Below are 144,179 nucleotides of genomic sequence, written 5' to 3' on the forward strand. Positions count from 1 at the left end.
TCACATCTCAGTTGTCTACAATGAAACAGATAGAATAATTTGAGTGGGGTAAAGGTGAATAAGAAGTCTTTGAGGTACAGCAGCTGATCTTGAAAAAAGATGATGAAGATGAAGACAACAATGGCGAAGATGATTGAAAATGAAGATGTATAAGAAGATTGAAGAGGGAAAATAGATTTTGAAGATGTACAGAAAAGATTTGGGAAACCAATCACTCAGTTTATGAAACCTTTAACATAAAAGGCAGTTGGCCCTGAGCTGGGCACTGGTGGCTCACACTTGTAATCCTAGCTACTCAGAAGGCTGAGGTCTAAGGATCACGGTTCAAAGCCAGCCCAGGTAGGAAACTCCGTGAGACTCTTATCTCCAATAAACCAATTGAAAACCAGAAGTGGTGCTGTGGCTCAAGTGGTAGAGCAATCTCCTTGAGCTGAAGAGCACAGGGACAGCACTCAGGCCCAGAGTTCAAGCCCCATGACTGACAAAAAAAAAGGCAGTTGTACCTTACCAATATGAGAACTTGCTCTCTTGTTAAATAGATCACACACACACACACACACACACACACACACACACACACACACACACACACACACACACACACACACACACACACCCCTCTCAGACAGACACACACAAAATGTTCCCCTATCTTATCTACTGCTATTTTTCTGTATCTTAAATTATATGCAAGTCTGATACAAGTTATCATGTTCATCTTCAATCCCTGGAATTGTATATCTCTGGCAAAATATCCTAGGAAGATCCCACAAACTGAAAGGTGTACACCTGTGTGAATTTACCCAAGGAGCTTTCAGATGATGAAAAGTGTTGGGAGCTATTTTTAGACTGGAGAGAATGCATTTCTAAAAATAAATTTTCCATCGACCCAGAGCCCTCAGCACTGCTGACAGGAAGTCTTTGGAGCAGAAGTCATCAGCAGGAGTTCAATAATCCATGAATGGAAAGACCAGAAGTGAGGTGAGGAGGCTGACATCCATCCTGGGCATTGGTAAACAGGGCAGATGGTTCCCAAGTTAAAGGCAGATTTTGGCTCCTTTATTTTTACTGAGGATACAAGAAAGTAAGTCTATCATTTTTAGGATAGTCTTTAAAACGATCCGTGAATCACTATCATATCCCCACTAGAAAGTCTTTGGATCTGAGTAAGAATCCAGGCTATAATCTTACTAGCCTTTTATAACAAAGGGATAGAAACTAGACAGGAAATTATACACATAGGAATCACAGCAAGGAAATTATTGTTTAAAACATAATGTAAGCGAGGAAAAAAATAGTAAGAGATGAACAGACATTTCTCCAAAGATAAATGGTCAACAGGTATATGAAAAGTTGCTCAATATCACTAATGAAAGAGAAGTGAATCAAAGCCACATGGAGATATCACCTGTCAGGATGGTGACTACAAACAAAAACATAAAGCTTTAAGAGATGGTGAGGATGTAGAGAAAACTTAGCCTTCAGACATTTGAAAGATGAAGAGATGCCTAAGCAACAAGATCCCAAATCTCATTAATGAATTCATCTGCAATCCTGAGATGTGGAAAGCAAGGACTTCTTGTCCCCGATTGGTTGGAACCAACAGAGTTGAGAAGCTCTTTGAAAACCTGTCCAGAAGTCTGGTCTAGGTATCTTCAGACTTTGAACAAGCTTTTTAGAGATAAAAATAATTTATGCATTGGCACCACTGTTACAGAGTGGAGGGGGGCGCTCCTCATATAATTAAAAATAAAACTACCATGCAATTAGACAGTTCTGCTTCTGCGTATGTTCAAATAAACTGAAAGGAGGATTTTGAAGAGGTATCTCTACTCTAAGGCTCATTATTCCTAACAGCAAAAATATAGAATCTACCCAAATGTACATCAACAGATGAACAGGTTAAAAAGAACTATTGTATGTACATACATGTAATATTATCCAGACTTACAAAATCCTGCTATTTGTAACAACATGAATGAACCTGGATGACACCATGCTAAAGGAAATAAGCCAGTATCAGTGATAAATACTGTGATCTTTCCATACCTATGCAGCAGCCAAACTTACAGAAACATAGAATCCCAATTGATGGGATGGAAGAGAATGAGAAATTGTTGTTCATTATGCATAATTGAGAATTTATGCATATTGAACAACAATTTCAAAAGCATGCAAGATAAGTTTTATAGATCTACAACAGTAAAAAGAGTAAGCTTCATGTTAAGTATTAGATACATTCACACACACATACACACAACTTACTTTTTGGAGGTGATGGATATGTTCATTATATTAGGATGACAGTATCACAGGTGTATATCTGTGTACAGACTTGTTAAACTGGTATAATCTATTTTATATATTAATTATACTTCAATAAAACCTATCATTGTACCAATGATCACTTCCTGGAATCATGCAGAATCAAGCCTTTTACTTCATTTCTGTGGCAGATTCTATCAAAGTATAAAAAGTCAGAGACCTGTAGGCTATTGGCTTCTTTTCAGTATTACACAGAAAGAAATCTTAGAACTATTGAGCAATTTGTCCATTTGAGTATTTGAAACATTGACAAATGAGTTATTTCAATGCTTGATTTGTGTTTATGTAGCATGTATTTTGTTCAGAACACCTCAGGTTTGTACAATCATTGATTTTTGCTGATAATCTACCAAGTGGTAAGGTGATGATTTACTATCTTTCTTGAAATCTCATTTTGTGTTGTTATGGGAAATTTCCATTTTGAAAATCTATATTACAACTGTCTTTTGTTTTCTAGACAAAAGAATTATACAGTTTTAAAATATCTCCTTTATAGGGAGCAATTGATAAAATGAATGGGAGGGGTCAGCAATTTTTTTTATTGTGAAAATACTGTACAGAGGGGTTACAATTACATGGGCAGGGATGGGAAGGGGAAACAAAGGAGCAATGTTTTTAAAATGAGATCTTGCCTTTGTATGTGGAATGTCTTTTAATTTAGCAAGTATTTTTAAAAAGTAGAGATGGCTTATTGTACATCAAGCAATTATGAAAATCTTCAATCAAGTTTTGAAAATTTTGCCATTTTATATATATTGGATGTTGTTGATAAAGTAGTATTTAGTTTAGGTGAGTTTTTTTCTTTCCCTTTTTAAACTCCTGTAAAATAGATAGGTATACATTAATAATAACATTTAATATTTTATGTTCATTTTGAGATGTGTAGCAATATTTGTTTTATTTGATAATTGGTAAAAAGATGATATGCATTATTAGTTCAACAATGTATTTATTCTGTTCTGAGAAAGTAGGGTGGCACTTTATAGAAGAGAATTTATTACTCTTCACCAGCCTGGAAAAGCCTAGCAGGAAGACTTAAATCTAAATAAATAATGAAGAACAAAAAGTAACATGAAAGCTATTCTTTGCATTTCTTAAAACAAAACACCCAAGGAATTTTAACTCCCATTTCTTGTGGGAAAGCAGTACATGTCTCTCTCTCTCTCTCTCTCTCTCTCTCTCTCTCTCTCTCTCTCTCTCTCTCTCTCTCTCTCTCTCTCTCTCTTTCTCTTTCTCTCTTTTACTTGTTAAACTCCTTGATTTACCACTTAAAAAACTAAAATAAATAAATACATTTTAAAAAACCCATAAAGCACCAAAACCTATTTATTATTTTAATCTCTCACCTAGCCAGCATTTGATGCTATGGGCCTGTGCTCTCTAAGGCAAATACCTGTGATCCTCTTTTCCCATTACAACTTTCTCATTCTGTTGCTTATTTTCTGAATGCTCAACTCTTTGATATTGATTAATTAATTAATTAATCCTTTCTAGTATCTTAAATTCTTTTCTTTCTGTGTTTCCTATTGGGTAGTTTCTCTTCTTGTGTCTTCAAGTTTACTAACATTTTCTTTGGCAAAGTCTTATCTTCTCCTCAGCAATCCAGTGTCTTTTCTTTCACATTCACGGGTAAAACTCTGATTTACGTGCTTTCATATTTTCTACTATCACTTCCTTGAACATTTACAATGATAACTCATATATACCATTCTTCTCTACTAATTCTAATGTCTGAATTAGTTCGGGGTCTGCTTATATCTTTTAAAATAACGGTTTGTATTTACTTGCTTTTCCCCACATATGATAATTTTTTTATTGTGAAAATACCATACAAAGGGGTTACAATTACATGGGCAAGCATATGATAATTTCTTGATTGGTTGCCATTTACTATGAATTTTAACCCACTGAGCACTACATATTTCTGTGTTCTTTACATCTTGCGCTATATTCTGGGATACAATTAGGTTACTTGGGAACTCTTGGATTGTTATAAGTCCTCATTTGGAGACATGTTTATTTCCCACCTCTGAGGTAAGACCAGTTTACCCGCTGTCATGTGAAGAGGTAGGGTGTGAGGCAGGAGAGACACTGCTCCCATGCCTTTGTGATCAGGAAATCTTGGCTCCTCGTTTCAGTTAGTTCTTGCTCAGCCTTAGGCAAGTTCCTCACATACATCTTCTAATCTAAAATTAGCTAAAGAACTTAAGAGTGACTGTCTTCTTTTTCTGTGCCATTCCTCCTAGTCTCCTGACCATGAGACTTCAGCTGCTGTGAGGTTCTGAATTCACAGCGCTGTTACAAGTTTTTTTGATCAAGTGACCAACTATCCCCTGATCCCGGGAAGCCAGTGGCAAGAGACTGTGGGATGCAGGGTTTTCGCCTTTATACCTGAGAAGGTCTCAGGTAAACTGGGACAAATGAGTCACCTGCTGCCGTACTCTGTAGGGTCACCTTCTTTGTGCTGCTTTGGCTTAGAAATTTCACAAGACAATACTTTTCAAGGCACTCCATAACCTAAGGAAATACAGTGAGGGCTACCATCTTTTCTTTTCTCTTTCAAAGGTCTTTGTTTTCCTTCCCATTCCTGCTTGCAGGTTTCTACCTATGCTCTATCTCCCCAGAGTACTTTTTTCTGAGCTGATTGTGGCTCTTATTTCCTCTAGTTCTCAGCTCAATGTTATCATCTCAGAGAGGACTTCTCTAACTACACTTACCACCATAGACCTGTAATCTCCTCAGTGCTTTTTGTATACAAAACATGTTTCACTGTCTTTCATGACAAATATCTATTGATGAAGACTTGGAGTTTGGCTTTAGTGGTAGAAGGAATACTAGTACATCAAATCTGAGGCCATGAGTTCAAATGATAGTACCAGAGAAAGAAAAGAAGGAAGGAAGGAGGGAATGAAGGAAAGAAGGAAGGAAGGAAGGAAGGAAGGACGGAAGGAAGGAAGGAAGGAAGGAAGGAAGGAAGGAAGGAAGGAAGGAAGGAAGACAGAAAGAAAGGAAAATTGATTCTGGGTGAGTGTAGAAGTTTATGCCCATAATTCTGGCTACTTGGAAGGTAAAGTTCAAGATCACCATAGTTCAAGGTCAACCCAGGAAAAAGATAGCAGAACCATTTTTCAACCAATAGTTGGACATGGTGACACGTGATATCACCCCGGGGGTGAGCTAGGGGAGAGCATAAATAGGAAGACAGAGGTCCAGTATGGCCCCAACAAAATTCCAGATCCTATCCCCAAAATAGCTAAAGTAAAAAAAGGCCTGCCTGTGGCTCAAGTGGTAGAGCACCCACTTAGCGAGTGTGAGACCCTGAGTTTAACCCCCAGCATCACCAAAACAAAATCATTAAAGTAGATAATTTTCTCAAAGTGGAAGTTCCAAGATGACAGATTTGATTTGCAGATACATTTCTAGTGTTCTCACACAGTATATAGTCTGAATATTTTTGAAGTGAATGAGTAAACTTATATAATTATAGACTTTTCTGGTCCATTTCATTAAATAGTAGAGATGCTATAAAGTAACTGATTTTCTGATTACCAAGTAAATTTGCATGGCCTAGATAAACATATTATTCTGACTTTCCAAGATGTTGGCTAATTAAGCATGATGTATATGTGCCTTTAGAGATTTGTAACACAGAAAGACCTATTTCCCTCGGTCCCAAGAAAAGGAAGTATCTTCCAAGTCAAATATTGAATTTATAGGAGGTAAAAATGGGTATTGTTTTCAGATATTTTCTAATGTTTCAGTTAGTATGACACAGTCCTCTTCCTTCCCAAAGAGTTATTTTCCTGGTGATATGGTGCAAGTATTTAATCAGTGACACATGTGGAAATTATGTTTTCTTGATTGATTTCTAGCAGGAAAAGATGTCCATTTTTTCACATTGTAGAAATTGCAGTCCTATCACTCCTTTTGTCTCCAAAAAAATTCTTCCAACTCCAGTCTTATAATTTAAAAATAAGTATTAAATAATAGGATGGGGAGGGCTAATACAAATCTTCCTCAATTTCACTCTAGTATTTTGTGGGTTTTTTTGGCTAAGACATTGTAACAAGATTTCTCTGAGCAAAGAATAACACAGATTTCTTTTGTTATGATGGATGACTTTTGCTTTATCTCACAGAGTCAGAGTCTACAGCCAGTGAGACAACCAACTTAACACCCTGTACACGCACCCCTTGAATGGGTTTGAGAGAATGACTAGAGTAGGAAATACTTTTACACATGTATTTATAGATATTGGAAAAAATCACATGGTGCATTTCTAAATCAGGGAGATAGTATCAAAGCATATATATATATATGTATATAGCATTCTTAACATTAAAATTCAGTTCATTTTAAGAAGTCATCATCTATGGTCTCATCATTATAATGAAAGTAAACTCGACAAAAGTAAAATTAGGATCTGGAGGTGTGGCTCAAGTGGTAGAGTGTCTGCTTAGGAAGTCTGAGGTCCTGAGTTCAAATACCACTATTGTAAAAAACAAAGTTGTTTTACTGTTTGAAATGCTTTGTCATCTAACATTTCACTTTATTTCTACGTAAGTCTTGCAATGAAATTGTGTGGTGTATCACTATTCTTATTTTACTGATAAAATGCTAAAGTCCAGCAAGTGAATTTGGTTAGATCCTGATCTTTTGCAAATGATTCTGATGTGCTCCTCTGATGTATAATATGTAGACGGAGGGAAGAAAAGGGAGGCCCTATTAGATAAGAACAGGAGATTGCAGAGTCTTCTGAACGAATTGATGCAAGAGCCCTCAGGTTTCAACTGTTCATCCACTTTCTTTGCTTTGGTAAAATTTGAGATGTTTTCGTCTTTGTAGCACTATGATTTACGTTAAATAGAGAAAAGATAAGACAAAACAGGACAATAACCACATAGAATTATTGGATCTTGTAATATGGAGGCTTGCTCTCTTTAGCTCCCAATTCTTTAGGAAAGAAACAATACCAATTTAGTGGGACCGCTGTTCTCTGTTCTGGGTTTTAGACATAGAATTATGACTTGGTGGTTCATGAGTCAATGCTAGCCCCTGGATAGGTACATTTGATGTGTCACCAACCCCTACAACCCTCCTAAATTGCACTACTGCTGCTTTACAAACGAGTACGGTCAATCTGTCCCCTGAAGGCACTTGAGAATCACCACATAGCTCTATTGACCTTCAGTCCCTGCTCTTTGGCTTTCCTCACTGGGCTATAGCTCATCCGCATCCCTTATCTTTATTCTATCCATGACTAGAATTACTGTAATGCCAAACTGTTGGCTAGACCTCAATTAGGAACTCTATTGGCACTATCTATAAACATCGGCTAGAATGTCCCCCTCTAGCATTACTGAAGGCTCTCTCTAAACAAAATTTATTTTTAGAAATGCAACATAGTGACTTCTTTTCCTCTAAAAATTTGAATTTTCATTTTATTTCGAAGCCTTAAGGACTTTAGAGCTGAGGAAATACATTCTTTCGCCAAGAGACTTGATGATTTTATCCTTACAGATGACAGTGGGGATTTTGCTAGAGTAAGGATAATAAAATTAGACCTGTCACTCTAGTTTAGGCATCTGAGAAGTAAATGCATGGCACAAATGGTGCTGGCTCAGACATTTAGATTGGAGCAAAAGGAGCAGCAGTGAGAGTCTGTGTGCAGGAGCTGGTACTATCTGGCCTCACCTTACCCTGGGTAAGGTCAGGACACAAAGTTGCAATCTCCATCATCCTTCACGGACCAGGCTGCAGTACAGTGATGTGAACATCTGTTTTAGATCTGTGCACAGTTATTATCTTCTTCCACATCCATGTCTCCCAAAATACAAAGTGAGTCCTGATCAAATCTCTTCTCTATCTCAAATACCTTCCAGAAAACAATGTTAAAATAAGCCCTGAGCCTACATTTCACTTTTTATTTGTTGGTCGTGGGGCTTGAACTCCGGACCTAGGCACTGTCCCTCAGCTCTTCAGCTCAAGGCTAGCTCTCTACCACTTGAGCCACAGTGCCACTTCTAGCATTTTCTGTTTATGTGGTGCTGAGGAATTGAACCCAGGGCCTCATGCATGCAAGACAAGCACTCTACCACTGAGCCACATTCCCAGCTCTACATTTCACTTTTAATATTCCAGCATTCATTCATTACTTTGTTATGGAACAGGCCTCCTAGATGAAAACATATAATGTTTTAAAATATATGACTTTTAGAGTGTAACTGTTTCTATCTATCTATCTATCTATCTATCTATCTATCTATCTATCTATCTATCTATCTATCTATCTGTCTGTCTGTCTGTCTGTATATCTGTCTATCTATCTATCCATCTATCTATATCTGCTGTCTGTCTATCTATCTAATTTTATTATTTTGTGCCAATACTGGGACTGAACTCAGGATCACACTCTCTTTACTTGTTCCCCCACTCTCTGTTCTACCACTTAAGCCTCACCTCCATTTCCAGCTCTTTGTTTTTAGTTAGAGATCAGCAGTCTCATCGACTTTTCTGCACCAGCTGACTTCAAACCTGGAACCTCAGATTCAGCCATCTGAGTAGTTAAGGATTACAGGTGTAGGCCACAGGTGTGTGGCTGGATGTAACTTTTTTAAGGTTATTCATGCTCTCCCATCCCACACTCAGCAGCTGACTCAAGTAATATAGAATCTGAAGAAGTAGTAAGACCATGAAGTGGGGTTGCTCAGTTATCATGAACCCCGACATTGTCTACCCCACAGGACATGCTTTGCCTCATGTTCCAGAAATGATGTGACTTATTGAGGAACTGTGTCCTCTACTAAGCTGCTAGTTGTCCAAAGTCTGAGTTGGTATGTTAAGATTACTTATGTCAGATCAGCTCATTAGTCATCACACTTTTCCTGGTCTTATTTTTTTCAAGGATTCATGGTTTCACCTGTCAATACTGAGCAATAGGATTTTGTACAATAATTTTAGTTGACTTTTCTTGAAGGACTATGGTTGAACTTAAGGAAGACTGAACCTTATAATAGGACCAATATCAATATGTGGATAGAGAACATAAAAAAAATCTGGTTATGCATGTTAAATATGTGTAATTATAGTCATATGCAAGTTAGGTATTTGATGTTAATCCCAAATCTCTCTTCATTTTTGCAGTGATAAATCCTTAAATATTGACTAGGTAAGAGGAATTATTTTTTAATCTCTCATTATCTTTGCTTTGATATTTCTATTCCTCTGTATCCTGTGACATCACAATAAGATATATTACAATATTGTACTAGAATATATCTGTATATTTATATATCAGCTCTAGAACTAGTTAGCCTCTGTTGACAATGCTTATGGTTTAGACTTTTCAAGACCAAACTAATTTAAAAGATCTAACAAATGTTAGCTTCAGAATTCTAAAGAGGAGAGTTGTCTGCTTATAAGTACATTTTAAAAAACCTTATAATTACCTCCATATATTTTTTTATTGTGAAAATACCATATAGAGGAGTTACAATTACATGGGCAAGATAATCAGTGCATTTCTTATCAAGCATTGTGTATTTTTTAATTTTTATACTCTCTGCATTGATCCCCTGTCTAGACTCCATGCTACAAGTCATAGAATCTAAAATACAAAACTGCCAAGTTTTGTCATGTGTTCTACTAACTCTTTCATTATATGTATATGTATCTTTTTGGTAGTTGTAGAATCTTTTAAAGCACTTGGCATAACTTAAGTAAGATTCCAGTCTGGCCTGGGAAAATCTCTGATTATGAGAGAGTCAAATTATATCCTGAAAAAAATTTTTTTATAAAGGTGATTAACTACAATATTACATTTTTTTCTAGCCTCTTCCTAATTTACCCTACACTACTATTGCCTTGGAAACTCAGATAATAAGAGACAAGAGAGATTCCTGGTATTTATCTAGCTAAGAGCTTTTGAATCCTTTAATGCACCATAATTATAGTTCTGCCAAACAAGCCATGCTAGATTATCGAGTCTCCCAGACCATGAATTAAAACCCCCAACTCTCCCATATTTGTATATGAAGGAAGAGAAGTCGGCTTTCTTCACCTTTATATATTGCAGATAACTGGCTCCAAGAATAAACAACTTTGGACCCACACAGAGACATTCCTAAGTGATTACCTGGAAACAAAACTAACATTATGTCCATGTTTCATAAGTTCAAGGCTATGAGGCTTTGGGGAGAGAATAAAATATCAGCTCTCTAGCAGATCACAGAAAAACAGTGCCCTCAAATGCATCTGCTCATTTAGTTACACTTGCTGTTCTATTGTACTATTAATCTTCCAGTCAGATTTGGATGCTTTTGTTTCTTTGTTGTACTCATTTCTCCTTGTGACTCTAACTTTCCTGTATGGTCACTTTTTAAAGCTTACTTAAAAGGAACAATCTGGGCAGAGCTGTGAGAGTTCACAAGCATTTATATGTAAGCAAAATCTGCGTACCAGGCTGGGAAAGTGGCTCAGTGAGAGTGCTTGCCTTGCATGCATGAGGCCCTGGGTTTGATTCCTCAGCACCACATAAACAGAAAAAGCTGGAATTAGTGCTGTGGCTCAAATGGTAGAGCACTCACCTTGAGCTGAAGAGCTCAGGGACAGTGCCCAGGCCAAGAGTTCAGGCCCCATGACCAACCAAAAAAACAAACAAACAAATAAAACAACAACAACAACAAAATCTACTTACCTGCAGGCTAGTCTTAAAACTATTCTGAATTCAGTACAATTGACATGACGCACCTGTACAAAGACTGACTCTGCTGCTGATTTGGTGACTGATTCCATTACTTTCCAAGTATTGAGCAAGTCAGAAATACCCACAGTGACACTCATCTGGCTCAGTCACCCACTCCTGAAAAATTCAAGCCCACTGGCCTTTACGTGGCAACCAATGCCTTCTTTTCTGTCTCAAGGGCATTTCTCTGAGCACTCACCACAACTATCCAGTGAAGTTCATGTGCTGAATCTAATTAAAGTGTAAGGCAAATTTATCTTTCCCAAGGACTACAGTATGCAAGTAGTGACAGAAATTCTGAATATTAAGTATGAGACAGAGCTTTCAATCGCATGGCATTATAATCTTTCCTTCCTTCCTTTCTTCCTTCCTTCCTTCCTTCCTTCCTTCCTTCCTTCCTTCCTTCCTTCCTTCCTTCCATTTTTCTTTTTTTGTCATGTATGTGTCCTAGTAATAAGGTTTGAACTCAGCCTGGGTGCTGCCCATTAGATATTTTTTGTTCAAAGCTGGTGTTCTACCACTTGAGTCATACCTCAGACTTTTCTGCCTACACTGGCTTCAAAGCTGAGCCTCAGAGCTCAGCATTCTGAGTAGCTAGGATTATAGGTATGAGCTACTGACACCCAAACATAATACATATTTAATGGAAGAGTTGTGAATTGTTATGTCATACTCTTAGCTGGGTGCCTAAGTCTAAACAAGAGAAAAAGTTTGCATACCATAAACTACTGACTAGGATAAGCAACCTCACTATATAACACAAGTTGTTTTGATTTTCTTTCTTAATTTCATATGAAAGGTATCAAAAATCAAACTTTCTGTTAAAATAACATCTGTAGCTTCCCTCTATGGAAATAAACACTGTCCAGTGAATGTTACTTACTTTGATAATCGATTTCTAAAAGAGGGCAGAACATAATTAATCCTGAGGTAAGATAAAAATTTGCAAACAGATCCAGGATACAGTCTGAGGGATTTACTTCCAAGAGAGCTATTTAGCAAACTGAATTCTTTCTTCTTGACATTCTATACACCGAGACTTCTGTGTTTAAATATAACATAGTGCTGCTTTTTGCCTTGAGCTTTGCCCTGTAATTTTCAACTTCTCTCATTTTAGCTTTTGCTTTGACCCTCATCTTTTCATATTCCAGATAACCTATAAATCATCCCCGTCTTCCTCTCTAGCTATCCTGTGGCTTACCTCGTTCTGTTACCAGCATTCCATCCTCATGGGGGTGTTAATGGAGAATGTTGTTTCTTTTCTTCCATGTGCTCAGCTCTCTCAGTAGCCAGGCCACTCTGCTAGGGTTTAGAGGAAGTTAAGAAGGATTTTGCTTATCTAAAACCTGTGCAGTTTGGTTCCGTCATTGTAAGCCATACATCCTTCAACTATTCAAGGAGAAGCTTCATGGACTAGTCCTTCAGAGTCCAAGGCCTGCACTCCAAGGAGGAAATTCCCCTTCAGCCCAACCAGAATGTTAAATGGCACTCACACCTTTTATCTAGACGTTAGAGTAGATCCAACTTCCCAAAAACAAACCTACACAAGTGTGACTTGCTGTAAAATGGATGGAACTGGAGATCATCCTGTCAAATAAAGTAAGCCAGACTCAAAAGGACAATGTCACATGTCTTCTCTCATATGTGAAAGCTAGATAAATATATATATATATATATATATATATATATATATGTAAACACAGGATTATATATCTGTGTGTGCATGTGTGAAAGAAAGAGGAAGAAAGTATACACAAACACATATATACCACATATATTCACATTCAACAAACTCACATATACGATGTTTGTAATTGTGGGATTATTTTAGGGTATTGAAAAGAGAAAGAAAAGAGTGCTAGAGGGTGGACAATATTGAAGTCGTAGGAGGAAATGGGATGAGGCAAGTGAGAGCAAGAGAGTCATTCTGATTAAATTATTGCATGTGCATGTATAACATGCCACAGTGAAACCCCTTTGAACAATTAACATTCACTACAAAGAAAAATGAATGGCAGAAATGTAAGCAGTTCCCATCCAAAGCAGAAGAAGAGGGTTAGTTGGGGAGAGGAGGGCAGAAAGAGGAGAGTGAATATGATCAAAATGGACTATGTACATGTGTGAAAAATGGAAACATTTTGAGATAGGTTTGGGAAGGAGGGAGAGGCAATAAAAGAGAGCGATGGGGGAAAGTCTAATCAAGGTTCACTGTGTGCACCTGTGTACATGATAAAATGAAACCCCCTGGAAATAATGCGAACAAAAATGTGGGGGAAAAGAGAAAAACATCAACTTTACCACAGGACCCTTGAATTTGCATACACTGATGAAGAAGTTTGGATGATGACACTGTTTCTAAGGATTTGGGGGGTGCTTCATTCTGTGGGGGAAACCCTGGAGTCAGAAAAGAGTTGTGCAGCTGATATAGAGACATAGAAGAGATGAGAAAGTCCTCTAGCTACAGCCTATGGGCAAATGTCTAGGCATTTATTGAGACAGAGGCCAGTCAGGACAAAATCCATAAAGAAAAGAGCGAAAACAACAGAATATCAGTATCCATTTGAACAGCCTGTTGTTATAGAGGGGCCACATAATCGTGTCCTATTTCATACACTGAAGCTGAGAACATCAACTGGGTACCAGTTTGTGTAGGAAAATGTCTTAGCAGGTGTCACTATTCTATGGCCTTTAAGCCTTATTTTAAAGAGTGCTTATGACTATTTTGGAGGAGACTTTTCAATGTCTGAATGAATATCTTAGCTTAATAAGTCAGTACTCTGCACTTACAAAAATAATCATAGTAATAAGTAGAAAGCAGGTATAAAATAGGTCAGTACCAAAAGAACTCTAAACAATGCTGTGGGAAAAGAAAACACTGGAAAAAGGAGAAGGAGGAATCTCCAGGAATCTATGAGTCCAGCCAGACATCATGTGCACTGGTAGAATCTGATGTAACTATTTAGAGCCTTGTGGTTTATGGAGGCCTTTCATCTTCCAGAGGAAATCTTAGAAGATAAATCACACTGTTGATATAAATTGTATCTTATTATGCTAATGGCTTATAAAACACTTTATTTCCTGCAGTTCTGGTATTCAATAGACCTGATGTAATACACTATATAATACACGATGTAAAAAGTGAACAATGCAATCTTTGGGAAGAGAAAAGAGAGTAAAATTGGGGGAAAGTGAAGGAAGGTGTGACATTATCCAAGAAGAATTGTACTCATCACCTGACTTATAGAATTGTAACCTCTCTGTACAACTTCTTAATAATAAAAATAAAATTATATTTTAAGAAACACTTTTACATGGTATTAGACTAATGTATTCCACAAGTCATTATATTAATCTAAAAGCAAATACTACTATATTTTTGCCATGAAACTCCAGATTTCATTTTCCAGATAACTGAAGAAAAGAAAGCATTTAACATAATGAATAGTTTAGGTTCTAGGACACCAGTGTTAAGGATGTGATTTTGTGACATCCACAATGGAAAGAGGAACAGAGCTTTTGTGTGTAACTGACTGAAGTTGGCATACATTCAAGTGGGAGAGTTAAAATTTTAGGATGTCAAATGTTATCCCCATGGTAACCACAAGAAACTAGATAACAGTTATACACAAAAGGAAAGTGAGTTTAAGCGTTTTACTACTGCACATTTAAATAAGTATAAAAGAACATGGTAATACAAAAAATTAGGGAGCAAAGGTCACAGAGCATATAGAAAATAAAAGGCAGAAGGACAGAAGCTCATTCCTATCTATTGCAATAATTTTAAATGTAAGTGGCTTAACCTCTCCAATCAGAACACAAGAGATGGACAAGAGGGGTAAAAAGCACACAATTCAACTTGTCTAACAATTGACTCGCGTTCATTCAAAACATCAATTCAAAGTGAAAGAATGAAAAAAAAATATTCCACAAAAATAGTAAAACTCAAAGAAAGCTGTGATGGCCATTCTAATATCAGACAAAACAGATTCAGATTTACAGTTTTATCAAAACACACTGTTGAAATCAAGTTACAAGAAGCAATGAAAGACATCATGCATTATTAAAAGATTCAATATAGTACGAAGATATTACAATTACAATTATTTTTGCCTAAAAATAAGCCATTTAAGATACATGAACTTTCTCAGCTTTTTCTTCTCAGCTCTGTTCCAGCTCTCTCCCACTTCTTTCCCAGCTCTTTTCCAGCTCTCTTTCCCAGCTCTTTCCCGGCTGTCTCTCTTTCCCAGCTCTTTCTTTCCCAGCTCTCTCTCTTTCTCAGGTCTTTCCCAGCCGCGTGGAGTGCCAACCTGGCCTGGTCCCAGCAGGTCTACTGAATACCACATGCATGGTGCTATTCTTACTCTGCTACCTCTTTTTAAAAACCTAACATAAATGGTGCTGTGACTCAGATAAAGGGCTTAAAGTCAGGATAGGTGGGATTCCTCTCCGTTTTTTCCCCTCTTTTTTCTTTTTTTTTGTTTGTTTTTCCCTTTTTGCTCTGAGGAATACCCACAGTTCTGATGACCTTTTGCAAACCGGTCTGTCCGCTATGGATACAGTGCATCGATACCATTGCTGGCCTCACATCCACGTCCACACCACTACTCTGGTGAGTGAAACTACTCTCTACGGTTCTCTGTTGCTCAGTCTCTGTCCAGACGTGGCGCCACGCCAGAGAGCTCCTACGGCCTTTAGCTGAAAGGCCGGTCACCTCTGAAGCTGAGGACGCTTGGTTTTGGAGGCTTGGCCATTTCCCTCTAGAGGGCTCTGGGGGAAGTCGGGATGCTGCTTCTGCCTGGTCAGCTCTCCTTCACTCACCAGACTGACTCTCCTACTCATTTAATGGGGTGCTGCGAATCACACACGAGCAGTGAAACCCCTTTGAAATGCCTCCTGCGCTCCCTGGAAAGCCAGAGAGCCTCATTTTATGCTATTCTCAGATGTAGACAGTTTTTGCTACTGCAATGGTAAATGGTCAGAAGTCTGTTTACTTTTAGGCTCTCTTTGCTCTCTCTTTGCCATTCATGTCCAACTTTTCCTATCTCTCCCTTTCCCTTTTATACAACATTTCGGCTTGTGCCCTGAAGAGTGCGACACAGGCTGGGTCCTGGGGACCCCCCCTCTAGGTTCCCTCTCAAAGGCTAGCCAAGGTAGGCTTGATCTATTTGTTCAGAGTTTCTTTGCATTCTTTCAGAAATTTGCCATCTTGAGTTCACCATCTTGGCCACATGGTAGGTTAAGGGTTTGGCCTCTTAATCTTCCACCAAGCTTACCACTCCATCCATCTATTCTAAGGTGCCTTGCTAACAAGTTGCTCTTTTCACAGGCCCTGGTAAGTGAGGCCTTTGTTAGCAAAGATGTCTACACATTGTTGTCAAAAATTTTAGGTTTTGAGTTTGCCTTTTTTGTTTTGTGTTGTGTATTCTATTCCTGACTACATGGTTCTAAAAATACTGGGCCTATCTGTGCTAAAATTCTCATCACATCTAACAAGTTTTGTTATTGCAGAATATTTGTTGGTCAATTTTTGATAAGGACCAGGTAAGCTCTATTCTATTTGATCTCCTTGTTGCTTTAATTGGAAATAATAAAGGGCTTTTGTGGCAAAGATTGCAGTTCAAAGCCAGCCCGGGCTGAAAAATCTCTGACTCCATCTCCCAACTAACCTGCAAAGAGCCAGGCTGGAAGCATGGCTCAAGACTCTCATCTCGAACCAGTAAACACTGAAAGTGGTACTATAACTCAAAGTGGTTCAGTGCTGGCCTTGAGCAGAAGTGCTCAGAGACAGTGCCCAGGCCTTGAGTTCAATCCTCCTTGAATACCAACTATAACAAGCCATCTAAGCAACAAGCACCTAGACTCAGCCAGTCTGGGGAACAAGGGACCATGGAGAGGAGTAAGAGGAGATGATGTTACATCAGCAAATTTGTGTCTGCCCTTTCAAAATTAACCAGAGCCAGAGGTCAATAGAATGAGGAACCCTGCCCATCTAGTGTCCATACCTGTCTACCTATTAACTGGACAGGAATTTATATTCTTGTCTTTGTTACCTGACTTCCCCTCTACCTAGTCGCCAGATGTCAGAAGTAGCTAGGGACATTTCTACCAACATTTTTCAGCCCCAAGTCCTTCCTCTTGCCATTTATTTGCTCTCTAGTATTTTTCAGCCCCTCAATGCCTCATGAGACTTCTCCAGACTTCATCTAAGGACTCACGCCACCAAGGGACAGCTGCTGGTCACTGCCTCTCTGGGAAGGGACCAAATTCCAGCCTTTTACCACTAATGTCGATGCCCCTTGTCAGCAGGAAGTAGCCAGAGAGAATCCGTGCCCTATTTCATGATTATTAAAAGGCTGGAATGTAAGGTCCACTCCTGGATGTCGAGCAGACTCCACCCTCCTCACAACAAAGTCTCTGCCCAGTACCTGCGTTACCTAGGCAACTGGCACACCTGGAAGAGGTCACATCTGCATCTGCTGAGGTCACATCTGAATTTGATGTGGCAACGCCTTTCTCTGCCCATACTCTAGAAAAGCCCTAGCCCAGGCCCAGACGCTCTTTCTCAGCTCTTTACTTCTCAGCTCTTTCCCAGCTCTCTCTCTCTCTCTCAGCTCTCTCCCAGCTCTTTCCCACCTCTTTCCCAGCGCTCTCTCTTTCCAACCTCTTTTCCCAGCTCTCTCTCTTTCTCAGGTCTTTCCCATGCCTTTCCCAGCCACGTGGAGTGCCAAGCTGGCCTGGTCCCATCAGGTCTACTGAATAAACCTACCCTTACCTGAAAAAAAAAAAGATACATGAAAAAACAGCTTTGAAGAGAAAAATCATTCTACAATAACAAATGGAGATTATAATACCTCATTCTCCTCCACCCCAACTTGAATAATCTGATAAAAAGTAAAAAATAAAAAAAATAGAAGATTGTAACACCACACTTCACAAACTATATCAAACAGATATACGCAGAATAGTCTATCCAGTCACAATACATTCAGTTTCTTCTCAACTGCATATGTTATCTTGTCCAGAATGAATGGTATGTTAGGTAGCAAATTAAATACCAATAGAATTTTAAAAATATATATATCGTTGGACAACAGTGGCTTGCACCTATGAATCCTCACTACTCAGAAGGCTGACATCTGAGGATCATGGTTCAAAGCTAGCCTGGGCAGGAAAGTCTGTGAGACTCATCTTCAGTTAACCACATAGAAGAAAAAGAAAAAAGAAAAAGCTAGAAGTCGAGCTTTGGAGAATGCTAGACTTGAGTTCAAGCCCCAGAAATGGTACAGGTGTACACACGCACGGGTACACACATATACACACATAGAATAACCATATAAAATGTCTTATTCAAGTGCAGTCGGATGAAATTAGAAATAAATAATAGAAATAAAACTAGAAAATTCAGATATTACTGGAAATTAAACAATGTATATTCAAATAGCCAATGGCTCAAAGGAGAAATAACAAAGGAAATTAGAAAATACTTGAGATAAATTAATATGAAAATATCATGAATCAATATGTATGGCACAGTGAGAATAGTACTGAGGAAGAAATTTATAAATACACTAAAAGGCAAGAAAGTTCTAAAATAAACCTAATATTTCAAGTCAAATCTAGCAAAAGGAAAGGGAAATAGATTACACAATTTTTAAAATAAACTTTAAAAGTTGATTCTTCGAACAGCAAATTGGCAAATTAAAAAAACTTACTAAAACCATGAACAGGAGAATAACACAGACATACAAGGGATCTTGAAAATCTTTAAATTAGCAGCAGTTTTCTCATACAAAGTTTATAACCCACAAGTAGTAAGTTGATTTACTCAGATGCTAAATGGAAAAAAAATTACCAATTGAAAATCTTGCTGGTGGCCAAATTGTCCTTCAAAGTGAACAGATAAACAAAAGTTCAAAGAGTTTGTTATCATATTGCTTATTGCTTTTTAAATAATTTGTTTCTTGCAAAAACACTGTATTTATCAATCTATCCATCCATACATACATACATACATATGCACATACTAGTTTTTCTTATTAAAATATATAGCATGTTAGGGGACAGATTACAAAACTAGTGCTGACCAGGAGATGCTGTTTGTTTAAACCACCTTTAAAAATTAGGACAATTTTTAAAAAGTGTGGTAGAGTATAATATGTAGCTTCCAGGCATGGAAAGTACCCAAAAATTCATTTCAAGTGATTAAACTGTAATACTCACTTTTCTAGTTATTTGCAGACAGTAATGTTAGGGCTGTTACATTTAACAACTGTCCTATGATCAGGAGAAAGACATCTAACGAAAGCACTTCAGATAAATGTCTTTCTGTTTTTTCTTTTCTCTGTAGCAGCTTTAGTGATATCATTTTCTCAGTTGTCTCCTGAGACTGGAAACTACACAGCACAGATGTATTTCCACTCAAGTGCTCATCAAGTGATCACAGGTACCTGGCAACCGTACTATTCTCCCTCACCATTCCACTTCACCAGCTGAACACTGCCTGCTTTGGATGGTGAATGGGTACATCTGCAAGGCTCAGTTACCAGGTGGCACAAATTACAAAGTGCAGCAGGTCATTGCCAGGCCATTCCCATTACTTATGGCAACAGATGGTCAAATTCAAATGTTTCTTCTTAAAGATGGTTGGTGTACTTTAAAGCAGGTGACTACCTGCAAGAAGAGATATGCTAAAGTTAAATGGATACTCAAATACTAAAATACTCACTGGGAGGTAAAAAAATATCTTCTAGGTCATCCAGAAGGAGAAAAGTACAACTATGGGGTTTAATATGATTTAAAAGTTTGTGTTTCGGTTGCAGGAGCTTTGGATCATAAATAAGCGTGCGAATAGAACTTTTGTCACACCACTAAGTGTACACCAAATTGTTTGGAATGCCTTCCTCTGGATACATTACTTCTTAATCAAGGTTGCTCACCTTGATTTGGAAGAGTTTGCATTTATAATCTTTCCACTGCCCTTAATTTTTTCCTTCTCTTGTTTTAAACAATCCTTCTTACATGCCAATGTTTGGTAGGCCATCTTTCTTCCTGAAACTGGTTCCTTGATCTCATTTGCCCACAAGGTTTCATATTATAAAAGTTAAAAATGTTTTCCTTGAGAACAGCTTGTACTCTTGATTTCAAGCCATCTGCTGAACACATGGATGTTCCTGGCAGTAGCAAGCAAGAGAATCGAGTGGTCTAAAATATGGAATTGAGGCCTTCACTGGGAAGCATTTCAGCTGCCTGGAGAGAAGTGCTCAGCACCAGAACCCAAGTAACAGCAGAGAAGATGGGAGAAGGCTCAGAATGAAGGGCTTAGAACCCTAAGCTCACTGGATGATGAGGACTCTGACATACCCAAGAAGTGGAGATGAGTAATAGATATAGGATGACTCTTGACTTGGCAGCCTGATGGGTAGAAGAAACAGAAGAAAAGAAGAAAAGAGAATAGATCATGAAAATGTTTCCAGACTTGAGGGTCAAGATACCTTGAGCACCTCTGGGTAAAGATTCCTGCCAAAGACCAAAATCTAGGTGTCTGACAAGAACTCTGAATGAGAGTTGAAACCCTGATCAATAGTGTAAAGAGGGGAAAGCTCATCATAGAAAATACAAAACAAGATCTGCATTATTTCTCCTTTGTAGCCATTGTCTACTTGGTTTTCAATTTGTTGCCATTACCCATTTATTTAAAACCATTACAAATGTTTTATAAATAGATGATGAAGAAAATGAATACAAGTAATTTAACTCTTGGAAGAATTGTAATTTTTAAAACTTATGGACATCAGAAGCTGATTGGCATTTATTCTATCAAACTTGTATAGTCACATAAAATGTCTCTGGAAGAAAATGAAGCAATATATTTACGATGAGTTGAAAATGGTAGGAAGTGTTTGATAGGCAGAACTCAGATCATAACAACTTTGTCTGGAGTTTTACCAGACCACTAAAGTTAATGTTCCTGTCAGGAATTCAGAGGCACCATCCATATTATCAGCATGGTTAAACATGGCAAATCAATCTAGGCCCTTTCTGTAGGGCTGCCTTAGGCTCATCCATGCCACCTGCTCTGAGGCCAGGACCACATGCAAATACAAAAGAGCCCATCTAAAAGGTGAGACCAGTTTTGCTCAGGCAGGTAATCGACATTTTTATAATGTCAAGCTACGGGAACCTTACTATTGGCAGAGTAGCAATAGTAGAGGCCTCGTCTCTTCAATAAAATCACACAGAGCTTTGCCATCTGTCAGGGCACATGCATGCCCTTGAATAAGCAGTCCTAGTCAGAAAATGGAAATGATCTGCACTTGCCACCTAAACAGACATGCACAGGGTACCCACATTGCATGGGGGATTATCCTCTGTGCTGAGAGATAGGAAAAGAGATTTAAAAGCCACAATCGTTGCCACTAGCTGAGGTATGGGAATGCATCCTGGGTAATTAATAGCATGTTTGACTTTGCATAGCAAAGACTTGCCATTTACTTTAGAAAGTAGAGAATTTGCAAATATTTAGCAGATTGACTTCAGTGTTTTGCCTCTTCCAGATCTATAGATTTAGTATGTCTGTGGTCTTCTATCATCTGAACAAACTTGAGCACTACTCCTCCCTATTTTTATTTGCCTGTGACACTTGCTTTCATACAGATTGGAGAGTATGAGTAGCATACACAGGGAATTGCCTTTATCCACTTTCCCTAGTCAGACTGAAGAGTTTAGAAAGGGATTATGGCTTTCTCTTCTCTAGAAGAGAGAACGGCCACATTGTAAGAGGCAAGCATTTGTTGAAATGGAGACAAATTACCTGCTTCTATTTTGGAAACCTAACACTGAAAAGTGGGAGTGTTTTGAACAAAATTTACATTATGAAAAGCTTAGGCTAAAGATACTATGAAAACAAATGGCATACATTAGAATGTAGTCCATTCTCAAAGCTCAAAATATGAATAAATTTTAAGTATATTATGTATTATATTAATAGCTAATGTATTTTGTTCTATTGATACATGTATTGTTTAATTTCATTTGAAGAAGCTTAAAAAATTCTAAATAGTTTTACAAAGGGGTTTGATTCAACAAGTCAGATTATGATCAATATCATACTGAGGAAAGTATCTATGTTTCACAGTGGTGAAAAGAAATTTTGAAATGCATATTTTATTTTCTTTTTGGTCATTACTATTTCAGAAATGTACTGGAGCTAAGAGTGTCAAGATATATGTGTATAGTATTAATATGCTAAATTTAGATAAATGTCATATAGTACTTAATATATTAAATTTAAATATATATTATATATATTATAATTGAATTATGGACATTACTGAGCCAGTAAAAATAAAATCAATCCAACAATAATATCCCAGTTAGTGTGTCTTGGATGGTTTACAGAAGTGCTAAGATTCTGACTTGCTGGATGCTTGAGTGAACCTGCACAGGCCAAGGTATGAGAATGTCTGAGAAATATTTATTTGTGGCCCCAGAGTAACTCATGACGTTGAACTAAGACATTGTCTTATGAATACTGAAATATGTTATAGCATCAATTTGTGTATGGATAGAAAACTTTAAACATCTTCTTGCTTGTCAAGATCCAGTGGCTCATGACTTAACTACTCAGGAGCCTGAAATCTGAAGGATCTCAGTTTGAAGCCAGCCTGAGTAGAAAAGCTCATAAGACTCCATCTCTAATTAACAAGCAAAAGTAAAAAATAAAAGACAGGTGAGGGGCATGGTTCAAATGATAGCATGCCAGCCCAGCAAGCACAAGGCTCTGAGTTCAAACCCCAGTATTGAAACAATTAAAAAAAATCTTTTTGTTGTTGATAGAATATGTATTGGCCAGTGGCAACCATAACCTCAATAGACTCCAAGTCCAGGGGAAACAGTGGGAAAATTGTCTGTACACACTATATTTTAGGTAATTATCCATTTTTATGAAGTGAACCAGACAAGATGAGGTTGTGGTATGATATATTGATCTGGAGAATCAGGATGATGACCCAATAGCAGGTATAGAATTGTTGTTTCGTGCTGTTTATTTTATGACAGGCAGGCGCTGTGGGCTGGTCCATTCTGTGAGTGTCCTTGCACTGGCTCATTCTTGCCCCTTCTTTCATTTGTAGTTTTCAGTAACTAGAAAGTTGTTGAGCTATAGTTAGTTGGCTGGCAGTGCCCAGAGATGAGAAAGGTCTGCTGGGAAGCTCAGGCTCTCTTCCTGTCCCTTTTTAAGGACTGCACTTTAGTCCACCAAATGTTGTTCCCCTAGGGTAGAGAATGCAAAGCAGTCTGCCTCCAGGAATCCTCATCTAGACAAAACCAGTTTATCATGAATGCTGGGTGGCTTCTATTCTCCCTCGATGCCTAGATGTGGGGCATTAAAGTCACTTCATTTATCTTATTGCGTGAGTATGCTATCTCATTTCATTTTGTGCAAATGACAGACATTTCAAAGTAAAATGCAATGGCTTGAAGAGTTCTGACACCCATTTCTGATGGTGAGGATAGGGATGAACTTTGCTATCTCTATGCAGTGGTAGTAGCCTCTCAGGGTTGCTTACCAGTGCACACAGATCCTGCTGCATGATATAGAGGAGTGGAAGGGGAAGATTGAAGACTCTGAATTCTAGAGACCATAGTTCTGAGGTCAAGCAGTTTGGAAACCAGGGCAGAACACATCAATAAAAAAAGCCTAGAAGTGCTCTTTATCACCAAGCACTTGCTACCACTGGCTCAAAGAAACAAGACCAGTGTAAACCTTTCCATCTTTCAAGTTGATTGATCTCAGTAATTGGTGATAGTAATGCAAGGCTGACTGAAACAGAGACTAATTGTCAGAAAAGAACTAGAAGGAAAGGCTGGAAGCATAAAGAAAAGTAAGAAAGAGTTTGGGGTCTAGAATTCAGACTCAGAAATAATCATGTATCATAACCCATACTCAGATTTCTGGCATAATTCAAATAGTGTTTTGACCTTACCTTGATGCTTTCTTCATTTTTTTTTATCATGCCAAAGAGGAATGAAATGAAGAAGAAATGAAATTCAGTCCTAACTTTCAATGTATTTGATATGGTTTACTATATATACTTGGCTTGGCCACTTAGTAATTATTTTGTTTATCTGATTGTGGTAGCCTAAGCAGACTATTAAATTTTCCTTGAAGTTAATGGGCATTGTCAAGGCATTCACATTTGCTCTTGCCTGAAAAAGCTCTCCCCTAGACACTTACACCCTTTGTTTTGTTGTGATGTCTGTTTTACCACCTCTTTGTCAGTGAGGTCTTTTCTAACAACTTTATGCAAAGTTGAACTAAGATATCACTCCCTTGCCCTTGTCCTGTTTTATTGTCACTCTGAGACCACAGATTTTGTGTGTTTTTCACCATATATGCAAAACTAGAAAAAAGACCCGCACCTACCATTTGTTTAAGTGATGAGCACATGAATAAATGTTGTAAGTTAAAACAACAGCTAGCCATAAATTTGTTTAATAAGGAAGATACAGTTACAGGTAATTGTTATGAGCTAATTGACTGAGATAATGTTCATGAGTATAATAATTTGATCCTACCATGGTTTAACCAGAGCAGTCTTGTTATATCATTATAGCTTAATAAATTATTGGTGGCACCCCTATTTATGCTAATCAGATTCTAGTTTTAATGATAATTAAAGATCATTCTAATTATTACATTTAGGGGAACTTCCATGCCATGGGAGCAAGTTATGGGTGGAATATTATAGGCATCATTTCTTAAATTGTAAGTTCTCAATTGTGATTGTTTTGATTCTTTCTTAAGTCTTTGAAATTGGATTTGTCTCCATTGGAGGCCAATCTCTAAGGCAATAGCTCTGGGAGTCATCCAAAGAATGAGAGTGTGTGAAGAAGAAACACAGAGTAAAGCTGCTATGCATTCACAGATAATTGTGCTGTCATGCTAACAGGAGGCTTCATAGCACCTCCCTTACATCTTAAAGAAAAATTAGGTTTGGGGTTTGGGATGTAGTTCTCAGCAGTAGAGCTGAGCTAATATGCATGAAGCCCTGGGTTTGAACCCCGGAACTTCAAAAACAAGTTACAAAACAATTCTGTAAATTCAAATTTGTATGCAAATCTTCACACTCTAAACTTAATTCTCATTTTAAACTTAATCCAAATGTAAAATATCAGCTGTGCAAACCAATTACGTCTTTCTAGACTCACTCCCTGGCTTCTTCAAGGTCCAAATGCAATGCAACAAAACACCATAGAATATATTGGAGGTGTGCATCTTCTATCACTGAATGCTGAGCTAGAATTATTTCTCAAATTCCAAAGAGAGTCATACTGTCCACTAAAGCTGCTTCTTTTAAGATTTCAGTGTTTTCTTATGTGGCTGGCAAGGGGAGATTTTATTATTTCCTAATATTCATCTTGTTCAGATAGTACAAGGATGTAAGCATAGTATTATTTCCTTTAGAAATCATTTATTTTAATAATAAATTTCAGGGTAGTCTGCAACTCAGAATATTGTCTAGAAGAAAGTAGAAACTTAGAAAGCAACTTTAAGAAAGAAAACATAATGTGTTTGAGATATAGAGGAAAATTAAAGAAGAGCTAGAAAAGAAGAAAATAGATCAAGGTAAAGCGACTGTTGGGAAAGCAAAGCAATTATTCAAGAGCTGGGAACTGAAGAAGCTGATGTTTAAGCTAATGTGATGGTTCCCTAGTGAATCATAGATAAAAGGGAAGACTGAGTTCTGTGGGAAAAGTTGCTAAATGATAAAGTTCTGATGATGTTTATTATCACTCTTATACAATATACATGAGTTATATTTGAGCAGGTAGTTTCTCTAAAAGGTAACTAGAAGAAGATACTATTTTAAAAATGAGGAGCTCTAAGTTTCAAGTTCTACAGCTTTCCCCAAATGCTAGCTTAACAGAGTCAAGTTGCTGTTTATGACATTATGAGCCAATGTGGGATGAGTGAGAAACTTAGCATCAAATAGAGAGAAACCTGGGGGGGGGGCATTTGGAACATACTGGGCTATCATAAGAAGAAAAGAGGCAGATTTTGTAAAGGACATGGAGATAGGAAAAAGACTTGGAACAATAGTAACAGAGACCATAACAAAGGAAAAACAAAACCAAAACACATGATGGAGAACTTGCCAGAATAGAGAATGGGGGTTAGGGTCAATGAGAGCCACAGAAGAGTAAAGGGCATCCAATTCCTACATTTAGGAAATACCTGTTTGCTTTTATGGATCTTATGACTAAAGAGAACAGTCAAAAATCAATGAACCAAACTATCATAATGTATAAAGTTGCCTGGGAAGATTTTTCTTTTTTGCCAAACAATGAAGAAAAGCCTGGCAAATAACAATATCATAATTCTTCCTAAGTTCATTGCAGAGCTAATGTCACATGGAAACTAGTTACCCTGATATTCAAAATGGAGTAAACTCTTCTGAGAATAAAACCAGAGCCATAAACTGTCTCACTAGTGACAGAGTGCAATAGGAAGAGACACTTGACTGAAGACAAGTTGGCTGTCATATGTAAACACTGTATTGACAAACATAAATCCTACCAATCTATCTAGCCAGTAATAGCTCTCACAGAAACAAAGACTGAACAGAAATAGTTTTCAGAGAAATGAACACAAAGAGAAATGATTGCCAGCAGATTTATATTACAAGCAAACTTCAAGTTCCTCAGGCAGAGAGAAGATCACAGTCATAAACTTCAAGCCAGACAAAGAGAGGGAAGTCCAGAAAGACTACAATAAAAATTGTTATATATATAAATACATTTTTTATTCACTCAAAAAGACAACTACCTAAAATAATAATGATAACACTGTAATGTAGAGTTTAAAAGAAATATAAAGGTGAATATGGAAAAAAGAGCTAAAAGATAGAGAGGGAACATGCCATGTGTGTATATCATATAGTAATTTCTTTTTCTTTTTTGTTTTATGCTGGGGTCCTAGGGCTTGCATTCTGGGCCTAGGCACTGTTCCTGAGCTTCTTTGGCTCAAGGCTAGTGCTTTACCACTTGAGCCATAGCACCACTTCCAGCTTTTTGTGAGTAGTTTATTGGAGATAAGAGTTTCAGAGACTTTCTGTACAATCTCAGCTCCTACAAATATATTTCCTGCAAATATATCCACCGAGTCAGATAAAAAGGGCAAGGAGTTTTTATTAGCTGCATGGCGACTACATCCCACTCATCGGGTAGTGAAGCATAGTAATCAAGCTCTCTCACAGCATAGCTTATAAAGGAAAGAGGCCACATGCAGGTGGCAGTATATGTGACTGAGCCACACATAGGTGGCGATGTACATGACGGAAACATAATCACAAATAGCAATTTTCAGTAAACTTCAAGGGCTTCTCCATTAGAATTTTAGTCTAAATTCTCTTTTCTCATCTCTATTGGTACCACTCTTCCTTGATGATAGCCAAACTGAAGAGCAAGAGAGACTTTCCACCTCAGTTATTAAGAAAGGCTACACACAACAATAAAGAGGGCATGGGTAATGATGCCTAGAAAGACCTCATGTAAAAATGGCATTTCCACCTGCTACGGAGTGTGTTCAGAGCTTGGATCCAGCCTGGAGAAATGAAAGGAACTGGAGAATGTATTGGAGTTGAAACAGAGGCAGAATATAATGAGTCTCAAACCAACACAGATACCACGGAATAATACTGAAGGAGGTCTAATGAGAGACATTATCAGTCTTCTGTTTGTGGGTTATTTAAAAGATTTATGTACCTATTTAAAAAATAAAGCAAGTCTTCTCTTACATTGGCTCTAATGGAGCTGTGGCACCAGGGACTTGCATTTTTAAGGCTACAGAGGAGGTTACTGCTGTTGCCATGGTTTCCGTGATGGGGATACTGTAAGCCCATGAAGCTGCACCAGAACATAGTTATGCAATTCTGCTGCAGCACATCGGCATTGGGGGAAGGGGGTTGTTTTGCTCTATTTTCCTTTTACATTCAGCACCAGAAGAACCCCTAAGCCACACATCAATAAAACTAAAATAAATAAAATAACTTCCATTATTTTTATAATCCTGATTCTAATTCTCCACGTACTTTAGGAGACAGAGAACTTGGCATTTTGCAAAATTGTATATTTTCATATGTTTTATCTCTTCCTTGACTGTGTTTTCAGCCTTTGCCTAACTCAGGGTGCACCTGTCTTAACAGCAAGAATTCTAACAATATTCTATATTCCTCTAGAATCTGACTGAAATATTGAGACAAGTTCTGGCATATTATGTTCTTCCTAATAGAAATAGTGGCATAATAAATGAGAAAATTAAATAACTATTAGGTTTACAAGTAATCAGTAAGGCTTAACACTGTGATAGTTAAGCAATTCAGAGCAAGTGGTTAGCTTCTGTTCAACCTCAGAGTGTTTAAACAAGGATAATGTTTGCATTGTCTCTCACCCTCTCAATTTGTCACAAAAGGGACCCTTAAAAGAATAAAATTAATGCACACACAAAATTCAGACATGCTAGTAGTATTAATCACTACTTACTGTTGTGGCTTTTATCTATAGTTTAAGCAAATGCTTCTTATCTAAGCCAGATCATTTATAAATGAATATTGTGGCTTCTTTTCAGAATATCCATATATTTGTATTCATTTTATTCATGCTGACATTTCAGCACCAGTGTTATTTCTTTTCAACTGAGTAATAGCATTAATCCTTCAATTACCTTTTTAATAACTGCTATGAAAATTATGTATTGATGAGTGCTCAAGAGTATGCACATCCCCATGTGAATAAACTATGTTCTTAACAGATTTTATGATTTGGGGGAGAAAAACTTAATTCCTTGGGACAATATTCCTTGGGAATAGTATGCAATGTTGAAAACCAGGTACTGAAATACATTATTCAGTCTTGTATTTGGCTGGGTTTACTGTGTTTAGATAGTACCTGGACTATTGAGAAATAAAGGCAGTGACTTAAGGTCGCATGAGTTTGTGATACCAGCATGCTAGTAACAATTGGATGCTACTCAAAGGCCAGTATGTGAACGTACTGGGGCCTAATGGGAGGCTCCTAGGTCACTGAGGGCTTTCCACTAATGGCACTGTGGGACTTCTACTCTTTTCTGTCTCACACTCTGCTTTCTGCTTTATGAAGTCAGTAGTTTGTTCTGCGAGGTGTTCCTGCCCTGTACTGCTGCCCTCATAAAAGCAACCATTGCTCTTTACAACTTAATTATGCCAGACATTTTAGCATACTAATGGGAAAGCTTGCTAATATAAAGCCACGTCTTTCTCAGTGTTCAACAATCATTCAACCACTTCTGCTTGATCCATAAACTTTCAAAGTATGCCAAAGCAACCTACACCTTTTTGTGGTTGTTGTTGTTGTTGGTAATGGGGCTTGAACTCTGGGCTTGCGCGATGTCCCTGAACTCTTCAGCTCAAGGCGAATGCTCTACCACTTGAGCCACAGAGCCACTTCCGGTTTTTATGGTGGTTAAGTGGAAATAAGAGTCTCATGGACTTTCCTGCCCTGGCTGGCTTTGAACTGTGATCTTCAGATCTCAGACTCCTTAGTAGAGAGGATTAAAGGCATGAGCCACTGGTACCCTGCTGCACTTTTTTTTCCCCTTAGCTGTAAGTAGTTTGTACATAGGAGTTGCCATTTAACGAAGCAGTTTATGAATACAATACATCTTGACCCATGTCACCCCTTTCAACATTCAATCAAGTTGAGCTCTTCTTTCTTTTTTAATGTTGACTAGAATGTATACTTCAATGTTTAAATATCCTATTTTTTAGTCATCTGTATTATGGAGGCAATAGGTGTCACCTCTGTGCACAAAACTTCAATAGACCCTTAGGGTACTTTCCTAATCAGGAAATCATTATGTCATTTTATAGGACATTAGTCCTCCTCAAACAAGGACTGAATTTATATAGTATCTATGGTATGTGTAGATACCAAAGGGAATAATGAAGCCAACAAGCCAAAAAAGCAAGCGAAGAGGAAACTGCTGAAGACATGGCTCTTCTACAGAAACTCTCTGATCTAGTTTTCCTCCATCTGGCCCTGTGGCTCTCCATCTTCTTGTACTTCTGCAGTGGAAGGAGCAGTATGCTTCTCTTCAGGCAGGGATAACCGATATGCCATAAAATATGCAACTCAACCTTTATTTCTTTTCTATTCAAAGTATTGCTAAATATAACACCTGTAAAAATAGAAATGCTGCTGGATATTAGTGGTTCATGCCTGTAATCCTCTCTACTAGGGAGTTAAGATCTAGAGGACTGAAGATTGAAGTTCACCATGGAAAAAAAATGTCCAAGAGATTCATTCTGTCTCCAAAATTATCAGTGAAAATCCCCCTGGAGGTGCGGAGGTGAGGTTCAAGTGGTAGAGTACCAAGTGTACAAGTAAGGTGAACAGATTCAGAGCAAATGTAAAGTGTACAGTTCAAACTCCAATGCTAGAAGGAAGGAAAGTGGGAAGAAAACAAGGAAGGAAGGAGAGAGAGAATTTTTTAATTGATTTATCATCCTGTCATAATTTCAGAATATTTAACAACAATGTGCTTCTTACACACAAAACCACTATACTGTTGAATTCTGTTTCACTGAATCTTTATGCTCAGAACCATTACTAAATCATACTCATTGTGACTTTTGCTCTCGAACCTAAGTAAATTCTTGAGATATTATTATCCTTTCAAGCAGAAAATTCTTACAATCACAAAGCATGAAAGCAAATGAGTGTGTCTGCTCTGATTTACAGATGGTTGACACCATACCTCACAAGAAATTAACTTCTCCGTTCTAGAGAATGCTAAGTTGGTGAACATTTGTCCAGTGTTTTATTATTTTTGTCCAAGGTTTAATTTTAATTGCTGTTTTACTCCCCAACACCATTTAAAGGCCTTCGATAATGCTTGTCCATGCCCTGCTCTCTTTCTTGTTCTTTGGATGGAGTTGTAAATCAGTACACCCTCACTCTGCATCTCTGCAATGTAACTAAGCCTCCAGACTCCACAGATTAGCCTACAAATCAGTACAATGTGGGCAATATGGCCCTAGAGGGCCTTTACTCTCTCCATCTGTGAGTTCCCCCGCCCCCATACTGGTTTGCAAATAGGATGGACACATTTTTTTTTCCAATGTATTGGATAAACTGTTTGGATGTTGTGATGGTATGAATCTAGGAGAGCCAACCCAACCACCAATGCAGGATGAGAGAAGCAGAAGTGATAGATGGGGAGAAGGAAGCCAGATGATATCCGTTGAACCTTTGGAGCTCACACTGCTATACTCATCTTTGGTACTGTTGTAGAAGTCAAAACATCTTCTTTTCTACCTTGGCTGGTTTGAGTTGAGTTTGTTTCAAGAAAAAAAAAACAAAATATTTAACTACCAGGACAGCAGAGGCATCACACCATCAGAAAGCCAATCATTCAGAAGAAAAACAGATAGTAAAAACCAAGTTCAGTACTGCTGAAAACTGTACAGTAACTTAACTGAATCTCTTTTCTGAGTTCTGACGCTTAATAAGCAAAAAGGTTCTATCTTATTTAAGTAAGGGCAGGAAGAAGGAACAGAATGTGGCTTAGCATTTATAGTACTTTTCCCTCCTAGAAGTAATGTTAAGCTATAGGCATAATGTCCTACATAAACTTAGGACATATCCTCATTGTTTCAGGAAAGAGACTTGCCAGGTGCTGGTGGCTCACACGTGTAATCCTAGCTACTCAGAAGGCTGGGATCTGAGGATGGTAGTTCAAAATCAGTCCAGGTAGCAAATTCCAGGAGACTCTTATTCTAATGAACCACTAGAAAACCAGAAATGGAGTTGTGGCTCAAATTGGTAGAGCACTAGCCTTGAGCAAAGGAGCTCAGGGACCGTGCCCAGGCCCTGAGTTCAAGCCCTAAGATGCACCAATAAAATTAAATTAAATTAAAATTCAAAAAATAAAAACAGAGGCTTAAGGAGATTTGGTGATTTTCTTAATAGATGGCTATTGGTGAATTAAAGATTTTTTCTAGAATCTGTCTTGATGTAAAGCCAAACTAAAGACACAGATATATAGATAGCAATTCATTAAATCTTAAATTCTCTGTCTCTGAATGACTTTGCTCTGAGAAATTAATGACCAGGTCATATTCAGTGTTTTAGTCTCCTTATTTTAATCTCCTGGAATGCCAGGGGATATTTTTTTAGTCTGATATGACTAAAAGCTAGGAGATTTTTTTTTTTAGTTTGATAGGACTAAACCACTGGTCTCTTCATTTTGATTTCAATTCATATCGAATGCGAATGAAAAATATCTCCACCAGACTTGTCGAACTCAGCTAAATTTTATAAGTCTTAATAATGGAGAAATGAACTTGTATTCCCACACATGCCCCAGGAAGCTAGGCTAGGTTTGTAATTTCCTGACCATTTTTTTCCTTACAAATAATTATCTATTGTCAAATATAACAATTTCAAGCTCTTTATTTACCATGATTAGTGTACCTGTGCTAGTTCTTCTTGCTTAAAATTTTAAATTGTGGAAATGTTTGTTCATGACTCCTCTTTTGGGATAACTATTTAAATTTATATTTTACAACATCTGGCCGTGTATTTATCACTGCCAATATGGGAGTGAAGTTTGGGTAAACCATTGTTCTTGTTTATAGGCATTCCAACATTGCTATTTAATATATCTTACTATTTGCCTTCTAATAGGGAAAGTTCTGAGAGAGTTCTCTATATTTAGTTTAATGTGATTCATTTTTCTCATATATATGTATATATACATATATATATATATATATATATATATATGCCTTGGCCTTTAATATTGCTGAACATTGCTTTTACTACATGCAAAATAGGATTCATGATATTTAGGAGATAGCATGCTTAATAAAGAAAGGGAGGCCTTCTCAAATCTCTTCATTGACATCCTTGAATTTAAATTGCTCCAAAAATAGGTGTGGTAGCAGACACCTGTCATTACAGCATGTAGGAAACTGAGGCAGGAGGATACTCAATTTAAGACCAGGTTGGTCTCTATAGTAAGCCCACTGAGATTGGCTTTGTCAATTGGAAATGTGGCATCAGGGAAATGCCCCAAATTCATTCAGCTCAATCATTTTTTGTGCCTGACTCTCCTGGAAATGAAGGACAGCATAATAAGTGTGCATAATAAGCATGCATAGCCTGAGCAAAGATGGCTTCATTGTGCCAGGACATAAGGGGAGATTGGGACAATTTAGATTGTTAGAATTCCTGGAGTATCTACTTTCTGGGTTCCTTTGGCAGCAAAAGGGAGAGTAACAGCGAAGGTTAGGACAGTAGTCTAGGCATGATTGAACTCATATCCATGCCAAAACATAAAGATTGGTTTGTTTTTTATTGCTTAATTGGAGTAGTAATTAGGAAAAGCTAAATTTTATCAGAAGATGTATTAAATAATGCAACGAGATAGCCTTTCTGTATTCATGAGACACTTCACACCTCCTACATCGTATTTAAAATAACCTGAAGTCATTGGTTACATAAGAATCCAACTGTAAATATCACAGAGCCTATAATGTGTTCTCAGTATAGAACAGCACAGGGGGTTCCGGATTTTCCTAATAAGGTTCTCATTGTATCATTAGATAGAGCATGAGTTCTCCTCAAAGAATGCTGAAATTCATGTAGCATCCATGGATTGTGTGGATACCAAAGAGAATAAAGAATCCAGCAAGTCAGAGAGGCAAGAGAAGAGGAAATTCATCATGATGTGAATCTCCTATAGAAATGCTCAGAATGATGTTGGGCACCGGTAGCTCTTACCTATAATCCTAGCTGCTCAGGAGGTTGAGATCTGAGGATCATGGTTCAAAGCCAACCCAGGCAGACAAACCAAGACATTCTTCTCTATCAGCAAAAAGCCAGAAGTGGAGGTGTGGCTCAAGTGATAGAGTGCTAGTCTTGGATGAAAAAGCTAATGAGAAATACAATGAAGCTCACCTTAAAGCTAAGAATTTACACATCTTTACTTTCCAGAAATAGAAATGGTCCAATTAAAATAATGACAGTTCCTATTAATTTTCATTATTGTGAAGCAGGTAAGTCTGTAGACTTGAGAGCTATGTGTTCAGATTAAAATTCTAGGGGAGAACTGTGAAAGAGGCGATATTAATCAAGATTCATTGCACTTATAAACTGACATGTTGAATTGTAACCCCTATGTACAGCTACTTAAAGATAATAAAAATAAAATTAACAATAAATAATAACATAAAAACAGATTTTAAGGAAAATAAAAGAATTAAAATTCCAATCCTACCTCAGAGACCTGATACTTAACCTCTCTGTCCCTAAGTTGCTTTATTTCTAATATAAGAACAACAGCTCTGATTTTATAGGATCATTCTGAGGATTAATGGAATTAAAACATGTAAAATGCATACAGTACTATCTTGTCCAGATTAAGTACATAGATCATGTATGGGGTTTTACTATCAATTGATATTTATTTTGTGCCTATGGTTTAAAGCAATTTAGGTCTTTAATGTATCAGTATTCACAAAGACTCCTCTGAAAAGCAAGGGAGAAAAGAGCAATAGAGAGGCAAAGCAACTTTAGTCCAGTGTTTCAGTGCCCAGGTAGACTTGGCATCTAACTCAGTTCAACTCCATTGTCTATGCTATTAACCACTATGCTCCATAATCCATACTTTCTAAATGGCTTCAGTTCCTGTGCCAACGGCCATTGTTTATTGCGGATGCTGTGGCTGGAAAAATACGAAACAACTAGTCTTTACAAATGTAATTATCAGACGCTGGGAAGGTGGCTCAGTGGTAGAGCTCTTGCCTTGCATGCATGAGGCCCTGGGTTCAATTCCTCAGCACCACATAAACAAAAAAAGAAAAAAGAAAAAAAGACAAATGTAATTATCAGTAGTAATGCAATGATTAAAACAATTACTTACATAGCAACATTTTTGTTGGTTCCATGAATATACATTTTGCAAACTAACTTCCTTTATAATTAATATATTTTAATTGTACAAAAGAACTTCAGTATGATATTTCTATATATGTATATAATGTACTTTGTTCAAATATCATTCCTCTATTATTTCTTTTTATTACCCCTTCTCCCTTAAAAAGTTTTAAAGGATTTTCATTATTTTATGGTCATGCAAGTGTGTGAAGCACTTCACTCTTTTGGTGTTTAATTTTTGGAATTCTTTGTATTCTGGGTATTAGTCTTTCCCCTGATGAATATGTGGAAAAGATTTTCTCTTGTTCTGTAGGTCCCATTCTATTGAGTCTGGTCATTGTCTCCTTTGTACTGCATAAGCTTTTATTTCAATACAATCCCTTTAATCAATTCTTGCTCTTCTTTTTTTGAGCAAATGCAGTCCAATTTCGAAAGATGGTATCTATAGCTGTATGTTTGGAGTTCTAACTATATCTCAATGTATCAGACCTTGTTTGTATCTTTTTTCCTTATTTCCGTGTGTGTGTGTGTGTGTGTGTGTGTGTGTGTGTGTGTGTGTGTGTGTGCGCATATACACCAATCCTGGGGCTTTCACTCAGGCCAGGGCACTATCCCTGAGCTTTTTTGCTCAAGGTTAATGCTCTATCACTTCTACCACAACTCCACTTCCAGTTTGTTGATGGTTAATTGGCGATAAGAGTCTCATGGATTTTCTGAGCTGGCTTTGAACTACAATCCTCCAATCTCAGCTTCTTGGGTAGCTAGACAGGTATGTGTCACCTGAACCTCACTCTTGGATCCATTTCTAATTAATTTTGTTCAGGGTAAGAGATAAGGATCCAGCTTCAGGAGATATCCCCCCCCCCAACTCCAGCACTATTTGTTGAAAAAGCTGCCTTTACTGTAGCATATATTTTTGATACCTATATAGTATGGCTTAACTTTTGGATCTTCAATTCTACTCCCTGGGCTTGGATGTCTGTTTTTGTGACAAAACCATACTGTTTTTTATTACTATTTCTATGGCTCTCTAGTATAATTGTAAGGCAGGTATCAGTACCTCCAACATTGTTTTATTGACTCAAGATTGATTTGACTATTTAGGATCTTTTGGCATCAACTCTGGTATTTATTTTTCTATTTCTTTGAAAAAATGACACTGGAGTATTTATGGGGATTACTTTGGATCTATAGGTTGTTTTTGGTAGTATAAACATCTCTATAATATTTATTCTGAGAATGTATAACTTTTCATTTTCTAGTGTCTTCTGTAATTTCTTTCTTCAAAGTTTTATAGTTTTCAGTACAGAGGAGTTTCACCTCCTTCATTAGGTTATCCCTGCTTAATTTTTTGAGGCTACTGTGAATTACATTATTTTCTTGATTACTTTTTAGCCTATCTATGATTAAAATGTACAAAAGTTATTAATATTGTATATTTGTTTGTTTCCTGTTACTTTGTCAAAGTGTTTATCAGACATTAGAATTTTTGCTGGAGTCTTTAGGATTTTTTAACATTCTTGGAATGAAACCAACTTGATCATGGTATGTGGTCTTTTTTATATGTTGAAGAATTCAGTTTGCAGATATTTATTGAGAATTATTATTTTTTCTTTTTTTTTCTTTCTTTCTTTTTTGTCAGTCATGGGGCTTGAACTCTGGGCCTGAGCACTGTCCCTCAGCTCTTCAGCTCAAGGCAAGTGCTCTACCACTTGAGCTACAGCACCACTTTGAGAATTATTTAGTATGTATTCATCAAGGAAATTAGCCTATAATTTTCTTTCATTCTTTTTTGTTCCCCTGTCCATTCTGGTTTTTGCTCTTAGGGCAGTATTGGCTTCATTGAAAAAAATGGTAGCATTCTTTCCCTTCCTATTTTTTTGGAATAGTTTGAAGACCAATGGTATTAGTTCTTCTCTAAAGGTATGGCAACAATTCATAATACATTTAAAGAAGGTCTACTATGGAAGATTCCTTAGTATCATTTCAATTTCATTCCTTGTTATGGATCTGATGAACTAGCTTCTTTAGATTAAATCTGCATTGTCTAAATTTGACTAGGCTGTGTAGGCTGTTACATGAAATTTGGGATGGTCCATGTGTATAAAATGTAAACATCAATTTTAAAAAATCTTCATATTGCCCATCATAAAAATAAAGCTCTGAAATATCCTTTCCCATTGGGAAAAGTTTTGGTCAGAATAAACAAGGGTAAAAATTCACTACACAATAAGGTTTCTCCTCTATCCAGAGTTCAGAGGTCATATCCAAGGGAGCCAAAGAGAAAGACATATTTTGTGATCCAACGAGGAATTATAGTGTAAAGGTTAGACAAAGAAAACAAACATCAATATAGTTTCTAGCAGAGTCCTGAAATATACCCCATAAAAATGTTCAAGTATAAAAACAAAAAAAAATTGCTAAAGAAGAGAAAAGGTTAGGGAATCAAAGTCAGGTCTAAGTAATAAAAATAAAGCCCCAAACTCCAAAGAACAGGATATTATATTTTAGGTAAACAATGAGCTATCACTAACTCAACTGTTACATCAGTATCTCGAATTCCTCCTACCGGGGATTTCCAGGAGGCAATGTTGAGAAAAATGTTAAAAACACATGGAATGAATATAGGAAACACATCAATACATATGTTGAAATAAAGGAGCCTATCAAAAGAAAAATGATTGTTGAGTACAGGTTTTTATTTTTCCTGAAATGTGTAGATTTTTTAATTTGCTTTCAACTAGTTTCTCCTTTCCTATGGTTCATTTATCAAATGTCTGTCCTATGCAAATCTTTGCTTTTACCATTAGTGTCAAAGTATTTCAGACCTGTTACAGCCAGTGAAGGTACACACTTGTAATCCCAGCAATCGGGATACTGAGACAGGAAGACTACAAAATCAAGGCTAGATTGGGCAAAACTGCCCAATAAAAGCAAAAAAGCAAAACTGCAAAAAAAGGAAAATAATACAAAAATCCATAATTACATCTGCATAAAACTACTTTTTGGCTCTTCTTTTGATGACCTGCCTTCAAATAGTCCAAAGTTGTAATTTTCACCATTTTTATTCATTCACTAATTATTGCATAATTATATAAATAGCTTGCACTTAGATCTTATTAGTTCTTAAAATGAGTGTGACATTAAAATGTGGTATTGGAAATTAAAACTGGATGCTCTAAGTTCTCACATGTGAGGAATAAAGCTACATTACTATTATATACTAATACAAGTAAAACTGTTGTTTCCTTTGGAGAAACACTGGACTTTAAACAAAAGCAAATTGGAGAGCCAGTATGTAATACTAGAAATATGTTCTTCATGACTGGATCTAAGAACATGGCAGAATCAGGGATTTGGCCTTCATTTTATAGGCCCAGAATATCCTCACCCTCTCTGCACCTATCCTTATGCATAGCCTCAGCTCCAACACACATAATCCAGTTGACTTCCTCAAATTCCAACAATAGTACAGAATGTTTTCACTGTATTTTGTATAAAAAGTGGAGATGGCTGTAGAACTCAAAGGATACACACACATACACAATTATCTTTAGGACACCAACAGTTGTGTTGTCCTCTAATTAGGCCCTCAGAGGCTAATTTGCTATGGTCTCTCATATTTTCCCAAGGGCATTTATCTGAAATAAATTTCCTGTCATCATTTGAATAACCTTTCAGCCATCTCTGTTTTCATTATTGCTAAGCATGCCAGAAGTAGTAGGTTTCTAGAAATTGTTTTTGGGAAAAAAAAATAAATCCATTTTTGTCAGACTACAATGCTCCCTCTCTTTTTAAAGATAAAGTTACAACTAGGAAAGATCACCAAGTATCTAGACTTTGGAACTCAGCTGTGGTGGAAGTCAGGGTAATTATATGAATTTGATTACATATGAAACAGATGAATGTAACATTTGACTCAGCAGATGAAAAAGTAGTATCTGTTCACCGATGTGATTTAAATTATTTTGGCATTTTCTGGAGATATTGTTTACCCTTAACTCAGCATTTCCTGTTAAATGGGGAGAGAAACCAAGAGAGATTATGATAAGGCGGTATGACTTTGCCATCCTCCTTCCCACTGGTAATCATCTCAACCATCCATCACCAGAGCTCTCATCTTTTGATACCATGGAGACCCTACTGTTTCCTAGAGCTCCTACACATTTAAAATCTGAAAACACTCACTCCACAATCACAATCTCTCTTGATTCCTCTTATCTTGTTATTGATGCCACTCCCATTCTTCAGCTAGTCCAGGTGATCTTTTGTTATGCTCCCATTTATCTTCTGCTTCTGCATCTCCTTTTCCTATTAACCCTTTCTCTCATCAGAGGTTAATGACCTCTAAATATTTCTTTCTCCCTTTCCTTCTCATCATCCTTCTCAAAAAGCCTCACCTTGGGGGCAATGCAGCTTTGCTTTGTTCCTACACATTGTCTCCTGTGTGCCAATTGAAGTTCTTCCCTTGGATTCTTTGAACTAAGGGCTCTTCTGATTTTCCTATATTTTTGGTTGCTTCTGCTATCTTCAAAGGCTTATCTTCCTTCTCCCACTCCGTCCTCTGGCATTGCCTTGGCTACATCTTTCACAGCTTCTTACGTTCCTGGAGAATCTTACCAATGGCTACTGTTTCCATCACTGCATGTATTTATTGTTTACAATGCTGTGACAAGTAGACCACAGTGGGTTCCAATACACTAGACTTTACTTCACACATAATGGTCTATGGTGAATATTTCTGGTAAGTGAGGGAAGTTGTTTTTCAGATGAAGAACTACTACTTCAGGATTCTTCAGTATGGTCAATGCCCTATCTCCTAGGACTCTGTCTTTGTCCACTCCTGTACAGTTGAAGCACTAAGACAACACAAAGCCACAACTAAACTTTTTGAAGCCACAGTTTAGAAAAGACACATGACTGTTTCATTATATCCTGTCTATCAGGTCTAGTGACAAAGCCTGATGTCACTGGAAAAGGAGCCAGGAAATATAATATGGTTATGCATAAGAAAAAAATGGAAACAAATGTTTAGTGAAAGTCAGCTGTATCTACCACATCATAGATATAATATTGCAGAATCCTGAGTATTTATTTCTAGTCATATAGGTAAATGCTAACTGATTTTTCCATTATGATAATCTCAATGACATTCCAAAATTAACATGCCCAAAAGTAAACCATCTTATTATTGAAAATACTCAACCTATTTTTCATAAAAGGTAAAAAACTGGGAGCAATCTTAATAGTTTTCTTTCTCAACTCTCATATTGAATGGCCTTATCTTGTCTTCACCAATGTGGGGCTCATATGTTAACTGAACACTACCAACATTTCCAAACTCATTTTTTTTCTCATTTCAGTCTTAACCTGTTTTCTCACCTTATTAAGGAAGCTCGTCTCAAATATCAAACTGGTATACAAGCTTTAAAGCCATTAATATTTCTACATATCCTTCAAGATAAGATCCATATTTCTTTGCATGACACCTGATACCACACCAGTCATAATAACTTATTGAATAGTAGGTGATACTTTATTAAAACGTTATTTTTTGGAATCTGCTGGTCTTGGCAAGTTTCCTCAGGAATATTTTCATAGACCCCTCTGCCTACTTATCATAAATAATATTTGTTTCATAAAAGCAATGACAGTATTGTTTACTATTTCCAAGCTGTAACACAGTTCCCTGCACCCAGTAGGTCTTCAACTATTAAGCAAAAATGAATGGACCGTGTTCCTGATAAGAAAATTAATGAATAATGCTATCTAGGGGATTCACATTAAAATATTGTTCATAATTAGCTTTTTGTAAATTAGGGAGAGTTATTCATCAGAATTAGAAGGGATATCAGTTCCTAGAGAAAATAGCCAAGCTTCCCCAAGGGCTTGCAGTTGGCTGAGTACTAGATCTAAGAAGTTTTGTGGGAAATAGAGCATAGAGAAGGTAAGATGAGTGGGAAGTCATGTGACTGCAGTGGTTATACCACAATTCCAGAGGAAGTCCTCCATCTGAGAAATGGCACACACATAGATTTATTGGAACAAAGAAATTGCTGAAGTCATAAATAAGAAATCTTAAGAAAGAGATACATTGATTTTTTAGGGTGTCCTTTTATAAAGTATTTATGTAAAACTTCTGTGATACTTCAGGATACTGTAAAATTTCACAATATTCTTTACAGCCTTCAGAATTAGAAAAATACTTCGTATGATGAGCCACCCTGACACAGGTCCTTGCGGCTCTGGCATTTGTGTAGGTTATACTCATCTTGACAATGAATAGTATGAAAATTCACTTTTTTTTTTTAAGACAGGGCCTTATGATGTAGGCCAGGCTGGCCTTGAAGTTGAGCTCTTTCTTCCTCAGCCTCCAGAGGACTAAAGATTACAGGAATCCATCATCACAACACCTTTCAGCTCTTTATTCTTAAACACTTACAAATACCAGTTCATTAAAGAAAAACTCTACTTCAATGCTTTGGTTATTCATTTGTTTATCTAATAAACATGAATTAAGTAGCCAATACATTCAATGTATTCAATGTTTGCTGGATACCTTTAGGAATTATGTGATAGATTAGAGTTTGTTACATTGCTGAAGAACTTTAATAATCTAGTGGGGGTAATTTCAACTAGTTCATAAATAACAGTTTTATAATTTAAATTAAAATAGGTGCCATGATCTCTGACCATAAAGGAGATGCAAATAAAACAACATTGAGATTTTCCACTTCACTCCAGTTGGAATGGCTAATATCAAGTAAACAATAACAAAGTCTGGCATAGATATGGCCAAAGGTAACTCTTACACTGTTGGTGGGAATGTAAACTTGTCCTACCACTCTGGAAAGCATGTGGAGACTTTTTAAAATAAACAAACTAAACATAGAACTACCCAGAAATTCTATTCTGAGCATTTATGCAATAAAGCACAAATAAGGCCATACTAAAGCTCCTAGCACAACCATGTTCATTGCAGCACTGTTTATCATAGCCAGGATACAGAACCAGTCCAGATATCCCTCATTGGATGAATGGATCAAAAAAAAGTGGTATTTACACACAATGGAATTCTACTCATCCATCAGAATGATATTATGCCATTCATAAGGAAATGAAGACAGAAAAATTTCTATTAAGCAATGTAAACCAAACCTAGAGAAACAGGTTGCATGGTTTCCCTCATTTGTGGTAGTTAGAATGTGCCTCTAAATCTGTAAGTAAACACACTGGGTGGTATGTAAATGGTTGCAAATGAATTAGCTAAAGTATAATAGACTCTTTGGAGAGCTCAGATAGTATAATGCTTTAAGAAGACTAAGTCAAAGCCCAACAAAGTAAGTACTAGGAAATGGGTACTTGCAAGAAGGGAGGGGAAGATCTGGAGGAAGATGGTGGAGGAGAAGCTGGGGGCTAAACAAGCTCTCCTGAAGAAACCAATTTTAGTGTTCCAGTAGAAAATCTAAAGCTAGAGAGTCACACCAAATGTGTCATCATAGTACAGAGAGTTTGTCCAGAGAGGAAAAATTCAGGCAGCTTGGTTAAGAAGACAGATTCAAGCACTCACCAGTATCCACAGTAGCATCTGCTGCTGTGGCTGCAGGTTCTCTCAACAGAGAGAACCCAGGACAAAGGTACCAGAGGCAGTGTGTGAGCAGATTCTACTCACTGCCATGAAGAACTAACAAGGAGCAGAAATCTTTATCCTGCTGACCACAAACAGTGGCAGACTATGGATGGTATGGAAACCAAGAGAAAGGCACGAGTACCCCATAGACACCCTCACTCCTTCTCACGGAGCAGCAGTGGGAAGGTAGCTGTTCTCCAACCACCAGAGAAGAATTCCATCTTTGATACTGATAAAAACCCAGGCTAGAGCAGCTAACATGTAACTCAGGCCTTGGATGAAGCCAATAGGAGCCATTCAACAGGTCAAAGGAACCTGACCTGTGGGGCTTAGCTCCACCCCTGGGGAAAGTTGCCCTTCCCAAGCTCAGGCAGCTCTGCAAGGTTGGGGTGGGGGACTGTCCTCAGTGGGTAAACAGAGCCAGAGGCTGCCCCAACCCCCTGCAGCATGGACAGCAACTCCAGCTGCTGGAGAGTAAAAGAGAAACAATTGGAAACTCATTACACATAAATCTTGAGAATGGCTCCAGGCTTGGCAGTGTGTCTCAGGAGCTATCTACTGACTGCTAACAGGCCACAGCCCTACCTACAACCTAGCTCCCTCACAGAACTCCAAGCTAGAGGAAACAGCCATCTCCTTTTGTGATACTCAAAGATCACCCTCCCACTGAACTAGCCTGGGAGGAGGGTCATAAAGTCCCTGGTAAGGCAGAGTTTCATTCTGCCTGCTCAAACAAACTGATTTAAGCATCCAATCAAGCCACAGGAAAACCAAACAGCACAAGCAAACCAGAAACTCCACCAAGAGACTGGTTATGGACACAGGAGAGACCCAAGATTCCTCCCCCACCCCCCAAAAAATGGAAGAACTCTTTTTTTTTTTACCTAATTTAAAAAAATAAATTGTTTTCTTTTTTTTTCATAATTTTTATTTTAGGTTTGTTTTTTGTCTTTTTTAATTCTCTATATACACTTTTCCCTTCTGATCCTTTTTGTTGTTGTTGTTGTTTCTTTACTTAATTGCTGTTCTGTTCATCCCCAGATATATACCCATCTTCGATTATTAGACATTATCCTCCATTGTGTGCATACTTAATTCAGATATTGGTTACTCGATTCACAAACTCTCAGCTTTAACTCCTTTAATTGTAGTTTTATTTCTTTATAGTTATATAAGTTTTAAGTGTTTCATTTAAAAAATTAGTTTTCATTTTTCTTTACCTCTCTTCTCCTTTCCTTCTATCCCTTTCCTCTCTCTGAATTTAGATCTTGGTTATATTACTTCTCTCCCTTTCCTTCCCTACATCCCTCTAATCTGGTTTTCTTCTCATAATTCTCCCTAAACCTATTACTTTCTGGTCTGTAACTCTTTCTTTGATTTTCTTAGTCCATTGATCCCTAGTTGTTTGTTGTTGGACTGGATTGTATCTGCACTCATTTTGACTGTGTCAAACAATTTGTGTAACTACAGGGCTCTGGTTGATGCTTGCTTTAAAATAGTGTTCTAGCATGGAATTGGTTTTGTTTTCATACCCAAATAGATAAGACAAGCTGGAGAAACACAAGAAAAATGGCAAGTCCAGGTATCTCAACTCCTGCTCATGATAATCAGGCAAAAGGGCAGTTAATGAATAATCCAGAGGAGAGTTCCCAAAATGCTCTACAAACATTATTGGTAACATGCTGAATGAAAAGATTGAAAGCCTGCAAAAGACTCTGTGAGTATGACAGGGAAATGCGTGAGCATGATGAGGCTAACCAAAGATTAATACAGGAATTTCTCCAGTGTGATAAGGCCAATCAAAGATTAATAGAGGAATTGCATTAGTGGGATGAGAATTAACAAAGATTAATAGAGGCATTCACAGAATCCACAAACAGAAAGCTGAAGGAATCCATGGAGACCACAAAGGGAATGCTGTATGAAACCCAACAGAAGGAAAGGGAGTACATTGAAACTATAACAAATCAACTAAGGGATTTGAGAATGAACACTGAAAACCAAATTAAGGAGGTAAAGAAGTCCATACAAGATCTAAAACAAAGCTCCAACAAGGAATTTGAAGCCATCAAATCTGACCAATTAGAAGGAAAGGAAATAAAAAAACAAAGTAGAAAGTCTTGACACTAGTTGATGCAGAAGATCAATTGAAGACAGCCTACTCATTATAGAGAAAGAACAGACAAGTATTCAAGACAAATCCAAGAAATATGATAGATCTATTCAACATTTAGAAGACACATTCAGAAAACCTCATTAGAGGCTAATGGGTCTGGAGAAGGGCCTAGAGACAGAAAGGTCTAGGAAATTTATTTAACAGGATCATAGTAGAGAACTTCCCAAACAAGCAAAAAGATAGGCCCATTCAGATACAAGAAGCCTTTAGAACCCCAAATAGGCCAGAACAGAACAGGACTTCCCACCATCACATTGTAATCCAAACAATGATCAACCAAGAATATTGTACCCAGCTAAACTCTCCTTCATAATGGAGGGACAAATAAAAGCCTTCTACAGCAAAGAAAAATTGAAGCAATATATCTCCACCAAACCAGCCCTACAAAAGATACTTAAAGGTATCCTACACATAGAAAACCAGCAAGAGCATGATAAAGGCCAAGAAACTGCCCCAGCCAGAGAATTCAAGAATCATAGGAAGAACCCAGTTGGCACAGCCCACAAGAAGGTGGATAACATGGCAGGAATTACAAAAAAGGTCAAAAGCTATGTACATATGACCATATAAGATGATGCTAAGCAAAATGAACCCAAGATAGGGACATAGAGGTTTTACCTTTGTTGCTGTTCTTTTTAATGTACTATGTGATTTTTTTGTTTCTTTTGTATGTTCTTCCCCCATGGTATAACCCCTGTTTTCAGTGTATTTGATTCCAGTGCCCTGAATCTTGTATATACATTTTTCTAATTTGGAGAGGGGACGGGAAATTACAAAATGCTGAAATAAGGATAGAGGTTGACCCATTGTTAACAATGAGATGTACAAGACACTATGTTGAAAATTAACTTTACAACTTTTCCAGGTGGGGGTCAGGGGAGGGAGAAGTTGGGAAGGTAGGGTGGGAAGGGATTGTGGGGGAAAAACAAAAGAGGGGGTAACAATTCTAGATAGGAAATGTACTCATTATCTTACTCATGTAAGGGTAACCCCTCTGTATAGTATCTTTACAATAAAAAAATATATGTATAACAAAAAGAAGAGAGGGTGAGGCCAAGGGGAGAGGGGTAGAAGAATGAAGGGGAGGGGAGGAAAGGCAGGAAACAGTTAAATATATATATATATATATGAAGGGGTGGGTCAAAGTGGGGAGAAGACATAAAGTAGTAACACAGATCAAGATGCATTATATATAAACTTATTTGGTAAATCGCAAAAAATTCAATACATGATCTAATATTAAGATAAGCAAGGGAAATGGTGGGCTGAGAGTGTGTGTGTTGAGTGGGTGTGAATGTTGAAAGGATGACATTGGTCTAGACACACTGTTTGTAAATTGCTTCTATGAATGGCAACTTCTTTGTGAAACTACTTAAAGATAATAAATCTAAAAAATATTTTATTAGAATACACTAATTTAAGAAGATAGGTGTCACTGTGGTTAAACTGTCCCATAGTTAGGGGAAGGCAGCAGGTAGAAAAAATATTTCGGGTCATTATGAGGTTTTATGAAGGAAATACTAACTAAGCTTTATCTCAAGAATAATGAGAATAGGGCAGGGAGAAATGGGAGAGAAATGCCATTTATATACACTTACACATTGGAAATCTAGACCCTTTTATCAGATAAATGTTTAAGATACTGATTATACAATCCTTGGAGAGTTGAAAACAGAAATGAGTTTGCCCTGAACTAATAATAAAAAGATAAATAAAAGTTGTACTAAGGAAGAATAAAGCACAAGGGAAAATATTACTTGAGTGTGTTTTATCTATCATAGTTTTAAACCCCAGAACCAGACAAGGAATAAAATATAGAATACCTGTAGGCAAGAAAAATGAAGAAAAAAATTTAAAATGTTGGTATAAAAGAATTCCTCTGGCTTCTAACTCCAAGTAGAAAATATGTACCTCAACCAGTGATAACTTATAAATTTTAAATATAGAAAAACCTAAATAATCCAAAATGTGTAGATAATTGGTAACTACTAGAAACAGATTTTCATTCCAAAGAAATGTCAGTCTCTCTTTCTCTCTCTCTCTCTCACACACACAATCCCAAGAAAGAATTACAGTAGCCAGATTAAGTATAATAACAAAGAATATACAGTGTTTTTATTATTTAGGAAAAAACAGATTTATAAAAACATCAGGATGAAAAATATAATAATGTGTTTACAGAATACATGTGCATTATGTTGATTGACACCAGTGAAATCTCTGTATGGAAAAGGAAGTCAGAGCTGAGCTCTAGTGCCTCACACCTGTAATCCTAGCTTCTCAGAGGACTGAGATCTGGGGACAGTGGTTTGAAGCCAGCCCATATAGAAAAGTCTAGCACACTCTTACCTCCAATTAATGAGCAAAAATCTGGAAGTGAAACTATGGCTCAAGAGTGCCAACCTTGAAGAACAGAAAAGCCAAGCAAGCACATGAGGCCTTAGCTTAAACCCCATCACCCACATAAAAAGAAAGGAAAAGAAATACATACCTATCCCTAACAATTATTTCTAATATTATCAATCCATTTGCTTCAGCCTCATGATGTATTATATATTTTCCAGAATAGTGGCCAGTTGGTAACATACATCAACAAAATACATCAGAGAGGCCCATTATCTTCACTGGGCATTGATGAAAGTGAACTAAATATCTCAAGGACAGTGATGGGAGGGAGGGAATGAGAGAGAAAGTGGGAACAGCTGATACTAAGCAAAAGAAATGTACCTATCTCTGGATTTGTAAGAAGTAGTTTTATTGTCAAAGCTCATGGAATTTATAAGCTATGTAGATTAAGGTAATGATGACTATCATTATGAAGATTAAAAGGTGTTTGTGACTTTAGCTAAATAGAACTATGCCACAGTATTGTAAATTTATGTAGTCACCTAATCTCAAAGAAATATTTGGAAAAATAAAATTTAATTAATAGAATTATAAAATCATCTGAGTCTATCAAGTTGAATAGGGGTGTTTTATACTCTCTCCAATCTCTGAGAAGATCAGGGATACTTGTAAAAAGATATGTGCCAGTATTAGTGATTAAAAGAAGTTAAGCAGAAAGCTCTTAAGCCTTTCTGAGTTTAGCACATTTCCAGGATCTGTTTTTTTTTAATTAGCTTTACTAAACATTTACATAAAAACATTTCCTTTCTATGTTTTACTTTTTTAAAAAATAAATTTGATTATTATTTTATTAGTCACTTCTTTTAATTGATTGGTCTGTAAGTGACTATAACCTGAGGGTTATACAAACACACAACAGAAATTTATTCCTCAGAGTTCTGGAGGTTATAAAGTCTAAGATCAGGGTACCGGCATGGTGAAATCCTATGAAGGCCTTGGTTCCTCTACTAGCGTCTGTCCATTGTAATTTCTTGTGAGAGAATAGGGTAAAGAACCTTTTTCTTCTTTTTTCTTTTTTTTTTATTTATTTTTTATTTATTTTTTAAATTGTATTTTATTTTATTTGAGAACATACTGTACAGAGGGGCTACAATTACATGGGCAGGATAATGCATATATTTCTTACCAAGCATTGCAGCCTCCTCCTTTGTTTACCCTTCACTTCCCTTCCCAGCCTCCCCCCTCCCGCCACCCAATTTTACCCCCCTCCCCCCACCCAATTATACCCCCCTCCCCCCCCATACCGACATTGTAAAGCTGGTTTTGACATGACATTTTGTACTTCTCATTGTTGCAACAGGTCCACCTGAATCCTTAAACGACTTGTTTGTCCCCATCTCCTCCACATGTTATACTGACATCAAATATAGTGAAAGCGGGGGTTACACTGTGGGGGAGGGACATACAAAGCAACAAAGAAATAATCTTATAAATGCGTTAGAAACACCTGCATGAAAGAAACGAAAACATTAAAATACATATTTAAGGGTTCATTTTCCTAACATCACATTATCTGACCTTTTCCGCTTGACTCATATCTATACTAGATATTGCAAATAAGGGAAACCATGGGACCTATGCTTCTTTGGGCTTGGCTTACTTCACTTAATATAATTTTTTCCAAACCTTTCTATTTCCTAACAAATGGGGAAATGTCATTCTTTCTGATGGAGGCATAGAATTCCATTGTGTATATATACCACATTTTCTTGATCCATTCATCTACTGAGGGGCATCTGGGTTGGTTCCATATCTTAGCTATGGTAAATAATGCTGCAATAAACATAGTTGTGCTGGTAGCTTTAGTGTGGTCTTGTTTGTAAACATTTGGGTAAATGCCCAAAAGTGGGATTGCTGGATCATAGGGGAGATCTATGTGAAGTCTTTTGAGGAACCTCCATACTGCTTTCCAAAGTGGTTGAATAAGTTTACATTCCCACCAACAATGAAGTAAGGTTCCTTTCTGTCCACATCCCCTCCAGCATCTGTTGTTGTTAGAGTTCTTGATTTTTGCTGTTCTAACTGGAGTGAGGTGATATCTCAATGTTGTTTTGATTTGCATTTCTTTTATGGCTAGGGATGTTGAACATTTCTTCATGTGTCTATTGGCCATCCTTCTTTCTTCTTCAGAGAAGCTTCTCTTTAAGTCTTTCGCCCACTTATTTATTGGGCAGTTGTTTCTTTGAGGATTTGTTGTTGGGTGGTTTAATTTTTTGAGTTCCAAGTATATTTTAGATATGAGACCCTTGTCCGTTGTATGGCTAGTAAAGATCTTCTCCCAATCGGTGGGCTTTCTATTGATCTTGCCAGCTATGTCATTTGCCCTGCAGAAGCTCTGCAATCTTATGCAATCCCATTTGTCCAACCTTTCTTTGATTTGTTGTGCTTCCGGGTCTCTATTCAGAAAATTTCGACCTGAGCCAAGGAGACCTAGGGTTTCTCCTATTCCATCCTGTAATGTTTTCAGAGTGTCTGCTTTGAGTTCAAGGTCTTTGATCCATTTGGAGTTGATTCTGGTGCAGGGTGATATATAAGGATCTAGCTTTAGTTTTCTACATGTAGTTAACCAATTTTGCCAGCACCATTTACTGAAGAGGCTGTCTTTCTTCCATTCTATTGTTTTAGCTTCCTTATCGAAGATTAGATGGCTATAGGTCTGTAGGTTCATTTCTGGGTTTTCAATTCTATTCCATTGGTCCTGAGGTCTGTTCTTATGCCAATACCAAGCTGTTTTGATTACTATGGCTTTATAGTAGAGTTTGAAATTTGGTATTGATATTCCTCCAGCAGTGTTCTTTCCGTTGAGGCGCGTTTTTGCTATTCGGGGTCTTTTATTGTTCCATATGAATTTTTGGATTGCCTCTTCTATTTCCTTGAAGAATGAGGGTGGAATTTTGATAGGTATCGCGTTGAATTTGTAGATAGCCTTGGGAAGTATTGCCATTTTCACGATGTTAATCTTGCCAATCCAGGAGCATGGGAGGTTTTGCCATTTTTTAAGTTCTTTGTTGATTTCCTTTTTCAAGATTTTAAAGTTTTCATCATAGAGGTCCTTCACTTCTTTGGTTAAGTTAATTCCTAGGTATTTTATTTTTTGTGGGGCTATTACAAATGGAGTTGCTTTCCTAATTTCAGCCACACTTTTCTCATTGTTGGCATACAGAAAAGCCATTGATTTTGGGGGGTTAATTTTATAACCTGCTACTTTGCCAAAGTTTTGAATCAGCTTGAGTAATTTGGGAGTGGAGTCTATGGGATTCTTTAAATACAAGATCATGTCATCTGCAAAGAGGGAGAGTTTTATTTCTTCTTTCCCTATTTGTATCCCCTTTATGTCTGCATCTTGTCTTATTGCTGTAGCTAGGCATTCTAATACTAGATTGAAGAGAAGTGGAGAGAATGGGCATCCTTGTCTTGTTCCTGAGTTAAGAGGAAATGGCTTTAGTTTTTCACCATTGAGTATAATGCTGGCTGTAGGTTTGTCATATACAGCCTTTATTGTATTGAGGAATGTTCCATGGATTCCTAATTTTTCCAGAGCCTTCATCATAAAGGGGTGTTGGATCTTGTCAAATGCTTTTTCTGCATCTATTGAGATAACCATGTGGTTCTTATTCTTGCTCCTGTTGATGTGATGAATAATATTAATTGATTTGCGTATATTGAACCAGCTTTGCATCCCTGAAATGAATCCTGTTTGATCATGGTGTATGATTTTTTGGATGAATTGTTGAAGTCGATTGGCCAAAATTTTGTTGAGAAGTTTTGCATCAATGTTCATCAAAGAAATGGGTCTATAGTTCTCTTTCTTTGATGAGTCCCTGCCTGGTTTTGGGATGAGGGTTATGATGGCTTCATAGAATGTGTTCGGTAGTGAGCTTTCTCTTTCAATTTCATTGAAGAGTTGGAGAAGTATTGGTGTGAGCTCTGCTTTGAAGGCCTTGTAAAATTCCGCTGTAAAACCATCTGGTCCTGGACTTTTCTTAGCTGGGAGGTCTCTTATTGCTGTTTCTATTTCAATGCTTGATATGGGCCTGTTAAGCTGGTTTAACTCATCTTGGTTTAGTTTTGGCATGTCAATATTTGCTAGGAAAAGGTCCATTTCTGTCAAGTTCTCAAACTTATTAGCATAAAGTTTTGAGAAGTATTCCCTTATAATGTTCTGAATCTTGGTTGTTTCCGTGGTGATGTTTCCATTCTCATCTCTGAGTTTATTAATTTGGGTGTGTTCTCTCCTTTTTCTGATAAGGTTTGCTAAGGGTCTGTCAATTTTGTTAAGTTTTTCGAAGAACCAACTCTTTGTTTTGTTGATTCTTTCTATAGTTTTTTTGGATTCTAATTCATTTAATTCTGATTTAATTTTGATTATTTCTTTCCGTCTACTGGATTGGGGTTTATCTTGCTGCTCTTTTTCAAGGAGGTTTAGATGTGTCATTAAATTATTAGTTTCCGATCTCTCCAATTTGTTGATGTAGGAGCTCAGAGCTATAAACTTGCCTCTGAGTACTGCCTTTGCTGTGTCCCAGAGGAGCTGGTAATTTGTGTGTTCATTTTTGTTGAATAGCATGAACATTTGAATTTCCTTTCTAATCTCTTCCATGACCCACTCATGATTCAGCAGTGTGTTGTTCAGCCTCCATGTGATACCGGACTTTCTTTGGTGGCTTTTGGTGTTGAGTTCTAATTTTATTCCCTTGTGGTCAGAGAGAATGCAAGGTATAACTTCAATGTTTCTGAATTTAGACAAGTTTGCTTTGTGGCCTAAAATGTGATCTATTTTAGAAAACGTTCCATGTGCTGCTGAGAAGAACGTGTATTCTGATGCTGCTGGGTGAAATGTTCGGTAAATGTCTGTTAAGTCTAGTTGATCTATGCAGCTGTTTAGATCTGCGGTTTCTCTGTTGAGTTTTTGCCGAGTTGATCTATCTAGTGGGGAGAGTGGTGTGTTAAAATCCCCAACAATTAATGTCTTTGGATCTGTATGGGATTTGAGGGAAAGTAGTGTTTCTTTGATAAATTTGGGTGCTCCATTGTTTGGCGAATAGATATTTAGAATTGTAATATCCTCCTGAAGGAGAGATCCTTTAATTAGTATGTAGCGACCTTCTTTATCTCTTCTCACGAATTTTAATTTGAAGTTTATTTTATCTGATATTAGGATTGCAACTCCCGCCTGTTTATGAGGGCCGTTTGCTTGGTAGATTTTGTTCCAGCCTTTAACCTTGAAAATATGTTTGTTTTTACGGGCAAGATGTGACTCCTGCAGGCAGCAGATAGAAGGGTCTTGTTTTTTAATCCAATTAGACAGTCTATGTCGCTTAATTGGAGAGTTCAGTCCGTTAACGTTAAGAGATAGGACTGAGAGGTATTTGGGAGTTCCTGCCATGTTATCCACCTTCTTGGGGGCTGTGAAAGCTGGGTTCTTCCTAAGGTTCTTGGATTCTCAGTTTGGGTGCAGTTTCTTGGCCTTTGTTGCATTCTTGTTGGTTTTCTATGTGTAGGACATCTTTAAGAATCTTTTGTAGGGCTGGTTTGGTGGAGATGTATTGTTTCAATTTTTCTTTGCTATGGAAGGTTTTTATTTGGCCTTCAGTTATGAAGGAGAGTTTAGCTGGGTACAGTATTCTTGGTTGATAGTTGTTTGTTTTTAGGGCATGGCATACGTCATTCCAGGCTCTTCTTGCTTTGATTGTCTCTGCTGAGAAATCTGAGGTAATTCTAATTGGTTTCCCTTTATAGGTGATTAACCTTTTCTCCTTGACAGCTTTAAGGATCTTTTCCTTGGTCTGGGTTGATCCTGTGTGGATTATAATGTGACGGTGGGATGTCCTATTCTGGTCTGGTCTATTTGGGGTTCTAAAAGCTTCTTGTATCTGAATAGGCCTATCTTTTTGTATGTTTGGGAAGTTCTCTGCTAGGATCCTGTTAAACAAATTTCCTAGACCATTAACTTCTGTTTCTAGGTGCTCCTCTACACCCATTATCCTTAGATTGGGCCTTCTGATGGTGTCTTCCAGGTGTTGGATAGACCTATCATATTTCTTGGACTTGTCTTGGATGGTTGTATGTTCTTTCTCTATAATATCTAGGCTGTCTTCAATCCCTGAGATTCGATCTTCTGCATGGTCTAACCTGCTGTCAAGACTCTCTACTTTGTTTTTTATCTCTTTTCCTTCTAATTGGTCAGCTTTGATGGCTTCAAGTTCTTTGTTGAAGCTCTGTTTTAGGTCTTGTATGAATTTCTTTACTTCCTTAATTTGGTGTTCAGTGTTTGTTCTCAAATCACTTAGTTGATTGGTTATGGTTTCTTTGGACTCCCATTCCTTCTGTTGGGTTCCATTCAGCATTCCCTTTGTGGTCTCCCTGACTTCCTTCAGCTCTTTGTTAATGGATTCCATGAATGCCTTTAGTGATCTTTGTGTATTCTCTACCTGGTCTCTTAATTCGTGAATTACTCTTTGATTAGTTTCCTCCCTTCTGTGGGATTCCTGCAGTTCTCTTTGAGTGTTCTCTGCCTGCTCACGCCATTCCTCCCTTTCTCTTTGAGTATTCTCAAGTTGTTCACGCAAATCCTTTATCAGTTTTTGAGAAGCTTCCTCACGCTTATGATATTCCTGTATAAACTTCTGGGATGCCTCCTCTCTCTCCCTATCACGCTCATACAGAGTCCTTTGTACATTGTCAAACTTCTCATTTATCATGTTTGCTATTAGTGTTTCTAGAGCTATTTGGGAACTCTCCTCTGGATTATTCTTTATCTGTTCTAATCCCTGATTATCAAGGTTGGGAATTGAGATACCCGAATTTGCCATTTTTCTTGTGTTTTTCCGGCTTACTCGGCCCATTTGAGATAAAGATTGCACCAGTTTTGTGCTAGAACACTATCTTAAGGCAACCATCTACCAAAGTTTGCATTTGTACCGTCAATAGTCTACAGATACAATCTAGTTCAACAGATACATCTATTCAACATCAAACGACTATATGTTAAAGGACTTCGAACCGCAGAAAAGAATTTGGAAGACCAGAAATTATTAGGATTAGGGAGAGATGTGGGTAAAAAATGGGAATAGATTGGTGTGGGGAGGCACAGGGAGAGTTAACTATGTCCTAATCACAGTGCAGGAAATGGGTTGGGTAGGATGCAAGTAGAGAGAGAGAGAAAAAGAAGAGACGGAAAGGGGAATAAAGAGAGACCAGAAAAAGAATTGAAACGTAAAAATTAATGTTATTATAGAGGTTAAAAGACCGTCTATTTAGAGAGGAATGTGAATATGTTCAGAGAAGGGGAGGGACATAGAGGAGATGTGAAAATCTTTAAGGATGGGAAAGGGAGAAGAAAAGATCAGAAGTTCAGTAGAGCTAGATAAAAAACAAAAAGATAATTAAGAAAGAAAGAAAAAGAGAAAGAAGACAAGAAAAGAAAGGAAAACTCTCATTCACGTATTCCTAAAATAAAAATTATAAGATAAGAAAAAAAAAGTTACTGGAAAACAATTATTTTTTCAGAAGAGGCAAAAATTAAAGATTAATAAAAGTTTTAGAAGGGAAAAAATTATATATATATATAAGGTAACAAAAAACAAAAAACAAGCAAAAAAAAAGAAAAGAAGAAGAAGAAGAAAAAAAAAAGAAAAAAAGTCTTTTGATTTTTTTTTGGGGGGGGGGGAGGAGTGGGAAGAATCCTGTATCTCCCTTTTGTCTGCAACCAGTCTCTTGTTGGAGTCTCTGGTCAGCTTGAGGTCCTGTGGCTTGATTGGTTTCTTAAGTCGGTTGGTTGGAAGAGGCAGAAAAATGCTCTGCTTTACCCAAGATTTTGAGATCCCCCTCCCAGGTTAGTTTTCTGGGAGGGTGGTCTGCTTTGAGAGTCACAAAAGAGGGGGATGTGGTGATGAGGCTAGGTTCTGGGTAGAGTTGAGGCCTTTCAACAAACAGTAGCTTTTCCCTGGGGCTATTTTGTGATAAAGCTCACAGCGCCCAGCCTGGAGCCATTCTCAGGGTTTCTGTTTTTCAATTGATTGTGGTGGCTGCTAGAGGGAGGGGCAGCCTCTGGCTCTGGTTACCCAGTGAGGCAAGGCACTCCGATGGCTGGCGCCTGAGCTGGGTGACTTTTCCCTGGATGGAGCTGAGTCTGGCAGGTCACTTCGGCGTTAAGTTCTTGTGACCTGCTAAATGACTCATTTTATTCCAAGGCCTGAGCTGGAGCTAGCAGCTCCTCCGAGCTTTGTCGGTATCCAAGATGGAGATCACCGGTGCTGGGGGGGGAGGGGTGGCCTTCCCTCCTCTGCTCCCTGAGGAGTGAGGATGTCGGGCTTGTACTCACGCCGAGTCTTGGATCCTGGGTCGTCTCTGGTCTGCAAACAACAGCCCAGGCGTCCCGCCAAGCACCGTCTGGCCAAGCACCGTCTGGGGTGGTTACCTCAAAGCTGCAAGGGAGTGGGCAGAGTCTCGCCTCGGCTCCCTACAGATGAAGATGTTCGCTCCTTGTCGGTTCTTGTTGGTGTTGAGTAGAATCCGCTCGTCCGCTGCGTCTGGCTCCTTCGTCCCCGACTCTCTGTGTCTCAGGTATGACCCTGCCGCCGGAGCGGCAGCTGATGCGTTTCCTTGGCTTCCCCTCTCTTGTCTAACTCTCTGTCCTGTGATGGCACACTTGGTGTGATTCTCTGGCTTAGGACTGTTCACTGGAATTCTAAAACTACTTTCTATGTGAGAGCTTGTTCAGATTCCAGCTTCTCCTCTGCCATCTTCCCGGAACTCTTTTTCTTCTTTTTTATTGTATAGACAATGTATGGAGAGCTTACAATTACGTAAGTCAGGTCATGAGTACATTTTCTTTAAACAGTGTTACCCTCTCCTCATTTTTGCCATTTTTTTCTCTCTGACCTCCCTCCCTCCCAAGTTGTATGGTTCATTTTCAACATAGTTATCTGGTGAGTATCACTGCTGAATTACTTCACCCTTTGTCCAACCATTTCTGTAATTCCTCGCATTCTTATATTCTCTCTCTCTCTCTCTCTCTCTCTCTCTCTCTCTCTCTCTCTCTCTCTCTCTCTTCTCTCTCTCTCTACATATATATATATATATGTAATCAAGATGATGTACAGAGGGGTTACAGTTACATAAGTAAGGTAATAAATACATTGATTGTCAAACTTGTTACCCCTTCCCTCATTTTTTCCTACTTTCCCTCCCCCCTCACTCCTGAATGTTGTGGTTGTTTTTAATGTACTATGTGATTTCTTTTTCCTTTTGTGCCTTTCCCCCCACCATCACTGTATTTGATTTTGGTACCCTGGTATTGTATATGTTTATTTAAATTATGGAAGGGAAGGGGAACAACAGAATGGTTAGACAAAGGACAAGGGCAGAACCAATGCAACAGTGCTACACAAAACAGTATGTTGGAAATTATTTGGGTAAAGAAATTTTTCAGAACCTCTTTTGTATATGAACTCTAATCTCATTCATGAGGATTCCCTCCTGCAGATCCAAATTCCTTCTAAAGCCCCACCTCCCAACTCCACTATATGGGGAAGTGGGTTTCAATATAATTTTTTTCAAGAGGTCTGTAATGACCACTGTTACCTCTAGGTTTATATTATGTTGACAGAAAGGGCAGGAAAGGAATCTATAAGACACTAAATACACAGTTATACAATTCACATTTCTTCCTGTCTTTCAAAAAACAGATTTGTTTACTCCTTGCCCTTGTAATTGTAACTCCTCTGTACAGTATTTTTACAATAAAAAAACAGATTTTTAAAGTAATATTATTTCTATTTTGATTTTTAAAATAATTTTGTCTAAATAATTCTTATATAATTCACATTTATCTCTTCATATTTCCCAAAGAACAATTTTTATGGGAACACTATTACTATTTTTATCTTGATTCAAAACAAATAATTTTTGACTACATGAATAATTCATCCATCCAGTTGCCCAGATAGGAAAGTAGTGGGGGGGGGGCATAGTTTGAATCTAGATTTGTGTGGTTTAAACAGCACTGCTTTTGTTGGTGACATCTTACATTCTGATTATAAAATGTCAGAACATCTACCCACAGCCATTCTTTCCATTTCTTAAAAGATCCATGTGTTTAGAGGGCTTCAGCACCGAGGATGCAATTGTAAGGATATGGAAAGCTTAGAAAGGGTAAAAGAGAGTTATATTACAGAGAATGTGGTGCTGAATGTAGGGGCTGTGGGCCAATTGGGGAGCAATGGCATTATGTATGAGTGATACATGGAGAAAAATTAAAAGGCTGTGGGAAATAGCTTAGTTTCACAGAATTCACAGAGGTACAGCTAGGATTCCTGAGCCTAGTACTTTGTACAGAAAAGATAGGATCAGGTCTAGAGTAGAGTTCCTTCAGATTGAAGTCGGAAGCATGCTCAAGTCTTTCATAGGATGATACCAAATAGATGACTGCTCCTATGTAGGAATGCTAAAAGGGCAGGTTGAATACATTCTCTATAATGCATCACTCAGTCAGCCAAGATCTGAGAAAGATAAGATATAGTAATATGGCAAAGAAAAAAATAGCCAAAGCCCAATGACATTAAAATATATATTTGAATATGTCCATTTTGAAGTGAGTCTTGGACTTGTGAAGACCCAATATTAACTAATGTGGATCTCTCTTTTCCTAGTTATGTTTTATATATTAAATAGCATAAGATATTTTAATAGCATTTTAAGAATTTAATATTACAGGATTATCAGCTGAATTACCTATGTGATAAAGTATATGGGAATGTATGCAATAACTAATAGAATCTTAAAATTTTTTATCAAGAGATCATTAATTCTTTCATGTAAAATACAATGAATTGCCATTTGTTTAAAATTGCATGAAATAGCTCTAACCAATGGCTTATGCCTTTTCTGCTAGCTACACAGGAAGCTAAGATCTAGAATATCAAGGTTCAAAGCTAGCCTAGGCAGAAAACTCCATCTCCAATTAACCAACAAAAAGTCGGGTTGGCAGTATGGCTCAAGCTTTCCCAGGATGCATGCTGAGTGTGAGGTCCTGAGTTTAAGCCCTGGTATAGGTCAAAGAAAAAGAAAGGAAAGAGGAAAGAAGGAAGGAAGGAAGGAAGGAAGGAAGGAAGGAAGGAAGGAAGGAAGGAAGGAAGGAAGGAAGGAAGGAAGGAAGGAAGGAAGGAAGACAGTTTGAAAAAAATAAAGCCCAAGATGCACTTGACTCCCAGGCTTGCTATTCCATAGACACATTTTTATGTCTTCATGAAGCCAAGCAATTTTTAAAAAATATCTTACTGTTCTAGCACAAAGCATTAACTATTCCTATAAATCAGATAACAATTTGTCTCCAGTTTATGTTTAATCTCCACTTCTGAAATTTGCCTGTCTTTACTTACCTACCACAATATACTACCCCCAATAGTCAGCTAAATTTAATATTCTTATTTAATTACATAGGCAATGCCTCTTCAACTAGACTAGAGCTCCATGAGATTAGAATTCACAACTATTTTGTAGAAATTATTTCCTAGAGAAGCATGCTATATTGCAAAAACAACTTGAGTGAAAAATTAGTATCTCAATGTTACACACTATAAAACAATATTGTCCAAAGACCAAAAACAAAACAGAATTTCTGGAAGATTATAAAATATGGCAGGCAGGAAGGAATACAAATGAGATATGAATAACTTCTTCCTTTTCCAAGGGATGAACACATCATTGTGTTATAGCTGTACTCATTGGATACAGCTACAAAGCTGTATCCAAGAGACCTTAGAGGCCACTTACAGCAAAGGGGCATGGGAAGAAGGCAGGCCTCTCCTAGAGTAATGAGGTCTTTTTAGTCCTGTGAAATATAAATTCAATATAATCACTATTAAAATGACACCTGTATTTTGGGTATAGAAAGTTTAGAGAAATACTTCATCAAGCTAATTCTAAAGTTCTTAAGACATGCTTGGGACATAAGATGCTCAAACATCTTGAGAAAACTCCAAGTTGGATGATTCACACTAGTTTCAACATTGCTATGCAACAATAGTAATCAATACAGTGTGGTGCTAGTGCAAAAAACAGACATATAGATCAATGGAATAGTAAACTGACATATTTGTAGCCAGTTGGTGTTTGACAGGCAATAACATGTCAGCCCTATTATAAAATAGACTTCATTTCAAGAGACATTTTTCCAAATACATACAAATGGCCCATGGATGCATAAAAAGGTACTCAACCTCAGTAATCATTCTGAAAATGAAAAGAGAACTCCAATGAGATAGTATTTCCTATTTTACTATGTACCTAAAATGCAAAAGAGTACAATGGACACTGACAATGATTTAGAAAAACTGGAACTGTATGCTTTGTTTGTGGAAGTAAAAATGGTGGAACTGGTATGGGAAAAAAAGCATAGAATCTTCTATGCTTTCTTTTTTTTGGGGGGGGGGTTCGGTCATGGGGCCTGAACTCTGGGCTTGGGCGCTGTCCCTCAGCTCTTCAGCTCAAGGCTAGCACTCTACCACTTGAGCCACACCGCCACTTCCCGCTTTTTTCTTTTTGCTTATGTGGTGCTGAGGAATCGAACCCAGGGCCTCAGGCATGCAAGGCAAGCGCTCTACCACTGAGCCACCTTCCCAGCCCCATCTTCTATGCTTTCTAAATAGAAAATTATATTACTGAAACCATATATCCATGTGACAAGTTGTATTTGAATATTAATAGCAGTAGTATCTATAAAAGCTAGAATGGAAGCATCCCAAATTGTCATTAATTGATGAATAGACAAAATACAACATAACAACACTACAATGGAATATTACTTTCTCAAGTCCCCAACCAAATGTATTATTAAAGCTAGTATTTAAATCTGCTGCAGGAGCTGTTGCATTGGTGAATACAATGACTTGGGAAAGTAAGGGATGCATTCCTTCTCATTCAAATTGTTGAACCTCAGTTTATGAAGTAGATTCTAAGAGATACAACAAGCCTGAATTTTTTTTACATGCTTCTAGTTTACATGATACATTTTATGTTTCTGTATTTATCTTCTTGAACTTTATTTTTAAGAAGTATTGTATTTATCTTCTTTTCATCCTAATAAAAAGAGGAGAATTCATTTTATCTGCCTCTAGGTGAGAATGCATGATTTTCCCCAATATGGGTGGATCTTGAGCATGGGCGATCTATGTTGTAATATTGGCTTATCCAACATTAGATGTATCCCCAAGTAAAAAAGCAATAATATATTGGTCTCCTGAGGCAATTGTGTGGTGATCGGTATTATAGTTTCTCTTGGCCCTCAGGGCATCATTGAAAATTTTGTATTGTCCTTTTAATAGAAAAATAGAGGCTCTGAATATGACTGAATAAGGCACTCATGGAGTACAGAAAATTGCCCTTTTTATGACTTCATTCTACCAGCTTTTATCCAAAGAAAAACAAAGTTAGTTGAATAATGTTGGAATATCCTTACATGGAACAAAAGAGCTCTGGTCCACAAAAATCCCTGTGTGGCTTATTGGTGTGTGTTCCCAGCATGGTGGCTCAGCCTGAGGTCCCGTCATTTTATTTATTCAGCAAGGAACTTTTTAGAAGGCATGCAAACAAAGCCTATGTGCCCTCCAAATTACATCAGTAACAGGATTTAATAGAATCACTGGGTCATAGCCCAACACAGATACATATTTGGATCTTCATGCATGGACTAACGTGAGAGAGTATCAGGCTCTTTAATGATTGGGGTGTTTAGCTTTCAATCCTTTCCAGGGTCATTGGGAAGCTACTTCTGCCTGTGATGAGAAGTTGCTTTGTAACCATAGGCGTCTTTTCTTGTTTTAAATATGCTGTACTCATTAATGAAATTTTCAAGCTGTGAATTAGATGGTTGTAGGCTTGCTTGCTTGTCCTCTGTGGGCCTCATCCTCTGAGTAAGGAAGGAACCATGTCTGCTTTATGCAGAATTGTAACCCAGTGTCTTCTATCTAGGGTGGATTTCATACTAATCATACTGGCTGAATGGGAGTGTCTTCGGGTGAGAGTTGTTTTATTTTGTTTTGTTCTTTCCTTTTCATCAAATGTTACTTCAGCCTCTACCTCCTAATGGGTCTATTTTCAGGTCCATTCAAGGATTTTAAGTGGAAAAGATAAAAACAACTGTTGGCTAAATAGAGAGCATGCTGCTTGAACTCAGATCCTTACCCTACACCTAAATCTTTTTGTTTTCACTGTTTTGGAATAAGGTCCCTCTTTTTGGCCCTGTTAGACTGCTGTCTTCCACACAGCTGGGATGAAAGGGATGTGGTGCATATAGCGTTTTGCTGGTTGAGATGGGAGTCACAGGAACTTTTTTTTCCTCAGGACTAGACTAGAACTGTGATCCTCTGAATCCCTGCCTCCCAAGTATCTAGGATTACAAGCATGTGTTGCTGTGTCCAGCTTGTTGTTCCTTTCTTGATAAGTGTTTGGATAGTAACCAGTAGGTCTTGTTTAATTAGGAAACTATTTTCATCAATTAAAGCAAGTAAACCATTTCAGTGTAGAGTGATGTATCATGGCTACCTGCGATGTCTATTTCCTACAGAATTGCTAGATGTACATCATTAGGATTTTGCACTTTTTTTTTTTTTGGTCCGGTCGTGGGGACTGAACTCTGGGCCTGGACACTGTCCCTCAGCTTTTTCAGCTCAAGGCTAGCGCTCTACCACCTGAGCCACAGCACCACTTCCGGCTTTTTACTTTTTGCTTATGTGGGGTTAAGGAATCGAACCCAGGGCCTCATGTATGCAAGGCAAGCGCTCTACCACTGAGCCACCTTCCCAGCCCCAGGATTTTGCACTTTTGAAACATTCAATGATTAGTGTTCAATGCCTATCCTCCCTCACATTCTTTCCAAGTGGACTAAAAAAATGGCTAAACTATAGAACATGGTTGACTTGGGTAATTTTTCTGTCATTTAGGGCTTTAAAGGCTACATCTTGGAGGAAGGAGTATCTGTTAATGCACAACAGGATTGTTAAGAGTTTGGCTATCAGATTTCTTGTTAGGATATTGTCTATATTAAATTCATTTTCTACTCTAAGATCTCACAGCTTTTATAAGAACTATCATGAATTATATACCTTTTTCTGTGAAGAGATGCATTCTGCTAAGGGAAAATGAACCAAGTCCACAAGTTTAACACTTGATTTTAAAAAAATAGCTCATGACTTATTGCAGATTCTAAACTTAGCCAAACATCTTTATTGAAAGCCAATAGGATTATTAATGTAGGAGGAAGTAATTGGAATGACAAAGCAGTTGATGGTGGGTCACGTGCTTCATAAAGACTAGAAAATTTGAATGTGAATTAGTTGAGCTATAAAATGCATTTGCATAATTTTCCTATCATAATTTTTTTATTTTTATTTTTTATTGTGAAAATACTGTACAGAGGGGTTACAATTACATGGGCAAGATAATGAGTACATCTCTTATTAAGCATTGTAGCCTCCTCCTTTGTTTCCCCTTCTGATCCCTTCCCATCCTCCCCCCACCCCCCCACCTAATCCTCCCGCTACTCTCCCTCCCTCCTTCCTTCCCCCCCCCCCCCCCCCCCCGCCCCACACCAAAGTTGTAAAGTTCATTCTTCAACATAACCACTGGATCCAAACTGGCTCAGTCCCAGGTAGGTCATATTGTCCAGTTTGGGAAACCATCCAACAAGTGGCCTTGCATTACTTAAATTGAGTTCAACATTGCATAATAAACAAATATATGCAGCAACTTAACAAATATTTATTTTTAAAAATTAATTTACTTTATTGTTACTATAGAGGTGATGTACAGTGGGGTTATATTTACATGAGTCAGGCAATGAGTATATCTTTCCTTTCACATAGTGTTATCTGTTCCCCAACTCTCTCCCAGTCCCTCCCTCCCATCTCCACCCATGTGTTGTATAGTTTACTTTCACCAGTGTCCAATGAACTCCATTGCTGCACTTTTTCTTCCCTTTTCCCTCATTTATTGTGAGTCTCCTGTTAGTTAGGTACTAGAATGACAATCAACTTTTTAAAAAATGAAAAGGTATGGTCTCTGAGGTATAGTATAAAGAGGGAAATGGACATGAACTGATTACACAAATACATCATTCAGAAGTGAGGCTTGTATGGCAAACTTGCTGATTGCCTGTTCTCTGTCTACATTTTTCTGTGTCACATGATCCTACTTTATCAGGGCAGTACAACTTTCAGGTAACAAACAAATCACACACACACACACACACACACACACACACACACACACACACACACACACACACACACACACATCGCCTGTATTATTCCAGGTCCCTGTAATTAGAGTATTAGTCTAGTAGATAGCTGTGTCCATAACCCCGTAACCCACAGTAATCTGCTCTCTGGGAACTCAGTACTAAGAAGAAAAGACAAAGCTAATGGAACAACTACACCTTAGCATCTGCACCAAGCTACAGTTGGTAGTTGGTCCAAGGAAGCAACCTTGACCTCAACACCCAAGTCCATGGAGTATCACAGAATTTTGCACAATGGAACTCTTTAGGAAGAAGGAGGAGGAGGAGGAGGAGGAGGAGGAGGAGGAGGAGGAGGAGGAGGAGGAGGAGGAAGGAAGGAAGGAAGGGAGAGAGAAAGCAAGCAAGTAATCAAGTGAGAGAGAGAGAGAAAGAAAAGAAAGAAAGAAAGAAAGAAAGAAAGAAAGAAAGAAAGAAAGAAAGAAAGAAAGAAAGAAAGAAAGAAAGAAAGAACAGTTGAATTTGTGGAATCATTGCATGCCCAAGTGTCTGGATCTGCCTGATGCTGAACCTTTAGAATTGGATCTTTGACTAGGAACACCAAGATCACTACACAGCCATTGCCTACATTAGTGTTGAACCCTGAACCCAGGGCTTCTCTGTCCTCTGTTTTAAACAGCTGTAGAGCTCTACCATCCCTGGATTTGGACCAGCCCTCCAAAGTGTGAGTTTCTAGAGTGTCGCACTTACCAGAGTAGTGTAGCCATTGCTGAATGGCTCTCTGCATTGTGAGGCCCTTTCAGAATTTACTATGGGCCCACAAAAAGTACTTTAATCTTTTCCAAAGGCAGCATCCCAATGATCTAAAGACCTCCCATTGGGTGCTGCCTCTTAAAGGCTGCTTCCCTCACTTTGTTGACATCATCACATTGGTGACTAAACTCTAAACATCACCACACTGATGACTAAACTTACAAAACATCATAGCTCAGCAACTCAGCACACTGTTGGGTATCAACTTCCCCACCTGGTCATAGGACCTCTGCTTTCTGTGGCTGCCCAGCGTGACAAGCAAGTATCTGAAATTTCTTGTGTATCTGACTTACTAAAGTGGACAAAACCCACATCTAAACATTCTCGGTCATTTATGGAGGTTTAAAACTATGTTTCATGAAGACCTCGCTATTTTGAGCTTTAATAGATAGAACATATTCTTTACAGTTAAGTACATGCACAGGGGGCTGGGAAGGTGGCTCAGTGGTAGAGCACTTGCCTTGCATGCAAGAGGCCCTGGGTTCGATTCCTCAGCACCACATAAGCAAAAAGAAAAAAGCGGGAAGTGGTGGTGTGGCTCAAGTGGTAGAGTGCTAGCCTTGAGCTGAAGAGCTGAGGGACAGCGCCCAGGCCCAGAGTTCAGGCCCCACAACCGGACCCAAAAAATAAAAACAAACAAACTAAGTACATGCACAGATTGAATGGTAAATTTGTTTACTTTTTGATTTCCTTTCTTGGATTGCTGATTGTGTACTCACAGTCAGCAACCTCATACAATTAGCAACCTAAGAAATTTATGTTAAGATGCAACCAAGACAGAAACTATACAATATTCACATATGGGGAATCTGAATTAAAATGTAGAAAAATAGGGGCTGGGAAGGTGGCTCAGTGGTAGAGTGCTTGCCTTGCATGCATGAGGCCCTGGGCTCGATTCCTCAGCACCACATAAACAGAAAAAGCCAGAAGTGGTGCTGTGGCTCAAGTGGTAGAATGCTAGCCTTGAGCAAAAGCAGAGCAGGGACAGCACCCAGGTCCTGAGTTTAAGACCCAGGACTGGCAAAAGAAATGCAGAAAAATATAAATATTTCCTTCCCAAATTGGTGTCATAAGACAATGTGCCCGTCACAGCATGTAGATTCATCATGTATCCCATGTCATTCAAACTTTTCTCTCTACCTTAAATAAAATTTTCTAATGAAATGATGAATAAATGAGTTTCATATCTTTCAGATAGCTCCTCTAGTTGACCTACAATAGTCCCTTCATAGGAATAGTGTTTGCTTTCTTTAGCTTCATTTACCTAGTCCCAAACTATTAAATCGAAAATTACTTCCAAAGAAATAATTCATGTTTTAAATTGCATGTGATTCTGAGTAATGTGATGAAAATCTCACACTATCCCAGGCAGGACATGAATGGTCCCTTCACCAAGTGCATCTATGTGGTATAGGCCACCTTCTCACTCTTCCTGCCAATTATGTCTCTTACTTTACCATAGTGACTGTCACAGAGTTGAAATAGTTGTATATATATATATATATATATATATATATATATATATATATATATATATATATATATATGATTTGGTACTCTTCACTATACCAAATAGGGATCTTGGAACACCACTGCCAATATCCTGGTACAACTGTATTCATATACATGTTTATTTTTAAGGTGAAGTGTTTTACAGGCTCTTTTATTATGATAGTACATCTTCTTAGGCATTTTATCAAGAGCTACTTCTTTCTCTTAGCACCTACTTAAGCATTAGAGTTTTTTGTTTGGTTTGTTTTTAATCTCAAATGATTTTGTTCTAACTCTGGAACAGCATCTTCAGTCTAATTTTTGTTTAAAAATGAGTGAACACTTATTCGAACCCAATGTACACTCCTCTTTCCATGAGCACCATGTTCTGTCTCATTCTGTTTCTTGTCTGATGTTTCTTATAAGGATATTATTAATGCATCTGAGGGAGGTAAAAATTACTAAGGATCTGGGGCCTGGATACATTAATTTGCTCTTTTATGATTGTGCTATAAACATTCAGTTTCTTCTCCTTGTGCAGTCAATCATTTTCATGTTTTTCTTTTCCTTTCTTTTAAACTTTATTTTTTCTTCTTTCACCACAACTTAATTCTCTTCATAAAACTACTTTTCATCAAAGTGCTAACAGAATCTAACACTGAGAGCCCCAGTGATCAAAAATTTTACTAAAGAACAAATTGCAGTGTTTAATGAGACTGAGTATCTTTTAAATTTTAGCATCGTTCTTTAGATGCAGTGCCTTTTACTGCTTCCTTGGGCCTCTTTCTTGATGTTTCTGTCTTGAGTACCTTTCTGTAATGTTGATGGCATCTCCTTCTGGACTTTGGGATATATACTATTGTGAATTCACAACTGTTACATCAACAGGCTATCTAATATTCTCTAGCCTCTGAATAATACTCCCTATGTCAGGCATGTGTGTGTGTGTGTGTGTGTGTGTGTGTGTGTGTGTGTGTGTGTGTGTGTGTGTGTGTGTGTGTGTATTGTGTGCAGCATTCAATCTATCTGGAAAGACTGGCTTTGTGAATTAAGTTTTATTCTGCTTTGGTAGTTACCAGACTTGTCATAGAAACAGGGTTGCTTCACCATGTTATCACTATATGCCCTCAGATGGGCCAAGGAGGCAAGACAGGCATTGGAAAGTGATTTTGTCACCAACTAGAAAGTTTTATGTGTGGATGAAATAGTATTTCAGAACAACTGCATATCTCTGTAACTTGTCTTGATCTCACTACTGATGATATGTCTGTGTTTTTAGGGGAATATCAGACAAAACAAAATTCTACTGGCCAATTTGTAATGATAGATCATCTGTTCCTCTTTCTAAGAGTGAGGCTTTGTCACTAAATATAATCAAGTATTGATCTTTAGTAGGCACACTTACAGATTGTGTGCACTAGGACCAAAGGTGCTCAAGTATGGCATATTTACAAAGCTGGCTCCTAAAATTTTAGATAAGTGTTTTCTAAATCTTTGAAGCCATATTATTTGAAGACTCAGTAGGACCAAGAAATGGAGGCATCAAGGCATAGATTTTCTCTAAATATCCCTTTCACGGGACAGTTTTGGAATGCCAGTCACCTTCTAACTGTGTCTCTGAAGCAATGTTTGTTGGAATTTATGTGACATAGCACTGGCTTTGCTATAGTATATGTGGTAGGATGGTACTGAGTAGTCTGTTTTCCCTAAGGCTTAAGCACAGTACCTGTTGAGTAGATTACCTAACATGGGATCTGGCTGTCATCCATCATCTGTACAGTCTTCAACATGATATATACCATTTCTAAGTCTCAGTTTTCTTTCTTGTAAATTTAAAATTTTTATTAAAAAATTGCTTTGGGAACTAAATAAAAATATAGATGAATAAAAACCAGCTATATTTTATACCAGCAACCACTTTGAAAACAGTTGAATATTAGCTACAAGATATGCCTATCCTCTGAACAATTTCTCTCATGCATTTGCCAAAAGATAAACATTTATTCTAATATATATATGCAAATGTTAATAGTAGCATTATTCATAATATCCTGAAACTAGAAACTACCCAGTAGCCCTCAAGAGTAGAATGCAATAAAATGGCACTACAATCAAATGGAATCCATTCTAGCAACATTAATGAATTTCAAAAAATTAATCTGTTTATAAAACTTTAAAAATAAGTGCAGAAGGGAATACTGGTGACAATTTAATTCTGGACCTGTGGGAGCCACAAAAGTATTATCTTGGAATAATTAGCTGAGCAAGTAGTCCATACCTATTTTTATATGCTTAATTCATCCATATATTCATATATCTGTCATCTATGGTCTATATCTTCTATATTTATATACATGTACACATATATCTGTATCTACATTTATATTTATCTATAGCTATATATACTATCAAGCTGCAACTGCTCAATAACAGGATTATCCTGCCCTTCAGATGGGGAAGTGTTTTTTTCTCTGATTGTTGATGACCACCATGTACACACACTGGCCCCAATTGAGGAGCCATTGCTGTCTCCAGGGGCTTCCCACAGCCTGTGGTCATGAGATCATGTATACCATTCCATTCTCTCCTGGAATACTAGAGCCGCTACTTATCCTTCAGCTCTTCTGTGCCCTGTCACAGCATCCCAGGGAAGATTTCACTGCATATTTATGTTTTTCTGAAATAATAGGAGAGTCAGATATTCCAACACAACCTCACTCTGCTAAAGACACATTACACCCATTTGGTTGTGCCCAGCTTCATGAAGGTGAGGCTGATTTTTACCAAGAATCCAATGAGCCTTGTGGAGCACAGCTTCACCACTTTCAGATTCCCCACTGACAGAGGTTTTAAACAAATCCTTCTGAGTAGAACTGTCCTGAATGAGTGACAGTCAACCTTTGTGTGAACTCATGCATCTTCTCTGTTTCTCTCTCTTTCCCTCTTTCTAGATCAGAGGTCTTTACCTAGTCCAGGTGACAGGCACAGTACTGATTGATTTTACTAAGCTTCACAATTCACAATTACTTCTTTAAAATGAACTCATACATTCTACTATGAGTGGTAGAAGTATCTAATCATGACTACTCTCCACCTAGATGAATGTCATTGACATATCTGTAAGCATGACCAATTGATGCATATAGGATGAAAACACACTTGTTAGTTTGTTAAGCTGCTGTTCTTATAGAGATCAGACACTCATCAATATTTTCTAACTTAGTTTCACTGGTAGTTACCTAGTATCCAACAGCTAAAACAAAATCCCTAACAAAAGCCTGGGCCATGTGTTCAGATGAATCTACAGATGACATGTAAAGCATAAATGTATAATTGGGCTGAGCACCGGTGGCTCATGCCTATAATCCTAGCTACTCAGGAGGCTGAGATCTGAGGATCTTGGTTCAAAGCCAGCTCGAGCAGGAAAGGCCGTGAGATTCTTACTTCCAATTAGCCACCAGAAAACCAGAAGTGGCACTGTAGCTCAAGTGGTAGAGTGCTTACCTTGAGCTGAAGAGTTCAGGGACAGCGCCCAGGCTGAGGTCAAGCCCATGACTGACCCCTGCCCCCCAAAAAAGTATAATTGGACTATTCCCATTGTAGTATGAAGACAAATATTTATTTAAGGAAAGTTCACATTTAAATCTGAGCAACAGAAGCAAATAAGAGTATCTTGTGTCTGTTGTATACCTCCAATTTCTCAATACATTTAAAGTTAGACCCTTCATGATTAGAAACAACATAACTCTCCTTCAGAAATGAATTTCTCCTTATAAACCTATCACCATGTCTACCTGTTACATATTATAAATACATTAGAAGGAATCCACAATTCAGTCTCCAAATTCATTCTTATTCAGACCAAATACCACCTCACACTTTAAAAAAGATTATCCTAAAAGTTAACTCAAAATTCTAGTGGGCTGGGTACTGGTGGCTCACGCCTGTGATCCCAGCTACTAAGGAAGCTGAGATCTGAGGATCATGATTCAAAGCCAGCCCAGGCAAGAAAGTCCATGAGACTCTTATCTCCAATTAACCACCAGAAAACCAGAAGTGGCGCTGTGGTTCCAGTGGTAGAGCACTGGCTTTGAGCTGAAGAGCTCAGGGGCAGTGCCCAGGCCCCAACTTCAAGCACCATGACTGACCAAAAGTTAAAAAAAATCTAGTAATGTCAAGTTACCTTTCCAAAACATTGGTAATTTAAAAGAAATAATTTATTGTATGTAAGATTGAAATATTGAGCACATATTGAATGCATTTAATATCTTTCAGTGAAAAATGTCTGCTAACTTTAGTAACAATTTTATGTGAATGAAATATTCCCCCTACAACATGTGAACTTTAAATCCAGTTTTGATCTAATAGTGTTATATTGGTGAAATAAATCTCTTGTGTATGTGTGGTCTCTTGTTATTGTGCTTGTGGTTATTGTCCTGCCTGAAGGAAGTGATGGATGGCAGCGAGGCTTAACACAATTTTTACATCAAGTTCTTGATAATCTCACACAACCCTGTCATAAATCTGAATAATTTGCTGCTTGCTGCTCTGCAACCCTCATAGGAACTGTAGAGTGGTCTTTGGTCTAAAATTATGTATCACTGCAACCTCTGTTGAAAATGTAAGGGTTTTTCTTTTTGTATCCGTAAGTGAATTATGTTTTCATATATTTTACGCTACTGTAATGGGTATTGCTTAGCAACAAGTCCCTGAGACCGAGGAAGTAGAGCAGCCTTCTTAGCATAATATGCTAAATCCACAGTCTCTGCCTGGATAAATTCAAGGCTTGGCCCTCTGACTCATGCAGCCCAACACAGTGATTTCTTCTCACCTTTAAATATGTGTATATCCCTATAAACTTAAACATATTAACTCCCAGTTATATGACAGCAAAGATTAAATATAAATCATCACAGATCACTCAACAGGGCCCAATACACATAAAAGGGAATTCGTTATGGAAATTGGTTCATGTTATTTTTATTTAAAAAACAAACAATAATGCCACTTAACGAAGCAGGCTATGTCATACCACTGAATTTTGTAGTCCTTTAAGAAGATGACATAAAAGATACACCACACTAATGACATTCTTAGCTTTTAACCTACCTGGCATTTATTTATTTATCTGTTCATTTGTTTATTTTTGTGCGGGTACTCTTGAACTCAATGCCTGGACACTGTCTTTTAGCTTCTTGCCTCAAGGCTGGAATGGTAACATTTGAGCCAGGCTATTTGCTGATTAATCAGCGATAAGAATCTCAAGGACTTTTCTGCCCCTGCTGGCTTTGAACTTTTATTCTCAACTCTGAGCCTCCTGTGTAACTAAGAACACAGGTGTGTGTGAGCCACTAGCGCTTGGTTCTACCTGACTTTCAGGGAAGAAACATAAAGGAGAGGCATATGTATATGTGTTAGTTTTGGATGTTTGATAATAAAACAGAAATACGAATTCCCTTCCTCCCTCCCCCCACCAAAGAAGGGCTTCTGTCAGCACATCTCATATTGAGAAATGCATGCTGTGTCTCACAATCTGCCCTGTGCCAGACCATATACTTTGGGAGATACTAGATTCTAAGTTAAGCCACTGGTGCAGCCTGCACCTAAGTTGATAGATGTCTTTGGCTTTGTGAGAATAGATAGACATGCTTCTTAAAATATACACAATTCGTAGCTCTCATAAAATCAATTGTGAATCGGTCAGACGTTGTATAAGATAAGCACACAACATAGACCTTACCCACTAAAGATTTAGCTAACAAGCTGTGCAAACATCTTGTGATAATGTACTGGCATTTGGTTTCTGATATTTTTATCTTCCATTTGGCCCTGACTTCACACAGATCCATTGGGAGCTTTCTTCAGTCTACACAGTGTTTTGGGTGAGAGGTAGATTTGAGGCAAGTGATACTTTACTCCTGAGTTTAATTTTTAAAACTGGGTCATCATGCCTTAAACTCAACTAATAGAGAAACGAAGAAATTAAAACACTTTGAGGAGGGCTGTCTCAATGGAATAGGAAAACATCTCAGAAGTCAGGAAGCATTACTTTTATGAATCAAACAACTTCTTTTGAGAATTTTTATTTCTCAAAGAACATCAGTAGCCATAGGTATAAATCCTGTTATTTTTCTGAGATTACTACACTTCAAATAAAAAGTGGTCAATGATTTACTAAAATCAACATTTAAATATCTGATTATCAATTAGTTCAACCAGCTTAACCACATGCAACAAATATTTTAAAAATTAATGCCCACAAGCAATTTGTTTCTGAATGTTAAATCTGTGAACCTCTAGATAAGCAATATTATAGAAGCAAAGATTAAAGCTAAAATATGAAGTGTCATAAAATATGGCCATATTAGATGTATGATATTCTAGAAGTTTTAATAGAATTTTAATAGAAACCAGTATTGTTGCCCTGCATTAAATTACACACACAATTATACTTAGGTAAGTGTAATTGCTCCTCTCCTCTTAGATCCTGCCATTTATAACAAATTTTATGGTACAAATGTTTGACGTTAAACGTTTCTTTTGACAAGAAACATTTATCTTCTAAAAATACACAAGGTTTAATTTTCTTTCCTCTACTTCATCTTTTCTAAAATTTATATCCTGGACTTTTCTGGTTATCCCAATTCTTGTTTTTGACTCCTCTGCATTGAATGATACATGATCTGATCACAGGCTTGAATTTCTCCTATTTTATCTTGATGTTTACTCTATGTGACAGTTCTATAAACCTGTGTGAGTGTTATGAAGACTCCTTCAAAACTAAGATTTAAGTTCTGAGTGCCAGATTACACTCTCATCTTTTACTCTTCTCAGTTCTCAAAGATTCATTACTTAAAAAAATAATAAAAATAAATAGCAAAATACCCTCTGTCTCCATTCATTTATCCTATCTGTACAGAGAAGAACCATCACTACAATATCACAATGACACTGTAACTGTGCAGTGATGTTTGGAATAAAGGTAGAAAAAGGAATATGTGACAGTCAATAAATAGACAAAAATCATATTTTTCTTCTTAAAGAGAACAATCTGCATTCTGAAATGTTACCAAAAAGTATATGGAAAGCATTGAAGTATATTACTGAAATGATGGGCTGTTCCTATGGAATGCAGCAAAAGCATTGATTTGGAGAGCCCCTCGTGATGCTGTGTCCTCCAGGAGAAAATACTTGAATGTGCAAAGCAAAGGACTAAAGCAAAGATCCCTCATCCCTAGAAGTTCTATTCTTTCACATCTTTCTTTAACATATTTTCTCTACCATCTTGAACATAAGGATTATAGTTAAAATGGTGCTCTCCATTCTCACTGTTTCAACAGTTTTAGAATGTATTTTTGATTCCTATTAAAATATACTACTGGGCTGGGAAGTTGGCTCAGTGGTAGAGTGCTTGCCTCGCATGCATGAGGCCCTGGGTTTGATTCCTCAGCAGAAAAAAGCCGGAAGTGGCATTGTGGCTCAAGTGGTAGGGTGCTAGCTTTGAGCTGAAGAGCTGAGGGACAGTGCCCAGGCCCAGAGTTCAGCCCCCATGACTGACTATATATATATATGCGCGCGCACACACACACACACACACACACACACACACACACACACACACACACACACATATTTGCTACTTTTTGAATTCTAGCTCCATATCAAAGTTTGAAAACTTTGCTTTTATACCACAAGTACAGAGTGAGGATACTGGTTTCCCAATGTATGTATGAAAATTCCAGTATCTCTAATCTTTGTTTCCATTGTCTGTTTTCCTCTTCTTGTGTTTCTTACTCCTGTATTCTTGTCTCTCCATTTTTTAGTTATTTTTATTTAATCATTGGAAGCTGTATTTGAACAATTATTCACAGAAATAAATTTATCTCTAAGATGGCTGTTTTTTTTTTTCAGGGAATAGTTTATATTTACTTCAGTTGGGTGCTTGACAGCACTACTTCAATACAAATTCAAGTCTTTAGATCGTCTTGATCACCCACATCTGAAATGGGGTTGTATATCATCCTAAACTTGGCCCCAGTCCACTATTGCTTTTAATGACAAGTCCTTCAGGAACAGAATATTTATCACAATCTTTACCTTCAGTAGGTCCTAGACACTAGGTTTTCCCACTTCATACCTCTATGGTTACAAGATTTGGCCCACTATCTTGGCTGTCTCCTCAATACAAATAACCCTGGAAGAGAAAGATATCCAACTGCTTTTCTGATTCTGTAGGTCCTTTGCCTTTGGGTCAGCCATGTTGTTTGCTTCTAGAGATGTCTTGAAAAATGCCTGAACTTTTCCCTAAAATATTCATCCATTTTTTTTTTAGTGAAGAAATCTGGTCATAATTACCTAACCCATCTTTAGTGGAAGCATACGGTTTGTGATACTTTAATTATAAAATCATCAAAACAAAAAAATCCAGATTATATTAGTAATATTTGAAAGTGAGAGTATATGTTATTTGATCATTTGAAAGATGTATGTTTACTAGCCCAATATGAAGCTGGAGGGCTATCATGGAGAAAAGTCTATCATTCATTTGAAAGGTTCTAGAAGTTAGAATGAAAGCTAAATTTCCAGAAAATAATTTTGAAAAAAAAATACTGTTTAGACTGTTAATAAGTGAAAGTGTGCTTTAAGCCCTAGCAAATTCCTTAACCCTAGACAGATCCAATTAGCAATAAAACAAGCGTTGGTTAAAGACTCAACATAGAATTGGACTAGTTGACCTCTGGTGTCTCTAATGAGTGGGATTCCAAGATTAATTAACTCCAAGGGAGAGCAGAGATACCCACCCCCCAGTCTAGAAAATAATACATTATTTTGGAAGGACTATCACAGTCCTGAGGAAGATAACTTCTTGATCTTTTTGTGCCATCTCTCTCTGATTGAAATGTTTCACAATAATAGTTCCAGAAATGAAATTTATTTATTTTTTCTTCTGCTGTGTGAACATTCATTTTCATGTATATTTGTTATACTTCAAGACCTGGGATAATGCCCTATAAACAGGGAGCCACGATTAGCACAGTAATTGGAGTTCTGTTTATAGTCCTATTGAGAAAGATAATTATTTGTTAGATTAAATCTTGTGCCCTAAGAAGTCTAATTTTCATGTTGAGTCAGAGACCTTGTTATAACTACAAACTAAAAACCCACACATAAGCACATTTGCACACAGTCTCTTGTGTTAAAGTTCTTTCTCTTGCCTAGAGACACAAGTGATTATCAGGTAGGAAAGAACCTTTCTTTAGCCTATATTGATTGTGCATTTCATTGTGCGGTTTCCTTATAGATATATCATCTATTTTGATCATGTCCATCCCCATTATTACTCTTCTCCTCCCCCTTTTAAAACAATTTTTAACCAGGTTTCATTAATTTTCATAGATGTGTATGAAATATCCTAAGGCTATTCTCCTCCCCCAGGTTCCCCCTCCAAAACAGCCATACACACTCCTTTTACACTCACAATTCTTTTTAGGTCCAGATTTTGCATATGAGAGATAACCCATAATATTTGCCTTTCTCAGTCTGTGACTCTCTATGTATTGATATTAGGGGTATAAACGTGATTCAGGTTAGGAATTTTTCTAAGAGCTGGTAAGCATTGTTCAAGTGCTTGCAAGCAAAGAATTTTCTTTTCAAGTCTGTGTGATCCACAGCCTATTCTAAATTGTCTTCATTATCCCAAATGCTATATCAAAAATAGAAGAGACGTCAAGGTTTTTTTTTTTAATTTCCTAAATTAAAGTGTCCAGGATGAAATATTATACTCTGCTGTTATCTTACTGGGCTGAGCCAGCCTGAGAAAAATGTTGGTATCTTTATTCACTTTGTGTTTCTGTTGACACATATGTTGACTTTATATCATTCTATACTTTAAAAAAGAAAAAAACACAGTGGAGAACTGATTTCCCATGGACAGGTTCACCTAACTCCACAGAGAGCAAGGTTTGGGTTGCCATTCAGCTTTTGATGAGCACAGTGGCACATGATAGAGCTGTAAGATTGATGTAATGCATTCATTTAGAGCAGTATAAACATACCAGCTTGAATAATAATTCACGGATAATTCTACCCAGCTCTGTGGCTCTGATGCTTCATCCCTTCTCTTCCTCCCTTCCTGTCTATGTTTGTGTTTTTTTTTTCTTTAGCCCTAAGGGCTTGGAAATGGCTTTGCCCTTGTCCAACAAAAATAAAACTTTTAGATGCCTGACTAAAACTGTTGTAGTAATCAGACAGCCCAGCCAATAGAACAAAGCTCTGTAACTATCACAACAACCACTAGAAGCAGGTAGAGATGAAATAGAAACAAAAGGAAAGACTTTTTAAGCAAGGCCACTAGGAAATGAAGCTAATGGCCAATGTCTGTGCTAGACATCTTGAAAGGTAGTTTTAAAACCATCTTCTAACATATGGCTTGGTTTTTAAATTGGCACTAGTGCTTTTGTTTCATAAAGAAGGAAACTGAGGTCCAGAAAAATGTGACTGTGCTACCAACCACAAGCCAGAACACGACAGAGCTAGTGCCTATCTGAGTCTAGCTCCTTTATACTCCATTACATCCTTCAATTTGTCTCAATTGCTTCTCATGCATCATTCTATCAAGGAGGTAAAAAAAGATAGGGTAAGAGGTAGAACTTAACTACTAATAGCTGGGGCGAGGGTGGACATATAAGACTTTTAATAGAAATACTATCATTAAGGAACAGAGAAGTGGATTTATCACATAGACAAAAGAAAGAATATCAGAGCGATTAAAGAGTGATTGCCCCCTTGGTAAACTTCGCTCTGCTTCCCTGATTGAAAAATTCACTGATTTTTGACTTCTCCGTATCTCAAGTCTAGAAAATTCTCTGTCTTAAGATCTAATGGGCAGCACACAATATTCCTCCTCCTCAAAGTTACAAAACCTGCCTGCCCTCTTTGTAGCTAGTATTTGAGGACTTGGATCTTAAATATTGATGCATGCTGTTTGGATTTAAAATATGAATGTAGTCACCCAGAGAAACAGAAATAGTAGAGAACTAGTTTCTGATATTGTGTCTGGGTAGGTGCTCCATGGCTAGGACAGCAATGCCTAGAAGCAATGCCGAGGGTAGATTCAAGAGACAGCAGCACAGAAATGAAAAGCAATGCTCTCTGTGAGGGCAGAGGTAGCCTTAATGGACTGATGCCCTGACATAGCCTGGTCAGGGGTTTGGTTGCTACACACCTTCTTTTATCTCTGATTTCTGACTCTGGTTCTCCAATGCTCTTGATGCAATGAGCCGCCTGATTCTCTAGTGATAAAATTTCCGTTTTGGATAAAACATTTTTGGTAAGATTTTTTTTTTATTAATTTGGACAGGAAAAACTAATCTTAATGTATAAACCACCACCCTTGTACATACTTCAAATTCTCACTATGGGATTTAGCTTGTGGATTTAGAATGTCAAGAAATCCTAATTACCAGGGCTGGGAAGGTGGCTCAGGATAGAGTGCTTGCCTAGTATGCATAAGGCCCTGGGTTTGATTTCTCAGCACAATATAAGAAGAAAAAGCCAGAAGTGGCACTGTGGTTCAAGGGGTAGAGCACTAGCCTTGAGCTGAAGAGCTGAGGAACAGTGCCCAGGCCCAGAGTTCAGGCCCACAACTGAAAGAAAAAAAGAAAGAAAGAAAGAAATCCTAATTACCAATCAGTGCCTTAATTAAAAGTGCTAACCTACAACTCATTATGTCTCTGGAAGTGTTAGTATATTAAATTCCCTAGCATAAATCAAGAAGGTTCTAAGTAGGACAAGATCTGACTATAATGGTGGAAAAGGAGACTTAAGTTGTAGCTGGTCCAAGGAAGGAAAGGCTGCCACCATAAACCCAAGATTTTACCTACCTTTCATACCTATGGCAGACCTAAGTCCTTGTATAGCAAAACTTAAATTCTGAAGTCTATTTAATAAAGAAATATATTTATTTAAGAGAAAGGAAATCAGCATTGTTACCATCATCAACACTGTTACCATTCACTGGTCATTTCTTAAACAATTATCCCAACAATCATTAGACTATTGACAGTCCCAGTATTCTTTTATTCTTTTTTTTTCCTCTGGTGTTAGTCCTGGAGCTTGAACTCTGGGCATGGGCTCTCCCTAAGCTTTTATGCTCAAGGCTAGCACTCAACCACTTGAGCCACTTCTGGATTTTCTAGTTCACTGGTTGTAAAGAGTCTCATGCCCTTTCCTGCCCAGGTTAGGTTCGAACTGTGATCCTTCGATCTCAGCCTCCTGCATGGCTAGGATAATAGCCACCAGTGCCTGGCAGAGTCCCAGTATTCTTTCAGGAAATAATCCTATCACAAATTTGTGTGTAATTGAACTGAACTAAGGCTTAGGTCAAACCTCGCATAAGTTATTCAGCTAAGACCTAGAACTTAACACTAAGCAGTAATTACTACAACTTTATTTCTTTTATTAAAAGAAGACAAGAGGATTGGACAATGTTCTAATACAGAAATTTTGTGCTGAGCCCTCCTCATTCTCCAGCAAGTTCTCAGAGACAAGGTGAAGAATGGGTAGAACACTGTCTTTCCAGATCTCTCATAAGAATGTCCCACTGGGCCATTCAGACCTTGCCCACCACACTCATTTCCCCTTCCATTATTTCCCCACACTCTTACCTAATCATTCTTGCCCTCCTTAACCCTAAACTACCAAGAAAAAACAGTATCTATATCTGGAGGTCAAGCTCAAATATCTCTACTTTTCATAAATCCAGGTCCTGTTTAAGGCTTACAACCATTTCCTGGTAATATTTCTCATCTGTAATATTTGTGTGAAACTAAAATATACAGTCTACTGATATTTTCACAGGTTAAGAACATGTTCAGATAAGTGACCTGCATTCAGTTACATACAGACCACAATTTTTTATGGGTTAGGAACTTTTATTTGGAAATAACTGAAGAGTATAAGAAGGTTGAAGGGAAATATACAATAAACCCTTCTCGGCTTTTTCTGAAGTTAGCATCTTGTATAATCATAAGACAATATCAAACCAGGTAATATGCATTGGAAATCATGCCCAGGAAGGTTCTTGTTCAAAATTTATATTCAAAGGGCTGGGAAGCTGGCTCAGTGGTAGAGTGCTTACCTTGCATGCATGAGGCCCTGGGTTTGATTCTTCAGCACCACATAAGCAGAAAAAAAAAGCTGGAAGTGGTGCTGTGGCTCAAGTCGTAGTGCACTAGCCTTGAGCTGAAGAGTTGAGGGACAGCACCCAGACCCAGAGTTCAGTCCCCACAACCATCAAAAAAATTATATATATATATATATATATATATATATATATATATATATATATTGCAGTTATTATTTACTAAGGTCTTAAATGTTTTAAATTATTTTATAGTATGTATGTTACAGGTAAAATCTACAATCCATCCTCAAGAAACTTGAACTCTACAGAAATAATATTAACATTATCAAACCAGGCCTGTAATACTAGCTACTCAGGAGAATGAGATCTGAGGATTATGGTTCTAAGCCAGCCCATTCAGGAAAGCCCATGAAATTTTTATCTCCAATTAACCACCAAAAAATATGCCAGAGTGGTTAAGAACTAGCCTTGAGCAAAAAAGCTCAGGAACAGCACAAACAGCACACAGGCCCTGAGTTTAAGTCTCAGGACTAGAAAAAACAAAATAAAGCCATGGAAAAGAAATGTTAAATGAAACATTTTAATATTTAAAAATTATTATACACATTTTATTTTATATTTTCTCTATAAATCATAATAATATTAATTATTTTTTAATTTTATTTTCTTGTAAAGATGCTGTTCAGAGAGGTTACAGTCTCATCAGTAAGGAAATGAGTACATTTCTTGCTAGGTATTGTCATCTCCTCCTTTGTTTTTCTCCCGCTACATGCTTTTCTCCATGCTTAGTACGGAAAATATTTACCACTTTTTTTTACTATCCCACAGGAAGATTTGTAAATAGAGTTAGAATTTGGCTAGTACTACAGAACATTTGAGTTCTCTCATTAGATGAACTACTTCTATTTATTAATTTATCTTTTTTTTTTTTTTTTTTTTTTTTTGGTCAGGCGTGCGGCTTGGACTCTGGGCCTAGGCATTATCTCTGAGCTCTTCAGCTCAAGGCAAGTGCTCTACCACTTGAGCCACAGCGCCACTTCTGGTTTTCTGGTAGTTAATTGGAAATAAGAATCTCACAGACTTTCCTGCAGGGTCTGGCTTTTAACTGTGATCCTCAGATCTGAGCCTTCTAAGTAACTAGAATTACAGGCATGAGCCACCTGTGCCCAGCTATTAATTTACCTTTTAGTATTTTTATTGAATTATCTATGCCTTTTGATTAGTTACAAAATTTTTCTCACTATAAGATATGCTAGATTTGTGCTTATGCCAAACAAAGCTATCCATTTTTAGACCCTTATTGTTTTTATCACATATTATGGATTAGATTATATTTTCTATTTGTCTCATGATTTAAACTATACGCAACACTTGGGGAACATTGAAGTATGTTATTAACGTGTAAGTCCTAAATAATAACAGACTCACAGGAAGTTGCTTTTAAAAATGTACAGAAAGCTAGGGCAAGGTTTCATATCTGTAGTCCCAGCAACTCAAGTGGTAAAGTCTGGGTGGATTGCAGTTCAAGGCCAGCCTAACCAAAAAAATTATGAACACTCCATTACATCAGATAAGCCAGGCATACTGGCATCAATCTGTAATCCTAGCTATATGGAAGACATAGGTAAGTGGATAGTGGTCTGATGCCAGCCCAGGCAATAAGCATGAAACATGAAACCCTATCCACAAAATAACTAGAGCCAAGGGGCTGAGGGTATAGTTTGAATGGTTGAGGATTTACCCCAAATACTTTTCCCCAAAAAGATGAGGAAAAGCCCACGTGCCCTTTGCTCAGTCTCCCACAAAGTAGAGCTCTTAAATGTGGGAAGTTAACATTGGTCAGGTTCACCAATCATTTTTATTTTATTTTTACTTATTTATTTTATTTTATCTAAATTCATCACTTTTCAAAAAGAAAAAGCAAACCTTTCTCCTCCTAGAGATTACAAATCAATACGCTGTCTGGCTCTAGGCAAATCACTTTGTATTTATTTTTTAGTAAGTTTTTTATTGTGAAAAATACTGTACAGAGGGGTTAGTTACATGAGCAAGGTAATGAGTACATTTCTTATCAAGCATTGTTGCCTCCTCCTTTGTTTTTCCCCTACCATCCCTTCCCTCCCACCTCCTCAACTACATTCCCCCACCCCCTAAATGTTTGTTTTTCAAAATAGCATCTTGTATATCTCATGGTAGCAATGGGTCAACCTGTATCCCTATTTAAACATTTTGTTTTTTCCCTTCCCCTCCCCAAATTATACCAACATCAAATACAGTGAAAACAGGGCTTATACCATGGGGGAGGGACATACAAAGCAACAAAAAAAAAATCACATGGTACCTTATAAATACGTTAAAAACAATAGCAAGAAAGAAAAAAACCATTTGTGTCCCTATCTTGGGGTTCATTTAACATCATCTTATCTCTGAGATAGCCAATAGAGGGCATAACCAAAGGTGTGATTATTAGAATGATAAATTAAGATCAGATAAATTAAGATCTTCTTCATTTGCTGCTTTTAAGATAGTATCTTTATTTTCTCCCAGCAAAAAGAAAAAAAGAGCAATAATATAGAGCTATTGTTGTTGTTTTGCCTTACTTCCTATCCTTGAGACAATTCCATCTATTTGCTTGCCTGTGTTTGGTAATTAATCCTGTAGTGATGGTTAGAGGATGCACTAAGGAATAACTCATGGTGGGTTCTATCAGAAGCCAGGCTTTCTCACTGAGATGAGACACAGACACCACAACTCCCACTCATATCTTTCACCTTCTTTTGTTGTATTCATGTTTACAGTTTTGCTATTATTATTACATCACCTCCCAGAAACCTTTTTAGAAAATAAAAACATTTTTATTTTATTCTGTCTTTTTAAAGTCTGAAATTCAAAGAGATGTCATCTATTTTTCTCTCCTATTTTAAGTCCTCAGCAGGGAAATAAATTGCATCCGCATAAATGAATTTGTATTTTCCTCACTTCTTTCATTAATCTTCATTTTTTATGTTTCTTAAGAGGTTTCAATAATAAAATAGGAATTACAAAAGAGATATTGCATTATGAAAGGTGCTGGAGAGAAATTTCATTTTGTCATGGTATCTCCAAAGACTGGTTTGAAATTCTTGTCTTTTTTTTTTTTTTTTTAGTTGTGGGGCTTGAATGCTGGGCCTGGGTGCTGTCCCTCAGCTCTTCAGCTCAAGGCAAGCTCTCTATCAAGTGAGCCACAGTGTCACTTCTGTTTTTCTGGTGGTTAATTGAAGATAAGAGTCTCATGGACTTTCCTGCTCAGGCTGGCTTTGAACAGTGGTCCTCAGATGTCAACCTCCTGAGTAATCCTCAGGATTACAGGCATGAGCCACCGATGCCTGGCAAATTCTTGTCTTTTTTCCCACAGTTTTCAAGGTGACCCCAAATGTGCCTTAGTGCCCTCCATTCAGATGTCTTACTTTGACTTTCTGTTTATCTCTGTCCTTTTGTGCTACCTTGACTTCACCTTGAGTTTAATAAGTCTATCATATGGAAAGGACAGAGTAAATTCTTGGGCAAATTTTCTCTTCTATATCACCTGACCCCTTGCTTATTGCAGATAAATAAATACTCTATCTGGTATTTTAAAGGACTAAAAATAAATAAATAGCCACTGTATCCTGCACAATTATCTGAAAAACAACAAGCAAAACTCTATTCCTATTCTTTTTTTCTCTCTCTTTTATCCAGTACTGGGTTGCATATGCCTTTGGGGATATGCCTTTGTAACTGTTTTCCTCATTAAAGCAGTTAGTAAAAAATAGTTATTTTATCTGCATAAAGAATATATTAATATCTTTCTAAAGACAATGCTTCAGCATACTCCACCTGGCAGGCTGTCGCCCAAAAAGCACTGTTTGTGGAGGCTTAGTCTTCTCCATGAAATTTAAATCAGAATTACTTTATTTCAGACTATTTTTTCTATATTTAGTCAGGAGTAAATGATGATTGGCAGGAGAGAAGGAAACAGAAAGAAGGTAAAAGAGAACAAGTCAAGTTTTAAAATGTTCTTATGATTAAATCACCTATATTGGTTTTGATTGGCATAACAGGCATAGAGTTTTAAGATCAAATGTGGAAAGCAGAATGTTAATAAAGAATGGACTGGTTTTATTGTCTTGCTCAGGTCAGAAGCATGAAAGAATGAGGGAAAATGGTAACTCTCATCTGCAAAAAGGTATTCAATACATATATGATCAGCTTTCCTGAAATACTGAGGCTTAAAGCCACCTCAGCATGGAATAGAGCTCATCCTATTAATCAGCACATTTCTGGTTGTCACGTACAGGGACAAAGTCAAACTTCCTCAAAGAAAGCCACTAGTACTATAACCCAGCAAGGATATGTCTTACAAAGGAGAGGTTAGCCCAGATCCTTGCCATCACAAGACCTTTCCTCTCTCAGCCTCTTATCTCTTCTGTCTCCCTTGTGAACAACAATCTCTCTAACTACAGAGTGATTTCAGTAAGAGGAACTTACGAATTCTGAAGAGAACTTTGTACTGAATTGAATTGGGGCCTTGATGTCAATGAAATACTGGCTGCTCTAAGGTAAATTAAAACTTCAAATAAATATATAAACCACGTCAATATGCTTCTGTTGGAACCTTAAAATAGCATTATGAACAATTCCTGTGAAGTTAATTTTATGGGTCAACAGGAATATATACAACACAGAATGCCAAGTTATTTGGGAAGACATTATTCTGGGTGTGACTATTTTGTGATTTTTTTTTAATGAGAACTTATACCTTTGGGTTTTCTAGCTTTTCAGATCTCTGACTATTGGAACTAAGCAATCAGGGTCCTTATGTGTCTAGCTTGTAGATCAAAGATTGTGGAACGTTTGGGCTTCTGTAATTATGAGCCAATTTAGTCTGTATATTATGCATCTATCAATTTATCTATCATCTATCTTTCTTCCATCTATTATCTATCTACTATCTATCAATCTATTTCCTACTGGTGCTATATCTTCTGAAAATGTGAGTATTTGTATATAGGAGTATACATATGGTTATGAAGGCTAAAAGTCCCATACATGCTAGTTGGAGATACAAGAGAAACAGTGTCATAATTTACTCAAAGTCTGAAGACCTAAAAGTACCTGAGATCAGGAGAAGATGAATATTTCAGCTCAAACCAAAAGAACAAATTTACTCCTCTCTTGCCTTTGTGGTCTTTTTTTTGGACCTTAACCAATTCTGGCCTACATTTAGGAGAACAATTTTGACTCAGCCACTGAGTCAAATCTCCTCCAGACAAACCCAGATATAATGCTTTAGCAGCTCTCTGGGCATTCTTTAGTCCAGGGAAGTTGATAGATGAAATTAACCTCTGTGTGTGTGTGTGTGTGTGTGTGTGTGTGTGTGTGTGTGTGTGTGTGTGTGTGTGTGTGTGTGTGTGTCTATATCCAGATGTCCTCTTAGTTCTGTTGAACATAGATTAATATCATCCCTCAAGTATACATTTTCTGACACTTTTTCATGTTAATGTACTTTAAAAAGTAATGATTGTGAAATGAGGAGACTGGGCCTAAGTAGCATTGTCTTGTTTTCACAGCCATCCTGGTGCCTTGCTGGATGGAGGGGGTTTTCCACCCAGCTATGAAAAGCCTAGATGTAAGATAGGCCATTATTGAATTGCAGTTGTCATGCTGCTTAGCCCGAGGAGAGCTTTGCTACAGAGAAAGTTTGCCTCTGACTGATTCCCCAAATGGTTTGATTTGCTTGCCTCTGATTATACCCCTATATAGAAAGTTTAGCTGATCCCTGAGCTACTTTCCTAGATGGAAAGTTTTGCTTGTGCCAAAGTATTTCCCTATGTGGCCAGCTTTGATGACTTGAGTGACCCATCCAAAGGTGTGGTTTTTGGCTTTAAAAGCTTGGTATTAAGCTCAATTCTGGGCTTTAGGTCTTGGAGACAAGAGTCCACCTACAGTCACTGGCTTTCCAATAAAGACTCCCCATCTGACCTCTCAAGATGTGGCTTCTCTATTCCTCACAACTGAGTTCCCTGACAACAATAGAAGCTGACTTTTACTTCTGCAGGCACAAAAGTGGCCTTTATTGAATGCTCATTTTTCTAACTCACTTGTAATGTCTCACTAAATTGAACAAGCTCAAGATGTAAATACTTTTATTATTCATCTCTTACAGGTGAAAAATTTTCAGAATAGAGATGGTCAGTATATTTTGGAGGCTAATAAAAAGTGAAGCTGAGGTAGTTGATATTCTATGCAGAATGTAATAAATACTAAATGGCATGTAGAAATAATAGTTATATTTACTTACAATTGTATCTGTAGTTAATTTATAATTTTGTCTGCTTTCTCCTTTCTGGAATTCTGATCTTAATAAGATGATACTGCAAATTAAACATTATTCATCACTTTTCAAAACAATGCACAAAATGGAATAGAGAAAGGTAAGTGAAGATGGCTATCACAAAGGTAATGTTGAATCGTGTAAAAAACTGATAGTTACCTCTGTAAATGTCATCTTTCACATATCAAAAAGACAATCTAAACTAGGTGCCCTTAGCTCACACCTGCAGATCCAGCTACTCAGGAGGCTGGGATCTGAGGATCTCAGTTCAAAGCCAGCCTGAGCAGGAAATGTCCATGAGACTCCAGTTAACCACAAAAAAGTCAGAAGTGGAGCTGTTGCTCAAGTAATAAAGTGCTAGCCATGAGTACAAAAGCTCAGAGACAGTGCCTAGGCCCTGAATTATAGCCCCAGGACCAGCAAAAAGAAAAAAAAGACCATCTGTCAAGAGACAATCTATAGCAGAAACAAAGAGATTTTTCTCTCCCAAGGGCTGTTCATATGTGCTAGTTACTTACAAGCAGGAGAAGAAAAGGAAAGAAGGGAGTTGTTTGAACCCTGATAAGCTAGAACACTATCTTTTGATTCTTCTCTGAAATCTTTACTAGTCAATAACATCTTTTTCAATGCTTTGCTCTTTAAGCATTAAAAATGCATAAAATGCCTGAGGTGGTGTGTTCATGTTCAGCGTGGCTGTGATAGTTGTTATCATACAAGCTATGAGTGGAGATTTATCACAGTGTGCTTTTTTTCTTCTATTCCTCACTATGTCAAAATATTTTGTCATACAAAACTCTTTCTTTTATGAGTTGGTATCTCTTTTTTTTTTTTTTACCATCTTAGATGATCACAGAAGCAATTTCAATTAATAAAATGGCAGTTCTACAAGTGCAAATGAGGTAATTCAAGCTGATGCCACCAGCAGAGCTAGAGTTCCCTGGGACCACATGCTACCTGCTTTTAACAAAGTGTTGTAATTAGAATTATAGAAGTGTATCATGCAGGAAATTACTGAAAATATGCTCACAAACTGGCAAGCTCCCTTCTCTTTCCCCAGCTCCAATGAAAAGTTAATGTGCATTTAATAATGTGTGCATGCAAATTCGGAGTAATTATTCAAAATTCATGGAAATGAATTATCATGATCTAATCTACAATGCTTACTTTTCTTATTTTGTATCAAGTTGTGACTTAATGTACTTCTAAGCATTTTATGTTTCCTTAGCCAAAATGATCTTATAAGAAAAAGTATTTTTCAATAATCTTCAGTGAAGTATGCATACTGCAATCTTGAAATAGTTTTTGTGAAACTGAATTTTTATATTCACTTTTTCCTTCAAGTTAAGCCTATATTCAATAATGCCTTGAATTTGCCACTCTATCCTTTGGCAATGCTTTTAGTAAAACTCATATCCAAAGGGAAAATAATATAAAAATTATATTTATATTAATTTATTAACTCATTTCACTTAGCTCTATGATTTTTTTTTGTCAGTCATGGGGCTTGAACTCTGGGCCTGGGAGCTGTCCCTGAGCTCTTCAGCTCAAGGTGAATGCTCTACCACTTAACCCATAGTACCGCTTCCTGTTTTTCTAGTGGTTTATTGGAGATAAGAGTCTCACGGACTTTCCTGCCCATGCTGGCGTTGAACTGCAATTCTCAGCTCTCAGCCTCCTGAGTAGCTAGGATTTCAGATGTGAGCCACGGGTGCCCGGCTATGAATTTTTTTAAACTATAATCATGAAGATCAGTTTTTATAAGGGTCTTTTATCTGCTTCAGAGAATGCACTCTGTGGACAGAGGCAGTGGACACATAATCAAAGCCCTCAGTCAGGTGCTTGAAGAGTCGCACCAGGATCTGCCTAGCATGGTCCCTGTGGACATCCTTGCATTTCTCATGTGCCTAATCACTTGTGTGAATTGGCTTATGCTTATACTCCTAACTACTTGGGAGGCTGAGATCTGAGGATTGAGGTTCAAAGCCTGCCCAGGAAGACAAGCCTGTGAGACTCTTACCTCTAATTAACCAGAAAAAAAAAAATAAGCAAACAAAAAACAAGGCATGGCTCAAGTAGCTAAGTGCCAGCCTTGAGAGAAAAAGCTAAGCAAGGGCTGGGAAGGTGGCTCAGTGGTAGAGCGCTTGCCTTGCATGCCTGAGGCCCTGGGTTCAATTCCTCAGCACCACATAAGCAAAAAGAAAAAAGCCGGAAGTAGCGCTGTGGCTCAAGTGGTGGAGCGCTAGCCTTGAGCTGAAGAGCTGAGGGACCAGGCCCAGAGTTCAGGCCCCACGACTGGACACCCCCCCCCTCAAAAAAAAAAGCTAAGCAAGCATGAGAGTACAAGGCCCTGAGTTAACGTCACATTACTGGCACAGAAAGAGGTGGGAAGGAAAGGAAAAGAAAACAAAGTAAAGAAAAGGAGAAAGAAGAAAACCAGAGCTTGACAGTAGAGAAAGTATTAAAAACATGTTTTATTCAGGAACTATTTCAATTGAACAAAAGAAAATGTAATATAGAAGTTGGCAGGGGGAAGTTGTTCTAAATACAGCACAGGTAAATATTTATAACCCACAAGAGTAAGGGGTAGAACATTGCTAAGAAGAACTAAAATTAAAGGAAGGTGGGTAAATTCAAATAAACTTAGAATTCTTGGACAAACTATCCTAACAAAGGTTAACATTAGACCTTTGGAGTCTATTTGAGAAGAGAGCCCTGAGGAGCTAGAATATAGTTTGCTCAAGGAAGGGCAAGAAGCACTTGAACTCTTCCCTGACCCTGCTGTAAATACATAAGTAAATTATGGTACAGTATATCTATACTATGCAGATGCTAAGTGGGATTGAAATCTTGCCTAAAGAAGCTTGTATTTCTGTCTTACCACAAAGAGAATTAACTAGCTGTAGGAATAGGATAGATAATTCTAATTGTTGTGAAAAATTAGGAATACAAGCCAGCAAATGACCAATGGCCAGTGTTCCTAAATTTATCTGTCATGTTTATGTTTAAATATTGTCTCATGAAGCCAACTAATTGTCCCAAGAAGGGATGTAGTATAAAATTCTTATCATCATTATCATAAAATACATATTAGATCGTGTCAAAGCAAAGTAGCAGGAAACTAGAGCCATTCCTAGCCATTCCAGTAAATGGAATGATGTTTTACAACATACTTCTCAGGAACAGTAAAAGCTCAGATCAGTAATAGAAATTTTAAAAAAAAGTCAGGACAACTTTGAACCACTACTAAGAAAGATTTTTGAAATATGTTTTCTAGTTCCCTGAACAGATGCCCCTCTTCAAATCTGGTGCTGATTTTGTTCTCATAAACTTTCTAGAATAGTAAAAGAAAAAGAAAAAGAAAAAAAAAGTTAAATTGGGAAGAAATAGGCATCTCATTTTCTTGTTTTAAAATTAACAGAGCAACAAAAGAATCTTTCTAGGAGTTAAAAGCCTTGAATGGATGCTTTTGAGTGGTCATTCAGAGGAGGGAAATGGTCAGCTAGAGTTGTGTTTCAGCAGAATTTTTTTTTAAGCAGGAGAGATGTGATACTAATGCATACCTTGGTAAAAAGTCTAAGAGTTGTTGAATGGGAGGTCTTCACTTGTGTAATTTCTTAGAAAGCCAAGAACAAAGTTCAGTGAAATAACATACAAGGAAGCAGTACCCCAAAGGGGTAGGCGTGGGGTGAAGAGGAAAGGGATAGATGAATGAAGAGGAGGAAAGTTCAAACAAGAATACAATGTATGTCCTGCAAAATAAAAAAGAGTTGGAGAGGAAGTGGGAAGGGGAAAAGATGGGTGAGAAAGTTGAAAGGGGTGATATTGATTAAGGGATATTGTATTCATAAATTGCTTTGTTAAATGGCAATTCCCTTGTACAACTACTTACGATAATAAAAAAATTTTTTAAAAGAGCATTAGTTGTTAGAAAGATAACTGGAAAAATGTAGACTATATCTTAAATGCCAATATTGGCATTTATCAAGGTCAGATTACTCCTGTTTGGCTTTGCCACCTAGCTTGAACCACAACTTCACTTTTGGATTTTTGGTGGTTTTTCTGCCTGGCCTGGCTTTGTACCAAGATCCTCAGACCTCAGCCTCCTGAGTAGTGCCAGGATTGCAGGGGTGAGCTACATGGGCTCCACTTAACCAGAGACTTAGTTCAGGTTCCTCATTTAATTTGAGATTATAACACAAATTATACTAAATGCACATAGCCATTAAAGTTTAGAAATACTATCAATTAATTGCAATGAAAGCCACAGAGCATGAAATATTTTATCATGTGAGATAGTAAAAGCAGTGTGATTTCTTAGCACATAAAAACTCTTTGACATTCTTTAGCTGAATTAAAGTTCCATAATGTATTTTTCAAGAATATCTTAATATGGAGGGAGCATGAAAGACTCAAAAGAACTTTCACTCTTTAACCCAGTTATTCTCTCCTTTTAGCCTAAAAATGTAAAATATGCATGCTTTCTATTATTAGTTTTTGTAAAATTATTACCCAGTTGTACAAAAAAGTTACTTTTCCATACTGTATAATATTCCATAATAGATTATGGTACAATGCTTCTTGTCACCTCTTCCATCTTTCTCCTCCATTTTCCCCTCCTGCTCCTACCCTTAAACTATGTGCTTCAATTTTTACACAATATACATTGAATATAATGACTGCATTTGCTCACATTTCCTTCTGCCATTCACATGCCCTACATACATTTTTAATAGTTTTCACTGTTTAAAAACAACCCAACTGTTTGCCAGTGGCTCACACCTGGTAATCCTAGCTACTTTTGAGGCTGAACTCTGGGGATCTTGGTTCAAAGCCGGACCACGTAGGAAGTCTGGGAGACTCTTAATCTTCAATTATCCTGTAAACAGCTAGAAGTGGAGGTGTGGCGCCAGTGATGGAGCACTTGAGTAAAAAAGCTAATGGACAGTTCTCAGGTCTTGAGTTCAAGCCCTAGTACCAGCACATATAAAAAAAAACCAAATTGTCCAAAAGGGAAAGTAATTATCTAAATCTCAGTAGGTCTGCACAATAAAATTGTATAAACCACTGAAGGTAATAATGTAGATAGTAATGACAAATGCAACTTTCATGGAAAGGGGTTGGTGAAGTAATGGGGAAAGATCAGTTGTTCTATAGCTAGAACATGTTCTAAAACATAACATGTATGACAAATACATGGCTACTCATCCAACATTTACTAGTACCCATGTAAGGAGATTGTGTCCTGACCAGACTTGGGTGGTTTAAATTTAGTTGTTTGTATATATTTACCTCTAATTGTTATATAATAAATGTATGTAACATAATAGAAGAATTTTTTTTCTTTTAAATATGTAGTAATACAGTCTTTCAAGGATTAAGTAGCATCTCTGAGATATGCTATTGGGCTATGCTTTTTTTGTTATTTCTTGAAGAAGAAGGTCAAGAAAGTAGATACTTTCCTGGCTTTTCCTCATCTTAAACTTTCTGTCATTACTTTATGGCAAGCACATTCAAAATCCTCTCTTCTGTTCTGTGATAACAATACATCCTTGGCTATATAGTCACCCTCCTGTGCCACAGACAACCAAACTTATTCTTCCTTCCCAACTGCAACAATCTACTCAACATTATATCACTAACTACCTAGGCCTGGGGCACTCTACTAAGGGAGTATTAACTTTTCACCTAGGAACACAAGCTGTTGTTCAGGCTCCATTTCTACATCTGACTGACTAGAATATTAGTATTTCCATGTGGCTGATTCTTACAGAGCTTAATTTTTAATCCAGGGTGGTTATTTATTTACTTATTCATTCATTCATTCATTCATTCATTCATTCTTGTTATTGCTGTTTATTTTTATGCCAGTACCAGCGCTTGAACTCAGGCATGCGTGTTGTTCCCATAAGCTTTTTCACTTAAGGCTGCCTCTTTACCCCTTTAGTTCCACTTCTGGCTTTTTGCTGGTTAATTAGAGATAAGAATCTCACCGACTTCCCTGCTTGGGCTGGCTTTGAACATTAATCCTCAGATTTTAGCCTCCTGAGAAGATAGGATTATAGGTATAGCCACCAGCACTCTCCAAATTTTAATTCCAAATAATATACTACCATAGTGAATTTTGTTTATACTAGTAAGCATAATTGAAACGCTATTTCATAGTTCTTTAATCCCCAATTATTTCACTATTATTATGGCAACATAGTTTCCTTTTAGTATTATTAACTTTCTAGATGCCAATCTTGTATATAAGTGAATAAAAATATTAAAGAAAAAGATCTAGGTTACAAAGAACCAAAAGAAATAAAGATATCAAGATGTCTTTGGCCATTTTTATTTACCAGGGAACAGTGTATCTCTTTCATGAATTTTTAAAATTCTTATTTTCAGCCTACAAACCAAGTCACTTATGTAATGTTTCAAAGCACAAACTTCTACAACGACAAAACATGTTCGAAATTATGGAAATGCTCTAGCTGACAAATACAGAGTTCCTTTTCACAAATCTTACATGACTATATTATGCAAATCTGACAAATAAAAGAGGTTAGAAGATAAACGTTGTACACTCTTCTTTCTTCTTAGCATGACACTTGGAAAATGGCTACCATGATAGCTCTATGCAGATCTGTCCTATATCACTTGGACATACATCCAGCTGCATGCAGGTACCTTTCACTCATTTGTACCTCTTGTACATCCCACACTTTCCCTGAAGGAGTGCACCAATTTTTATCTAATTTATTTTTCTTTTTGTGTTACCACGGGGCTTGAACTTAGGGCCTCTCATTCTCCCTTGGATCTTTGCTCAAGGCTGGTGCTCTTAACACTTGAGCCACAGCTTTACTCTGGCTTTTTGTTGGTTCGTTGAAAATAAGAATCTCACAGACTTTTCTGCCCAGGCTGGCTTCAAACAATAATCCTCAAGTCTCAGCCTTCTGAGTAGGTTAGCATTACAGGCATGAGCCACCAGTGCCAGGCTCCAATTTATTCTTTTACTAACTTCTCACTTTATATGCTTTACTGAGCAAGAGCAGGTAACATCACTTTGTGTTCCCTATTGGCCTTTATGTGTTCACAACAGAAGTCTTTCTGTGATTCTAGACTACTTCACTATTTTCCACCACCAGGAAAAGGAAGCCATGTTGTCAACACCTGATGTTATGGCTCTTCTGAAACTGTGGTGAAACAAATACTGTCTTGCATTGTAAGCATCCTTAATATCGTTTAGTTAATGCTTTCTTTTCTATTACCCATAAGGCTGCCTCCATTATCATCCCATCCACAGACACAAACTTCCAAGGAATCACCCAAAGATGGCCACCCTACCTCACTGTAGATCACCAAAGATGCAAATCTTACCTCCAGTATACAGGATGTGAACAGTCTTTCCTTTCTGACCATGCCAATGTCACCACTGGAATTTTTAGAGCAGAAACGACCAACTGTGCATTCTGCAGAAGTGTCGCCATCATGACTACATTTCCAGAATGTGACCTTTGTCAGCATGACCTCTGCTTTCCACAGACTCCCCCCCCCCCCGCATGGGAAGGACACATGAGGGGAGGAAAGACATGCTCATATGAGGAAGGTTTCTCATCCATATCTGGAAAGGGTAACCCCCGTCCCAGAGAGCTCAACAGACCCACATGGATTGGAGGCTCAGAAATGCCCACTGGGGCTGGCATGCTCTAGTTTTAGAAGTTCTCAGAGGAGATCAATACAGTGTTTTCAGGAGATTTCTTTATATTGGTGTGGATCTTGCAGAGTGGTGGTAGGGTTACCCTAGATACTAGCAGCAGAGGTTAAAGGGCACCTGCAGCCACCTGCAACCTCATGTGCTGTACACAATGGAAATGAGGGACGCTTCATGTGCACACCTCAATGCCCAGATAGGTAATAGTGACAAGATGGACTGCCACTAATGTAGGGTCCTGCCCTAGAAGTCTTCATTATGTGAATAATAACTTTGTCCTGCCATCTTGGTATAGTGTGCTATCATTGATCTCAACAGCTAGACCACCTTGGGATAAAATAGAGTCCATCTCATCCCTGTAAAGTGGCCAGGAAAGTTAACATTTAACAGATTCAGTGTTTGCAAATCCACGAAAGAGTTGTTAACAACAGGATAGCCTGAAAGAACCTGAGCCACCACAATTAACCAGCTTCACTAAATGCCTTATAGGACTTCCCTTTTAAGACTCCATCCATTCTACAATGCATTTTCTTAAAGCAAATTGGAATTCTGAACTGGGCAAAATCTGTTCTCTACACAACTGGTTATCAACTTCAGTGGTCTTTGAGGAGGTAATATGAATTTCTACCTTTAATAAATTTTAGCCTGAAACAATTGTAACAGCTTCAGCTACCCTTCTACCAGCAGATTGCTTTGGGAAAGGACCATGTGGTATTTAAAAACTGTCAAATAATCGCATATGCTTTTTCTAATCAAAGGTCTATGATTTATTTGTCCTCAGCTGCTTCCAAAGGGAGAATAGATTTATTACCTCCCCATTTTGCCATTTTACTTCTGAATTTAAAGAATGATATTGAGTGTAGTGTAAGCACCTATACAACCTACCCTACTCTGTCAAACTGGGTTCTTGAGGCTTATCTGATACTTAAGTAGCAAATCTCATTATTCTGCAAATGGTATAGTATTAGTATAAGGAAATATCCCAGGACAAGGATTTCTAATCCATGTCTGTGCTTCTGGATAAAGTGTGCACCCTCCCTACTGCCTCTCCCCTTCCTCCCCGGCACCACCCAACATTCTTCCAGGATGCCTTCCAAGTCAGCTGACTTTAGGCTTTTATTGTTTCAATTTCTGCTTTTGAATTTCTTATTTTTATGTGAGCTTGGCCATCCATTTGAAAAACAGATGAAGATTTACATTTCTGAAGAAATCTGAAGGAAGATTTCTGAAGGAAGAACCTTTCTCTGCTCCCTAATCCTACTACTGCAGTCATGACTGAACTAGAAGAATTGTTCTGAGTTCTATCAACTTGTAGAGATCATTTAAAATGTTCTGGTATGTAATGAACTTTAGTCTAAAAAAAAGACATAATTTTAGTTAATTTTTCTCTCATTTTGTCTTATACCCAAATCAAACTGATTTTTTTAATGAGAGTTATAGAAATTCTACAGTTATTTTGTGACTCTTCCCTCTTTGCTATTTGTATTTTCACTTGTAATATTTTATCCCTCCTTTAAGAATGTCAGATATTTCTAGAAAGTTAAACAATTTTAAGTCAAAATTTTAACTTCATGAGCTGGTGTTTCATTGTAGACCCACTGCATTTTGTTGGTTGGTTTGGTTCAGTTTTTTTGGTTTTGGTTTGGTTTGGTTTTTGTCAGCCCTGGGTACTGTCCTTGAGCTCAAGGTGAATGCTTTTTGGTGGTTAATTGGAGGTAAGAGTCTCAAGGATTTTTCTTGCCTGGGCTGGCTTTGAACCACCATCCTCAGATCTCAGTCTTCTAAGTAGCTAGGATTAAGGTGTGAGCCACTGGCACCAGGCTTGGTTCAGGTTTTTGAGACAAGGTTTGTGAGACAAGCTATGTAACCCAGGTGGCCCTTGAACTCATGATCCTCCTGACTCAGCCTCCCAAATGCTGAGATTACAGGGTTGTGCCACCATGTCTAGCCTCTACTATGTTTTAAAAGTTCAAGACTTTGGCCTGGATGTGTTGGTACATGCTATAATATCAGCTACTGCAGAGGTGAAGATTGGATCACATTTTAAAGATAATCTGGGTTAAAAGAAAACATGTTATCTAGATGCCATTTCAACAACCAACAAAGTTTAGTAGTATAATCCAAGCCACAAAGGTAGGAGGATCATGGTCTAAGATTGTCACCAGGTAAGACCATGAGACTACATCTGAAAAAATAACTAAAGTAAAAGTGAGCTGAAGTGTAATTCAAATTGTAGAGCGCCTGCCTGGGAAGTGCAAGGTCTAGAGTTCAAAGCTCAGTATTTAAAAAATATAAAAATAAATTTAAAAAAAACTTTTTGAGACAACAAAGTCAAAGAAGCTTATCTGTAATCTGCTCTTTGCCCCCGTATTGAGGAGGTGACAATGAGGGTTGGAGTGAAAGATGTCGCTGTCTAATATTGTACACATGATAACTGGAGATGCATCCAACAGAGTCGCCATATTTCCTCAGAAGTATTTTTATCTGTAAAGCATTCTTACAAGGACTCTTTGAGATCAGAAAGATATGTAACTTTCAGAGATATGAGATGGAGACCTGTACGATATCCTGCTATATATGGTGATTCACAATCTTATTTAGGGTCCTCATCTGTGGTACTGACAAGAGATTACTTTTCCATAGAAGTAGAGAAAGATGTGAGGAATTGAAAAAGACCTCCAGGACTTCTTTCTCTCCTCCAGGACTTCTTTCTCTCTACTCTGTCACCACTCTATATCTTTGAAATTATTAGCAAAGCTCAATATTGAGCAGTATTTCTGATTATTCTGTATTTGTGTATGCAATCTCACTGCAGAAAAGTAGAATAAAGAACCTACATTGTCATTAGGCATATAATGAAATATGTAATGAGCTGTAATTGTATATACTAGAAAACAGTATATCAAAGTCAGCAAGTTTTTTCTCCAAAGGTCAGAGAGCATCTATTTTAGGTTTAGAATCAAATAATAACTGTAGCTGCTATTCAGCTCTACTATTGTATCATGAGAATAATCTTGGACAGCATGTAAAAGTAGTCCAGCATTGTTTAAAGATAAGCACTCGGCAAGATCTATAGGCCTGAGATCAGTAAGCTACCAACTTCTGATTAGTGACCAGAAAAAAAAGCATAAGAAATCACTCTTCTAAAATATAAGAAAGCACTACTATAAAATTTAATTCCATTTTTGTCATGAGTCTACATTTTTTAGTATATCTTAATGACTCTGGTTCCTCATATTGCTCTTTTTCTTTTGAAATTTTTTTTCTATGTATTTATTTTAAGTTTTCTATTTGACCAATAAGTTACATGTATTTATTACACATAAACATATTTGAGAGTATACATATTACAATGATTAAATCTAACTAATTAATATATGCCATACCTCACAGTTATTATATTTGTGCTGAAAATTTACCACTATCTTAGCATTTATCAGGAATGCAATCTATTATGACACTGAAGTTGACATGAATATTATCACACATTTGTTAGAATGATGTAAAAAAAGACTGTGGAATTTCCTCAAAAAGTTAAAAATAGAACTGAGTTTTAAAATTATTATTACATTTTTAATTATCATACATTTAGAGTGTGTGGGGGAGATTTCTTGTGATAGCCAATGTTGGAATTCTAGATTTGTCTTTTGATGGGACTTGATACAGGTTCTTAGAGGTCAATTTTAGCAGTGCTATTTAAATATTCTACAGAGTACAACAGGACGATGAGACCCTTGAAGGTACTACTACTTGGTAAAGAAGCTACATTTCAGGATCAAGTGTATTGGAGGATGATTAGAAGTGGAAGGCTCTCAAATATTATTGAACTTGTCCTAGTGAGGAAAAGGACAGCCTAGAGCACTAAGAAGATGGATCAGGAAGGATGAATGTCATGAATAAAACATGAGGAATCCAACAGACTATTAACAACACCTAAGTGAACTGACAGGGCAATGAATAAATCTCTTGTCTGAGCAAAGTCTGTCATTTAGAAAGTGGTACAACATTCTCTGTGTGACTATTGAATGAAAAACCACCCCCAACTTAATGACATAAAACATCTACTTTAAAAAAAATCATTGATTATAGAAGAGTATGGACAGTGAATAATAATGTCTAGATCCTCAAGTAGAAGAGTTGAATGCCTAAGAAAGATCGAAATGTTTGGGACCAGAAACCACCTGGAAATTTTTTCTTCATTCACAGGCCTAGCACTTGGCTGGATGACTTCATACCCTTGTTTCCACTGAGGTGTTCAACCACAGGGCATAGTTTTCTGCAGTGTCTTCCTGTGGCTTAGATTGGTCACAACATAGAAGATGATCTCCAAGAGAAAGCATGGAGTAGTGGGAACACAAAAATCCTAAGATACTATAAACCAGCCTCAAAAATTACAGTTTCATCTGATGGGTTGAACCGAAACCTCTTTGTAAAACAGCAATAAAAAATAGTATACAGAATCAGCTTTAGTACACTTAATTGGTAGCAGGCTTGCCCGCTGAATTCAGCCCAACTTCAAGCAGAGGTTACTGACTATAGTCATGGAATGGAGATGCTATAAGAATTTACATGATTTGTTACTGTTCAATCATATTGGCCATATGTGGTTGAACAGAAGGTACTAAGGTGTGAATTCCATTGCAATATATTAGCAGATTTCAAAAAAACTATTATTTTTCCATTGTAGACCATTATCTTTGCCGTCATATTGACAGAGACAGACAGAAAGACAGATATAGTGAAGCAAGAAGAAAGGAAAAAATATATTCCAAGCTACTCAGGAAGTAGAAGTAAGAAGAACACAGTTCAATCTGGGCAAAAAAAGTCAGTGAAACTCTATCTCACAAATATTAAAAAAAAAAGCTGTGGAAGGTCATACACACCTGTAATCCAAGCTATTCACAAGGCCAAGGTAGGAGGATTACCAAGGCCATCCCTAGATAAAAGCATAAGACTCTATCTAAAAAATTTAACTGACATAAAAAGATCTGAGAGCTTAGCTCAAGTGATACTGTGGTTGCCTTGCAAGCCCAGAGCTCAGGGTTCAAATCACAGAATCACACAGAGAAAAGGAAAAGAGCAAGACAGAGAGAGAGAAGAAAATGTATTCCACATTTTTATTAAAATTCCAATAAAGAAAGGAAAGCGAAGGTTGTGTGCAGCAACAAGAGGAGTCTTGATATAAACTTATGGTTGTTTTTACCCTCAGAAGAAAAATGTTTGTATAAGTTGCTTTGAAACGATTTCAGTAGCACTAGGCTAATAAATTCTAAACTCTCAGTCAATTTGACACAATTCCAAACAAGAATCCATTAAAGGAGAATATTGGAGCTAAAGTTCGGTGTGTTCCCAGGAGGACACAGTGGCAGGAGGAAATATTTTCTGATGCTGTAAGTTCACATTCAGTTTGGTGATGGTTGCAAGATGCACATGTTTGTCCAGAGCTGACAGCTTTTTTTTTAAACTTATATGTGTGCAGTTCATTAAATGTCAATTATGTCTCGATAATATTATAAATTGCAAACATTCCAAATTTACAAGTGTTTCTTTACCCAGATTAGGGTTAAGTAAGTATAATACTTCTTCATTCCCTAAATCACAGGATGGTCAAAGACCTAGAGCTGGGTATCAGTGGCTGACACCTATAATCCTAGCTACTCAGGAGGCTGAAATCTGAGGATCTTGGTGCAAAGCCAAATCTATAATACTCTTATCTCCAATTAACCAGCAAAAAATGCTAGAAGTTTAAAAAAAAATGCTAGAAGTGAAAGCATGACTCAGCAGCCTTGAGCTAAGAAGTCAAACTAGAGCATGAGGCCCTGAGTTCAAGCCCCAGTACTAGAACACACACACACACACACACACACACACACACACACACACACACACACACACAGAGATATGCCACCACCACCACACAAAAAACAAAGACCTTTGAAATACAGATTCAACTTCCTAACCATCAACACTTTGATACCTTTGATTTCTTCTGCATTTTTAAAATTTAACATCAGAAGCCCAGGCTCATGCCAGCCATCCCTCAGCCATCCAACTGCTTTGTCTTTAATATTTAATTAAGGATGAAATGAGAGGATCATTTGATTCTTCACTCCATCAATTATTTTTGCTTCAAACTGTGTGAGGGCTAATGTGCTTCAGAAGAGGCGGCTGTTAGTTAAACCATATAAATATTGAACAATTCACACCTATTTTCTGTAATGATTGCCCCTCCGTGGTTCACAGCCTGCACAGTAGGAAACACTGGAGGCTGAAGACTGTTCCAGGCAACCAAGCAACCCAGAGCACTGAGAAGTGACTTTGCTCAAAGGCTCTGATTGTGCCAAATTATGCAAGAAGGAATCACTGGCATTTAACAATTATTAACATTTACTGAATACATATGATGAATGCCAGGCACTGGGCTGAGCATTTCATTTGTAGACACTTTTAGCATCTTCACTTTTTACTCTTCAAACTGTTTTTCAAATGATCATCATTCTCCGTATGTTCTCTGGGGAAAGACTGAAACAAAGAAGGTTTGGGCACTGGATTGAGATTCACAGAATTTGTAGATGCGGTAGACTCATTGCAAAGCCATAGCTGCTTTGATTCTAAAATGGAAGGGATCTGTAGTACAATACTCCCTCCTCATTACAGGCTAACCTCTTCTTTGCTGGTCTATCCTCTAAACATCAATTCTATGGGGAAAGCAGAAAGAAAACCTGAAGGATGAGTGAGAACATGTACCCTGGTGAGAAGGAAATATGTGTTAGGCACTTAATAGTTGTCGAATGGAATTGCTAAGGTGGGTGTGGTTTCTTCTAATCTTAGCCTTTTCTGAACTGATCATTCTTTTTTTGGTTCTTAAAAAATATTTTTAAGGGAAACCATGAAACCTATGTTTCTTTGGGCCTGGCTTACTTCACTTAATATAATTTTTTCCAAGAACTAGCATATGAAAGATCAGATAAGATGGTGTTAAGCAAAATGAACCCCAAGATAGGGACACAAGTGATTTTTTCTTTCTTGTTGTTGTTTCTAGTGTATTTATAAGGTACCATATGATTTTTTTTGTTGCTTTGTATGTCCCTCCCCCATGTTTTCACTGTATTTGATGTTGGTATAATTTGGGGAGGGGAAGGAAAAAAAACAAATTGCTTAAATAGGGATACTGGTGGACCCATTGCAACAATGAGATGTACGAGATGCTATGTTGAAAAACAAACTTTACAATTTAGGTGGGGGTGGTGTGGGGAGCAAGAGGGGAGTGTAGTTGAGGAGGTGGGAGGGAAGAGATGATAGGGGAAAAACAAAGGAGGAGGCAACAATGCTTGATAAGAAATGTACTCGTTACCTTGCTCATGTAACTGTAACCTCTCTGGTATTTGCACGATAAAAAACTTATTTAAAAATATTTTTAGGTAGTTGTATAAAGGAGTTTCTATTTAATAAAGCAGTTTATAATTACTATTCATCTTTTGGTAAATTTTATTTTATTGTAAAGATGCTATACAGAAGGGTTACAGTTATATGAGTAAGGTAATAAGTACCTTTCTTGTCAAACATTGTTACCCCCTCCTTTGTTTATCTCCTACTATTTGTCTTGATCAATGTCACCCCTTTCAACATTCTCACCCATCCCTTCTCAACCCACCCCTTCCTTCACTCTTCTTAAAATTTATAGGGTATACATTGAATTCTTGACTGCATTCCCCTCCTCTTTCTCCTCTTCATTTGTCCACTCCTTTCCCCTTGACTCCAACCCACTCCTTTGGAGTAACTGCTTCCTGGTGTTTTATTTTGTTACACGTTGACTTTGCTTTTCTTGAGTTCTCCTTTGAATCTATCATATTTCAGTTAATACATTTGTATACACTAACCTGTTTACTTATAAATGGATAAGGTAAATGTAGCTTCTACATGATCTGGTCTATCTTTATTTATACCATGAACATGCAAACTCCTTAAAGGAAGGAGGCATCAAGCATATGTTAAAGATGTTATTCAGAAACACTCATATAAGATATATTGCCATAGATATCCCAACTACTGGTAGAACAGATATGGCAGGTCCATACTAGGGGAACATGGTAGCTGGGGAACACGGTAGTTGGGGAGCTCAAGTAGGCCCATGACACAGGCAATTAAGTAGTCTAGCTGAAATGGTAACTCAGTCAAGTCAGTTAGTGGGAAGCTGTCACGGTGATTAATTTGAGACCACAAAGCTAGTCCAGCTTCAAAGTTGATGCTGTGCCCACATGGAAAACTGGTAGAGATGTTCTCTACCAGAGTCATCACTCACCTTGGAGCACCATGCTCTGCTGCCTCTGAGTCACTACTCAGCCCTGGTCTTGTCACAGATAGGGAAGAAACAACCTTGGTGGGCAATTAGGCAGGCCCTGTGAGTGCTCAATCATTCTCAACTGGATGTCAGACCCCCTCACAGCTCACCAAACTCCTGAGGCTTGGAATGTGTCTCTTCACAGGGAATGCTATACCTATCAAAGATCCTGCAGGGTGATATCTGCCTTATGATTTGCATTGTTTATTAGTGATGAGCTGGCTACTGTACAAACACTACAGGGTGTGGTGATAATAATTGACTCACAGACAATAGTACTGACATGGAGAAACTAACCTGAGATGCCTGTGTGCTGCTGTTGCCCTCACAGTGGGGAGAGGAGCCCTTAGGCCAGATAATTCATGTCCTGACTTTTAACCAATTGTACTTGAAGAGTAAATTCGTGGTACTCATGAATCAACAAGTAGAGCAGGGTTTTACAAAGGAGAAGACAAAGAGTAAAAGCAATATTTCAGTGGAAAGAAAAGTACTTTGGAGACAGACTAGAGTTGGAATCCTGGCTAATCCTAAATGCAGACCACCATTCATAGCTCTATTTTGTTACTGCATTTTTAGTTTTGTACATTGAAGCCTGTGATCCATTTTGAACTGATTTTTGTGTAAGGTAGGAAGAGATTTTTTGTTTTTTGTTTTCTGTTTTTGCCTACAGATATTCAATTGTTCCATTTGATTCACTTTTCTGTCTTTGAAAACATCTACTGGGTATAAGCATGCAGGTTGATTTCTGGGTTCACTTTCCTATTCAACTGATCTATGTGTCTAGTCTATCCCACTGCCAATACCATAGTCTCTTGATTAATGTAGCTACTTAGTAGGACATAATAATGTAAAATGAGCAATTCATTTTACTTTCTTCTTTTTTTTTTACAAATAGCTGTTCCAAGTCTTTTCTGTCTTTTGATTTCATTTTTATCTGCATCTAAAAAAATCGTTAACCAAGATTTTAAAGGGAATTATATAAATCTATAGATGAATTTGAAATGAACATCACCTTTTTTACATTAAATCTTCTAACTCACAAATTCAAAAACCTTTAAATATTATTTTCCAGTAGACATTGGTGAGCCCAGAAATGGGCAGACAGAGAACACTGTTCCCTGTACTTAGAACAAATAGAAAACCATACTCGTCAGTCATCAGCAACTTGTTTTAATTATATTCAATACCTGATTCAACAGAGAAAATGGTTAATGAAAACTCTAAACGGAGACAGGACATCAAGAGCAAACAGGACCTGGTCATTTATTTCACTGAAGACAGGAAAATCTAAACACCTCAAGCCAGAAAAAAAGAATTCAGGCAAAGTTTCAAATGAATTATAAAGACTAACCGTAGGCTACAGTGAGTGTATAAGGCCATTGGGGGTTTCAAATCCAGAAGTATTAATACTTACTGGCTGATTTATCTTCCATGAACCCTACATTCAGAAAGAAATGTGGGAGGAGTCAGAACAAACTGCCTTCCTGCTGTCAGCTGGGAAGATAGTAACACTGCAAAAATATTTCAAAAACTCTCCACCTTTCCTACAGAGCAACAGGCTGAAGTGAGGAAATTGAGTCTAAGTAACTTCTTATAGTCATCCCGGTGCCTTGTTGGGTGGAGGGGACTTTCCACCCAGCACTGAAAAGCCTAGAGTTGAGAGAGGCCATTCATTGCATTGCAGATGTCATGCTGGTTAGCCTTAGGAGAGTTTTGTGTGCATAATGCTTTGATTCTGTCTTGATTACTTTCCTAAATGGTTTCATTCATTCTCTCTATATGGAGGGTTAGAGGAGTATACCCCTGGATGGAGATTTCTGCTTGTACCTAAACTACTTCCCATGTAAGGTCTGCTTTTGTTAGGCTTGGATACCCCATCCAAGCATGTGATTTTTTTGTCTTTAAAAGCATTGTTCAAGCTCTGTACTGGCCTGTAGGTCTTTGAGACAGGAGTCCATCTGAAGATACCCAGCTCTTCAATAAAGAGACTCTCAATTTGACCTCTCAAAATGTGGCTTCTCTGCTTTCTCATGACTGAGATTTACCTTACAACAAGGCTACAGTGAAAAAGCAACAAAGTATAGTATTAGGGTGCTGATGGAAGCCCAGTGGAATTAGAAGAAAAGGAGAGAAAAAAGAAATCTCTCCCACTGGGAAGGGAACATGAATATATGCTGGGCCTACACCTAAATCAGAAAGAGGACATGACACTTGTGAAGTAAAACCCTTAAGTCTCAGGTAACTGAGACTGAAGGGGAGAGAAACTTCATCCGAACAGCAGAAGACGCCACCCTTCCTGCCCTGCCCTCTTTGAAGGTTAACAAGGGGCAGCACAAGTGATAATAGAACACAGAGAGAAGAACAGCTAGAAACAGATTCTTCCCAAGGGGGAAGGCTAAAATGATGATAAAAAATTGGAAAAAAAAAACACTATTATCTTACAAATAAGACTACAATATAAACATACAGAGTGCCAGAAGTAAAAAGGAAGTTTTTGGTGACCATAGCAACAGAAAGTTATCAAGGTCAGCCTAATTCCTGTCTAGCACAAACCTCCACACTTAAAGTCAGGCAGAAGGTACTGGGTGCTGGTGGCTCACACCTGTAATCATAGCTAGTCAGGAGGCTGAGGTCTAAGAATGGGGGTTTGAAGCCAGCCTAGGAGGGAAAGGCTCTGAAACTCATCTCCAGTTAACCACCTACACAATCTGGAAGTGGAATTGTGGCTCAAAGTGACAGAGCACTTTATTGCAATAAAGTTCAGAGACAGCACCCAAGCCCTGAATTCAAGCTCCATGATTGACAAAACAATAAAGTAAAATAAATAAATAAAAAAAAGTAAAAGAGAAGATGACATGGGATTAAATACACAGATAAAAATTTTATAACTCATGATATACTGCACTACAGAAGTGTCACTTTCAACACAATGCATGGGACACAGAAACAAATGTGCACATAAGAAACAAAGCAATCATCTGAACAAGTCTCAAGTATGATCAAGGTGTTGAAATGATCAAATCAAGGGACTAAAACATCTATGAGTATGTTGAAAGCTTTCACGGGAAAGGTACATAACAGATCCTTACTGGGAATGGATTCCAGTAAGAAAAGGAGGGCAAGGGAAAAGGGAGAATTCAGTTAAAGTGCCTTACAGTCATGTATGAAAATAGAAGAAAGGGGAGGGTTGAGGAGGAGAGTCATAAAGGAGATAAATGTAAACAAGATACATTGTAAACACGTTTGAAAACATCACAATGTATGGGGTACAACTAATACACGTTCATAAAATTGTTTTGCATTTTAAAAACACTTGGAACAGGCTGAAAAAATGGTTCTTCAAAGATATGAACATTTAGAAATAGAATCACTGAATATAAACTAAAAACAAATTTATAACAGTGTGTTATGTAATTATAACACATGTAAATATATGAAATATGATACATGATATGAGAGCATCTGCCATATCTATGACAATGACAGAACAAAGGGCAGGAAGGAGGAACTGAGAATCATAAGTGAGAGAATATAATATTATCTGTAGACTCTTATGGTAAAAAATATTTTATAACCCCAAGGGCAGCCACTGAATATTTCCAAAAGAGGTGAAATCATACATCCCTAAAGAACAGAAAATGAAATCACAAGGAAATTTCAGTTATAGCAAGGAGTGAGAGAAAAAGCAACAACTGGGACAAATAGAAACTAGACAACAATCACCATGGTATATTTTAATCTAAACATACCAACGATTATTTCAAGTGTGAATTGTCTAACTAGCTCAATTATAAGAAAAAATCATGTCAGTTTGGATTGAAGAAAGCTAGACTCAGCCACATACTTTTTTCATAAGAAATCAACACAGGCACCAAGAGACTGAAAGGAGAGTGAGGGGGGTATTCCATCCAGAAAAGAAGCTGAAGTATCTGTATTGATATCAGTCAAAGTAAACCTCAGACACTCATTGAAATGGGAATGTTGCGAGATTTTTATGACCATGGAAGTATATAATTGTCACTCAGCTTTTAGGAAAATGGAGGAAAAAGGAAAAGGAATAGGCCAGACTCATCTTCAACAGGTGAGGGCTGTTTATTGAAGAACCGTGAGGGGCAGCAACTTTCAGAGGTTGTGCAAGGAGGTGGGGTTGGAGTTAGGCTTTTATGGGGTCTGAGCAAGGAGGCAGAGATGATTGAAAGGCTGTTAGGGCTGGGGGAGGCGGGAACTTCGGGTTAGGCCCACAATGGGATGTTTATAGCCCAGTTTAGGTGCATTGTCCTGCCTGCGTCAAGCAGTGTGTGTGGGAGACAATCCTTCACATTCCATCTTTAGATACATAAGAAGATTGGGCCAAGAGGGGACAGGTAGGTAAGTCCTTCACTAGGGGCTGGCAAAATTAAGAGATGAACTGGTTAGCTGCAGGACACCTCCTTGCAAAGCCTTAGGGATGTGTTTTTTTCATGAATGGTAAAACAAAAACGAATCTGATGATTCTGATGAAATGAATGCTATGACTAGAAATTTCAGGTCTCATGTTTATAACGGAGTGTGAAGCAATGTGGTCTTCACACATCTTCACCGGTTGTTTTCATGTATCCTCTGACCTCACACCATGGATGTCAATCCTGTAAGGAAGCAGGATCTGGGGGAAGTAACTGGGTCCTGCGGACAAAACCCTTATGAATGAGTCTAGTATCATGAAAGAGACTCCATAACAATCCCTGCCTGTCTTTCCTCTGTGTGAGAAACACCGTCAGCAACCTATAAGCCGGTCTTCAGCAGAGGTGTGGAAAACAAATTGTTGTTCATGAACCATGCAATCTTCAGTGTTTCCCCGCCCCCTCCTTACAACCACCTAACCTGACTCTGATATGAGGAAGGTTCAAGTGACATTATTGTGTTACAATAGGGCTGATGATGCGGCTTGCTAGTAGAGAGCTTGCTGAGTATTCACAAGGTCCTGGGTTTGAACCCCAGCGACACCTACACAAAAAAAATTGCATCTCTACCATGTTTAGCAGACTGCCTAAACCAGGTTCATGGTCAGAAGACCTTCCATAATGGGACACTGTATCTCTGGCCTTTTCAAAAATTTGTGATGATTGAAACAAAGAGGACATGACATTTCCTGTCTAGCTGACTCTTACTGTGACCTTATCATGTACCCAACTTCTGACATCCTTCCATTCTTCCCTTAAGTACTTCTTCAGATCACTTACACTGCATACTAAACATCACTTCGGTGCATTTTTCTATAAGTAAGAGTCCATTTCTGACATTTTTATCTCAAAAATGGTCAGTATTTAAAGTGGTAGAAATTTTAACTCAATGTAGTCATCTTACACTGTGTAAAAAAAATAAAATAAAATAAACCTAACACTACAACCTATTCCACAAGCACTACAACTAGAATTTGTCAATATAAAAGTAAGAAATGAGTATGTACATGACAAAAATCTGTGTGGTTAAATTTGAAGAAGTTGAAGGGTCCAGTGGTAGTCATGTAGCAAAATGAAAACTCCAAAATACATCCCCTCTACTGGCCAGTTGTATAATTCTCTCCCAGAGTACCCCACTGACGTATTAGCCCTAATAGTCACCGCCCTAGATAAACAGCCAAGTAAAACCATGTTCAGCTCTGGATTCATGGGTAGCACAGAGCATAACATACAAGATGTTCAGTCCATGTTCACTTATGAAAGTATCAAAAGTGTATTTAACTGAAATAGTTTGCCAAGATGTTCTCTAAGGTTGACCTCAGTCATATGGAGACATGCATGGATGGGCAGTGTTATAGGGAAGAGCTGAGGAACTGCTCTGGCTCTCCCAAGGAGGGGAAATGTGATTAACCAACCTACCAGCAAAGGACGTGCCCCAAGCAGCTGCCTTTTCCCCTGAAGAACTGAGAAATGTGACTTCAGGAAAGTCTCAGGTGCAAAATAATAATTATGAAAACTAAGGAAAAGGAACTATGTCTGGTAAATAAGTGCAAAACAATAGTACAAAATGGTATTACATGGTGTATTTGGATGAACAGCCTGGCTTGGGATAGTGAACTTAGGAGTATGCTTGATTAAAGAAATATTTGTGCTGTGATATTCTGTTCCTGGGGCTGCTGTAAACTTGGAACAATAGATAAACCATTTTAAAATGGAAAGAACTTTATCCTCATCACCAGACACTTGAGTGTAACTTGACCTTGGGTGATCCATGATATAGACTGAAAGCAGGCATTGAAAATGTAGCATGAATATTTGCTACTATTTAGCAGCTTAAAATAAACGTGAGTAGTTAAGGGGGTAGGCTGGGATAGGAGAATTGAAGTTTGAAGCCAGGAAAGTCGATGACACTCTTTTTTTCCAATTAACTGACAAAAATCTGAAAGTGGAGTTGTGGCTCAAGTGATTGAGCACCAACCTTGAATGAAAAACACTAAGGCACAGCAGCACCCAAGCCCTGAGTTCAAGCCCTAGAACCAGGACTGGTACTAAGTAAACACATGAATAAACAGATAACACAGTAAAGAAAGGAAAACAACCTCTCGTATTTTTGATGCTACTTATTTTTTTATGCTATTTGCAGTTAATTTCACCTTAGGGTTTGCAGTTCCAGGAGCAGATGGCTGGGAGATGCCCACAGCGATCATTTTATCATCAGCATATGGAAAGGGGACACTGACAGCATTCAGCCTCCACACTGCCTTTCTAAGCCAGGCCTGAGACTGAACAGAATCTCTGCGTTTAAAATGAACCCCATTAGACTGCGCTCCTTAGCTTGCTTCCTTTGCTGCTGTTTCTCTCCACCCTGATGAGAGATGCAAGGCAAGGCTTGGCCCTTTATCCTTAATTGTTAGAAATTAATCAAGAGTGATTGAAGCCTGTGTTGCCATGGAAATCTGGCTGTTACTCAGGGAGATAGCCTCCATTTCAAAGTATTCAATCTCTGTGTTAATAAATTCGCGTGGAAATTGAATCCTTCCTACCGCATGCCACCCCTGATCTCACTGGCCCTGTCAGCTCAACCTCCATTCTCAATTGCATAGAATTATAAGTAACTTACGAGTGATCCTGGAATTGGAAAACAGGTGACTGATATTTGGGGCTAGATAACTTTGTGGGAGGAGAGGTCTGTGTATTACAGGACCTTTGGCCTCTTCCAGATGTCAATAATGAATCTCCCCTGATTGCAATAACAGAAAACAATCTTCAGATATCATCAAATGTTCCCTAAGGAGTAGAATCATGTCCGGATACAAACTGCTAAAATAAAAAAAAAAAAAAAAGTCCAGGCCCTGAGTTCAAACCCCAGGACCAACAAAATAAAAACAAAACAAAAAACAAATTAAATAAATAAAATGAAAAAGAGACCATCTCTGCTTTCTAGGAACTTGGAAACTAATAAATACGTTCTCAATAATAGATACATTATCAAGCTTAATTTAGATTTTTTAATTAAAAATATCTATTTTTATGTGTGGGGCTGGGGATCAAACTCAGGGCCTTGTACAAGCATGCAGTACTCTACCACTGAGCTACCACCACTAGTCCTAAGTCTCCTCTCCTCTCCTCTCCTCTCCTCTCCTCTCCTCTCCTCTCCTCTCCTCTCCTCTCCTCTCCTCTCCTCTCCTCTCCTCTCCTCTCCTCTCTTCTCCTCTCCTCTCCTCTCCTCCCCACCTCTCCTCTCCCCTCCCCTTCCTTTCCCTTCCCTTCTCCTCTCCTCTCTTCTCTTCTTCTCTCCTTTCCTTTCCCCTCTCTTCCCTTCCCTTCCCCAGCCTTCCTTTCCTCCTCCCTTCTCTTCTCCTCCCCTCCCCTCCCCTCCCCTCTCCTCTCCCCTCCTCCTTTCCTCCCCTCCCATCCCATCCCCTCCCATCCCATCCCCTCACCTCCCTTCCCTTCCTTTCCCTTCCCTTCTCCTCTCCTCTCTTCTCTTCTTCTCTCCTTTCCTTTCCCCTCTCTTCCCTCACCTTCCCTAGCCTTCCTTTTCTCCTCTCCTCCCCTCTCCTCTCCTCTCCTCCCCTCTCCTCTCCTCTCCTCTCCTCTCCTGTCTTATCTTCTCCTCTCCTCTCTTCCCTTCTCCTCTCCCCTTAATGCCAGTACTGGGACATGAACTCAGAGTATTGTGCTCTCCTCTGGCTTTAGTCAAGGCTAGCTCTATACCACTTGAGCCACAATGCCACTTTTGCCACTTTTGTTGAGTTGTTTATTGGAGATAAGAATCTTGTGGGACTTTTCTGCCCCAGCTGGATCCTCAGATCTCAGCCTCCTGTGTAGCTAGGATTACAGGCATGAGCCACCAGTGCCTGACTTTGTTTTCATTTTATATTTGCTTATTTATATTATATTCAGTATCGTGCTTCTAATACAACACCTGGATAGCATTTTGGAAAGACTTTAGAGCAAAATCAAGACTGGACCCAAAATAACATATGTTCCTGCAAATCAGACAACTAGGTGGCTCACTTCTCAGACAAACACTTAAAAACAGAGATGTGTATAAACATTATCAGCACTGGAAAAGAGATTGGTCCTTTTGACAAAAGAAAATCAAGCAAAATCAGGTAGATACTAATGGCTTTATGCCTTAACCCTAGCTACTCAGGAGACTGAGGTCTGAGGATCATTTTTCAAAATCAGCCCAAGCCGGAAAGTCCATGAGACTCTTATCTCCAGCTCGTCAACAAAAAGTCAGAGGTGTAGTTCCCCCTAGAAGAGCATCAGCCTTGAATAGAAGAGCCAAGTGAGAGCCTAGACCCTGAGTTCAAGACCCAGTAGTGCACACACACACACACACACAGAAAAATAAAAATTCCTCAGTTGAGATCAGTGATGGTGCTTCAAAGAAGGAAAAACACACCTTGTATCCTGCCTTACATTCAAGATCAATTACACTTGAGATCAGTTCATTCTCAGTACAGATGCTGATCTTCATAAATTTCCGGTAGACACAAGTGATTTTCTTTCTACAGTTAAACTCAGACAGCTTTGCTCAATCTCTTTCCAGGAGGAAGCATGCCAAACAAAGAGTAGGTATTTCAAATAACTCACATTTCAGCCCTTATCTCTAACCCTGGCACCGTGGGTTAGAGAAAAACACCCCTTCTTGCAAATTTAATAAGGAAATATTTATTTTTCCAAATGTAATGGCAATGTTAAACACATTCCAGATGGACTGCATGAAGGCTCCTGGAAAATTCTCTATTCTTTTTTTAAAAGTTATGCATTGGAAGTGGCACTGTGGCTCAAGTGGTAGAGCACTTGCCTTGAGCTGAACAGCTGAGGGACAGCGCCCAGGCCCAGAGTTCAAACCCCAAGACCAAATAAATAAATAAATAAATAAATAAATAAATAAATACAATATATGTATTGATACTGTAAAGGTGTTATATAGAAGGGTTACAGTTACATAAGTCAGGTAAAGAGTGCATTTCATTATGGACAATATCACCCTTTCACTGTCTCCCAGTTTTTCCCTCCTGTCTCCACCCATGAGTTGCATAGTGTCTAGTGAGTACCACTGTTGCATTTGTTCACCCTTTCTCCTACCATTTCTGTACATCCTCTTACACTTCAAAAGATAGATACACCAACAAACAAGACAAAAGGAAGTGAAAACAAAAACCACAACAAAGAAGAAAACCCCTCTTGTTTTCATCTCCTGGAGTTCATTTCAATAAATACTATTTTATATGGTCAGATGCACATAGCTATTTTATATGGTCAGATGCACATAGCTATTGCACCCATGTGATCCTCTTCTAAGAATACTCTCCTTTAGTCTCAGTGTGTGAATGTCTGAACTTCTGTATAATTTATCATGTCTCAGTCTATTTTCTTTCTTTTACTACCCAGTGTGCTTACCTTTAGATTTAAAGGCACACTCTAGTTAAAGGGAAATCATGCAACTTATATTTCTCTACATCTGGCTTACTTAATATGTTTTCCAAGTCTTTCCATTTCCTTATGACTGGTACAGTATCATTCTTTCTAATGGATGAGTTGAATTCCACTGTGTATATATACCACTATTCATCTACGGAGAGGGCATCTTGGCTATGGTAAAAAATGCTACAATGAACATAGTTATCCCGATAGTTTTAATGTGATGGTATTAGTGCCACTGGATAAAATGCCTAGGAATGGAATTGCTTGGTCATAGGGAAGTTCTGTGTTTAGTCTTGTGAGGAACCTCCTTACTACTTTCCAGAGCAATGTAACAAGTTTACATTCCCACTATCCTCTAGCTTTAATTTGCATCTACTCTGTGCACACTTAGGCCTCTCTATTATATTCAATGAATTCCCAACATAAAAATATTAGCAACAGGGGGCTGGGAAGTTGACTCAGTGGTAGAGCGCTTGCCTTGCATGCCTGAGGCCCTGGGTTCGATTCCTCAGCACCACATAAGCAAAAAGAAAAAAAAAGCCGGAAGTGGCGCTGTGGCTCAAGTGGTAGAGCGCTAGCCTTGAGCTGAAGAGCTGAGGGACAGCGCCCAGGCCCAGAGTTCAGGTCCCACGACCGGAAAAAAAAAAAAATATTAGCAACAGTCTATGACTAAAAATTCCAGTAGCATAGGAAATCTATTCAGAGCACAACCTGTTAAAATTCAGATAAATGCTGCAAAACTGGAGCCTAAACTTCTCCATTTTCCATGAAGGTAGAAACAAAGGAGCCTTTACCCCTTTAACTCAAATGATGTCTCTCCTCTACACTAATTCCCAAACACTCCCTTTCTGTTAGGAAAGAAACCAAAAGAATAAGGAACCAACATATCAGCATCATCAATAAACTTACTATCCTTTCACTGACTGTGGTACCCATCTCTGATACCCAGCTATCATGGATTCCCGCAGAAGCTACTTACTTCATGGTAGTGAGTTTACCTTGGTCCAGTATGGTCATACATATTCTTCTGTATCTAGATATCATAATAAGTCCTATGATAACTGGCCTGTGATGTGCTTGGGGTTTCCTCAATCCATCCTCTATTTCTCTCTATGTCCTCAAACAAGACTTTGATCTAAATTTCCCTTGTAATTCAGTTCTGATACAATATATCACAAATCTCTCATTTCGTTCATAAAAGGGTAAAAAAAAAAAAAAGAGAGAAGTCAGGGAAAGTAATTCCTTTTACTCTCTCTTAGCCTTAGCAGGAAAAAAAAAAGAATATCTCTTCAAAAACTAAATTGCTATGTTATCAAAACTCTATGTACTACTGCATTTGGGAGATGATTTCTCTTATGGTGGGAAAATACTCTCTTGATAGCCTAAAAACTACACAAACATTTCCAGGTCCCCTCACAAAATGACACTTGAGAAGAGTTCTTGGTGTAATTGGCTTTGCAGACAGTGAGGTCATTATTCCCCCCTGAGACTGCACCCCTTCATCATGAATTTGTTAAGCCCTTAGCAGCAAGAAACCCTCAGCTATAGGCACCAGCAAGGAACAGTACTTCCATAATCTGTCTGTCAAAGGCTTTTCAGCAGACTCCTTTTCTAGGCATTCCTAATTAGAGAAAGCCCTTTAGTATGTAGCCTATAAACTATCTACACATGCCCTGGAGAATTAGCACACAAGAACTAACAAAACCCCATTACCTACCAGCCACAGCAGTGACCCATGGAAAGGCTCCACCCTCTTGTCTTAGAACAACAGCAAATGCAGTAACTACCTGAGGCTCCTGTAGAGCTAGCTCCAAGTTCCTCATTTGACAGATTGCTTCTTCGTGTAGTACAGATGCTGAGAAACACTTTCACCAAGCCAGGAAGCACCATGTGAAAATCTGCTGCTCGTTGCCTCACATTTCTCGTTCCTGCTGAAGCCTATCCCTACCAAGAAGGTAGGTTGCCCCATCTCAGTTAAAAAATGTTCTAGAACTTACACAGTCCTTTCATTTTGAATCATGACCTAATATTATTTGTCGGGAGCACAGTCAGGTTAGACACAGTGATTCACACCTCATTACTCTGGTTGAGACTCAGAGTATCATGGTGCAAAGCTAATCAGGGCTGAAAAGTCAGTAAGACTCTATCTCCAAGGTAACCAATGAAAAGCAGAGCTGGAGGTATGGCTCAAGTGGTAGAGTATGAGCTGAGCATATAAACCAGGAGAGAAAGTACAAGGCTCTGAGTTCAAACCCCAGTACCAAGAAAAAGAAAAAAAACCCACATCAACTAAAGATTATCAAAAAGGGACTGCCATCACTGATTTAAGTGACCTTTCAAACAGATCTCTACCTGAATTCCAAGACATCAGACTACAGTCCCTGTTCAATTCCTGCTCTGTTCTTTCATTACCTAGCTTATAATCATTCATCCCATTTATAGATCTCTGGTTGTTATACATTATGATGGCTCTTTTCCTTTTTTTCTACTTATGATGTTCGAATACATTCATTACAATGCTATTTTTCAGATTATTCTAAGTATTAGTCACTGCCCATTTAGCAACTGTTAGATATAACTGATTGCCAGATCCAAATTATAAAAATGTCAGGTTAATTGAATGTCACTGGCTCATGCCTATAACCCTAGCTACTCAGGAGGCTGAGATCTGAGGATCATGATTTAAAGTTAAACTTTGGCAGCCAAGTCCATGAGACTCTTATCTCCAATTAACCACCAAAATGCAAAAAATGGAGCTGTGGCTCAAGTGGTAAAGTACTAGCTCAAGGACAGGGCCCAGACTCTGAATTGAAGTCTCAGAACTGGCATGTATACGTGCACACACACACACACACATACACACACACACACACACACACACACACACACACACACACACACACAAGTCAGGCAATTCTGATTGCATAAGAAGAAATTGTAGGGAATTAGAGCCAAATATTATGCTATTATGTAATTATTCTAACAAATGTAACAATCCAGTTGTACCTATATGAGCAAGTAACTTTAAAAAAATCAACCTGTGATATTTCTACTATTCCTCTCTCAATTATAAATCAATCATACCCTAGGTAATTCTAATAGGGATTCAACAACCTTTTATGAGAAAATGGGCCAACTGCTTCTCGGCAAAGAGGGACTAATAAGGATTTGAGCATGTAGTCTAGACAATGTAAAGGCTCCATTCCAACCTCACATACTCACAACCGGTTATTTCACTTGTTCCCTACATAACAGTCCATTACTACTACAATAGAGTGTGATGAGTACTATTTGTCCCACAAGTTCACTAGAATGACATATACCTATATACATGTACATATATGTATATTCACAACATATATCCATGTGTATATATGTACATACATGTATAGTTTGAGAATTCCCCATGTTTCATTCATCTGATACTGTCTCATGATTAGCTAGTGTTATAGATTGGAGAACCCCAGTGACATACTGTCATTCCCATTATATCAGTCAAGGACATGTAACACTAGTTTGACATGTCATTGCTGATATCAACCTGGAACATGTTGCTAAAGTTAAGTGTCTCCACTGGGAAGTTTTTCTTCTTTGTGTGTGTGTGTGTGTGTGTGTATATATATATATATGTGTGTGCATGTCTAGTCCTGGGTCTTGAATTTGGGGCCTGGGGCTGTCCCTAAGCTTTTTCCCTCCAGGCTAGTGCTCCACCACCTGAGCCACAGCACTACTTTCAGCCTTTTTTTGATTAATTGGACCCTTGAAATAAAAGTCTCAAGAACTACGCTGTCTGGGCTGACTTTGAACTGTGATCTTCAGATCTCAGCTTCCTGAATAGCTAGGATTATAGATATGAACTACTGACACCAGCTTGCTTGTTTGTTTTGTACCTCTTCCATTGACAGGAAAAGAAGCTGCAGGGATAGAACTGTCCATGGTGCTGAGCCTTAGAGCCTTGGAGGCCCTTAGACTGGAGAGCTCAACAAACTTCACGTGTACACACATACACACACACACACTCTCTCTCTCTCTCTCACACACACACACACACAAACATATATGCATGCACACACACATCCACACTGATGGGGGATATTAGAAGGACACAGAAGTCACTAGAAGAACTTTCCCCAGTGGACAGAGCTGGTGAAAAAATAGGTAAGAAAATCAATCAAATAATATCGGACTCTAACCCCAAGAATAGTATATCCATGAATCCATAGCCCTAGCAAAAAATGACTAGATAAATACATAAAGGAGAGAGAACATAGGCAAAATTCACTGCAGAAAATTACAAATAAGTTATGTGTATAACTTTCTCATAAAGAAGTGGAGCACAATTCCCTGTTCCCTAAGTGTGGACTGCACACACTCAATTCCTTCCAAAGACTACAATATAGAATTGAAAAAGAAGCCAGGCACCAGTGACTCAGGCCTTTAATCTTAGCTACTCAGGAGGCTGAGATCTGAGGATCACAGTTCTAAGCCAGCTTGGGTATAAGAGTGCCCATGAGACTCATATCCAGTTAACCACTCAAGAACCAGAAAAGGAGCTATGACTCAAAGTGTTAGAGCATTAGCCTTCAGCAAAAGAGCTCAGGTACAGTGCCCAGGCCCTGAGTTCAAACCTTATGAAAGACAAAAACAAACAAACATAACAACAACACCAAGGCTTATGTTTGCATTAGTGGCTCATACCCGTAATTGTAGCTACTTAGGAAGCTGCAATCTGAAGCTCATGGTTCGAAGCCAGCATGCAGAAAAGTCCTTGAGACTCTTATTTACAATTAACCAGCAAAAAGCTGGAAGTGGAGGTGTGGTTTAAGTGACAGAGCAGTAGTCTTGAATGAAAAACACAAGTGAAGTACAAAGCCCTAAGTTCAATTCTCTGTCCCATTACATACATTCTCTCTTGTGCTCTCTCTCTCTGTCTCTGTCTCTATCTCTGTCTCTGTCTCTCTCTCTCTCTCTCTCTGTGTCACACACACACACACACACACACACACACACACACACACACACACACACAAGAAGAGCCATTTCAATGATGTCTACCTCATGATGTCCCACAAGGACAGTGAGAAGATGAACTACGGCAGCTGTGAATACTAATGCTTTGTTCTAGCACAACAAAAATCATGTGCTACTGCCACAGACTCCAACCTAAGGCAGCTGAAACCTTTCTCTACATGATCAAACTCTCCTCCCACCTTTGCTTGTGATTTTTTTAAACAACATCCTTTGAAAATAACTGAATTCAGAGAACCCCCTTTGAACTTCCCAATGTAAACATCTTCAATTTGACATAAAAACATCCTCCCCTGTACAGCTAAGTGATTTTTACCCTCATCTTGGCAGAATCCCCGGTTATCCACTAGTAGCCAGACTCTGATAGTACCCCCCCTTAGGAAGGCTCCTGAGTTCTTTCTCAGCCACATGCAGATATTTCTCTCTGCAGCCACCAACTCTGCCAGTCCTACCATGTCTTGCCCTGCAGTGCTTAGCTCATTGATTGGATGTTTCTGAGTAGACCACAGCTGAGAATCCCTGTCCACACACATCCCCATCATGTTTACCATTAGCAATCACAGTACCAGTGAGGGCAAAGCATATTCAGGACACAAAATAGAACTGAGGATTGGACTCTAGACCTGTCCAGTGGAATCAGTATCAGAATTAAAATGCTAAGACAGAAATATGAGGCCCAAATGGGAGCATTCTCTGCTCCTGGGTGGGGTAGAGGGCTTTGAAGTCCCTTCTGCCTGGGAAATGAGTTTTATATATTTTCTTTAAATATGTGCAGATGGGACCCAGATATCAGAAATCTAGCAACCATCAGACTTCCATTTCTTTTGCTTGCTTTGATTCCAATAATAACAAGAGAGAATCATGTCACTTACTCAATGTCGTGGCAGGTGGCAGCCAGTTCCAGGGCTCAGACCTCATTCTGAATCCTGACACTGACATGTTTTACTCTCATTCCTTCTGTACTACCCCTCCAGCACTTATCCTTGCTTTTGGAAACCCCAGGTCAATTGTAAGGTCAGATATCTCTGTTATATTCCAGATAAGGTAATTAATGTCATCTTGGAATTACTCTAGGTGTCTCTTCATTGCTAGACTTCTGAAAGGTGAGGGGCACAGCACTGTAAGTGTGACTACAAGTATCCAAATTTCCTGTGCTTTCTGGTAATCCTGCATCCCTCTGTATGACCCCAGAGCCCTGTCAGCCTGGGCTCCATCCCAGCTCTGCTAAATATTGTCCCAATCGCTGGCCAGTTTTTAAATAAAGCTTCTCTTCCCCGTTAATAGATATTCCCAGAGACACACAAGATAATGTCCTTTCAGGAAAAATATAAGCTATTTAATAAACTCTAGATGGTGCTTACACAGAAATCTGAGCAGTTTCTATGCCATTGCAATCTATGGTGAGGTTTTTACAAAACCGTGATCTGCTTTTGTAAACAAATCAATGACCCCTTCTACTAAACACATACAGTTCAGCTGACCACTCCACAGAGAACTGCCCCGCATCAAGGAAGAAGCTACAAAGAAAATCTTCTTCGAAAGTTGAATTCTTGAGTACTTCAACTTTCGTTCAGCGAATATTTATTTTTATATGTAACTGAAAAGTTTAAAATTCTTCCTGATTCTTCTTAGATCTCCAAGCATTAGTATGGATTTACAATGGGCAAGAGATAGGCTTCATGAATAGTAACAAGAAATTCGATTTCTGGAACATTTAGCCAATGAACCAGTGGACTACAGTGCCTCAAGAAGTCATGTAAAAATAGCTGTATGACCTAGGAAAGCATTCACTCTCCTCAGCTCCCATCTGTCCATTTTCCATTTCTCATTCATATTTGACACTTAAAATGAGGACCAAGATATTCTTCCACCCTTATCTGACAAATTGGCTAGTGACATTGAATAGTCTTGTGGGTGAAGAAATCCTGCCTGCTGGAAACAGTCCTGCTACTGCAATCCAAAGTTATTAATAAAAATCTATAGGGCGGGCTGGGAAGGTGGCTCAGTGGTAGAGCGCTTGCCTTGCATGCTTGAAGCCCTGGGTTCGATTCCTCAGCACCACATAAGCAAAAAAGAAAAAAGCCGGAAGTGGCACTGTGACTCAAGTGGTAGAGCACTAGCCTTGAAGAGCTGAGGGACAGCACCCAGGCCCAGAGTTCAGGCCTGGGGCTATGCTCTAAATTTTTTCCTCCTAACCTTTTACTAAACACCTGATTCTATTCATCTCTCTTTTCTTCTAGTAGTTAAATATACCAAATCAGCATGTTTATTGGATTTGAATGAATGAATACTCAGGGCTGTCTTCCTTTTGATATTTCTTTTCTACATTTATACTCTTATTACCTCACACTTGGATGGCCACAACAGTTCTAGCATCCTTTATAGTCATGTCCCATGACCATTCTAAACTTCATTTTGTCCTTTGCTTTGAATATCATTCCTTTCTTCACACATAATTTCAGAACTTGATTTTTCCCTGCAAACTCCATATACGGTGCTTCTTTGTCCTGTCATGAGAGTAGCTCTGCTCCCCACAAAGGTACACTTCCATGAAATTCACACTCTCTCCGGGTGGAGGATGAGACACTGTTTAGCCTAACCAGCTTGTGGTGAATCTGTAGATACAATGAGGCATGTTGGTTTCTCTAAGCTCAACCATTATCAGTATCACTATAGAACAAGAGACAAATGACAAGAGACAAGGACTTCAGGGAGTGCTCAAAATACTTACTTAGGTTCCTCTTGGGAACCACTTAGTCCCTGAATATTTAGTAGCAATGAAGGTATCACCTTATAAAGATGACTGAAAGGGCAGTCAGTTTCACTTCTGTACTTGAACTCTTCCTCAAAAAGGCAAGACAGTCTTGGAGATTGAAATGCATAGATGAACTTTAAACAGGACTCTAAATAAAGAGTTCAGAGTTTGGTTTTCCCATGTCAATAGCTAATAACCCTGTCTACTTGAGAAAGCTTTATGTTTTCCTTCTCCTTGTGTAAAGTAAAATATCCAAGAAAAGGCTTTAAAAACAAATCCCTCATGCCTGATTTCTATTCCGCGTTTCATCCAGTTTCCCTTATTTTTCTCCATATAGGGCCTACATTTCTTGGTAGCCTCAAGAAACTCTGACTTTATATCAGGTGTATAACCTGGAAATGCTGGGGAATACTGGTTTGGACATAGAATGCTCAGACAATACGGTCCAAATACAAAGCGTACATCAACATAGGGGGGTTACCGAGGCAGTAGTAACTCTAGAACCCCACAGTGGCATATGCACAAGATGTGCACAGAAGCACCAACTGGATAGTTGCAGAGCAGTTGGTACCAGGCCAGGTTTCTATAGTAATACTGATTACATGAAAACTAGTGCCAGGTGTATCTCCTTCTCCTACTCCTGCTCTATTTTGTGGCAAGATAGGGGAATCTAGAAGATATTATGCTAAATAAAATAAACCAGGCACAGAAAGACTTAGAATATATGCTTTCGCTTATTTGTACAATCTGAAAATTTCAGCTTATAGAATCAAAGGTGAAAAGTGGGGTGGACTAATAAAAGGGGAGATGTTGGAAAATGTACAGAATTTCAGTCACAGGAGAAATGAGCTTTGTGTTCTATGGCATAGTGGATACAATTAATAATAGTGTATATTTCAAAATTGAAGGAGCTGATGTTTTCTCCACAAAGAAGTAAGTCCATGGAGTGCAGGTATGTTAACTAGCCTGTTTTGATCACTCCATACTAGGCATGCATACTGATTCATCATACTGGACCCCATTAATATTTGTAATTATTTGTCAATTAAAATCTACTTAGGTTTAAAAAAAGAGAGGAAACAGGTTGAAAAGGAGAGAATGGCAGTCGGCTAATGTGTTAGCCACGTACGAGTGAGGAAAGTCAAAGTGTGTTTGGAAAGTAAAGGAATGACACAGGGACATGGTTATCAGGCCACCTAGGGTGAAGGGTGAACAGAAGGTAGATTCAGAACTGAATCTCTTCCTCTGTGAGGCAAGGAGCCCCTTATTCTCCCATTACTCATTGCCTCTTGTTTTGTTTAAGTAAATAGTTTTTATTTAAACAAAACAGAGGCTGTAGTAATGAATGGGAAATACACAGGCACATGATCATAAGCTCATCCAGTTCAGTGAACTGGCATTTACTGGCAAAATAGTTATTGAAATAACATGTATATTTTTCAGCTATCAACAGCACAGGTTAACATAGAGGCAAGAGTAAGTGGAAATCTTGAGGAGAAACCTCTGTGACCATGGAGATAGAGCTCATGTACACCCCGGGGATTGGGGCAAAGCCTCTGTGTGGGGGTGATATCCCCTCTTCTAATGTCTACCTCTGGGAGGTCTGCAGCTCAAGCTCTGGCCTTGGGTCCATCTATTTCTGGCAGGCCAACAATGCCTAAACCTTACTAAGCTTGTGGGACTGCTTTGGAATATGATTTTATCTTATAGCCCTATAGACAATACTTAAACAACAGCAAAGATAATTTAAAAATCTCTATGAAAAGTGTAATTTCAACACAGGATTCTAAAAAGAATTTTTTCTGAACATACATTTGGATGCATATTTTATTTATTTAACTTTTGAGCTTTCTTCCTAAAACACCTAAAGGGGCTTCCTTTGGAATTATCTATATTATCTCACTAGGTTAAAATAGAGCTCCTTCTAGATCTAACATACACATATGCATGACAACATATACAAGGCTCAGAACAAATACACCCAAACAAACGGACTAAAGGAGGGAAAGGATCCAAAGGTGTAACTCCTCTGAACCACTAATGTACTGTTTATCAAAATGAATACCAGAAAGTGGAAACATGTTTTTTCGGGGTGGGGGGGGGAAGGGAGTGACACATGAATGCAGGGAGGAAGGGTGAGCAACTGCAATCATATAATCAATGTGCACCATGTGAAAATGAACTATATAACTTGAGGGTAGGGAAGGGCAGGGGGAGAGGGGGAAAAGAAGAATGGAGGAAGAGGTGACATTGACCAAAGAGCATTATACTCACCATCTGAATTATGGAATTGTAAATCCTTTGTACACCTACATAATAATAATAATAACTATAATAATAATAATATACATAATTTGTTGGGTGCCAGTGGCTCATACCTGTAGTCTTAGTTACTCAGAAGGCTAAGCTCTGAGGACTGAGGTTCAAAACCATCTGAGGCAGGAAAGTCTGTGAAAGTCTTATCTCCAGTTAACCCCATTATCCAGAAAAAAAGCTAGAAGTGGAGCTGTGGCTCAAGTGGTAGAGCATCAGCCCTGAGTGAAAAAGTGAAAGGATAGTGCCCAGGCCCTTAGTTCAAGCCCTAGTATTGGCATAAACAAAACAAAACAAAACAACAACAGAAGAAAAATCCCATCAGCCTTATATGAAAGGAATCTATGCAGATTGAATGGAGAAACAAAATAGTCACTGGTGCAGACATGAGCACATAAGAGGTGTGCCCTAGAAGACCAGATGCTGCAGTTGGGCAGGAATCGAAACTTCACTCAGAGAAAGAGATTAGACTGAAAGAGTCAGGTAATAAGTATAGAACACAATATGATAAGCAGAGATAAGAACTAACCAAGGGTGAGATCTAATCATGATAGCCCCTTCTTCAAAGATTATTTCTGAAGTGTTGAGTAAAATACTGTGGAGCAAAAGAAAGGCTGCCAGTTCAGATATTTGAAAGTCTGATTATTAGCAGCAATGGGAATTCAAAAGAAAGAGTAGGCATAAATATAGTGCAAAGGTCAAATGCCTAGAACTTGGGATTTTAGTGGAACTCATGGTGGGGGTGGGACATTCTGACCCATGGCATTTGAGGCCCTGAAAAAATCATTTGTTCTAGCCTTGACAAGGTAATCACAGGCAATGCTCAAAACTTAAGAAATCTAAGAGCTTTTTCTCATAGCAACATAAATATTAATACCAGCTAACATCACCCACCAAATGGCCCTTCCAGAGAAAAAAAAGGGTTCCCCAGCCCTGGCTCATGAAGGCTAAGTTTGTAAAGCCTAACAATGGTGAGGAAAAAGATAACAGGTATGAGTAGTTACCCGATAAACTGTAAAGTGTGATAAAAATGCATAAACAATGGCATTATTAACAGACCACAGTGGTCTTATCAAGGAAACCTAGAGGTGCATCTTCATGAATAAGATATGTACTCAAGTGACAGATGGATAGCAGACACCATGGGGTGATGTTCTTCAGGCAGGATGGAAATGTGCTATAGCTTCATCACACATGGCTCCATGGAGTACTGGGACTAGAGACCACATGGGTATGGACCATGGAGGGGGGGGGGGGGTAGGGAGAATCAGAAAAATGGAGGAAATCTTTGTGGGTATGAAGAAAGAAAGGAAAGAAAGGAAGGAAGGAAGGAAGAAAGAAAGGAAGAAAGAAAGAAAGAAAGAAAGAAAGAAAGAAAGAAAGAAAGAAAGAAAGAAAGAAAGAAAGAAAGAGAGAGAGACAGAGAGAGACAGAGAGAGACAGAGAGAGACAGAGAGAGACAGAGAGAGAGAGAGCCACAAATGGCCCCTATGGTCTATACAGATTCAGGAACAAGGAAAAGTGTAGAGAAACCCAAATCACTTAGAGCAACATCATTCTATAAATGGCTATGCTCATCCTATAGACCTCTCTCCTAACAAATGTAGATGTAACATAAATATGATGTTGCTCAAACAAAAGTTTATCTACCAAGACAGACGGAGACTGAATAATACACCACACACCTGATTTAACCAGGGTATTCATGATAATAACATACCTCAGAGTTAAAAAGGAAAGCTTTTTCAGAAGAATGAAAGGATGTAAACTATGTTGTAAAAAGCAGTCAGAAAGAAATAAGGATTGAGAAAAGGTCATGCAATCAGATCATCAGCCATGCTCTGTCACAGTCTGCAGAGAGTTCTCTGGGAAGGGAAAGAAGGTGAAACCAACTGCCAATGACAAGTGAAGAGTAATTGGATGGTGAAAAATGGGAGTTGTCTTACAGGAGTCAAGGCAAGGAAGAAGCAAGAGTCTTTGGAACTAGCATGGGTGGAACAGAGAGGGTTTAATGACATCTCTCAGGTCTAGAAGGATTAAGCACATTTCTAAGTTTGAGAGAAAGAGGAGAACAAAAGAAGAAACAAAAAGTCACAGCCCCAAATTACTCTTAAGCATGTATATTAAAATGGAGGATGTCCTCTGGATAGAAAAACAGTAGGAGCTATTTTTTAAAGAATCATAAAAAGGCCCTGTAGAGACAGGCCTAGTGGATTATGTCTGCAATCCCAGCACTCAGGAGGCAAAAGTAGAAGGATTGTGAGTTCATGGCCAACCTGGGCTATATAGTAAGTTTTGGGTCAGCCTGAGCTACACAGTAAGATCCTGTTTATAGAACAGAATAAAAGCCTCAGTATCCTATGATGGAACAATGAGATGTAGATACACAAAATTGAATTTAGCGAACACGACAGAAACAAAAGCAGCCAAAGGCAAGCAGGGGACTTGATGAAGTTCTCATTCTAGGTTTATCCTTATCAGCAGATTGAACTTGAATAACTTTATTTCATTTAATTTAGGATTTCCTTGTTTGGAAATGAGCGTGATGCTAATCACGTCACTGTGTTAGTTGGACTTTGGTCACTGTGATCTGAGATAAGCAATCGAAGGGAAACGGAATATATTCTAGTTCAGTTTCAGAGCTTTCAATCTCCTGTCCATTACCTCCAGGGACATGGGCCCCTATGGAGGTAAAACTTCATGGTGACAGAGACCTGTGGCAGAGGACACTGCTCACTCATGGCAGCCAGGAAGAAAAGGGAGAGGGTGGGGCTTGGGACAAGACATCCCCTTCAAAAGCATCCCTCAAGTATGCATATTCCAAGTATGCATCTCCCAATGATTATTCCATTGATTCAGCTGGTACCCTTATGATCCAATCACTTCTTAATAGTATCATCACCTGAAGACTTAAGACATCAAGCTGAGTCTTCTTATGCAGGATATTTCATACCCCAAACACCTACCACATAAAGTTATGTGCATCAGGTAGCATTTAGCATTTTCACAAATGGAAAGGAAAGGCCTACGGCTTACAGAAAGGCAATGTTGATGTTGGTGTTAAAACATTGTGGGGGCAGAAAAATTAAACAAATCCACATTGGCCCGAGTTTAGTTGTTCGTGACGTGAGTGTGTTAACAGAAGGAGGATTGTGTCACTTACTTCTGAGTCAGATTCAGAGGAGACCAGTGAGTAAAAGTATAACCATGGTTATACAGTGAGGTTTAATTATGAATGAGCATTTTCTAGGATTAATGCTTTCAAAAAAATCACTTTGGATAATCTCATGGTTTTTCAATACATGACTTTGACAAGGAAAAAAGAAGTCTAGAAGTCACTCACCCACCACACCCCAGCAGCTGAGCTCTAGAGAAGTGTGGGATCCTAGATATTCCAGGGTTGCTAATCACTCGTGCATCTGTGGGATGCTGCTTTACTCTTTCCTGGCACTGCTCAGGCACCACCTTGAGCAGGAGAGGAAAATATTGACTTGAACGTCTGGCCAATACTAGGTCTTGATTTTCTCTGCAATGTTTTCTTCACCCTTGGGAAGAGCCACCTAGGAAATGCATCATGTTTTGGTGGTTTGGTCTTTTCCACTGGGCCCCAAACTTAAACATCTGTCTATGGCAGTGAGTTAGAACTCACTTTTGAAGCTGATCCCAAGCTAGGGAGCCCAATGGTATTACTAGTAGGATGTTGCTAGTGGCTCTAAGTGTGTGTGTGTGTGTGTGTGTGTGTGTGTGTGTGTGTGTGTGTATACAGCAGACAGGCTCTTGTACACACAGGCACTCACTTCCAAGTACATAGCTAAGCACTTATTCGTCTGAGGACTTACTTGTTCTGTGAAGGACTCACTTACAGTTCATCTATATCTTCTCAACTTAAATTATGTGAAAATGGGGAAAAAGTAATTTACCATCTTGTTAATCTCACTGTGAGATGCCTCTGAAACAGAGCTGGTATTGACTTTCTGCAGTGTGCACTACACAAAAGATGATCATCTTCTCGACACACCCATAGTCAAGTAAACACTTAACAGATGTTTCCACTGAATAACTGATGATGCCCTTTTCATTTCTATTACAGACTGGTAGCTGTGGGGAAAAATCTTTACTTTAAATGAACTAAAATGTTTTCCTTGCTTGGGTATCTTTCTGTCTGTTACAATTTACCTCTTAGAAGGGACATTAACAGAAATAATAAAAAGCTCTTACATTTTTTTGCCTTTTTTATTTTTGGCTTTTGGGTCCTGGGATATACTCTTTGGCTTATCTGCTCAAGTCTGGTGCTCTACCACTTGAGCCATACATCTACTTCTGGCTTTTTAGTGGTCAACTGGAGATAAGAGTCTTAGAAAAGACTTTTCTGCCCAGGCTGGCTTTGAACTACAATCCTCGAATCCCAACTACCTGAGTAGCTAGAATTACATTCATAAACCACCAGTGCCTCCCAAGCCATAGATTTTTCAGTAACTCATTTCTTTGACTTCCTAGCTTCCTCTCTTTAAACCTCTATGGCTAAAACCTTATTACTGATCTTAGAACATTTTCCCAGCCAGAGTTAGTGTTTGAGACTAGCAAACTTCACCTCAAATCAATCTTGTCACTTGGCATCAACCAGGAGACAGAGTGACATTTGTCATGTAAGCACAAGGGATGCTGGAAGAAAAAAAATATTCATCATTTCTTGAAGTAACACATGACATTCTCTTTCTGATTTGTCCTACTAGGACAGAACAAATGAAGGCAGCACTATCTTTTTAGACTCATAACTTCTACTTGTTCTGCTCATTTTCAGTCGACTCAACTCCCCTTGGTAACTAAGAAGTCATTTGGGCCTCTGCCTCAATGCCTAGCTACACAGTTATATTGACACCAGCCACCCCAATCTGGGAAATAGCTCCGTCAGTGTTTGCTATCCCAGCAGCCATACCTGCCAGAGAAAGTAGAAATTCACTAGTCCACTATTTACTTAGACCCTTCGAGAATATTATTTGGAAAAAAATACTTGTCTGTAGAAGCCCCTCAAATTCTTAAACTTAAATCCCTTCAATAATTTTCTCTCACTTCTTTATGCACAAGAGTGATTCTGGAAAATAGATGCAGACACTAATGACTTCTGTCCTGAGATTTTCAACCTTTAGTTGCTAGATTATGCCCTATGGGAGGAGCAGGCAGAAGCTCAAGGCAGTGGCTCTGTGCCCCCAGCAACAGAAGCACCGTGACATATCAGAATATGGTATGGGAATCTCAGCCCTACTTGTGCTCTCAGCCTTTGCCAGCCGCACAGATCTCACCCACCTGCCTTATCAGACCACCCCTAACTCCTAATGGGAGGTTGTTTACAATACATATTAACATGTGCCTGATTGCTGTTCTGCTGACCATATGTAGAAACTGTCATTAGACAACTGACTTAGTTGTCTGTCAGACTGTCTGTCATACTCCTATGGATGAATCAGCTCTGCCACATTCTTGGCCCATGGAATGACTTTCTTTGACCAACCAATTATCAGTGTGTATGCCCATGAGAAGAATCTTGTAGCTTGGTTTATTCCCTTGGGTTTCTGTCATCCATGTGAGAACATGTTCTATGCCACTGCTGGTCCTGCTCTGGCGATGAGAAGGAGCAGTAGACCAAATCTGGCTCATATCTTAGAATCAAGCCAAACTGACTCACATCAGGTCTTCTGACATTGACAAGGAAGAGTTTTATACTATGTGTGACAGATGGATAGAGTGCTGGGGAGAAGATACAGTCACAAAAATCAGCACATCATTTAGCAATAAAATACTTCCTTCCTATAACCACCCACCAACAGGTCAATTTCCCCTGGTAAAGAAATACAAACTTTAATCAAGATTATTATGAGGTTCTGTTACTAAAGTACTGTTATAAAAAGTCAATCTGTAAAACATGAAATTAGATCTGCACATTTGTTATGAAATCTGTTTCTGAAGTAAATGGTGATTCCTACTATAATTCCGTGATGCTATCATATGGACTGGACTAGACGTTGTCACATAATAAACCAGAAATCAGGCAAAATATATGAAAAATGAGTGTTTGCCCAACTTGCATGTCACTGCAGGACGGGGAGAAATAAGAAGGGGGGCCCTACCAACAACCCAGTTTTCTACCTGGGCTGGGCCTTGGGGATGAAGCACAGCATGCTGATGAGTGGAGGATGCAAGGGTTGAGGTGTGGAGGTGGTGAGGGTGGCAACTTACAGGGAAATAGATCAGACAGGAGATGAAACGCCATGGAAAAGTTCCAGAAACATAGATAGGACCCCACTGGGACTTTTACTGAATTCTAACAAGTAAGACAGACATAAGGTAATACAAATAAGGTCTGGCCACGAGCAACCACCAGGGAGAAATGACTAGAAGGAAGCTGTATTTTGCAATTGCACACCTGCCACAGCTTGCACTAGACTGGGAGACATTCAAATTCTGATGAGTGGAAACAAAAGGCCTCATTAAACACCCAGGGCATTAGAAGACCCCAGGAAGGCTTGGTCTCAGAAGTAGGACTATGTCAGCTCTTCTATAAAGGCAATCCTGGACTTCATCATTCTCCTAGTTTTCTTACCCCATATATGCTTTAAAGTAAGCCTTTAGGGAAATTAAGTTTACCTACAGATGATGAAATGACTGCATTTTTAAAGGGAGAAATGAAAATCCAAACACACAACACGATAACATGTATGAAGTCCTACATCTGATAAAAAACAACAGAAACAGAAGTGTAGAGCAGAAAAATAGGAACACAGACACATTGCAAATATGCTCAAAAATATATCTGAAAGGAATGTAAATCTGGATACAATGGAGACACTTGTGTATTCTTTGACATCATAGCACTATTCACAGAAACCAAGCTATGAAAGCAACTCAGGAACCCTACGACTGATGAACAGATCAAGAAAAATACAGTCCACTGTTGAATATTATACCGCCATAAAGAATAATGAAATTTTGCCATTTGCAGGTCAATGGAGGAACTGAAGATGATGTTAAGCAAAGTGAATCAGATTCACTCATATGTGGATACTAAAAAAATAAACATATACATAAACATACAGAGGATCTCTCTCTCTCTCTCTCTCTCTCTCTCTCTCTCTCTCTCTCACACACACACACACACACACACACACACACACACACACACACACACACACACACACACACACACACACACAAACTGGACACAAGAGAATGTGAGAGGGTGAATAATACCAGCATACATGGTATCTTTGAGTAAAGATGACCAACTGAAACTCATTAGAAGAGGTTGAATAATGGAGGTAGGGAAGCGGGGGGTGGAGATGAGAATGAGAGGCTCAGTCCAATTAAACTACTCTATAGGCATGTGTGAAGTACCATGGTAACACTCTGAACAATTAGCTTACACAGAAAATGAATGACAGGAATGTGGAACAGGTTCTGTCCATGGTGCTGGTGAAAGGCCTGGAGAGAGGGAGAGTGGGAGGGAAGGAAGGTGGAAGGAAGGGAATGGAGGAAAGTAAATATAGTCAAGATATGACCACATGTGAAAATGCAGCAGTGGAGACAGTCCCAAGTTTTTTTGGGAAAGGAGCATGTGGAGGTGAGGAAGAGGATGGAGTGATGGAGATACACTGCGTGTACATAGATATGTCAAATGAAATCTTGCACAACTCACCGATGTGAAGAAATAGGTAGACAATAATATGGAAAAAACAAACACATGAGGAAGAATGAAGAAACTATTTTTAAATGGATTACTGGGCTAAAAGCAACTTTAAATGAAATTTTCCTTGATGACTTTAGCAGCTGATTGGCACTGCAGAAGGAGAGACAGGTTAACCTGAAAACGTTCTGCAAGCCTATGGTGCTACTAGAAAGTAAAGAAACCTTTAAGAAATCTAGGCTAGTCAAAAGAGATAAGTCTTTATGAACCTCCTCTCCTTTCCCCTCATCTTCTCTCTTCTCCTTCCTCTCCCTTCCTCTCTTTTCCTCTCTTCATCCCTTGTTCTCTCTCCTACTCCTTCTTCCTCTTCCTTCTCTCTCTTCTCTCATTTCCTCTCTCCTCCTCTCCCCTTCCCTTGCCCTTCCTCCTAGTCTTATTCTTCTTCCTCTTCTCCTGTCTCCTCTCCCTTTCCTTCCTATCCCCCCATTCTCTTCTCTCTTTTCTTTCTCTTCAGTTCCCTTGCCTTCCCTTCCTTCCCCTCTCCTCCTCTTCTTCCTTCTTCTCCTTCTTTTCTTCTTTCTCTCTCTCCCACAATGAGGTAATCAGCTCCCTGCATTGTGTTATCTTATCACAGAATCAAGTACAACAGATCAACTAACTGACCATAAACCAAAACCTCTAAGCCTATGGTTAAAAATAAGCTTTTTGTACTCAGGAGAGGAATACAAAGGCAAATGCTTATGTGAATCTCATCATACAAAATAATATTTATTGAAATGAACTGCAGGAAATGGAAACAAGAAGTTTTGTGTTCTTTTTGGCTGCTTTGTTTACATGTCTTTGGGAGTGTAAGGTGGCACAGAAATGGAGGGACGAAGCATGAGCAAATGTAGCACTTGCACCCACTAGATACTAGATGATACACAATAGATGTTGAAAATGAACTATACAACTTGTGGGTGGGGATGGGAGGGAGAAATTGGGAGAGAGTGAGGGAAGGGGTGACATTGTTCAAAAAGAAATGTACTGTTTACCTGACTATGAGACTGTAACACTTGTGTGCATCACCTTTATAATAACCTATAAAATTGTTTTAAAAACATGTAAAAATAGATAAACCTGTTTTTACTAACTGATTTACTACAGGTATTTGTTACAATAACTGAAGACTGGTAACAGAGCATAAATCAACAGAGAAGTAACTACAAAACAAGAGAGAAAATCATTAGGAACAAGTACAGCTTCTTTGAAAAGAAACAAAAAAATGATAAATCATTAGCTTCATTTACTAAAATTTACCAACAAAATGAAGGAGGGTACATAGGACTTTACAACTAAAATAATAAATAGATAAGTAAAGTAGGTAATAAATTTGTGTTAAAAATAAATAACATTGTGGGGCTGGGAAGGTGGCTCAGTGGTAGAGTGCTTGCCTTGAATGCATGAGGCCCTGGGTTCGATTCCCCAGCACCACATAAGCAAAAAGGAAAAACACCGGAAGTGGCGCTGTGGCTCAAGTGGTAGAGCACTAGCCTTGAGCTGAAGAGCTGAGAGACAGCGCCCAGGCCCAGAGTTCAGGCCCCACAACCGGACCCTAAATAAATAAATAAATAAATAAATAAATAGCATCGTTAAGAAAGGAAATTTTCTTTACAGAATTAGCAAGCCAGGAAGAGACAGTTTGAATGGCCTTCTACCTATTAGAGAAAAAATGCATTTATAAACTTCAAATTTTTACGATAACACAATACTCCCTAAGGACCTTTTGTATCAAGTGACCTTGATGAAGAAGTCTACAATACACTTAAGGAGAAATAATGCCAATCTTACATGAAACATTTTAACAATTAGAGGAAGAGAATCATAGGTCTTGTTTTATTCTAAATCCAAAGCAATTATAAGAAAACTGTAAACCACTTTTCTTTAAGAACATGGGTACAATATTTTAATTGCAATATTAAAAACTAAATGTGTGGGAGAAGAACTTACAAAACAAACAAAAGAATCACATGGTTCATTATGAGTACATTTTAAAAAATAGCAAGAAAGAAAAAAACCCTTGTGTCCTGTCTTGGGGTACATTTTGCATAACATTATTTCATATGGTCCTGTTTTCATTGTATTTGATTCTGGTGTTCTGCATCTTGTATATATGTTTTTGTAAAATGGAGAGGGGAAGGGGGTGCAGGATGACCCATTGTGACAATGAGACATACAGGACACTATGTTGAACACAAACTTTACAATGTCGTGGGGGGGGGAGGGGGAGGAGGAGGAGCTGAGGAAGTGGGGAGGGAAGTGATGGTAGGGAAAAATCAACCAAGGAGGTAACAATGCTCGATAGGAAATAAACTCATTACCCTACTCATGTAAAAAAAAAAAAAAGCTAAATGCAAAAAAATAAGCCAAAAGAGGGTGTCAGGCCTGGTGGTACAATCCACAGTATTAGATACTCAGGAAGCAGAAAAAGAAGGACCATGATTCAAGAAGCTCTCTGCCTGAACAAAAAGTTAATGAGACCCTATCTCAACCAACAAGCCAGGTGTGGTGGGAGACATCTATAATGACAGCTACTTGGGAGATAGAAATAAGAGGATTCCAGTCTGAGGTCAGTTAGAGCTAAAACAACACTATTTGAAAAATAACAAAAAATAAAAAGGGAGTCTGGAATTATGGTTCAAGCAGTAAAACACTAACAAGTGTAAGACACTGGGTTCAAATCTCAATGTAAAAACAAAAAAAAGAAGTAAAAGGCTGGCCACCGGTGGCTCACACCTCAGGAGGCTGAAATCTGAGGATCACAGTTTGAAGTCAGCTCAGGCAGGAAAGTCTGTGACATCCTTATCTCCAATTAGCTGCCAGAAAATCAGAAATAGAGCTGTGGCTCAACATGGTAGAATGCCAGACTTGAGTGAGAAAGGTCAGGGACAGTACCTAGTCCTTGAGTTCAAGCCCCAGGGCAGACCAAAAAAAGATATCATTAGTACGTGATACTTACCCCAGAAATGTAAGCTTGTATTAATATTTGGAAAAAATGTAACTTATACAAGCAAAATACAGAAATGAAACATTTTCTCAGCCTGACCAAGGGCTACAGGACTACAACTAATTTGACATTTAATGGAGGATGAATGGACACCTTCCTTCCAGTCAACCCAGGATGAGGTAGCTGCCCACCCTCCCTGAAAGTATTCTACACCTGTTCCTTTGTAATGCAGTGAGGCAGGGAACATAAAGCAAACACTACATCAGGAGGAGTAAGTAAAACCATTTTCAGTATCAATCAAAATGATTGTTCACTAGAATCCCGAGAAATCAACAACCACAACAGAACTTAAGTTCCCTAGATTATTAGGTTAATTTGGCAAGGTTACAGAACACAAGGTCAGCCTATAAAAATAATAAATAATTGTAGCCAGACACCAGTGGCATGCACCTGTAATCCTAGCTATGCAGGGTGGCTGAGATGTGAGGATCACAGTTCAAAACCAGCTTGAGCAGGAAAGTCTGAAACTCTTATCTCCAACAAACCATCAAAAAATCAGAGGCAGAGCCAGATGCCAGTGGCTCACACCTGTAATCCTAGCTACTCAGGAGACTGAGATCTCAGGATTGCAGTTCAAAGGCAGCCCAGGCAGGGAAGTCCATGAGATTCTCCAATTAACCAACAGAAAATCGGAAGTGGTGCTGTGGCTGAAGTGGTAGAGTGCTTGCCTTGAGCTGAAGAGCATAGGAATAGTGCCCAAGCCCATAGTTTAAGCCCCATGACCAACCTCCAAAAAAAGTCAGAAGCAGAGCTGTGGCTCAAGTGGTAGAGCACTAAAAGCTCATCAACAGTGCCTAGGCCTTGAGTTCAAAGCCCCAGAACCAGAAAAATTACATATAGATATATATAGTCAAAATATAAAGACGAAATGTCAATAATACAAAATTAATAAAACAAAACAATTTATATTATCATATACAATATATAGGAATACAGTTACCAAAATATAGGTAAAGCTTCTGTATTAAAGTAAAACATGTCAGGCACTGGTAGCTCACGCCTGTAATCCTAGCTACTCAGGAGGCTGAGATCTGAGGATCATGGTTTAAAGCCATGCAGGCAGAAAAGTCTGTGAGATTTCTTATCTTCAATTAGCCACCAAGAAACTGGAAGTGGCTCAGTTGGTACACCACTTGCCTTGAGCACCCAGGCCCCAAGTTCAAGCTCCACTACTGACAAAATAGATAGTGAAACACATCACTTTATTAATGACTTAACATAATTAGTTATGCCATGAGAATTAAAGAGTACATTTTACATAAATGACAGTTCTTCCCAAATTGATACAAATCCCAATAAAAATTGTAGATTTGTACAAATTATTTAATTGTTTCTACAATGTTTATGGAAATGCGAACAGATGGGCCAAAATGATTTTGAACAAGAAAAGCAAAGACAAAGGCAAAGACACGATATTATCTGATTTCAAGACTTTAACATACTATAAATACCAAGAGAATACAGTAAATCATTCAAAATTCTCCAAACTATGTATCTCATATTAGCATCTATTCCTGTATGCCAATTATAGAACCACAAAGTTGTTGTGAATGAAGTGAATACATTTACATCTTAAAATTACTAAAATTTATATGATTCATTCAAAAAGTCATTTTCTAAAGAAAGAAATAGCATATCCAATTAAGTTGGATATCTAACTTAAATTCCAATATTAAATTAAGAAAGGCTCAACAGCTGGGCACTGGCGACTCATGCCTGTAATCCTAGCTACTCAGGAGGCTGAGATCTGAGGATCACGGTTCAAAGTCAGCCTAGGGAGGAAAGTCGTTGAGACTCTTATCTCCAGTAAACCACGAGGAGACTGGAAGTGGCACTGTGGTTCAAGTGATAGAGCACTTGCCTTATGCTGAAGAGCACAGGGACAGTGCCCAAGCCCAAAGTTCAAGCCCCACAACTGACAAAAAAAAGAAGACTCAATAGCAGGGTACTGGTGGCTCACGCCTGTAATCCTAGCTACTCAGGAGGCTGAGATCTGAGGAGAGTGGTTTAAAGCCAGCCCAGAAAGAAAAGTTTTTGAGACTCTTATCTCTAATTAACCAGCAAAGAGCTGGATATAGGTATTGCTGAAGTAGTAGAGGAGCATTAGCCTTGAGCTTAAAATCTCAGGGGCAGTGCCCAGCCCCAAGCTCTGCTTCCCTCCCCAATCCCCCCACAAAAAAGGCCCCATCATTTATCCTGGCAGTTGCACATGAAAATATTATATGCAGTCATTTTTGCTGTGGTATTTTTAATTAATTTTATTATAAGGCTGATGTACAGAGAGGTTACAGTTACATAAGTCAGGTAATGAATACATTTCCTTTTGAACATTGTCACCACCTCCCTCATTCTTTCCCAGTTTTTCCCCTCCCAACTTCCCTCCCCTCAAGTTGTATAGATCATTTCTTTTTTTCTTTTTTTTTGTCGGTCGTGGGGCTTGAACTCTGGGCCTGGGCGCTGTCCCTCAGCTCTTCAGCTCAAGGCCAGCGCTCTACCACTTGAGCTACAGCGCCACTTCCGGTTTTCCGGTGGTTTATTGGAGATAGGAGTCTCACGGTCTCTCCTGCCCGGGCTGGCTTTGAACCGCGATCCTCAGATCTCAGCCTCCTGAGTAGCTAGGATTACAGGCATGAGCCACCAGCGCCCGGCTTTGTATAGATCATTTCTAACACAGTGTCTAGAGGGTTTCACTGACGAAGTGGTTCACACTTTGTCCAACCATTTCTGTGCTTCCCCTCTCTTTCCCCAAATCAGATAAACCTATATACAGGTGAAGGGTACAGAAATAAAAGTGGCAGAAGGCAATAAACCAAAGAAAAAGAGGAAAGAAAAAAAATCAGAGAACTTGCTTTGCTAATTTCATAGTACATGATTTAAAGGCAAGTAGTGGAATGAAGAAGCCTGTAACTTTCCACACTAAAGATAAAAAGGAGTAAGTCAGAATCCATAAAGCAGACATGTAAGCCAAAATGAAATGGTCACTAAATTTTAGACAGAAAAGAGGAGAGAGTTATCAGGAGAGAGAAGTGATTGGGGGAGGAAGAGAGAGCGAGAGTCCAATGATTAGCTATCACTTGGAACAATGAAAATATTTTAGTTTTAACATAGAACTTTCTCAAAGAATTATTTCAAAGACAAATGACAAAAAGGAAACACATACGTGCTAAATGCAGGAGACACACCATATCAATGGAGTAGACCCATATTTTTACTTTTCAGAAGATACATCCTACTCTGTTCAGGATGCTACACCAAAACAAATGGAGTTATATTTCTTAACATTTTGAAGGCTAGAAGTCTATGCTCAAGGTGCCAATAGATAGAAAGCCAGCTGAGGGCTCGTGGGAGGCACCTTATCATCATGTCCCTCACTGATGGAAAGACAGGAATCTCATTGAGGAAGGAGGAGCTCTATGACCTCTCACCTCCCTAAGGCCCACCTCCTGGTCCTGTTACCTGGGATGGAGAGTGGGGGGCTAGGATTTCAGTACAAGAATGGAAGGGGACCACTGTAAGATCACTCCAAAATAAAGAGAACTTAACTCTGGAAAGTAGGGCTCTCAGGGACATTTCATCTTCTGGTACATTCCTGTCCTTGTTACTTTCAGAAATAAAAACAAGAGAATTCAGATGGCACCAGATGCTTTCACTTTGTGCATGGAACAAGCCTGTCAGCAAACACACAAATGCACTTGCCGAGATCTATTTGGAAAAACAAAACAAAACAACAACAACAACAAAAAAAAAAACTCATGGCTGACAGACAACAGTTCCACAAGATGGAAATTCAACTTCTCTTGAATACAAAACCAAAACTGAGAATATCTCTTGTAACTTGTCATTGAAAATACTATCAAGTGTTTTTTTTTCTTCTAATGTTAAATATCAGGGAGAGCAATTTAGAAAAAAATAAACAGCTCTTTTCTGAGAGAGTCTGGCAATCTTGCTCTGCTAAATAATTCACCCTAAGCTCACTGTATGCACTTCTCATCCTCCTGACTCCTTTGAATCCTCTTCCCTGTTGGAGCCAAAGACCTTTCTCTCAAAGTACTTTGCCTTCACAGCATCTTGTCACAGGGAGAGGTCTATTTAAAAAACAGGGACATGTCTGCAGAAAAAGAGGTCTGTGGAGAGAGTTGGCTTCATAGTAGCAAAGAAAAGCAGTATCACCTTCCTGGAATTAAGTAGTCATTTTCCTTCATTAAAGGACAGTAGTAGCAATTAATTTCTTTTTAATAATGTAGTCAACCTATTAATGGAGCTTCCGTCATTGTGAGAATGAATTGGAAAGCTTTTGAACATCGGTACAAGCTTGACAGTCAGGAGGCAGCAGGTGAAATGTTAAAGGTGAGGCGAATGCACCATTATCCCTGTTACCAGGGAAATGACAGCTGGAAGACTTACATGTGACTTTTATAGAGAATGACATTAATACTTAAAAGGTGTGTCTTGCATCAACACAGAAATAGGGCAGACACTTCTCCCATAGAGAAGGTAGAAATTTAACTCTACTTTCCTTCTCTCAATGCTTCAAATAATTTAATAACATTTCATCTCTCAATGCTGCAATTTTGAAAATATTATATTACAAAAAAAAAGACATGGTACAGTGACTGTAGAAAGTTCATTCGAGGCTTAGCACACTCCTCAAAGAACCACTTAAAGGGGAGAAGGAATGTACAAATAAAAATGAAACCTGTACACAGAAATCATTTCTGAAAGTAGGTACAGTGGTGGCACTACCAGACAAACCATAATACTACTAGTTGCAGAAGTTGCTATCTATCTATCTATCTATCTATCTATCTATCTATCTATCTATCTATCTATCTATCTATCTATTATATATATATGGAGAAATTAAGAATGAATAATATATAGAGAGATAAATTAAGAATGAAATCCTATAAGGGAGAAAAAGAGGGAATATGACAAGAGAGAAGCTGAGAAAAGCACATGACATGATCCAAGACTAACATCAGCCCTGGCTTGGTGACAGGCAGGACAAGGAAGGGATCTTCTCTCTAACAAGCCAGCAGGATCATTTGTCATCATTTCACAGCCCTTTTGCCATCTTCCTCACCCCTGCTGCAGTGCCCACACCCCAAACAGCACACCAACACCTCTTCCTTTCCCTCTGGAATCTTCTCTGGGGCCCACGGTCGCTCCTGATCTGAGACAACCAACTTTCTCACAACCTCAAGGTCCTCTCTGAGTATTTCCTTCACCTCCCTGCCTTAGAAAAACAAACCTGAATATCTCCTAGGAACATGGTGTCTCTTCATAACCATGTGCCACCTCTCTCCTTTCTGACCCCCAGCTTCTCTGAAGGACAGTCAGTTCCAATTATGTGCCTTATTTATTTTAAAGTTGCTAGAGATCATGTTGAGTAGCTACCAAGCTATTACTCCTATTACAGGGATAGGTTCCCATAATCCTCTTTTAAAAAGATTTTCTTTTGTATATCCTTTTCATTATTGATCACTATATTAATTTTTAATGATGAGCTTACAGAAAAAAATTGAATGACAACATTTAAATATATATTTATTTATATTGAGCCAGCCAGGTTCCAGCGACTCATAATCCTAGCTACTCAAGAGGCTAAGATCTAAGGATTGATTTGAGGATCGAAGCCAGCTAGGGCAAGAAAGTTTTTGAGAGCCTTATCTCCAATGAATGACCAAAAATCCAGAAGTAGAGTTGTGGCTCAAATGGTAGGATACTAGCCTTGAGCACAAAAGCTCACTGACCAGGCAGGGACAGTGCCCAGGCCCTGAGTTCAAGCTCCAGGACTATTACCCCTTCTACTCTTTTCCCTAGCTACAGAACCAGTATCTAAATGTCAGAGATCCAATAAACTAAAATAACAATACATGAAATTCCTTCCAAGGAAATGAAAAATGGATATTTTATGACTACTCTCAACCTACCCCTTGCAGATGGAGACACTGATACTTCTGGGAGCTCAAAATGTCAAGAAATGTCCCAGAGGCTGGTGATGATGATGGTGGCACGGAGATACACACTGACTGACAGAGGAATGGGTGAGTACACAGACAGCACACAGCTCTGTGACTGAACACTCACATAAATCCATCAGCCCTTGTTTTAAGTATCAGGCTCTTCTGAGTAGGAGCATACATGCTTCTGACACTACAAACTATTACCAGCCCATCCTCACAGCAGTGTGTCCTCACTCTTACTTGAAAGATTGGGATGAAGATAGAGTATAAATCCCAACTCTTGGGTCTGTTCAGTCTTTGAGTTTTTGTTGAGGTATGGGGGAAACATTTCTATAACCTGATGCTATAACATGGAGACAGGAGTCTCACGGAGATTACTGTTGGTGTGCAAGTGTACATCTTCAGAATGCACACCTTTGGGAAATCCTTCATGAGTACCTTGATAGCCCACAGCAATAAACATGTGTAAGATTAATAACCTGAGAGAGAATAAGTAATTTTAAAACTACACCTCCTGATGAATACTTTTTTTGATAAAAAATAACCTTGTTATATGTAGCCTGGGGATATTAAACTTTCAGCCTGAGAAAGAGACAATAATATTTAATAGATTAGAAAAGCCCATGAGGCACAAACTATGATTATTTTCCATCTTTTTATTTCTGTAATCACCTCCAGGTCAGTGGTGCTAAATAAATGTTAAATTATTATAAAACTTGGCCTGAAAGAAAAGCTCTATGCAAAGGAAAATATATCATTGTGTAGCCTTGCCAATAACATTTACAAGACTTCTGGTAGTTAGTGCAAGCACTTGAATGAAACAGAAAGTTTAAAAAAGGACAGAGAGAGACTTGCTGATAACAAGATTCACCCTAAGCTTCTGCAGGACGCTTCTAAATCTACACACTTTGTGGGCTTTATCTTTATTGTGCTCCTACCAGATCCCAATACACAGTATTTGGCTTATGATGGGGTCTCAAAGAAAAAACAACAAACAAAACACATGTAAACAACAAAAGACAATTTGTCAAACCAATGTGTAATAAATTCTGGAGTAATGGATTTTCTACCGTTCTTTGGAATGAAGTGAATTGTATTGTACATTCATCTTCATTCATCACCAAGTACTTCTGGGGGCTGATCTTTTTAAAAATAACTTTTTATTCTAAAATTGGGGAAGAGAAACAGGGAGTGGGTAAAGTGAGAGATATGTGGCAATAAGTAATTGATTCTTTTTTAAAAAATAAGTTTTTATTGTGAAAATACTGCACACAGGGGTTACAGTTACATGAGCAAGGTAATGAGTACATTTCTTATCCAGCATTGTTGCCTCCTCCTTTGTTTGTCCCCTACAATCTTGTCCCTCCCACCTCCTCAACTACAGCCCCTTACCCTTCCTACCCCCATCCCCACCTAAATTGTAAACTGTAAACTTCATTTTTCAACATAGCATCTTATACATTTCATTGTTGCAATGGGTTAATCTGTATCCCTGTTTAAATATTTTGTTTATTCCCTTCCCGTTCCCAAAGACAGTGAAAACAGGGGTTATACCTTTGGGGAGGGACATACAAAGAAATTTTTTAAAAATCACATGGTACCTTATAAATATGTTAGAAACAATAGTAAGGAAGAAAAAAACACTTGTGTCCCTATCTTGGGGTTCATTTCTCTTAACATCATCTTATTTGAGCTTTTCTGCTTGTCCCAGATGTATACTAGTTGTTGCAAATAAGAGAAACCATTGGACCTATGTTTATTTGGGCCTGGCTTACTTCACTTAATATAATTTTCTCAAAGTCTTTCCATTTCCTAACAAATGGGCCAATGTCATTCTTTCTGGTGGAGGCATAGATTTCCATTGTGTATATATACTGCATTTTCTTGATCCATTCATCTACTGAGGAGCATCTGGGTTGGTTCCATATCTTAGCTATGGTAAATAATGCTGTGATAAACATAGTTGTGCTGGTAGCCTTAGTATGACCTTGTTTGTGATCATTTGGGTAAATGCCCAAAAGTGGGATTGCCAGGTCATAGGGGAACTCTATATGGAGACTTTTGAGGAACCTCCATGCTGCTTTCCAAAGTGGTTGAACAAGTTTACATTCCCACTAACAATGCAGTAGGGTTCCCTTCTGTCCACATCCCCTCCAGCATCTGTTGTTATTAGATTTCTTGATTATAGCCATTCTAACTGGAGTGAAGTGGAATCTCAATGTTGTTTTAATTTGCATTTCTTTTATGGCTAGAGAAGTTGAGCATTTCTTCATGTGTCTATTGGCCATTCTTATTTCCTCTTCAGAGCAGTTTCTCTTTAAGTCTTTAGCCCGCTTATTTATTTATCAGGCAGTTGTTTCTTTGAGGTTTTGTTGTTGGGGGATTTAATTTTTTGAGTTCCAAGTATATTTTAGATATATTTTAGATATTTTGTCCGTTGTAAGGCTAGTGAAGATCTTCTCCCAATCTGTGTGATTTCTATTGATCTTGCTAGCTATGTCATTTGCCATGCAGAAGCTCTGAAACTTGATGCAATCCCATTTGTCCAACCTTTCTTTGATTTGTTGTGTTTCTGGGTCTCTATTGAGAAAACTTCGGCCTGTGCCTAGGAGACCTAGGGTTTCTCCTATTCCATTCTGCAATGTTTTCAGGGTGTCTGCTTTGACTCCGAGGTCTTTGATCCATTTAGAGTTGATTCTGGTGCAGGGTGATATATAAGGATCTAGCTTTAGTTTTCTACAAGTGATTAACCAATTTTTCCAGCACCATTTCCTGAATAGGCTGTCTTTCTTCTATTCTATTTTTTTTGCTCCCTTATCAAAGGTTAGGTGGCTATAGTTCTGTGGGTTGATTTCTGGGTTTTCAATTCTGTTGGTGCTGAGGTCTCTTCTTGTGTCAGTACCAAGCTGTTTTGATTACTATGGCTTTGTGGTAGATTTTGAAATTTGATATTGATATTCCTCCAGCATTGTTTTTTCTGTCAAGGATCGTTTTTGCTTTTCAGTGTCTTTTATTGCTACACATGAAGTTTTGGATTGCCTCTTCTATTTCCTTGAAGAATGAGGTTGGAATATTGATAGGCATTGCATTGAATTGGTAGATAGCCTAGGGAAGTATTGCCATTTGCACGATGTTGATCCTTCAAATCCAGGAGCATGGGAGGTTTTTCCACTTTCTAAGTTCTGTTTTGATTTCCTTTTTCACATTTTTAAAATTTTCATCATAGAGGTCCTTCACTTCATGGGTTAAGTTATTTCTTAGGTATTTTATTTTTTGTAGGACTATTACGAATGGAGTTGCTTTCCTGATTTCAGCCGCACTCTTCTCATTGTTAGCATACAGAAAAGCCATTGATTTTTGAGGGTTAATTTTGTACCCTGCTACTTTGCCAAAGTTTCAGCTCAGATCCAGTAACATGGGAGTGGAGTTCATGGGATTCTTTAAATACAAGATCATGTCATTTGCAAAGAAGAAGAGTTTTACTTCATCTTTCCCTATTTGGATCCCCTTTATGTTTTCATCTTGTCTTATTGCTGTATCTAGGCATTCTAATACTAAATTGAAGAGAAGTGGAGAGAGTGGACATCCTTGACTGGCTCCTGAGTTTAGAGGAAATAGCTTTAGTTTTTCACCATTGAGTATAATGCTGGCTATAGGGTTGTCATGTACAGCCTTTATTGTATTGAGGAATGTTCCATGGATTCCTAGTTTTTCCAGAGCCTTCATCATAAAGGGGTGTTGGATCTTGTCAAATGCTTTTTCTGCATCTATTGAGATAACAATGTGGTTCTTATCCTTGATCTTGTTGATATGATAAATTATATTAATTGATATTGAACCAGCTTTACATCCCTGAAATGAATCCTGTTTGATTGTGGTGTACGATTTTTTTGGATGAATTGTTAAAGTTGATTGGCCAAAATTTTGTTGAGAAGTTTTTCATCGATGCTCATCAAAGAAATGGGTCTATAGTTTTCTTTCTTTGATGAGTCCCTGCCTGGTTTTGGGATGAGGGTTATGGTGGCTTCATAGAAAGAGTTCGGTAGTAAATTTTTTCTTTCAATTTCATTGAAGAGTTGGAGGAATTTTGGTATGAGTTCTGCTTTGAAGGCCTTGTAGAATTCTGCTGTAAATCCATCCAGTCCTGGGCTTTTCTTAGATGGGAGGTCTCTTATTGCTGTTTCTATTTCAATGCTTGATATAGGCCTGTTAAGTTGTTTAACTCATCTTCATTTAGATTTGGCATGGCGACATTTGCTAGGAAAAGGTCTATTTCTGCCAAGTTCTCAAACTTATTAGCATAAAGGTTTGAGAAGTGTTCCCTTATAATGTTCTGAATATTGATTGCTTCTGTGGTAATGTTTCCATTCTCATCTCTGAGTTTATTTGAGTGTGTTCTCTTCTTTTTCTGACAAGATTTGCTAAGGGCCTGTCAATTTTGTTAATTTTTTTGAAGAACCAACTCTTTGTTTTGTTGATTCTTTCCATGGAGTTTTTGGATTCTAATTCGTTTAATTTTGATTTCATTTTAATTATTTCTTTGTGTCTATTGGATTGGGGTTTATCTTGCTCCTCTTTTTCAAGGAGGTTCAGATGTCTCATTAAATTGTTGGTTTCAGATCTCTCCAATTTGTTGATGTAGGAACTCAGAGCTATAAACTTGCCTCTGAGTACTGCCTTTGCTGTGTTCCAGAGGAGCTGGTAATTTGTGTGTTCATTTTTGTTAAATATCATGAACATTTGAATTTCCTTTCTAGTCTCTTCCACGATCTCCTGGTGAGTCAACAGTGTGTTGTTCAGCCTCCATGTATTACAGGACTTTCTTTGGTGGCTTTTGGTGTTGAGTTCTAATTTTATTCCCTTATGGTCTAACAGAATGCAGGGCATAACTTCAATGTTTCTGAATTTGGACGTTTGCTTTGTGACCTAAAATGTGGTCTATTTTGGAAAAAGTTCTGTGTGGTGCTGAGAAAAATGTGTATTCTGATGCTGCTGGGTGAAATATTCAGTAGATGTCTGTTAAATCTAGTTGATCTATGCAGTTGTTTAGATCTGTGGTTTCTTGTTGAGTTTTTGCTGAGTTGATCTATCTAGTGGGGATAGTGGTGTGTTAAAGTCCCCAACAATTATGTCTTTGGATCTATGTTAGATTTGAGGGTAAGTAGTATTTCTTGGGTAAATTTGGGCCCTCTGTTGTTTGGTGAATAGATACTTAGAATTGTAATATCCTCCTGAAGGAGAGATCCCTTAATTAGTATGTAGTGACCTTCTTTATCTCTTCTCACTAATTTTAACTTGAAGTTTATTTTATCCAATATTAGGATTGCAACTCCTACCTGTTTATAGGGGCCATTTGCTTGGTAGATTTTGTTCCAGCCTTTCACTTTCAAAGTATGTTTGTTTTATGGAAAGGGGTGACTCTTGAAGGCAGGAGATAGAAGGATCTTGCTTTTTAATCCAACTAGACAGTCTATGTCACTTAATTGGAGAGTTAAGTCCATTAATGTTGAGAGTTAGGACTGACAGGTGTTTGGTAGTTCTGCCATGTTATCCACTTTCTTGGGGGCTGTGACAACTGGATTCTTCCTATGGTTCATGGATTCTCAGTTTGGATGCAGGTTCTTGGCCTTTATTGTGGTCCTGTTGGTTTTCTATGTGTAGGACATCTTTAAGTATCTTTTGTAGGGCTGGTTTGGTGGAGATATATTGCTTCAATTTTTCTTTGCTGTGCAATATTTCTTTGACCTCCAGTTATGAAGGAGAGTTTAGCTGGGTACAGTATTCTTGGTTGATAGTTGTTTGTTTTTAGGGCATGGCATACATCATTCCAGGCTCTTCTTGTTTTAATTGTCTCTGCTGAGAAATCTGAGGTTATTCTAATTGGTTTCCCTTTATAGGTGATTGATCTTTTCTCCTTGACAGCCTTAAGGATCCTTTCCTTGGTCTGAATTGATCCTGTGCAGATTATAATGTGATGGTTGGATATCCTGTTCTGGTCTGGTCTATTTGGAGTTCTAAAAGCTTCTTGTATCTGAATAGGCCTATCTTTTTGCATGTTCGGGAAGTTCTCTGCTAGGATCCTCTTAAATAAATTTCCTAGACCATTAACTTCTGTTTCTAGGTGCTCCTCTACACCCATTATCCTGAGATTAGGCCTTCTGATGGTGTTTTCCAAATGTTGAATA

The sequence above is a fragment of the Dipodomys merriami genome, unplaced genomic scaffold (genome assembly GCF_024711535.1).
Source record: "Dipodomys merriami isolate MVZ:Mamm:240054 unplaced genomic scaffold, mDipMer1.0.p SCAF_1, whole genome shotgun sequence".
Lineage (NCBI taxonomy): Eukaryota > Metazoa > Chordata > Mammalia > Rodentia > Heteromyidae > Dipodomys > Dipodomys merriami.